The following is a 144,179-nucleotide window of genomic DNA, read 5'->3' on the forward strand; positions in this document are numbered from 1 at the left end:
CTGTTAAACGTGTACAGTTTTTGTAAATTAGGGTTTTATATTTTCTGTTCTGCAAACTTAAATAATAGCACAAAATTTACAAAAATATCGATTAATTTACAGATTTTGATGAAATGAACACTTGTAGAGGCTTAACTGTCCTAAAATGCAACTCCCTAGAGCAGTTAATAGCAGTAGCCTTGCAGTCACACCACAATTTCAAGGTTCGACTCTTGGGCTTATTCAAGGTGTATTGCAACATAACTTCAGAAGTAATTTCCCATGAATACATGAACAGGTTTTGTAGAAAAACCGGGGTAATTTAAAAAACCTTAGCTACCCTGGATTTTTTTTTATCAAGTCCATATGCAGTTTTAATTCCTAAAACTTAAGAAGTTGTTCAGAAAGCCAGATGCCAATTTTCGTATACTTGGTATTATTTATTTTAGATCTAATATGTAGTTTGTTTCTGAAATAAATGTTTCAATATGCGGCAAATTTTGAAAAAAAAAAAAAAAATCAACTTCATCGACATAGTCTATTTTTTTTCAAGTGGTTGTGTTAACAAACCCACGAGTTTTTCTTTTTTTTTCCGTGCTGGGCCCGGTTTGACGAATCCTGTACATTAATAAATTAAAATAGTTTCATAAATAAAATACATATTTTAAGGGGAGTTAGTATCCCCTATACCGTCAATGTTAATTGCACATGTTCATGTACCTTTCTCTGAAAATCTATTAAAGATACAATTATGAATTTTTTCTGTACGTAAAGTAGACTTTTTTCTTTATACTAAAGAAAAGTTTTACAGAAAGAAAGTTTTTTTAAAAAATTCTAATTAGATGTATGGAATTGGTGGCAAGAGAAAAAGGAACATTTAGTTTCAAAAATACCATTTCTCGTTATAACAATTTAAAGAAGAAAATCATACCTTATCAAAATATGTTTACATTTTTTAAAAGTTTATTTTAACTTACTTCTCATATGAGCACGATCAAGAAGTTTGTATCATTAAAAAGGTACTGAAATGGAGTATCAAAATATATAGAAATCAAAAAATCGAATTTTTAAAAGTATTTAGGGTACTGACTCCCCTTAAAGTTCTTACAATTTTCAAATGATGCTCTGTAATGGCTAAGATGTGTCTACTACATATAGGGAGAAATAAATTTAAAAATAAAATACAGCAACAGTAGTAAAACTTTCACAAATGTAAAAATTTGCTAGGGAATTTTTTTTTTTTTTTGAAGTGCCTGCTTCTTTTTAGTTGGTCTGTGATGAATAATATTTGGATGACAGAAAAAATTTACTTTAGTTGAATCATTTTATGATTCTACTTGAAAAGGGTCTCAAATTTTCCATGGACTTCCCTATTGAAGCTATTTTACGGCATTAACTTTTTGATTGATTAAATAATTTTATGGTTAAAACCCTGAATTTCCTCTACTCCCCCTTTTCTCTCTCTCTTAAATACAAGATGTTTCTTAGTCCTCAGAAAAACTCATGTGAATTATATTCTTCTATTCCTTAGTTAATTGCAAAAGAATCACGTAAGTCACACAGAAAATCAATGAAGTAATACATACAAGTTAATAAAAAATTTAATCACAAAATACCCTTTATTTTACATGATAAACTCTTACACATATTTTGATTATAGGAACAACCAAAAAGGAACTAAAAAGAAAGGCGTTGATCGTTTTGTCCCATTAATGACCTTGGCTGCCTGAAATGAAAATACGAATAAAAAGACAAAAATTGCAGCTTATAATAAGATTAAGTGCGTAAAAAATTTGAAGCACAGTCAGAAATCATCACTTGACGTAAACATTCTTATTTTTTAATGATACAAATTAAACTAAATAAGTTGGAAAAAAATGTAACCCGAAGTGTTCAAATCCAATAGTACAATACAACCGTTGATCATACCTTGGGAGCCCAATGTGTTCATCATTTTTTAGAAATAGTCATAGAGAGGCAATACATTTTTTTAACATAAGAGACAATTTGACTTAGGATTTTCTTTAATGAAAAAAATTACATAATGATGCATGTAAAAAAACATAAAATATGATTCTAGTTTTAATCACAGAAAAACCATGCTGTTTTTAAAGGAATTTCAAAATCCAACTCGAGTACCCATGTTTGTGACTTTCGTGCTATATATCGAGCAAGACCCTTAATTTCTCCAAGCGGGAAAAAAAATCACTAAGAAAGTTCTATGCGTTTTCTATGATAGTACTTTTTTTTCCATCATTTCATACTGCAAAAAACATATTTTCATTATTTTAAAAATAAATTGATACTCTTTATTTCTGCATTTATACATCATTTTTGCGTGTTTATTTGTTGTTTGATATGGAACCTGAATTGGTTAGTATTTTTAGTCTAATTGGGTAATAATTTTAAGTGTCATAACTTGATTCTACTTCTACATAGGAAAACCAGTTTATACACACATAAAACATGGCCTGCTGCTTTCAGGAGAAGATGCTATTTGCATTACTGAAATTATATATTTTGTGCACATCTCAGAGTTTATAATGAAGAAAGGTAAAAACCAATGTACCACACATACATTCAGAGATATTACTAGAATTAATTTCAAGATATGAAAATACTCAATGATATTTTTCCAAAATCGCGTTTATTAAGACTTATACCAAAGGATGAAATGGAAGTTGTCAGACAAAGAAGAGATGTGCACTAATTTGTTTTTTTCATTGTAAAAAAAAATAAGCTTATTTCATTTATTACTGTTTTAATTTCTTTGTGTTCTATTTCGTATTGGGTCACTCACATGTTAAATCAACTAGGCACTCAACCAAACCATTTCAGACTAACATGAAACTTTCAGAAACTTTGCTCTTTTATATCATTAAGATGCATACGGTTTAAAAAAAAAAATCTTTCATAATTCATCTTACATAATTAAAAACTAAGCGTATGTACCTATCTATCTATGCATTAATCTATCCATCTCTGTCCGAGTTACTTCTCCCGAACGCCAGTAAACTGAACATCGAACCAGTTATCGATGTATTCGTAATTTTCCCGTATTTATGTTTGGCTATTCAAAATAATCCCCCGATAATAATTAGCAGAGCTATCAACTGAAAACTACTAATTATAATACTTAGATTTCGACATAAAATCCCTATTTTTCGAGGGCTTTCCTCCATTCAAATTATCAGTGCTTCATCAACTTTCCGTAACAATGCTTTTATTGAAATTTGTAGCATGCAGAAAATCATTGAGAAAAAAGATCTGTTGCATTTTTTTTCTCAAACATGTACAAATAAAATTCTGAGTTTTGCTTTGAGGGTTTTCCTGTGATCGAATTACTTAAAATGTTAACTTTTTGGTTATTTTTCCGGAATCTGCAGCAAAATGTTACTGATTTTTTGAGTTTTTTGTTCAAGACTGATTGCTGAACAATGGTCACTTGACATAACTTTTATTTTCGAGGTAGACCGTGCAAAGCCAGGCGACACAACTAATGAGTAATTAATGAGTTTATTAATATGCCTTCCTGCAGTGCTTTGAAATGATATCTCAAAGCTATGGGAGCATCAGGATTGTGTAATGGGTGACAATTACATGCACTTTAACTTGATCAGTAACTTAAATACTCTTTGATTTTTTTTTTTCACATAACTCAATATTTAGGAAAAAAAATTCTCATTTTTTTAAGATAATGTCTTTTAGAGATTTTGAAAAAAAAAATACTTTCAGGGTGGAACCATTAAGGGATAGCAGCAGGGGTGATGGTGGACTCAAGTACTTTTTTTTTATAGACAGTGAAAATTATGGAAGTTGCCCCCTTTACATTTGAAATCATTTGAAAAGTACCAATTTAAAATTTTTTTTAAATACTTTTTTACTTTTAGATTGCGTCAGCCCAAAATTTTCGGAAATTTGGGATCACAAACACCCCTGATTAGCACTAATTTTTTGAGATAAAAGACACTGTCTCAAGTATTTTTAAAATTTGGTGAGAAACATTTATTTAAAAGGTTTTCAATTTACATATCGAATTAAAGAGCACGTAATTGTATTTCAAAAGGAGCTATTTTACAAGACTGAAGTTCTCATAGAAATGCAGTTAAATATTTGAAAGCACTGCCGACCAGCAAATGCTTTTTAACGAATTTCAAAATCATAAGTTATGAATGATTGATTTTTTTTTCTCAAAATTATTTACAAATTTAAGAAGTAGAAGAGAAGATTTTTGAAAGTTTCGTGAAAATATGAAAAGGTCAGGTTGAGGATTTTTTTGCCCCTTGATTCGACATAAATTCGATCCTATTTAAAAATGGCACAAAACATACTCTACTCATAATTTAATACAATTTAATTCCACTTATAGTATGCCGATTGATGCAAGAGCAAGGCTGGTTTTTCGTCAAAAAGACATTAAAAATTAAAAAGCTGAATCTAAAACTCGAAATAAAGACATAAAAAAAAAATAAAAAAAAAAAATCTGTGTTCAAACAATTCGTTACAGGGAGAATATTTTTCTTAATACAAAAAACACTGGGAGATAATTTTAACTCCTTAAGCCAACACTTCTATTTAATATTATTTTTCTTACCCCATCCGTTTTCAATTCAATTAGTTAATTTTTGGCAGTCTTTTTTATTTGTTAAATCTGTGCGGGAATATTAAACGCAGAAAACTTTCAAGCACCAGGTGATGGTAATCAACAGCTGGTAGCAGCTCGCCATTTTGTTTTGCTGCGATAGAATAAACAAGCAATACGCATTCTATTTTTATAAACCGAAAACATAACCTAGCATTTATTTCAACTTGCTTCTGAAAAAAAAAATAAATGAATAAAAACAAAAAAGCATAGTCAGACATAATATCTTTAACAACAGGAAATATTGTTTTAGAATAGAACAAATTGAATGCGTTATACAACGAATCTTGTTTTTATAATCTTGACCATTTTCAACGCCATAATTTTTTTTAGGTACTATTTTGATTGAGACCTTTTCTGCTGATAAAATTGATTCTTTATCATGAATATTTTAAATTGAAAAATTCTTTAAATAATTTAGACTCATTTTCTGTCTCAACATTCAAGAATACTAATTTTCTGATTTCTGTACAGTATGTACTACATTTTACAGCAGCAACACATTTTTCATAAAAATTTTTGAGGTTTATTTTTGCAATAATAGAATCATTATGTGAGCCGTCTACTTTCTTAAATGTATGAAAACTTTAAAATGAAACATTTTAAATACATTAAAAACTGAGATTCAGCAAAAACAAAATATATATGTATACTCTATTGCAACTTAAAATTCATAGTCGAAAACAAGAATAACTAAAACAACCACTTTAAGGAAAATAAATGTAGCAATCAATTCGAATTCAGATCAGAAATGAAAATTGCACAAAGAAACATTAGCGAAAAATATATCCGTGAAAAAGCCATTGATATTAAATTATACAAATGGAACAATTAAGTTTTGCAGAATGTTGGAAGCTAAGAAAAAAACCCCAATTAACTCAAAATTTAAATGAAATTCGATTTATAAACAAAATTAACATGTGAAAGATTTAAAAGTAATTATAATTAAATTAATCACTTACTTTTGATAAAAGAATAATCCATTGCTCGGATTGTTTTTCAGCAGTTGCTCCGAAAGTGGTTGAAGTTTACAAGCAAAGAAAGTTTCTGTAACTATTCCACGGTAAACAGATATAGAGGGCGCTCGGATGCGGTGACAGCTGAACGTCAAATATTATGTTATTTTAGCACGGGAATAACACCGTGTCATTAGAACGTTTTTTGAACGTCTAATATGACGTCCCCTCAGAACTAGACTGGCAGCTTGATAATATGACTGTTGCTGTACGTCTAATTTTACGTGCAAGTAACACTTAACACCGTCATTTGACCAATAACACGATTTCTGTACCAGATTTAAACGTGCTGGTGCTACTGGGGATTGGTTTAGGTTTTTTTTCGAAGACGGTTGACTTGAAACAAATTTTTAATGCTAACCTGAAAGCTGTTGAACCTTCTCTTCTTCTAAAAAGAAGGAAAAAAAACGTTCTTACACCTAAATCCATCTAAAGTCTCTAAAAAGTGTGTTTCAAAAATTGTAAAATCAAGCTTATGCAGAATTGCAGACTTTTATATTAGTTTATTTATTTATTTTTATTTATTGTGGTAGAAAAAGTAATTGGTTTCGCTTTATTTTCGAAGGTGGTTGACTTGTAATCAATTGAAAATTCTGACTTGAAAATTGTTGTACATCCCTTCCCTCAAAAGAAGAAGAAAATGTTCTTCCACTTAAACCCATCTAAAGTCTCTAAAAGGAGTGTTCCAAAAATTCTAAAATAAAACTTATCCAGAAATGCAGTCTTTTTAAATTATTTTATTCATTAATGTTTATTTAAGTTTATTTTTTGTGATTTTAGGAGTAATTATTTAAGTTTCACTTTCCTAAGTGGTTGAATTGCAACCGATTGAAAATGCACGTCCTTTTCAAGAGGGGAATGTGAATGAGAGTAAACAATAGTGAAGTAAAAGAACATGATCTCGTTAATTATTATTTTGATTTCAAAAGCAATACGAAAAATTTGTAAAAAGTCCCCCCCTTCCCCCAAGAACTAATACCATCCCAGTCAGCTGTAATTTTTTCCTTAAGTCTCTAAAAGGTGTGTTTCAAAAATTATAAAATCAAGCTTATGCAGAAATGCGAACTTTTTTCATAAGTTTATTTATTTATTTTTATTTATTGTGGTTTATTGTTGATTCGGATGCTATTAGTTGTCCACTCCAATTTTTAATGGGATTTGAGATACACAATTGCGCGAATCAAGAATTATTTTATGTCTTTTTTCTGTGATATGCTTACCACTATCATTATAACCATCTCATATGTTATGGTATCTGAGTGAAAATTGTAGGGCTTTCGTTATTTTGTAACACAGTTTGAGTATTCATAAATTTGATACCATTTACATCAGTTTAGGGTAACCCACTGCGGATACAGTTGCATCAGTCCGTGTGCTTACATTCAGTTGTTGTTCAATTAACGATCTCATTAGCATGCAGTTGACCTTCTGAGAAAATGGGATGTAATATTATTCGCGTCACAATAAATTGATTGAATTTAGTAGAGAGATGAGATTCAGCACTTCGATTGATAGAAGCTAAATTGAGGATGTGAAGCGCATTTGGTTTAAGATGGGTAGGAGTTCTTTCAAGAAACAATAAATTTTAGTAGTAAATAAAATAGTTTGAATGTGTGACATAATTGAAAACTGATAAATAAAGCAGTGAAACATTAAACGTGACGAAGTCATTGGTTTAATAATAATGCTCGAGCAAAAATCGAAAATTTTCTAAGCCTGATTTTTAAAACATCATTCACATATTTCAACTATAAGTTGTGCTTCCCGCATTCACAATGCAATAACAGTGAAAAAACATTTACAGAACTCATGCTGTATTGAGAGCTTGTCGCTTACACGTGTTTTAAATGAAACATAAAAACAACCCGAACAGAAGAACATAAAGAAAAAGGAATATAAACAAGGAGTTTCATCCAAAACTAAACAAGCCTACTTTCCTGTGTATTAACATCGACTTTCTAGCACTGATCAATATTCTCCTAACTACAAAGAACTACAAAAAAGAGTTAAAACTACAAATTGTGTCAACCATTCCTTTTTAACATTTAAAACTGATTACTAAAAACAAAATATGCCTCTTTCATCTGATGAAATACGTGCATAAGGAATAAATAAACGGAAAAAAGTAGTGGAATCTTTTAAACAATGCAGTTAATACATTTTTTTCCATAAAAATTTCTTCAATTGTTTAAAAAAAAATGTTGGAAAAAAACCGTTTGTAGCTCTTTTTAGTAAAAAAAAAAAAAAAAAAGCGCCTCGGATTTTATCTCTTCTGTTGCCGAAAATTAAAATAAAAATTATAAATAAATATGCTTTGGATAATAAATAAATAGTTTTACTTTCGTAAATAATTTTCTTTTATCATCAGCACAATTTTCTTTCTGTTAAAAAATAAAGCACCCAAAATTTTCTTTTTCCCCGCAGCCAAAAATAAATTTATTAAATAAAACTTTAAAATGAAAACCTAAATAAATAATCTCAACAATCATTATTTCACAGAAAAAAAAGCTGCGGATTCAGATCGGAACTCACTTTGGTGAAACAGAGTTGGAGTTGGACTCATTTCGGGAAACAGGAGTTGGAGTCAAAAGCTCTAAAATTCTAGAAGATGCAGTCCTGGTGAAATCATTTGCGCTTTGAATTCATTTTATTTTGATGAAGTCATCTTTATCACTTACTTCCGCCATTGTTAAGTTTATGGGATATCGTATTTTGATTTTTACAAAAACTTTTTTTTTCTCTTTCTTGAAACCAAAAATTGAGAATATAAGCAGAATCTGCAAATTTTTTGGGTGACCAAAAAATATTTTTCGTTTTTCATTAATGTTAAAAAGTTTTGAATTGTTCAAAAAGTACCCTTAAAAAAACTAAATCAAAATATATTTTTTGTACATGTTCTTCATCAAGAGCTTTTTCCAACAAAGTTTATGTGAAACAAATTCGCCTTTAAGTTAGGGATCTATATTGGCCTTAAGTTTAACCGTAGGCCTTAACGCTAAGGTTTTTTGAACTGTTCAAAATTAAACAAAAAATTGTTTAAGTCAAAAAGTAAAATATGGAAATGAGTTGTCCTCGGCGAGATCTTTTGAATATATTTTTTTTCCGATTTTATTTCGAATAGGAATATTCATTTAAAAGTAATTGGGGGATAGGGGGTAACAGAAACATATTTCCTCAATCTCAAAACCTAACTTTCCTGTTTTTTTTTTCAATATTTATTTGATTATTTTATTTATTTTTGACTATTTTTCTGTTTTAGAGATATTTTTAAGATGCATTAAGCCTTCTCTCATGCTTCCGCTCCCCCCCCCGTCTTTTTTGACTTTTAAAGGAAAGTGGGCTAAAAAGATATAAACTAAAAGAATAACTTTTTCATTCAACAACAGAGTGAAGCAATGTATTTGGCTCTGTAGAAAAGCAAAAATAGTTTGACACCCACTTTTGTCAAACTTTGTCTACCTATTGTCCCGTTGACATTTCCCTCACTGTTTTAAAATTCCAGCACTCATTCCTCTTGCTGGTGGTTTTCTAAGAACGGAAAAGCATATATCGAGCCCTCAATCTTGGGTTGAACAAATTGCTTCTTTCAGTTAAGAAGCATAATTTTTGCAATCAAAGTCTATTTATGATTTACTATTGATTGACTTGCAGTAAAATTAATTCAACGATTTCTCGATTTGAATTCTTGTTGCATTGTTTTCCGCTATTTTTAAAGCTTTGCTGGGAAATGTTGCGTATGATGTTACGAGACATATGTTTCCTTTATCTCTATGATTGAAATTACTTAATTTTCCAACATCCTACTGATGAAGTTAATGAGATATTTTGTACAAATCTTTGATTGTCGATACTGTTATTTTTGGGTGGAAATAATGTCCGATATAACGCATGTTTCCTTTATCCCCCTGACTGAAATTACTTTCAATTTACGAGGATGACGAAGTTAATGGAGAGTTAAAGACTTGGAATTGATCCGTGATTGCTGTTATTGTTTAAGCTTTGTTTGATAATAATGTGCGATGATATGGGACATATACTTCTTTTACCTCTTAACCGAAGTTACTTGACGTTCCAACACTCTACTGACGGAGTAAATGGAAATAACATTGTTTCACAGCAATCCTTGATTATGGAAAATTAAATCTTTCAAAAACAGTGCAAAAATGTTTTTTCTTTTAGCAAACTTTCCCTAAAAACGTAAATAAGCGCAAAAAAAGATGCTTCTTCCATTCTCCTCTCTCTCTTCTTTGGAGTTTAAAAAATAAATACTTTTGTTCTCTTTAGCAAACAAGACGAAATTCTCCAACTTATATAAAAACACACACAAAGTTAAGTTGCACCAAATATTAAAATAATATTCCCCAGCGAGAAAAACAATATTCTCATCCATCAAAAAATTTCAACTTTTCTGTCTAAAAAAAAAAAAAAAAACTGTATACAGTGCAGAAGATACTCAAATTAAATAATGCAAAAAGCATAAAATATTTCAGACGAAAATAAATGACAAATGTAAAGCGCAACAGGAGATAAATTTCAAATAACAGTAACAGAAGGTCATAAAAATGCTGCTAAAAATTGAAAAAAATATATATACCGTAAAACAAACTTAATTTTACTCTCAACTCAAGCAAAAATTCATAAAAAAATAATGAATTCAAGAATCATAAATTCTAACTCCCGTACATGAGAACTCGCAGTTCTTTCTTCTTTTTGAACTATTGTGGCAATTTCATTTTGTACGGGGCGTGATATTGATGCTGAGTTAACGATCCCTGTAACTATACAACAAAGATCGCACCCAGCGCCTCTAATATAATTCGCACAGCAATATATCTTTCGAAAGCTCGTTCAAGTGTCACGTTTCAAGGAAGATTATTCATTTGTGCGAACATCCCCTTCATCCTTCCCAGTCAACCACGTAATTGATGTATCTCAAGATTGAAGGCATCGAATAGCGGGAGAGCACGGCTGCGCTGCTCAAGAGCCCTTTTGGTGAGAAACATGCTTTCAGGCTCTGAGTCGTAATTTCCAGAAAGGCAGTAACTTAAATTTTAAATCTCTCTATCGGTGAAAGGCTTTGAAAGAAAAATTCAAAATTACATTAATAGTTTTAAGTCGTTTGCTTGAATGTCGTTTTAGATGCAGGGGTAATTCTATAAATTTTTGCAGGCTTATCGAAAAAGCCAGGCAAACGTAATAAAGGTAATACGAAGACCAGAAAAAAAATATAAAATATCGTTTTTTTTTTACAAAAAAAATAATTTTTACAAACTTTTATTTGATTGAACCCCGTAATTTTTTTTCATCTGGTGCGCAACATTTCCAGTTCCGGATCTATAAAATTCAATTGTTTTGGAGCTAAATATGAGGAGATGGCATTTTGGATGTTTTTTCTGCATTAGTAAGTGCTGTAACAGTGGGAACAAAGGTAAATCGGGTGGTGTAAGGTTGAGCGAATATATTCCAGCAATTGGCAGCGGAAAAGGTGTGATTCGAAAATATGATCATATAAGTCCACGCTGCTCAAGAGAAGGAAACAATTAATGAGTTTCTAATGGTTGAATCACCCACAGTACTTACCCGGCATTGCAACCCCTGACTTATCTTTATTGCTTTCGCTATGCGACAAGAAAACATGAAAATGTTTCCGATACCCAAAATGTTATTACCAGATATTTTGCTCCGAAACGAATTAGTTTATCAGAAATGGAAGCCGTGTTGACTGTATGACAAAAGGAAGTCGATTATGAAGAAAAGTATATCATTGATCATCATGATTGATAGAAATTCTCGTATAAGTTTATTTGTTTTAAGAAAAAAATAGAATTTTTTTTCCCGTTTCCCCATTATTTAACTTTAAAATAAATACAGATTAGAAAATTGAGGTTTATTCCAAAGAAATGTAATTGAACCCGAATTTTGCTTTGAAGAAAAAAAACGTCAAAATCAACATCAGGGTTAATCAGAATTAATTCCGTTGGTTTATGATTTAGAGAGGACCATTCCATTTATTAATTCTTTCACATGCATATGCATAAAAGATGCCAATATGCCCACACCTGGCACCTTGTAACGTTTGGTTAGAGAATTCTTAAAGCCTAATTTGCACCATGACGAACCTTTGTCATCGCCAATACAGATAGTTGCTTCCGCTAATATAGAGGCACCTGAATTTGCTTAGACATGGCATAGCAAGATACAATTTTAATAATTACTGCTGAATGATGTAAATAATTGCGTAAGTCTGCCTGCATTAAAGTGGTTTTTGTTAAAAAAACACAACACAACAAGAAAACACATTTTAAATTTTTTATTCCGAAAATATTTCTAGTTTCTTCTCTCATTAAGAAGTTTTTGAAATACACTCGCTTAACGTTTATTATGTATGGTAATTTAGGCTTACACTTTCAGCTGGACTAAATACCTTTGTAACCAGTGCCTGACTACTGATTAGGCAAGCTTATAGCCATGGCTTACGGCCAGGGCACTCCTAAGTAAGAAAATTGCTTACGTTATCGTCAATTTATTAAGAAAAAGGAAGATAATTAAGATTTTTTATTTAACTTTTTCCTCCTTTCTTATGTTTACTTAAGGTGTGGGAAGTTCTGCACCACAGCAAAGTTTGAGTGAGAGGTTGACGGTATCCTTGAAGTTGGTATTTCTGGTTTATTTAATCCTAGTGAATGTTTTAGTTTGTAAGCTTTCGATAACAGAGGGAACCGAAAAAGTGTTTTGCATAGGGCCTCAATATCACAAATGGGTCCTGTCAGTAGCAACTTTTCACAGCTCCACCAACGGAGTAAGCCGGTGCGTTCTTTTGTCAGAAGCAGTAGAGTGGTCTAAGTTAGTACTTACAACAACTTAAATGATTATGAGCTAAAATAAATTTATTTTTTTGTTGTCACTCTTTCTCAAATAGTACCGCATGAAATCGACCGAAATTCGGTACACATACACTTCACGACCAAAAGTATTGGGACGCTTTCAAAAATTCACATTTTTAAGGACTTCTCAAGAAATAAAAGACCAATTGCACTGAAACTTTTGTCGCGTAAAAAGTATGCTTCAGCTGTCATTTTGCAATAAAAATTATATCACCCTTGCTTTTCGGGGGTCAGTAACAAATTGAGGAATGCAAAAATGTTTTTTGGTCATCAATCATCGTAAACTGCTGAGAATAAGCTATAAATTTCAGAACTTAGTTAGCTTACTATGTACAATCATTTTCCATACTTTTGAAAAGATATTCACGAAAATATAAGCATTTCTTCCTTATTCGAAGCTTTTTGGCTCATAACACGCAAAGTTTTTCATCAAAGCTTACGAAACTTTCAGAAAACTCGACAGCATACAAGAGAAGCATAATACTAAAATTTGAAGTTAAAATGTTGAAAATTTGATAAAATATGGCCATTTAAAGCAATTAATTTTCCCCTGCGCATGCGCGAAAGATAGCAATTTAAAACTTTCGTGATCACTAACTAAGTTCTTCAACTCATAAAAAAATTCCAGCTCAATATCTTAAAAATTCAGAAAGTTATCGGGGATCTAACGAGCCGAATTTCAATAATTCTTGGGTATGCGACGTACCGTGAGGGGTCGTTCGCAAGATAGTAACATTTGCTTGCAATCGTTCAGTATGATTAATGATAAAAAACAGCTAATTTGTGAACGATCCCTCGCGATTCGTAGCCTATCCAAGAGTTATTCAAATTCGGCTCATTAGTTAGCTGATAACTTTCTAAATTTTTTGAGATATTGAGCTGGAATTTTTTTTATGAGTTAAAGAATTCAGTTTGGTACTAGTCGACCCCGTGCGGAACTCCGCACTGTGCTTCGAATCGTTTCATAACGTATTTCGCTCTTTAAGAATTTCAAAGGAAGAACATTATGAAGGAAAACCGAAAAAAAAGTAAGCGCAGAAGAGAAGGCATGTAATTTAAAGATATCAGTAACAAAACCTCGTCAAATACAACGTTGTAATAATTTGATCATCTCTCACCTTTTGGTCGTGCATATTTTCAATTCAAACATAAATATCATTAAAAGTGTGGCTGAGTAGTGACTCGTGAAAAAGCAATAATTGTGCATGTAAAAAAACAGGTTGTGGCAAATACAGTCCTGCCCATGTAAGCATCTGACGGGAAAAAAAGAAATATTAAAGAGATATTTATTGGCACAGATTCGAATTGGCGCCATTCTGATTAACAACCCGGCACTCCAACAAACCTAGCAATTGCGCCTTCCTTTTCGAAAGCTATTCATTGAAGGAATGCGTAGTAAAAAACAGCAAAAAAGCTTTTTGGCAAAAAAAATAATAATAATAAGATCATGCTTCTATGTTTTGTCATTAACCAGCATGATACGATTTAAAATTATTCGAAAAGCATGGAATTTGATTAAAGAATGACGAAGATCTCACGTAGCGATTGAAACGAACGTTCTAGAGAAGTAATAAATTAGATTGAAAATAAGTGTTTTTATCTTTGAATATTAAACTATTTCACATAGAAGGTTGCTTTAACAGTTACGGCTTAAATGCCCGCACATGTTTCTCTTTTAATCGAACACTTAAAATTCAAAACCAAAACCAGTTGAACTGAGTCCGTTTTTTAAGTGTAATTTTTCGAACATAGACAAAATGTTTTTTTTTTCAGCAGAAAGCAGAGGAGTAGAAAATGATTTCTTGCTAATGAAGTTGATAATAATTTTAATGCTTTATATCGTATTCGAGCGAATAAAAAATTAAAGGTTTACTGGGTGAAACTCGTAGTTTTAATTTGACGTAGTATTTTTTCATTTGTACAAAAGGTCGAACACTGCTATTAGAAACATCTACATTTCAGCATACAATGAAAATGTTTTTCTGCACAAAAAGGATTTCCTTTAGGTAAATCTAATACTTTTTTATGCTTACATTATGCTGAGTGGTCTGGATGTAGTCAAAGCTTAAAAAAAGGAAGAGCACTCTTCGATTAACAGTCAACTTATCCCAATGATAACTGTTGCCTGCATAAAGGAGTCGAAACACCAAGTAGCATTCCCACTGCATTTATTTTATTACGTTTGTATGTTATGAGTACATGTAATGCGTAATACTAATATAAATTTGATATTCTTTCGGACAGCCCAAACTTTTCCGAAGTTCAGATAGTTTATAGCCGAACGCTCTACGAAAAAAAATTATCAATTTAACCGAACAAGTCCAGTGCTTTTAAGCTTTATTAAAATATGAACACACACACAGGCTATTTTTTTTTGCCGAAAGCGACGTAAAAAAGGGAAAACTGCATTACCTTTGCTTTTAAAAAATGCATAAGAACTATGGGGCAGCATCAAGTTTTTGAAACAGCAACAGGCGTTTTCGAAAACTTGATTTTTCGACCGTAAGTCTATTTTTCTTCATTAGCCAGCCTGATAAGTTTTAAAATGAGAAGGGAATAATATATATAAGATAAGATATTGAAGAAACATTTTTTTATTTTTGAAAATTTTTACAATTTGTTACCGCAGGCTGCTTGAACCGTTATGATTTAGATGGCAGCACGTGTTCATCATTTAACAGCACGGTTAAAATACAAAATAAATTGAACTACGCTCTTTTTTAAGAGTTGCTTTTCGAATATAGTAAAAATGTGATAAGCTATTTGTTTTTTTGCAAAAAGAAGAAAAAATATATATTTTACCCTTCAAATTGAGGTAGTAATTTTTTTATTTGTACAAAGAGTCAAAAACTCATTAGAAGAATATATATTTCAATATACGATTTATTATTTTTTTCTGAACAAAAAACAATTCTATTGTAGTCTGAAATCTTAAACCTGTTATTTATATTTTCGCTTACATTATGCTTTAATTTTCTTACCAGAGTCATAAAAAGAAAAAAAAAAAAAAAAACGTACAATACCGAAGTAATTTAGCACAAAGTCACTTCAAGATTTCATATCAGCAAGGAGCGTTTCCTTCTCATTTATTCTATTCCTTCATAGTTGTTATTCACTTAATTAAGTGTTCATGTAATGCGCGATATATCTCTAATTTTTTGTTGCAGAATGTCCGGACGTGGGCCCGAACACGCATTCTCCTGGTTACGAAGAGAACGCTCTGCCGATCAAGCTATTCAGCTCTGTCGGTCTGAGCGCAAATTAAAGTTATAAGTTTAACCGAAAACCTCATTCTGATTCTTTAAAACAGGTTTTTCGGCTGAAAAAAACTATTTTTAGACCGTTGGTCTATTTTTCGTCAGTAGCCAGCACCATAAGCTTTAAAATAAGGCGTAAATCAAAGAAATCGATCAAGAATTGAGGAAAATCTGGCGTAGAAACCAAAAACAGGCTACAGAAATAATATATAAGGATTAGATGATGAAAGTTATAAATTGCTATCTTTCCCGCATGCGCAGTGATAAATTAATTGCTTTAAATGTCCATATTTTATTAAAATTTCAATTTTTTTTTCAAATTTTAGTATTATGCTTCTCTTGTATGCTGTCAAGTTTTCTGACGGTTTCGTAAGCTTTGATGAAAAACTTTGTGTGTTATGAGACAAAAACCTTCAAATAAAATTTGTAGTTTTGAAAGAAATGCTTATATTTTCGTGAATATCAGTGATATCTTCTCAAAAGTATGAAGAATGAGTGTACACAGTAAGCTAAAGAATTTCTGAAATTTACTGCTTATCCTGAGCTATTTACGATGAATGATGACCAAAAAAAATTTTCTTTTCGTCAATTTGTTACTGACCTCCGAAAGGCAAGTGTGACATAATTTCTATTGGAAATTGACAGATGGAACATACCTGTTATGTGACAAAAGTTACAAAGGAATTGGTGTTTTATTTCTTCAGAAATCCTTAAAAATATGAATTTTTGAAAGTGTCTCAATACTTTTGGTCATATAGTGTATATATACCCTGTTCTCAATTGTGCTGAATAGTTTTGAGCATCAGTTGTTTCAAGAGAGTGGAGCAATCGAACACTTCATTGCTAAAATTTGACTGCTATATCCCAAGAAATACTGAAATGATTCTGAGAGAAATGGATTCAGAGGTAAACCTAAGAGTGTACAAGTGCTGATCCTATTTAGGCACTAATTGATTTAAGGGGGTGTTGTAATTGATAGGTTTTCCTTGTTATTTCTGGCTGCTATATCTCAGGAAGTGATGCGATAATTTACTTAAAACTTGGCATGTAAGCTGACATAATTGAAACAGTTCGACAGGCCTAATTACCATAGAAAACTACATTACATCCTTGGATCCCCTTTAATACTAGTGAAATAAAGTTGATTCCTTCAAAAGGTTCTTGTTACAATTTATCATGCTTCAATTCGTTTTTTAGTATATCCGCTATCGCCCCCACAGCTTCAGAACAAATTTCCACTGCCATTGCTGCTTGAAGTAATGTGATAATTCATAAAAATTTGGTATGCAAGTGGATCTAAATAGAAAACCGTTTGGCACACATATTTACTGTTTGGAACAGACCTGTAACCTAATAACGTTTTTGGTAAAATTATTGTGGGTTAAGCTTTTTGTGTAACACGAACTGGACTCCTTTTTTTGAGCAAACCACGGTTTTTATCGGCTTAATATCTATATCATATTCTGTATTTTAACTTAAGCACCAATTAGGAAACCATGATCTTGAATGAAAGATAATTGCCATCACATGAATCAAAACGTAATTTAAAACGCAAAATGCAATCAACAAAATTAGAAAAAAAGTGCCGCGTAAAAAGAAAAGACCAACACCGAACAACGTAATAATGCAGAGAACAAAAAACTTCAACAAAAATCGATCCAGGCGTCAAGGTCTGAATAATTGGTCTATTTCCCGGCAGAAATCATCGCCTCTCTTCTTACACCTTCATAAAATATTAATACCCTTTTTATTATCCGCCATCTCCCCGCAACGGCACCGCATAAATAGCCACTGTCTTTGCTGCTTGAAGTCGATGGACCACCTCGTTACTGGAACGTCGCTTCCTGCAGTTAGACGCGAAGTTAATGCGATCTTTTAATCGCGTTATGGGATTTTTTTTATAGTTAAGAGCATGTTTTAGGGGAATTTATAGTTAATGCGATGTCATGGGGTGCTTTTTCTGCGGGTTGCTTTTGATGTTGTACTAGATGGGAAAAATCACAATGCTTTTCAGAACAGTCGCGTTTGTAATTTCTTAATAATAATAAGAAGAATAGAAGAAGTTAGTTTTTCAAAATCATCCGTTTTCCTTTTGTTTTGCAATTTTTTTTCGTCACTAAAGCCAAAAGCTATATTTTTCTCCTATGTCCTACAAGCAGGACTGCGGAGCCGGAGTCAGACTGATTTTGAGGTAAAGGAGTCGGAATCGAAGCCCTTAAAATTCCCGGAGTCTCAGTCGGAGCCGGAGTTGGTCCTTTTGCCCTAAAGTCCACAACTCTGACAGTGTTTGCAAAGTCAGAGCAGTAGTTGAATTGATTTTGGGGTAAGAGTCGGAGTCAAAGTCTTTAAAATTCCTTGAGTCCGAGTCGGAGCCGGAGTTAGTCCTTTTTCCTCCGACTCCGCAGTCCTGCCCATAAGTACATAAAAAAATCCTGTGTTCCAAATTATTTTATTAGCTGTCAAAATATTAAGAGTTTTGAACAGTAGACTTTTTTTACTGCATATTCTTCAATTGAGTGTTTCATTAAAAATGGAAATGTGCGTCTGTCTGCTCTCCCCTCCCCATTCAATGGTGTTTAAGTGTGTGGTTTCCAAACTCTTTATGCCCCCGTCACATTCTTTTTTTTTGTATAAATTGTTATGCTCCACCCCCTACCCCAGCTATTTTTACAATGGTCGAATTTCATAAAGGTTATCCTGAAACAACAATTTATTTACTGGGGTTGAAAAAACATCAACATATTTTATGTAAAATAGTGTTTGTGCACCGAAAGTTTTTTCCATTTCGTGTTACATTTTGATGTAAGTTTTGATAATTTTACTACTTTAACAACTTGTAAATAACTGTGGGAAAATAGATGCTTAAAATACATCATAAGTGAAATATTAATACAATATTTACACGATGTTATGCTTGGTAAAGCGCAAACTTTCTCAAACACTGAAAATAGGTCGATGTTCTTAATGTGGAAACTCAAATCCGAATGCCTTAGTTTTTCTGATTTTAATTTTCTGACCCAGTTTTCCTTTCTTTTTTTTTGCGCATACTAAAAATATTATGATGGTATCAGCTGCATTGACCCCCTTACAATTATTCCGTATGGAGGATGGCCCCATATATTGACACCACTGGTTTAAGGAAATAATCCGATTCGAACAAAATTCGTTTTGTTCGAAACATCTTGTCCGGACATCTTTTTACCATGTTTCATTTTTTTCAGCTATTGACAGTTCAAAAACTTATCAATAGCTCTTTGGGGAAATTTGTTTCCTGTATAAAACCTAGACCAAGAACCGAATTACATAACGTAAACTGGATTTGAAAGAGCTTTTGACGTAAAACATGCTCCCAAATGGTTTTTTCTTTGGTTATTTCAAAGTTATGTATGAAGGCATTAAAAACTTTTAGCATAGCATCTGCAGAAGAAATTCGAGTATCTGTATTCAATAAAGCAATTGCTGTAAAAATTATGTTGTGCTACCGGAGTATTCAGAAAATTGCAAAGATTCCAAATATGTGCATAGTTTTTGCTTTCAGAAACGTAGCAAAAAAATATATCGAATCAAGTTACAGATTGATTAATTGAATAAAAATGAATCAAAACTCAAAAAATGTTATTGTTGATAAAAACTATTACTGAGATGACGAAGTTTCATTTTTGTTTTAAAAATTTAATATTATTTTATTTAACAATAAAAAAAAATCAAAACTCAAACGTTTTATCGAAACGAAAACTCTGGAAATGTTTCATTTTTACCATAAGTAGGTCAGTTGGGGTAAAGGAATCGAAATGTTTCAATTTTAGATCCTTCCTTTTCTTTTTCATGAAGTGTGACATAAAGTTTTGTGCATTGTGACGAAGATTCTCAGGCGCTCTCTGAAAGTACCTTGGGTACGAAAAATTACTTCAGGACTTTTCTTCAATCATGTTTTCTTTTACCTCAAAGACTAGGAGGTAAATGGAATATCCCCATTTATTTACCAACAAGGATGATTTAGATAGATAGCCGCAATGTATTCAATCAGTTTAGAAGCTTAAAAAGTTCTACAGCAACAATACTCAGTCTGTGGCCTATAGGTCGCATGTGACCGGAGGAATCCTCCAAATGCAATCTGAAATCATTTGGATAGAAGAAAAGGAAATTCTGCACTGACTTTATTTAAGCTACGCATAAAAGTATAAATTATATCAAAATATAATTTTTCAAAAAAAAAAAAAAAAAAATAGGAAGATTAAATATATCAGCTGTTTCCATTAACCTCAGAGTACAATATACCTAAAAAATCTAACCACATCCAACTGAACGTGAGCACGTAAACGGACCCTGCACTAGAGAACTTCCACTGAGCTTAAATGACAGAAGCAATGGAAAACATTGCTTTTGTTTTAATCAGCAAAGAAATTCTCTCTCAGTTGTATCTCTGAATTCTTAAATACTAAATGTTTCTATTTTTATAATTCTTTCTCTACTTCTTTGACGGATTCAATTTCAAGTGTACTTGAAACTGAATCCATCAAAGAAGTACAGTATGAATTATAAGATAAATATGCTATTTATATCTCAAGTTTTGCTTTTGTTTGAAAAAGATGAAACACGCAATCATACTAAATTCGACTTTTGTATCAAAACAAATGAAACAAGAACCTTTCCTGAAACAACAATGAAGTCTTTTTACTCACATAGCAAATTTTGATTCTAATAATACTTGGGGAATGTCTTATTATAGACTGTTTCGTGCCTACTAATGTTAGTTCCGTTTAAGTGTAATTGAAGTAAAGGTTCATTCACTTGTACAAAGTCATTTGTGAATATTTTATTGATCTTTACTAATAATAAATCTGAAAGTCTATGTCTGGATGTCTGTTACGCGCATAGCGCCTAGACCGTTCGGCCGGTTTTCATGAAATTTGGCACAAAATTAGTTCCTAGCATTGGGGTGAGCATCTCGCAGCCATTTCTCGAAGATTCGATTTTTTTCTTTTCTACTCCAATTTTAAGAACATTTTACCAATCAAATTACAATAACATAGATAATCAAATTACCATAACATGGGCGAGCAAATTAACATAGCATATTGGCGAGAAATTCATCAGTTATTTGTAAATATACATTCGAACCAAATGACCTTTTAATTTTCTACTACGGGCAAAGCCGTGTGGGTACCACGAGTAAATAATAAACTCAAAGTACGTCAGAATGCTCGTTTGTATTTCGTCTAGTGCGCACCTTCAAAATTTGGTGCATATTAGATATCCAATCACAGTAAAGAGAATCTTCAAAGTTTTTTTTTTTTTGAGAATCGGAATTAGGTTTTTTTCCTTTTTATTACGTAATTCTTACATACATTTTCTATTGGAGAACGAAACACCTTTCTAACTATTTTAAAATTTTTATTTGGTAAATGATTAGTTATGGTCATCCAGTTAGTAACTGGCAGCTTTGACTTGTATTGTCTACATCATGTTTGTGATCGATGTTCCAGGTACACCGTTGGTATGTTCTCAAAACAGCATCTTTCAAGAACCCTCGCACCTCATTTTTTTTCAAACATAAATTTGTATCTACAGTGTGATTTATTATCTTCAAACGTTCAAATATTCAACCATTATTAACTTCCCATTATTTTCCAGGAAGGTTTGTAAATTTTTTTAGTGAATGTTTCATAACAATAATTATGAAATACTGCTATTGTTTAGAAATTGATATTTGATTGGATATTTGACAATTATGAAGTTGCATTGTTTAGAAACATAAGGTAATTACAAGCGTTTATATGATTATTTTAAAATTGCTGTGTTATTAGTGTTTGAAGAATAAGAATAAAACTAATTTGGTTAAAACTTTTCTGCTGCACTTCAAATTTCCACTACAAATCAATGTAGATTTTTACTTCAATGAAATACTAGAAAAAGAAATCACTAAATCCATTAAATATTAAGAAAAGTCTATCAACAAAAGAACAATGATATCAACACTCAAAAAAGTCCTAAATACTATTTAAGTTACTTTGCAAAGGTATGAAAAAGTAGTGAATCTTCCAGTACAAGAGATACCCTATTTAATGGTTCAAAAATCTCTCTTGAGAATAATTCCGCGAAAATAATTATGAAATATCGTTATTGTTTGGGAATTAATATTTACAGCAACAATTTGTTATAATATAAACAACTGTACTTGCATGGTCTCGCGTTTAGTGTCAATTGAGCGAGACATCAAATATTATTTTTATTATAAGAAGTTGGATTTTGAAATTAATCTAAAGTTTTGTAATAAAGCTTCTTAACTAGAATATTATGTTGCATACCACACTTATTAATGTACAAAGGTACTAAATTGTAGGTGCAGGAATGTAACAGGATGGCAGCGGAAAGCAAGAAAATTTTCATTGATACGGTTGTTATAAATTTTGGAAATAAAATAATGAATAATTTCGAAATGAACGTTTCCAGTTAATGTATGGAAAAATTCCTCAATGCATAAAATATTGAACCAGCATGGACTTTAAATTGCTTAATACATTAAAAAAAAATTAAAAAAAATAAAAATAAAAATAAAACTTCTTATAACAATAGGGTGGTTCAAAAAAACTTTTTTTTTCAGATAGAGCCCATGACACCTCCTACTTTTTTACGCTTAGTAATAGTATTATGCTCTAAAAGTTTTAGCTTCTTACTCAAATTTTAAAAGGGTGCTCAATGACCCCTCAATTTAACATTAGTCGTTGCACAGAAAATGCCAAAAATTTAAAAAAATGTAATTTCCCCAAATGTTTTTTTTTTGTAAAGATTATTTTATTGCAATGTGTATGCATAATATTAGTGTATATTACTATAATATGTAGCATTGTTTTTTCAGTTCAATGTATTTTTAAAGCTCCCTCCCCATGCGTTGGAAGTTTGGGGGAGGGGGCTGAGCATTAGGGTGGATCGAAAAAAATGTAATTTCGAATCTTAATTTGGAATACCCCCAAAAGCTGTGCATGTGTAAGAACAATACACATGTAAAATATTATCAAGTTTGAACAACTCCTTGAGGGTCCTACCAAGGCTTGAATTTCCCCAAAAATAGGAGAAAATGTCAATTTTTCCAAAATTTTTATAAAAATAATAAGGTTCAAAATTTTTGTTCTAATACCATTAAAATGTTTCCTTTTAACACGCTTTTCATGTACCTTCAAAATTACTTATATTCTTTGCAGTATTAGGTTCGCACACAAATTCGTAAAATTTCGTGAAATTTCCAAAAACTGACTTTTTTCAAGCCTTTTTGCACATTGCAATATTTTTCTTTTAAAGTTCAATTTTTTTTGCAATGACTGCAGAATGCAGTTTTAAATGCAAAAGAAGTTATACTTTATTATATTAACAGCCCATCATCTACGACAAAGAGCGTAATTGCTTCAAACTGGACCAGTGGTAAATTATCGCACCTGTCTAGCAATTTACCTATTGGTCCAGCGAAAATTCACATGGACCAGCAGTTTCACTATCAAGTAATGTGAACATGTGACGCAAAGGCTGCTCGTATGCAGTTCGCAGATCAACCATGGAACAGGATGTCCAATTTTATTCTCTATGGTCGCAATTGCACCGTTCTTTTTTCTGGTATTCGTGACCGTGCTATCACAGCCAAAAGCTAAAAGATCCTTAAGGCTTAAATAAATTTTCAGTTCAAAAATCACATTGCTGTCGCGACATGTTTTTCTGTTCGAGAAGTTGGCGTCACATGACCCAAATAAAGAGAATTGTATTTTTCAACCATGGGTTCCTCACTTCTGGTTCTTCTATGGTATATGTCTCCAACCATTTTTTTTGTCATAGTTTTGTCTTCTCGGTTATCGGAAAATGTACTTTTCAAACCCTTTCACTTCTAGTTTGCAGGTTTTGAAGAGAAGCACGTACTTCGTGTGTGACACCTGTGACACTTCTGTCGCTGTCTTCGAATTTTATTAATATCAACGACTAGCCTGCGTGCCCGGTGTTGCACGGGCTACTTAAAAAATGAAAGAGATGTCCAATTGATGTTTTTGTATTACTCTGACATCAGTTTCTAAAGCGCTAAGAAGTAAATAAATACGCGTAATGCAAGGTTTGCAAAACACCAGTAGAGCATATTTTTGTCAAAATTCTCTTTAATGTTAATCATAGTTATCAATGATACAAGTTATGAGTATTTTCAATTAGCACAAAAGATGAAAATATATGCATTATCAACTATAATCTCTGGTCACTTTAAACTGAATTAAATCTGATAGACTATATCTGAAATATTTATGTACCATTACGATCATCTTTTTACATAAAATGACACATACATTTTGATTGATTATGTGAAACTAAAGCACCAAGACAAAATAAATACCAATAAGCATTAATTAAATACCAAGTCATCAGATTCCAAGATAGCTTTAGTTAAAATCCTTAAAAACAATTTTTTTGTTCAACTCTGTTTCACTTAAAGAAATCCAAACAATCTTAATTTAACATGTTCTTTTAACGATACAAACTGTATTTCAAAAATAGAAACAGGAAAGAAAAAGAAAGTTATTGCAATTCGAAAACTCACCCATGTAACGGGAAAAAGTTCAACAAAATAAACATAATTAGTCGCACATCCTAAATGTATCAAAATATGAGGCCGGTGAATGATAAACTTACACTACAATCAATAAACATAGCTAAAGAAACAACTTTTATATGAGGAAAAGAGTTAAGAACGTTGAATGTAAAAAATAAAAAAAGGACAGACGATAAAATAAAGGCTATATCCGAATAGAGCAACCAATTTTCAACTAATTTGAAATGAAATTCTGGATGGAAACGTTGTTTTAAGATTTGGACAGCAGCCAAAAAAATCTCTTTTAAAACAATTATTAGAATTTTATTTGCTCATACGCAAAATGGCAACAGGAAAGAAATAAAAATTCCTGAATAACGTTATGTTAATTAACGTTTTAATTAATGTCTCCGCTAATTAAGGTCGTACAATTACGAGATTGGTTCTATTGTTTTCTTTGGAAAATTTCGAATTGATCGGTATCTCGTTCGACTCTCGATTCGCAGCGGTTCTCGAGGAGATCGATCTTCAGACAGACAGACAGACAGACAGACAGACGGACGCGAACAGATTTTAATATTATAGTGGACTATAGAGCGATAATTATTTGACGCAGTACCAAAATCTTGTAATGCTTCTGAAGCAATTGCTGCAGCACATCGCACATCTGTCAGAAATGCCGAACTGGTAGCACACTCTTGATAACGTTGGCAGAGAAAGCCTTATTTGTTCCACTTTTGAATTGACATCAACACCAAAAAAAGATGATGGCTCTGTTGGTCTTGATGGGAGTTGTAAATTTTTCTTCTTCTGGAATTGAAACAAAACTTTGCTGTTCCTCATCAGTGTTACTACAGCATCTCGTTACGGAAGTGAAAATCTGAAAAAAATATTGACCCTGTCATTCAACGAAATGCCTATTTTTGCCACCCGGAAAATATTCTCTTAACAGTGATTACTGATGAACGAGATACATCAGAGAACTGACTTGGCGAAGATTTTGAATGCCAATAAGAGAATTCTATAATTTATGGATTAACTTTAATGCATCAGACTACTCTGATGTTATCAACCGGCAAGAATGTGCAATAACTGCCACCCCTCTTCTATTTTAGCTGGCATATCTAATGAAAGTCTTCAACAATAGATTGAAAACACCAACGCCGATTTTGCGTTCGTTTAGTTCCCCTGTCACACTTGGTGGTGGAACGCTGTGCTAAAATGGTGACAGAAGCTTCTTTGTGATTAGTCAATCGGCAAGAGATGGCTTCATATGAGCAAAAATCAAATCTCGAAGTATCATGTCCTCGTTTGAATCAAAAAGAGATTTCATGAATGGATGTGACGAACTGACTATTTTCTGTGGCTTTAACTAACTGATACTTTTCAAGTCCCTCATTTTGTGAAATATTGATGTTTATATGTCAGAGTGACTGTGTGTGAATAACAATACATTCATTGTAACCAATGCACTTCCCTGTTTTTTTAGTTAATACAACTAAATCATTTTGATAGTTTACTTCTAATGTAAAATGAATAATACATTTATACTTAATACACGTGGCTCGGCAGATGGAAAAGGTAGAATGGAACTCGAAATGCAGCCACCTCTTTTTAGTGGATGCTGGGCTGTTAATGTAATAAAGTTTAATTTCACTTCCGTTTAAAACTACATTCTGTACAGGTGTTGTAAAAAAGAAAACTGTTCTTTAAAAGAATATATATAGCAATGTGCAAAAAAGCTTTCAGAAAGTCAGTTTTTGGTTAATTTTGCGAAACTTAACGGCTTATTTGCGAACTTAATGGTGCAAAGACTGTAAATAATTGTGAAGATACATGAAAAGAGTGTTCAAAGGAAGCATTTTAACCGTATTATAACAAAAATTTTAAGCACTAGTATTTTCATAAAAAGTTTGGAAAATTGACCTTTTTTTCTATTTTTGGAGAAATTCAAGCCGTGGTAGGACCCTCAAAGAGTTGTTTAAACTTGGTAATATTTTACATGTGTGTTGTACTTACACATGCACAGCTTTTGGCAAGTATTCCAAATTAAGATTCAAAATTTCGTTTTTTTCGATCCACCCTACTGAGCATCCTCTTTCAGTTGAAATAGGAAGCTAAAATTCCTCCGGTATATTACTATGCACAAGTGTGAAAATATTGAGGGGTGTCCTGGTATCTGGGAGAAACTTTTTTTTACATGTATTTTTGAATCACCCTAATATAGAACTGAACTTGTATTGCCTCGCATTTAGTGTCAATCAAGCGAGACATTAAAAAAATTATCAGAATTCGGTTTTTGAATTAAAATTAGAGTTTTGTAATTACGACTGTCAATTATTATATTTTAATGAATACTACACTAATTAATAGCCAAAGGTACTAAAAGGGGGGCACGTAGCAGGTTGTATGTTTAAAAATTAGGAAATTAGTTTTAGTACGTTTATATGATTGATTTAAAATTGTCTAAACGTTTCTGAAAAATATGACTTTTTTTTTTTATAACGCCATTTCAGTTGCACTTTTGTTTCAACTGCAGACCAATGTAGATTTCTAAATCTGTAAAATAACTGGAAAGAAATTCTTGAATGTGTTAAACTAATCAAAAATAAAAACCCGTCAACAAGAAAAGCAAGTATTTCAACACTCAAAAAACTCTAAATGCTAATTAAATTACTTTGCAGAGGTGCCAAGAAGTACCAAAACTTCAACTACTAGATTCTCTAATGGGTTGAAAACCTCTCTCGAGTATAATTCCATCCCTCCGTAGCGCCCCCACCAACGCTCTTTAATAAAACCCCGCCAGTGGGGCTATCCGGTCACTTTACCGACACCGCTACCGACACTTCGACATCTGTTTCACGCGACAAATCTCCAGTCTCTCAAAAAAATAAACGGGGCCAGCTTTTCCGAGATGATTTCGCTGCTAAAGTTACTCTTGACATTTGCTGTATTTGATGTAACGTTTTCATCGCCAGTATTGCAGGTATTATTGCTTTGCTTCTAATTGTTTAATTATTTTTCATGCTTTGATACATAAGATATAATAACATGTTGCATAATAGTGTTGTTTTTATTTTCATCTATCCGTCTTCGTATTTTAATTATTACTTAATTAATATTCCGAAGTACGAATGAATAGAAGAAATTTAGGCATTCAGGAGCCACGCTGGTTAACTTTGCGCCACTTAATTAAAAAAAAAAGTATATTAGGCTTTTTAAAAAAAACTAGAAGGTTCTAATGCTGCAGCCTCCTTGACAAGGATATGAAACAAGTTTGATCCTCTTTTATTTCCAGAAAGACAGAAAAAGTTGGTAAAATTGTTTGCAAGTAATTATGTTATTCCAAAATTCTGAAATTACGTTTAGAAGCTATTTTTTAAGTTGTGGAAAATTCTCTTCCTACATTGAATTATTCTATGGAATATTGCATGTGATAGAAATCTTGTAATGCTGTGAAGTACAAAGGTTTTTTTTTTTTTTAAATTATTAATCTTATTTTGGTGCATTAAAATTGCATTACTTCTGTGGGAAAAAAATGCATCCCATTTTTGACGCAGTTCAAAGATACTTTAAATGGCAGGATAGCTTTGAATTAGGCAATATTAATTCATTTTAAACGGATTTAAAAGCTGTGATCTATCAATATAGGATAACTATACAATATTTAATGAATTTTTCTTTCCCTTTTATACCAACTAATATAGTAAAGCTTCTTTTAGTTCCTTTATTTCGTTTTGTTTCCTTAGTATTTAATATTTTAAAAAATGCACTTCATTTGGTCTTGTTCAAATTAACCGAATTGAAATATTTTAACTGTTTAATAAAAGTCTACTTTTCCGTTCTCAGTTATGGAATTGTGTTCAGTAAACTATTAAATTTGCTATTGCAACGTTCTTTTTTAAATGATGAATTTCGAAAGAAATCTATTAATTTTCTTTTTAAGGAAAGAAAACTTCCTCCCTCTTTAAACTATTTTTGTAACGCTTTTTCGGATTTCTGTACGCAACAAAATTTGACTTTTTTCTCTTTGTCTTCTTTTGTATTCTTTAAATCAATCACAAATGAATCGAGACTAAAATTTAAAATTCCTTAATTGTGCAATATCGATTTATTACTAATGGTTTAATTTACAATTTTAATATTTCGCCATTTCATTTTTAATATTGAAAACATTTATGTTCGAACTGATTTCAGGAAAAAATTTCTGTTTTGTCTTTTTTTTAGAATTTGTAAAATTTATGATTTTGTGTACGAGTCATTATTTCTTGAATGCATTTACATCAAATATTGCATCTCCTTACTACCGAACTGTTCTAACGAAGTTAAAGCAATAAAAAAACAAACGTTTTTGAAGTTCAAACATTTTAAAGTCAAAGAAGCTCACACTGGTAGTAAAACAACGGAAGTAATGGGACACAAGTAACGTCATAACATTCTAGTGATAATTTGCCAAATTTGAAGCGAAAAATTATGTGCCAAGCTCAGTGACAAACGTGCATGAATACCGTGCAGCTCAAGATTGTTGGTGCTTCGTTTTTGACGAATCCAAATCAAAATCAGCTAAAAACAAGATAAACATGGGTTTCTGTAATCAAGGTTCCTTTCGTGAAGCGACTCTTTTGGCTTGCAATAAGAAATAAATTTCAATTGAAATCTGGCGCCTAACTCCCAGATGATGTGTGTGTTATGGAAGTCTTGATTTGCTTGTCGTGTTCCCTCCCTCTACACTTCCTACGTATTTGATGTCTTTGACACTTCCACCGAGTGCAAAAAATACTGATTCACACTTGCATTTTTAACTGCAAACACGTTTCTTTTTTTTTTTTGAAAGGAATATCTCTGTTAACGCAAAAGAAGCTAATCAAGTGGTAGTCACAGGGGGAATTTTTTTCAAATTTTCCGAAAATATGTAGAGTTCTCTAAAAACAAATTATTATCCGCATAATAGAAGTAACATATAAATATACAGGAGAAGCAATTTGCCTTTTAATTTTCCTCACCAGGAAAGTGCGTGCGTGTAAAGCTAGTAATTAAATAAATATTGGAAACTTAAAAATAGAAAGTAGAGTTTTGAAATTGAGAAAATGTGTGTCTGTCGGTCTATCTGTTTGTCGGTTTGTCAGTCCTCCTTCCCTCAATAACGAAAAAAAAATTTTTTCGTTCACAAGATCTCGGCAAAGAGACCTTAACCCCACGTTTCACTCTTTGAATTCGGGGAAAAAAAAGTTTTTCTATTGGGTTTTGTTTTCCTTATTTCTTCAACGTTTGTTTTTGTTCTTATAGTTGAAGATAGTTATCTAAGTAAATAATTTATTAGTCGGATTATTCAATTGTGATTGTTCTTGATAATGTTTATATTATAGCATTCTTTATGTGGCGAAACACTTTAAATTGCAGGGGGAAAATCGCTTCACTCGCTAAAGGGCAGGGTTACGGCAGCGTGGTTGCTTGGCTCGGTAAGCGGTGAACTATGTAGTTGAAGGATTACTTTCAGTTTTAAAGCTATCATTAATATTTTTATATATTTCGGCGAATAGTTTTAAATTCCAAAGAGACTTTAATAGGTCTTTTGAAAAGGGGTGTACGCATTTTAGTTGAAGAAAAATGATCATTTCACATCAGAAGGGGGGCGGCGGTGTGGATTTTGTTTTTGTTCAAAGGACTTCCTTTAAATTCTCAGCCGCAGTGCCGTGCGGGTACTGCCAGTGAAATATAAACGTTTAAAGCAATTAATTTTTCACTGCGCATGAGCGAAAGATAGAAATTTATAACGTTTATAATCCAAAGCACAGATGTATTCTACAACTCATTAAAAAAATTCCACCTCAATATCTTTAAAATTTAAAAATTATTAGCGATCTAATGAGCCGAATTTTCTATTATTCTTGGATAGGCGAGGAATGGTAAGGGGTCGTTCACAAACTGGCAATCCTTTCCTGCTATCGTTTTAGAATGATTCATGATAAAAACGGATTATTTGCGAACGATCCCTGGCAATTCGTCGTCTGGCCAAGAATCACTAAAGTTCGGCTTATTAGATCCCTGATAACGTTTTAGATTTTAAAGTTATCAAGCTGGAATTTTTTAATGAAATGTAGGATATATTTAGGCTTTCAATTATGAAGGTTATAAGTTGCTCTCTTTCGCGCATGCGCAGGAAAAACTAATTGACTTAGACATTCATATTTCATTAAATTTTCAATATTTTAACTTCAAATTTAATTATTATGTTTCTCTAATAAATATATTTCTCTGCAGTCAAATATTCTGAAAGTTTAGTCACGTTTGACGGAAAACTCTGCGTGATATAAACCGAAAACCTTCAAAAAAATTGCATTTTTGAAAGAAATGCTTATATCTCCGTGGGTATATGAAATACTTTCACGAAAATAGAAACATAAAATCTAGATGGGTTTTTAATTTATTTCAGAAATTTATAGCTTATTCCCCGTTTACAATGAAAAATTATCAAAAACCTTTTTTTGTTTCTTCAATTTGTTGTTCGTCCCCTAAATGAATAGTAGATTTAATTTTTTTTTTGGAACATGGCAGCTGGAGTATATCTTTTATGTGAAAAAAATTAGAGTAATTGGTCTTTCATTTCTCGAGAAATCCGTTAAAATATGAAGTTTTGAAAGTGACCCAATACTTTTGGTCATATGGTGTATGTGTTAAAGTTGCAGGATACGTTTCTTAAAATCTAAGTTTTATTTAATACGCTACAGTAAACCCTTATTAATCCGAACTCTGGCAGACCGGACTTCGGTTAATTCGGACAGCCATTTAGATGCACATACTGTATAAATAAAAGGCGAGTTACTACAGCAACGCATTTTTGCAGACCTGTGTTATGTAATGTACAGTTGATTCCAAAAGTCTTCGTACACCTACGACTTTCAACGAAATAGGCCCCAATCAATTGGTTAGAATTAATATTTCGGAATAGGTATTTAATTATAAGATTTATGATCAATGTTTAACAAAACTACAAGAAAAGTTTTTAAAAAATATTAAAACTTAGTTTTCTAAAAATCAAAAACCAAAAAGTGCCGGAAATTTTATCTCACAAAAGTCTTCGTACACTTTATAAAATGTTTATATATTATTGAATAATCTAACTTTTGATTAAGTTATTAATTAGTAGAATATCATACAGTATTCATAACACCTTTTAAACGTCTGGGAATAGATTTCATTCTTTTTCTTTCTTTTTTTTTGCGTAATTTCTGAGTAAGTGTTCTACCACACTTCGAGTCTTACTGTTTCTTGCTCTATTTTCGTTTTAAAGCCCTATTTTGGTAATCTAGCCTCCAGATATCTCTAAATACGTTATATTAAGTTAAAATCTGGAGATTTAGGGGATATTTTCTAAACTTTAAGACAATTTTCGTGGCACTAGACGCAAATGTTGAAAACCGTGTGCTTCTTATCGTTATCTTGATAAAAAACAAAGTTGTGTCCAATAACCAAATTTTTGGCTAAGAGTTCAAAATTGGTTTTTAAAATATTTAAAGGAACAGCATGATTCATTATTTCATCAAAAATTTACAAACTACCAAGTCCTGATGCTGATATGCACCCTCAAACTAGAACACCTCCACCGTCCTGATTAGCTGATCCAAATAAGTTCTTAAGATTAAGTGCCTAATTTTTTCTTCTACTTACAGTTATACAACAATTTAACCAAAAATGTTGAATAAATTTTTATCTGTAAGTAAGACGTGATTCTAAAACGTTTTTAGCTTATTTATAATTGATTTTGTGACGAAAAGCGTAAGCTTTCTGTTTTTCGCACGACCAAGAAAATTTCTGCGGGAAGAGGTCCCATTTAATCCAGCTAATCAGAGAACTTGGCGAACAATTTTAGGTGAAAATTAAATGTAATATGTTTCATTTAACTCTGCAGAAACGTTTACAGCACTCAAATGTGTATTTTTCTTAAATTTTTTAACTTTAAATTTCCGATCACGTTCTGTCAACTTTGCCGGTTGACCTTTTCTTACCTTGTTTTCGGTCCGATTCCTTTCTTTAAAGCATTTTATCAAGCACTTTACTATACAAACAAATAAATAACTAATTTAGAGACATTTCAAACCAATTTACCACTACTGTGGGAAAAAAATTTAAATTTTGAATGGTGTTTGCGGTTTTTTACGAATACCAGCCATTTTACACTAATAAGCACAATATTAAGGAATAAATAAACAAAAAATTAAAGCCAAATGACTTAAAAAGGTCAACACAATGCAAAAATATTAATAAAACGGCATATGATAATTTTAATCATGAATTTATTCGAAAATATTTGAGTGTACGATGACTTTTGTGGCGTGTCATTTCTCTGTATCTTCGTTTTCTGACCCATTTCAAGAAGAAGATCCGTCAATATTTTGAAAAAACCAATTGGTTGTATGTAGAATGATATAGGAATGATGTGAAAAAATATTGGACTTCATATTCGAATTCAGTTTCGAGTTATTTTGGTTTTACTAAAAAATTTCAAAGTGTACGAACACTTTTGGGAGCTACATACTATACTTAATTTTCTCTTATGCATTTTTATATTTGATTCTCTAGAGTTCGAAATGCAACTTTTACTGTGTATTGTAAATTCTTTATGTATCTTGACTCATTTTATATGTCATTTTGTTTAAACCGTACTTTCATCCGTCGTCCGAATTAAAGACTTTCTATTGTTCATACAAAAACATAAAATGCATTGTTACCACTTTCATAGCTGCAATTCTGTACCTCAGAGCCAGACTAGCGTAAGTCCAAACATTGTGATTTTTCGTTTATTAGTGCATTGCATGTAAAATTCTATTCCGCATCGAGCCGTGCGAACGTAGTTCTAAAAAGAAATAAAAATCTTTCGTTATTATTTACCAGTTTTAAAACGAGAGCGCTCCCCATTCTTCGTATGCGAAAGACAAACGTTTTCGCTCTCTCCTGTAAAGGAGCAATTATGAAACTTACATTCTCGAACGCCAAAAAAAAAAAAAAAAAAAGGACCGAACCGTTCAAATTTTAATTTTAAAGCCCGAAAATGGCATTGAACGGCTCTTTCTATCCGAAATAGTTTTCCGAGAAGTTCGATTTTGGCGCCATACGAAAGCCCGAAAAAAATACCCATAGAGTCCCCAAAGTACTTTTAAGCCTAATGAAACTCTATTTTCATATCGGAAATCTATCGTTTGCGCGATCTCATTTTAAATTAGCGTTCAGTAGGTTGCGACATTTGTTACCCCCCAGTTGTCACTAAATAAAATTTATTTTTGTTTTGAGGTAAAAATTTCCCCTTTTGATTATTATTTGGCGATTTATCTTCTCTCTTTTTTTTAGGATGTTAGTTGTATTTATAGAGGGTTGCGTTTAATTAATTCGGGAATTTTTGATTTGCCGTTTTCTTTCTTTAAGAATGATTATTTTGACAGAAAATTTTGATGTATTTTTTTTTCTCCAATTGAAGCCTGATTGTTAAACACGCATCATTTGACCTAACTTTTTTTTCGAGGTGGACCGTGCAAAGCCGGGCAATGAAGCTAGTAAGTAAATATGTAAATATAATTAGGAGCGTAAATGTACGTCCATAAGTACTAAATACTAATTATTCTAACACTTTTTATGCCAATAGATGCAATAGTACGATTAAAATAGCGGTTTGTCAGCTACAAATACCGATGCTGTGAATCAGAGTTGCCCTAAATGACTGTATAAAATTCAAAAATGGTTAACAATCCCATTGGATTCGTTGCTTTGATTTAAAGCTTTGATATTACGCGAAGGACATTCAATGTTGATCTTGTTACGAAATGAATAAAACTTGATGCCGTTTGACATGTTTTTGAAAGTTTTGAAACGACATGCTTAAATACAAAGCGTGGAATTCAAATACAAGGTGCCTAATTACTACTGAATGCCGTGAAAAGCAATGGAATCGAGCACGTTTCGTTAATTAACTACGGTATTATGTAGAATCTTTAGCTCTATTCTGAGTAAATAAAGTTATCAGAACATTTGAATAAACAGTTTATACGAAAACAGTTTGCCACGTAAATATACATGATTTAAATTTCCATTACCCTAATAATCACATGTCTTTCAGAAACTTCCATTCCTTTTGGTTAACCAATACACTAGTATTTGCGACGAATTTTGATCAAAATTTGTGTTGAAATATTGTACGATAAAATTTTTATTCCTGTAAACAGTTATCGAAACCTTTTTTGGTGATTAAGTTCATGAAAAATATTGCTGTTTAAGAATTATAAATCAAAAAAAGGTCATGCACAATACTAAGTGTAATTCGGAAAAACCCAACGTAGAAAATAGCTTTTTAAAGTTTTTGAACTCTTTATTTATTTTCTAAAACATTTTTTTTCTTTGTAAACCATTACATTCGAACCAACTCATCATCTTCTTTGTTTTTAATGTGCACTCCTGTTTGTGAAAATTGCAACACCACGAAGGACTTACGCGAGAAGCTGAAAATTGCAGGAATTGTAAAGTAGGGCATGATATGCTAATTATTAGAATTGCAGACCGGTAGCGCATGCTGAGGCTGAGCAGCTCCCTCTGAACGGCGGATTGAACCGAATATAAATAGACGGCTGTAGCGAGGCGGGTATGATTATCGGTGGTTATGTGTTGGAGTAAACGTTAACTAAATCCTTACTATGCCTCTTCGACGAAAGAAAGCGAAATTTGATCCAATTTCGGAGTTTGAACGGGGCAGAATCGTCGACCTTCGTGAAGCTGGATTATCTTATCGTGCAGTAGCCGCTCGTGTGCAGCGTAGCAGCAGCACAATCATGTGTGCTTGGAAGCAGTGGACGGACGAGGGCCGGACAGCTCGGAAATCCGGGAGTGGACCCTGAAATGGGACGTCAGCTCGCGATGACAGACACCTGGTGCGTATGGCGCTGACGGATTGCACAGCTTCTTCTAGACAATTGGCAGCACAGTGGTCAACAGCTACAGGTGTTTCATTGTGTGCTTCATCAATTCGGAGACGTCTGCTGCAGCGTGGGCTGCGCGCAAGTATTCCTTTATACAGGATTCCTCCTAGCAAAACCATCGCCGCCTGCGGCTACAATGGGCCAATGTGCATAAGAGGTGGCGTGCTGATTGGCAGCATGTCGTCTTTTCTGACGAATCCTGCTTCCGTTTGTGGCAACATGATGGCCGAATTCATGTCAGGTGCTATGCCGGTGAACGGCACATTCCGGAGTGCATTATCGAACGCCACAGTGGACGAACATCCGGAGTTACTGTCTGGGGTGCCATAGCATATCATGGACGATCACAATTGCTACGAATTGTGGGCAATTTGAACAGTACCCGATACATAAACGAACTTTTACAGCTCCAAGCTATTCCTTTCCTGCAAAGATTGCCAGGGGCTGTATTCCTGCAGGATAATGCCCGTCCACATGTCGCCAGGACTGTTAACTCCTTCCTTGATTCGCAGCACGTACAGCTTCTTCCTTGTCCTGCATATTCCCCGGATATGTCACCGATTGAACATGTGTGAAATTTCGTTGGGCGGCGTCTCGCTCGTTATCCTCGTCCTGTTGCTTCGACAAACGAACTTTGGTTGCGCATACAAACAATAGGGAATGCTCTTCCGCAGGCAGATATTCAAACTTTGTTTCACTCCATGCCGAGTCATATAGCAGCTTTTATTGCGGCGCGTGGTGGCCACACAAAATACTAATTTCTATCTCTTTTTATTGTTTGTTTGGTTTGAAAACATAATCATTTATTTGTACCATTACCACTCAATTGTGTATGAAATTTCATTCAACTATGATGCTTCCTTCATGGTGTTGCAATTTTCACAAACAGGAGTGTATTGCATTTGCATGAATATGATTGATTTGAATGATTGATGAAAATGATTTTTTTCTTTGTTTTTATAACAGAACTATCATTTCCCTCTTAAACAGTATTTGTTCCTTATAACTATCACTGTTTATTAATGAATGCAGCAACGAAAAACAAAAAAGCGCGAAAAAACGCCAATTCCAACTTTTCCCTATTTTTAGTTCTGAATCCAAAACGCGTTTCTTCAAATATCTCGTAAACTAATTTCTACAGATACTGCCGTGTACCTGCCCACGGCAGTATATTGCTCTGTAGGCTGACACAAAACTTTAGACAGAGCATTTTAAAACATTTTTATTGTTATTATTTGAGACAATTCTTAAACAATTTTTTTGTCATGGCAAAAAATTAAATTATCAATAAGGAATTTATAACAATGTCGTGTTCATCAACAAAACAAAAAAGTTATTTTTTAATTATTTTGTATGTATTTATATATTATATTGTGCATTTTTTAAATATTTAATGGTAGTTGCTTGCTTTAAAATCTTTTTTCCCTTACATATTTCTTCAAAAATATTCTGAATTTTGTGAATTGATCGCCTTGACCCTCATATCACTTAAACACTTGACGTGATAGATTAAAACTGAAACTCGATTAAAATTTTGGACTCGGAGGTCATATGTTAATCAAAATCATAGTACAGGACTAAATCAACCAAATCGCTGTTCTCTACTACAATTTGTGGAAAGACACAACATATTTTCAAAAAAGTTTTGAAATAGTTAACAAGTTATGGGAAACATGCAGGCTTAAAGTTTACATATACAAGTAAAAACAATAGAATAAATAAGAATTCAAAGTTTCGGTTAATGAAAAAATTGACGTTAGCAACAAAAGCGTATTTTTAGAAACTCATTGTCAACGCAAATTTTCCATTAAATCTGGAAGAAAAGGCCAGCATATTATGTCTGAAAAAATTACCCTTCGCCGTTCAGCGCAAAAATCCATTTACTTCTTGTATTTTGATGATATAGCTATGGAAAATATCAAGACATTGAATTCAGATTGAATCACTGGGAAACAGGCATATTGTTTTAACGTCCTGTCCAGATGCAGTTTACTATTACTTGTTTCGCTGTTTTAAATAAAAATTCAATGCTTCAGAAAATGCCAATCGACAAGAAATACTTTGAATGGAACATTTTAGCTTTAATGGAATGTTATTGCCGCTGCGCAAGCGAAGAATAAGCCATTGAAATGGCTTTTTCAGAAGCAATAGATTTGTTGAATTTCAAATGCGACGAAGAAAATGAAATATCTGAAAACATTTAAAAGAAAATTTTCTTCGGGACATGTTTTGGAACACTATTAAAATCAAGGCAATGTGTAACATATTTCTCTACCTGCATTTCAAGCCATTAGAGTTCCAGTATTAATAGCAAGGTTTTGAAGATGCTGCTTTTGCTCTAGGAAATGAAGATTTATAAAATGGATAGGAAATACAAAAAAAAACGGATTCGTTTTACAGTCGTGTGTAAGGAAACGATAAAAGGAAAAGTATTGTGATCAAAAGTAATCACACATTTTTATGCAAAATGAAATACTTTTGGCATTACTGTATGTAAAATGAAGTATTGGAAAATAAAACATTTTTGTCTTAAAAAATAGGCTTATTACAAGTTATTGGGATTGATATATAATTTTAAAAAGTTTTTATAAACAAATTTAATGAATTAGATTCAGCAAAGGTTCGTTAATTTTTCTTTTAGCTTCATTCAAATCAGGTACATACATTAATAAAAAAAAATTATAAAAAATATTATTCTGTTCAGAAGTATTTAAAGCTAAAGAACTCCGCCGAAGACTTTCTAATTTTAATCATCATAAAGCTAATGGGAGCATGAATTTCATTATTAAAACTTTCTTGTCAGGGAGAGGGGAACAGATAATAATTTGCTAAAAACTGGTCCTTCATGTGGTGCAAAACGTTATTATTTTTCTCCCTCTTTTGCTTTGATATTCTAGTGCTTTATTTTCTTAAACAAATCTTAAATTTGAAACAAAGGTAAAATAAATTTATGCAGAGATTATTTGTTTTTTTTTTCATGCTCTATTTTAAAGTTTAAATAATGGCACATAATTTTTCTCAGTCAAAAAATCAAACTGATCATATTTCTGTTATTAGAATCACATGACAGCAATATACATAAAAGAAATAATATTTTTAACATTGAATTTTACTCGGATGTATAGAAGTTAATAAAAGCGTAACTCGGAAAACAAGACTGCAAAATATAACAAAATAAGAAAAATGTATTTTGCACTAGTTTTTCATCCAAACTGCGTAATTAGTAAAAAATCTAAACATATTTTGAAATAATACAGGAGTATTAATTTGTACTGACCGTATGCGGTGAAAAATAAAGTTCAAAGGCCCAAATACAAAACAAAAATTACTATTTTTACTGAATATTTGAACCCTTACGTGTTTATTCTATCGATTCATTGGTGAGGCTTTGCTGAAAAGTACAAACTAAACCACGGGTAAAAATTGAACAATTTTCACACAATAAAACTTTTTCCAATTGAGAATTTAAATTAATCACTTTTACAGATTTTGCTGTCATAGAATTAAAAAAAAAAGAAGTTTAACTTAGGTTAGTATAAGGTAAACACACCAGTAGTGGCCAGTGCTTCAGTAGTGGCTACTTCATGTTTTATATTTGAAAAAATAATACTCCAGGTCTCCCAGTGGATAGAAAAGTGCATCAAACGAGCAGGAGGTATGACCAAGGAAGTTATGAGTTCTAATATCACTGGTATGACCTCCTTCACATTTGAATCCGTTGGGAAACCTGGAATCCCATTTTTTGAAATATAAAGCCTGAAGTGGCCATTACTGAAGCACTGGCACCTACTGGTGTGTTTACCTTATTTGATGTGAATTATAAACACTAAATTTTTCTTGATAAGCTAATTGCTATGATTATTTTTGTTGATTTTAATCATTCAAAACCCTAAGAAAAAATAATGACTGTACGACTTAGGTGTTCTATAGTTCTAACAAAGGTCGTGATTCAGATTGTTATGAGCATTCATTCAAAACTTATTTGGTTTCATCAAAGGAATCGTAAGTACGAGGTGTTCTATTAGAGAAGATTTGCGATCCAGATTATCCTGATCGCTCTTTCAAAACTTATTTGACGTGAAAGAAAGATAAACAGTCAATCCTACAAAGTTATCAGCAAACAAGGTTTTAATATTTTCATAAGCAAACTTTCAGATTATCATTATTTTTTGTTTTTATTGACTGCATAAATTCATTTTTAAATTATTTTCATTAACGATTTTTTTAACCAAATATTTATCATACTTTTCAGCATTTATGCCAAATTTTCATTCATTAAAAAAATCTTAATTTTTCACCAGTATTTTCCTTAAACAGAGAATTAGGTTAGTAAACAGGGAAAAAACCATTTATTTTCATACATGTAGAAGACAAATAATTTACAAATGTTTATACATTTTTTCTCCAGTACTAACATTTTTTTGAACATTACATTGTGAGAAAAAATTACTATTCAGTTTTTTTTTATGAGTCCGTATTTATTTTCTAAACAGAAGTTGAACCTAGAAAACTATTGATGCTTAGGTTCCTTTAATAGATAAATAAGTTAATTTTGAAAAACAAAAATGTTTCAGCGACTTAATGTTAAAGCAGGAGAAGTGTAGTTTTGAAAATTTCAGTTTTAAATTTCGTATTTGGTACGAAAAGTTTACCATTTAACATGTTATTGTGGATTCTTATTAATTTTTAGTAAGAAAACACTTCGAGTTTTTCGTTCTCTTAATTTGCTTATTGCCTTTCATCAATCTCTTTTCCTTGCAACTGTCATTTTCTACAATCAATTGCAAACATGGGAGTAGCATTTACCATAATTCTTCTTACTAATAGAAATAAGTAGGAGTAACAGCAAATATTTATATAATTAGTAGATGCATAGATGCAGAAAGTCCTTTTGTGTTGTATGAATTATACAGTGATGGGCGTGTGTGTATCGCTTGGGGAAGATAAGGAAAATAACATTTACAGATAGGGAAATCGCATCGATTACTAGGCTGTAACGTGTACCCCATTTTCTATGCAAAAAGTTTTATGAATATAGTACTCTAGTCAAAAACCGTGAAAGATTCTCCAGTATATCGAGGCTGAAAACTTCAAATTGCTGCTTAAGTGATTTAGATTTTTTGAAAAGTTCTTAAAAAAATCAATTTCAATACTACAATGCTTCAAACAATTCAATCGAACATAATTCAATTGAAGCATTTCGATGCTTCTTGTCTGATATATAATGAGCAAAAATTATAAATTTCAGAAGTTGGTTCACTTTTCAAAACCTGTTTAAAAATTCACAAGTAAAAATTTATTTATTTAAACTATCGGCTCAAAAAAAAAAGTAAAATATATACACAGATGAATGAAAAAAAAAATTGTGGTCACCACTTCCATGCACTTTTATTAAATAATAATCGACGCTTTTTAACAACTCAAAAGATTGAGCACTACACTTATTCAGGTAACAGATTACGATTAATGTACTTTTAGGCGATATTTTCATTTAATTTTGTAGTTCTACAGCTACATTGTTTTGTTTAAACATTTTCTTTTACTCCTCATTCTTAGTTGAAGGTTGTTTAAGTAGATATACAGTGCCCGCCGCTTATTAAAATCACATTTGTTCTGAGGACATTTGATTTTATAAAGCGGCTGATTTTATAAACCGGCACTCATGCACTGAAAAAAATAAAAGGTTTTTAAGTATAAATACTCTAAAAAAGAAATAAATTACGATTAGTTGTATTTTATTTTTAATCTAGTTGTATTGTATTATTTTAGTGCAGTTGCAAAATACAGTTGACATTTTAATTTACATAAGGTACATTTTTAAAATTCCTCAAAGGTCTTAAAATATTGACTTGTTGTTTGAATAAGAGAATTTGAAAGTAAAGATTGAGAAATCCCTAATTTAATTGCAGCATCACACTAACAACATTTAGGAAGCTTGTCATACTAATTCAAAATTTCGAAGTAATCTTTCACACTCAAGTCGTCATGACTTGCTAGCTAACAATTTTAAATCAATTGTAAAAATGAACTGTCAACCCCTGTAGATAGCTGAATGAGCACGAACTGATTAACTCACTGGTGAGTGAGCAGGGCTGCATGTCGAAACAGTTCTGCGAAGTGGAAACAGGCAGCACCAACTAAAAATATGGCTCTGAAACAGTTCTCTTGAGACTGCTTCATTCTCCTTCTTTTTTTTTCATTCAACTCCCCCCCCCCCCAAAAAAAAGGCGTACAACCTTCACCTTTTTTTTTGTTTATGCGGAATTTGTTGTTTTATTAATGATGCAATGTTTTAAATCCTTGAAAGAAAAAATAAAATCCTGGTTCTATTCAGAGAAGAATTAACATATGCTCTCCAAAAGTTTGATTTTATAAAACGGCGAGGATGATTTTATTAAAGCATGAACCTAACATGTTTCGATATAGAAATGAGTCTGTTCTTCCAGATTTGATTCTATTAAGCGGCTGATTTTATAATCCAGTGATTTCATTAGTGGCGGGCACTGTACCTAATGTTCCAGAAATATTCATACGAACTTGAAGGACGTGTACCGGGCGCTTTGAATCAAATAGAATTGCAGAGTCGGAAATAGATTCTTCACGGTTACCCATCTATGGGGGTCATAGCGCATTGAAATTTTTAAGGGGGGGGGTGTTTTTAGGGGTATTTTTCAGCTTTGGGGGTATCTTGCTTTTGTTGTGGCTCTTCACGTTATTTAGGGTTGTGCTCTTGTTCTTAGGGGGCGAGCACCCCTGGCTTCTTCAAGCTGTAGAGGGAGTTCAGAGGAAGTTCGAAAGCACAAAGCATTCCTTTTGGATTCCAAATGGCTGGAAAAAGCATGATTTGTTGCGCATGTAATCTTTTTGTTAAAAAATATGAATGTAAGAAAATTGTGTATATTTTCAATGTAATAAAACAGCCTGTGGCCAACAGAGTGGTGTTGTAGTTAGATGCTGGTCTCTTAGGCTCAAAGGTTCAGGTTTAAACCTAGCTCCAGTCTGAGGATTTCCAAGACACAGAAAATTGAGTGTCGATGTCACAAGATAATGCGGCCAAAATATCCCACTAATTACACGTTTGGCTTGAAGTGATTTTTGCAAAATTATGTTCCAAGTGTATTTTCGTGTCTTAGAGAACCCAGGTATCTCCATCTCATGGAAAAACATGGAGTCGGAATTTAAAAAACCGTTATAAAGAAGTATGCTTGTTTGGTGACTACTGCTTAGAGTCGCAAGCTCAATAATTTTTTGCCCTGAAAAAAGTTTCTTATTGGTAAAAGATCATGCATATGCTGCAGTTTTGCAATTTTTTCGGGCTTTAGCAGTGTTTATCACTCTTTTAAAGTTAATTGTTTCAAAACTTAGGTCCCTAAAGGGAGAACTTCAGTGCTTTTGTACCTTCGCTGAGCACCCTATACGGCATGAAAGAGTTATTTCCGAAATTGAAGTGCTGTGTAATTCCAAATTGTCTCAGTGTGACCTCTACACCTCCTGCAAGTTTAGCAAATAGTTTTGAGACATCCTGCATAATAATGCTATTTTAAAATTTTAACTGCTTTTGTATTGTACTCGTATTTACAGATATCAATGGCTCAACGCTATTATAGCATGAATCAGGTGTTTACAGTGAATATATTAAATCATCACGTTTTAAAACAAGATGAAGTCTAACACAGGGCCGTAACCAGAAAATAATTTCGGGGAATGTTTAAAAACGTTCATGCGAAGCTTTGCGCTATTTGTGCTAATATTCAAGTCGTCGGGTTATCTATTACGAAAGCGTTTTATGCAATTAATATACATATGAAAGACATTTGAGCTTTAGAACAATATTTTTTGGAAATTTTTAAATATAAACGAACATTTAAATGTCAAACCGAACTTTTCGGGGGGGGGGGGATAACCCTACCCCATCCCCTTGTATGCGGCCCTGGTCTAACATAACCAACTATTAATATTTAAATATCTCCGAATAGTGCATAGTTAAATTGTTCATTGATTCATCCAATAGCTGAAAGATTAATATACCGCCAATGCTTGAAAGCCAATAAGGAAGATTGGTTTGGTGTTCGACTAAATATTTAATCAAGGCATCTAAACACCAGTTTGACTCTCATTTGAAAAGGATTTTGTCGCCATTATCACAAACTTGTCGAAAAGCAGCTTTCATATTGCACCTTAAGTTTATTGTAAGCAAATGATTTGTCAATCACGATGGTGGAAAGGCGATGCAATTGAACTTGAACCAAACTAACGTTTAAGAATAAATGATTAAGAAATATTTTTCCACTTTGTAACGGCATTGGTAAGCTTTTGAGATACAATTTTACGGCATAGGTTTCATTACTTAAAATGCTTTATGCTACAGCGATAAGTTATAAAATAAAATTGTCAGTCTGTTATGTTAGCATCAATAAATCATATAATAAACACTTTGTCGCTAAAAGATTAACATATGCGTGAAAGTAATTGCTTCTAAAGTTTGATTTACTTTGAAGACTATTACAGTTCATAAATGTGAAACACAAACCTCTCTTTAGTAACTGAATTTATCAATGACTTAATAATATGCTTGAGCAGTATTAATGTGTTAAACTGGTTTTATATCATTTAAAGGCATTTAAAGGACATTCATAATTAGTTTAATTATGATTTTTATTTTTCAATTTTACTTATTTCTCTGTAGTAATAAATTATTTAGTGTGGTAGTGCTAAAGCTAGTTTCGGAAGTTTTGAACAACCGATTTCATAACATAAGAAATAACAACGTCAAAAAGCACAAATTGCTAATTAATGCAGACACGTGTTTCGGCGTTACAAGGAACGCCTTTTTCAATGCAAAGGAAATGAGCATATGGTTGAAAAGACATCCGAAACACCGATATACGCGTCTGTAGTAATCTGCAATTTGTGCTTTTTGACGTTGTTATTTCTCATTTTACTTTTCAGCATAAAGGTATTTATTTAACTTAACCGAATTTATGTTTACCACTTTTAGGAATTAAAAAGATACCACTATTATGGTACAAGTCCTGTATAAGAATTCTCTTTTAAAGTTAAGTAACTGTGACCCTAAAAAAATTCTCTAAAAAGTGATTTGACATGATTTTAAAACATGTTTCGATCTTTGTACTTTTCCGTTCCAAATTATTGAATAAATAGTTTTTTTTTTTAAATCAAAGTGGTCAGTGAAGAACATTTGCGTACTTGCGTGATCGTGAAATGATGTTCTGGTTTTATCCGTTAATAACGCAGACTTAAAAGCCAGACTTTAAGACCAGAAATGGTAATTTTCTGGAATGTTCTTTAATGGCTGGAATTTCATATCAGAATGAAGGCCTCCTTGATTCTAGCGGAAAACGTTACTACTGGTCAGGAGCCCGGTAGCAGAAACAGCGCGACACTGCGACAACCGTCGCAGATATCTGAGAAGGTCTGCAAATCATTTATAAACTGGAAATAAGTTTTTTCACTTTCTGCACAAGTTTCTCAAAAATTAAGCAAAAAATACAGTTAAAAGTGAAGTAGAAAAAAAAAAGCAAAATAATAATAGTAATAATAATAATAATAAAATGCCTAAATCTATGTAGGAGTCCTCAGTAGCTAAGAGTTCAAAAGCACTTGCTCCCGCAGTTATAGTGCAGCTCTCGTTATTTGAGCTGTGACCTTGACTATGTTTACCTGTTTTAGGGGAGTTTAGTGAAAAATAGCCGTGTTATTGGCTCGGATTTTAATTGGAATATTTTTGAAAAACTATTAAGAAAGTATCTCAACTCAATTTAGCGCCAGTTACCCCTCCATATTTTCCGAAACAGAGGTAAACATTGTCAGAATCGGAGCTCAACTTCTCAGAGCCTCACAATACCTGTGCCTCAATTTTCTTATTTATTTTGAAGCTTTTCAGTCTTTGTTTTACTCGTAATATTTTGATTTAGTATTTTCCCCCCAATCATTCTTTTTCTTTGTTTCATAGTAAGTGTTAAGACTTATCTAATGTTGGTCAACTTTGGGTGAGGGGGGGGGGAAGGGTTAAATATCCGATACTGACAACTGAAAAAGATTCTGCTATCGGGGTCAGGAGTAAGACTTCTTTCTTTTGTAGCAATTCATTGCTAAACTCAAGAACACACAGCTTGTACAAATATCTTTAAGAAATGCTAAAAAAAACATTCTTGTACGTGGAATTGTTCCCTTTTGTAGAAGTTGCAAAGGAAGCAAAAGAAAAAGTTAGTTCTTCTCTATTAAAATTTGATTTTGAAGCGATTTCTGTATGATTCAAAATAAATAAATAAATAAATAAAAATAAAGTGCCCCGTTGCTTTTAAACCTGAAATGGTAAGTTTTTGTATAATTTTACAGCATAATCTAGTTTCTGCTAAACTCATTTACTACAACGTAGTGATTATATTTGTTGCTTTTTATCTGATAATTTTTCAAGATTACAAATGATTTTCGGCTCGTGTTTGCAAATTCGCATAGTGAGGGAAAAACATTTTGCATTTAGAAAAGCAGGGAGCGTGCAGTCTCACTGAGTTTCCATTCCGGCATTTTTAAAAGTTAGCCCTTGAACTAATTATTATTTAAGTATTTATATTGCGACAATTTAAAAATCAATTTTGAAGTAGTTGAAAAAATAGTCTGGATGTTCAAAACAATTCGAACCCCAGAGATCCATAATTCCGGATCCGAACACTGTGAAGTGAAGGCCTAGAATTAGATGAACAAAAACGTTGAATCATGACATTGATCTATTGTTTTATCACTTGTCATGGCACAGAAACGTTCAACTGTAGCCCTTTTCCTATACATCTGTACACTGTACTGTACAGCGGTCTTCCAGTTTCTATGACATAAATGACGTATTACGCACTCACGCTTTGTTAGGAATAAAAGTACTTGCTTATTAACTTAAAACAAAGAATTTCAGATCACTATTGAGCTAACAACGAGTTTAGATAGGCCACCTGCTGATTCGAATCTTCCGAAATCCGAACATGGCTCAGCATCAATCAGTTAGGGTTTCTAAGGTTCCACTACTTTCAAATAAGATAAAAATGAATACATACAGTACATACCTCGTTTATCCTGATTTACTGGGACTAAAGGGAATTCGGATAGATCCAAATTTGGGTTGAATGGGTAATAAGAAAAACACCGTTCTTAAATAAGCAAATAAATTTTAAATTTTTATTGCAGCAAAAAAAAAAAAAAAAAAAAAAAAAAAAAAAAAAAAAAAAACGATGCTTTGTAACACAATTCCATTGGATAGCCCCCCCCCTTCTTCTCACAAACACTTTATCATTTTACTTCAGATGCAGTGGTGTCGGACAGGTGCTCCCAAAATGCCATGTTGTCTGAAACATGACTACAATTTATTGCACGATCTATGCACGAGACCTATGCTTTATCAACATAAAAAGCGAATAGTTGGTGCAGTTATAGTTCCGTTCTTGCTATCATAATTTATTATCATTTAAACGAATATATATATTTTTTTACTGTACAACCTTGATCTGGATAAACGGGAGCCGCAAAAACGAGGTTACTGTACTCCATTCGATCTTGCATTGGAATTATCTTACGTATTCTTGATATATATAAGAGTTGCCCGAATGAAAAGTGGACAATTGCGACAACGTCAAAATGAATGATTCGATTACAGGGCCATACTGCACATGTATATAAAGGGTGGTATGAGGTATGCATCTAACATGCCGTTCAGCGGTGAAACTGGTTTGCAGTGAAGGAAATTGTACAAAAGGAAAATCGTGCTATCTATGAATGCGTCCAGATCGGAACAACGCGTGTTAGTGTACGGTTTCCGGTTGCGGAAGAAGAATGCGGACATCTATCGGCGAATGCTAGCTGTGTATGGCGACCACTGTTTAGTTCATACGGCTGTAAACAAGCGGTGTAACAGTTTTCGAAAAGGGCGGTAAACGACACCGCATCTTCCGAGACTGGGCCGCGCAAACATCGCGATCACCAATGATTCAATTGCCTTCGTTAATGAAATGATCCGAGCCAATCGAAGGATTAAGACCCGTGAAATCAGTGACGAACTCAATCTGAGTAAAGGAACGATTTACACTGTCGTCCACAAATATCTGCAATACAATACCCTAAGCAAATACTCTAACAGGTACCATAAACAAATTCCGTTGGGAAGTTTTGGAGCACCACGCGGTATAGTTTGGACTTGTCACCCTATAACTTCCACATCTCTGGGTCACTTAAGAGAGCATTACAGGGGAATAACTTCCAGTCAGACGATGAAGTGAAGGACTCTGTGCAGGACTTCCTCAGGAACCAGCTCAGGCCTTTTTACAGCAAATGCACTGACCTGCTACCGCAACGCTGGGACCTGTGTTTCAATGCCCATGGCGATTTCTTTTGATTTACATTAAAAGTATTATTTTTGTTCAACATCTACTTTTCATTTGAGCAACCCTTATATTAGTTGATTTGGCTACATATAATTGTTTTTCAAATGAATTTCAATGTAATTAAAATCAATTCACAATGTAATTAAATATTCGTAGAAAGAAGTATTAAAAATATTTTTGCTTTATTATTTTTACTTGAAGTGATATTTAAATATGTAGTTGGTTAATTAGCTATCCTTTTGTAAATACTAAAATACTCTTTATTGTAACTTCTTATGTTATACAATAAGTAAACGACAAATGTTTTTTTTTTTTATCTTTTCCATGTGTACAGCGAAATGAAGAGATAAAACGATACAAAAAGTTGGACAATTACGTAACAGTCGCATTTAAAAGTTTATTACTGCTTAATTTTAATGTGTTCTTCAGTCATAAAAAATGTTCCCCACCTCTGTTTAGTTTCTCATAATGCACCAGTCTTTTTCTTTTTGTACTTAAATAGTTCTTACTCACTTGGTTCGTTCAACACAGTAATAAAGCATTCTAAAAAAAAAAAAAAAAAACTGAAAACGAATGAAATTGTGTGTATACTTTGTTTTTCATAAATTAACGGCTCAAACCATTGAATTTATCTATTTCATTACTGTGTTGCAATGAACGAAGCTTAAATTTGATGAATTGCATATTATACCGTCTCAAAGCATTATCGACCTTTCCTCACGACGGAACAACTAAAAATAAGTCATTGACCGCAATTAAGATAATTACTATTTGGAACCAAGAATCATTAAATTTCCGTTCCCGCTTTTCAAAGTCAGCTGGACGTTTGAAATATGGTTGAGAATCTGCAGCTGAATTTCATTTATTAGCATAAAGTTTATAAATTTATTTCGCAAAATTTCACAGCAGCTCCTTTTTAAGAAAACGTTATTATATACAGGGTGTTCCGTTTTAACCAGCAAAAACCTCTATTTTCGCAACCGTTAGTCCTAGATGCAAACTTCCAGTTGCAAAAATGGAGTTGGAAATTTGAAGCAAGAATAAGAATTAGTCAAAAAATAAAAATAAAACTTTTTCTCGGATAATAGGTTCCCTAACTTACATTTAGAGAAATAATATCCATTGAAAACTATTACTGATACAAAAAACATGACATTTGTGCGATCAAAACTCAAGGAGATATTCCAATTCAAAGTTCTGAGGGACCATACAGAATATAAGATTGTAACTTACCGCCCTTTCAGAAGAATGGCAGGTTGTCAAAGTAAAAAAAAAGCAAGTTATTTACATTTTTCATTGCTATTCAAAAATTCAAGCAAATGTTATGCCGTGATACGCAAAAGCACACTGCAAATCCTCGAACAATTTGAAAAACCGCATTCTGTACACATATAATTTTAAACACTTGTTAACTGCTATATTTTCCCCCAAAAGGTGTTATTGACGGCGAGTGTAAAGTGTGTAAGTCACAAAACGCTGCGTTTCATATCTCAGTGAATATTGGTCGTACTAATTCTTGACTTTTTGTGTTGAAACTGTTTTTCAATGGAGATTATTTCTCTAAACATAAATTAGGGGACCTGGAGCACTTATAAAAAGTAAAATTTTGTATTTTGCGACTCTTTTTTTTCCACTTCAAATTTTCCATATCTAACTCTGCATCTGATTTTGAATATTTTTGCAATTGGAAGTATGCATCGAGGACTAACGGTTTCGAAAATAGAGGTCTTGCAGGTTAAAACGGAACACCCTGTATATTTAGTACCGCATGCTACAAATTTTGAAAATGTATACGTACAATGGTTGCAAAGCACACAAAATTTAAGAGCATAAACATTATTAAAAGAAATATTTAAAAAAAAAGAATGTGTGTGTGTGTGTGTGTGTGTGTGTGTGTGTGGAAGGTGTAAAATCGACTTTTTTTTTTTTTTTTTGCAGAAGCTCTAATAGCATTATACTAGCTCAAAAGTAGGAGAAAAAAAACTAATCAAAGAAATTATACATCAGGTTCCATATTCAACAAAATGTGTGTCTCATAGAAAAATATATCTAGCTACTGCTAACACTTTCTACTAGCACAAAAACCAGGACATTCCTTCATTCTGAAAATAAATATACAATTCGATGATTATTTGGGTAGGAAGAATTTTCGTGTTTTAATGTGCACGCTTAAAAATTTATAGGACTCATTTTCTAGCTTATTCTCATCGTTAATGGTTAATATAAAAATAGTTTTTTTTTATTTACAGGAGAGATTTGAATATGCAAAGAAAATTGTAGTGTGACAGCATGAATATCGGTTTTTAGCCTACAATCTGGGAAAAGTAGGAAATAGAAGTTTTAATACATCATATAAAGATCTTTAACATAGTTTTTAAAATATTCAATTAATATTGAAAAATAAAAAATGAATAAAAGTAAGACTTTTCGATGAAGAAATGCGTACCTGTTGCTTAGGGGTCTGTCTGCTCTTTTTCTCCTAATAACTTTAGCGGAATAGTCCTATTACAACAAACTTTTTTTGCTTGAAATATATCTCAGCGAAAGCATTTCATTTCCATCTCATATTTTGATTAGAAAAATTTCTGGTCCAATTTTGAACAGTTCAAAAAAACTCAACATTAGCGCGTAATGGGATAGTCAAGGCACATACAAATATAGAAATAAACAATAGGTTTCCTTCGAGAAAACTTTGTTGAAGAGAACTCTTGATGGTTAGCGTGTATAAGAAATAGTTTTTTTTATATAGCTGTCTTTAAGGTACATTTTGAGCAATCAAAACTTTAGCATTATTTCCTACATGGAAACTGGAAGCCCTTTTAACTAAAAAAAAAGATAAACCAAAAAACTGAGAAAATTCCAGAGATCCTAAATATGTTGTTAGTTTTTTTTGTTTTAAGAAAGATATATTAAAATTTATTAATAAGAAACGAACTGCCAATCCTGGTCATTTTCAATAGTTGAAGATTTACAGATTAAATCAAAATTAAGTGAATTCTAGACTCGAAAAGGTTTTTAAGAGATTATATTTTTGATATAGGGTAGACTGGGGACAGTTGTTACCCTTTCTTGTTGGATATTTTACTTTTGTTTGTTGAAGAATTAGCATATATTTGTATTTAAAAATATATTAAAGGACACTTGATTCAGCACAACTCCCCTTGTTTCAAATGAATCAAGTATGCCTAAGTATACTTTTAAACATATTTGAAAATTACGTTAAGAAAAAGCTAGAAAAGAGAAAAGTTTAGTGAATGGAATTAATGTTTTTAGCAATTCATCCAGTAGTCACCAGAAATGCTTCAATCAAAGAAGAATAACTTCCAACGTGCCTTTCTGAGCACACACACCTTTTTTCCTTAAATATTAATTCTAAAAGTTAAACATAGGGAAGATGGGATACGTTGGACCGTGGGGCATGTTAGACCGGTCTCAATTATTTTAATACTATTAATATTTTTTATTTTCTTTTACATGACCAACAAATAGCACCCATGGTCCTACAAATCCTATAATGAAATCACATGGTACAGTTATATTGAATAAAAAATTTTAATCCAGAAAGTGTTATTTCAGTAGTCATGAGTAATTTTCGGAAAACTAACTTCATTTTTAAAAAAAATGATTTTCATCAAAATTGCGGAAAACAAAATGATCTCCGTTCTTAAAGCATGTTCTTTTTAGTTCACAATAATAGGTAATTTTTTCATTTTGTGTCAAAAAGAAAAAAAATTAGGACATCGCTTTTTTCAGGAAGGTGGGGTAGGTTGGTCCACTCTTTGTGGGGCACGTTGGACCGTACCAAACTACCCCGCATAATTTAAAAACTTTTTTTTCTCCTAAATCACAATAATTATAACAATATTACGACTGTTTGTATATTATACATTCATTTCATTTCATGTTACACATGTTTTGAAATAATAATAATAAAAACTTAGGGCAAAAAAGCTAAGATAATTATTTAACAAATATTATACTAAACTAGCATTCCCGTACCCGGCATTGCTCGTATAATGGAATTAGAAAGGGTTAACAGTGCTTGGTGCATCTAGTTTCGAAAATCCCCTATAGTAATTACTTATTACCTATATTTTTTTCTAATTTTGGGAGGATCCCGGGGCTCCTGGACGCCTTATATATATGCACTTGTCCGTAACCGATCTTTAACTGTTATTAATGATCCTTTTAAAGTATTGATTATCTTTGCAAACACAGGCCATTCACATTTTATTGTTATACCTTTGTTTAAGCAAGAACTTCTTTGTATACAACATTTTTAGTTTTTTTTCTGGTGCTAAAAATATTAAGCTGCTTGATGAACTGACTTTGGAGCAAGCTACATAAAATTGGCCATGTTGAAAAAAAATCTTCTCTTAAATCGATCACTGCTACTTTTAATGTCTGTCCTTGTGACTTATTAACGGTTATTTCAAAGCAAACTTTTACAGGAAACTGCACTCTTCTAAATTCAAAAGGATAGTCCCCATGTGATGATGTTCTTAAAAAATTCGTTTTTAGTTTTGAAAAAAAATGAAAGCAAAAGACAGAAATAATATTATTTGACTTGAGAAAAGCCTCGAAGAATCACGTGAGAAACAAAAACAATATCAAATTCAAAATTCGCTATCGACCAAAAGTTGAGATGAAGTACTGAATAATGATTTGAACGGAGAAAAGAGTCCGAAAATAAGGGATTTAAATTTTAATGTCAGGCTTTAATTTCACAGAAATTAAGGGGTTTTAATTAATTTCTCCTGAGCTAATTGATATTTTGAAAAATCCTTTCTTAGTGGATACTTTCGTAATCATGTGGACACACCTGCCAAATTTCAAGTCTAAAGCTTCAGCGGTATTGGCTGTGCATTGATATATATATATGTTATCTCAGGACATTGATTTTTATATATTAAGATTAATTTTATAAATATTTATTTCACATCTGCACTTTTTTACAATTTATATTTTCAAATATTCGTCTTAATTTTTCTAGACAATTGGTTTCTAAGAGTAAAATATGCAATACATGCTATAATAAATTCCGGTATTAAAAAAAATCTTTTTTGCAAACAATCATTCTACATAGTAACAAAATAAAAGAAATAATTGATTAAAGAAATAAAAATGTATACTTTTCCTTAAGATTATCTAATTTTATTTTTTACATTTGATTTTAAAATGCAAAGATATGCTAATTTAAATCTCAATTTTATTGTATTTTTTCTTTGAAATGTATAGCATTAGTATATAATAGGTTTCTTTTCTTTTTGTAGTTGTTTCATGCAATGCAACGAAGAAAAAAGAGCTTTTTTCCCCCTAGCAAATATTGATGTAATTTTGCATAAAAGTAACATATGACTTATTCTTTCCAAAACCCAGTCCAATAAAAGTGCTACTTCCAAAGCTCTGGAAGTAGCACTTTTATATTCCCAGATATCAGTTAATACATCTTTAGTTAACTTTAATCTGCATTAGTTGTCTCATGAATATTCATTAATTGATATTTCTTTTGATTTTTAAAAAAATAACTGTGTATTAATGCTGATTGCTTATCACTGTTTTCAATTAAAGATGATTTATCAATTAAAATCAATTTAATATGTTATATGATCTCTAAACTTTATATTTTTCACTCGACGCATAAAAAAGAATAAGTTAGTTACAATGTTTGATAGTATGTATCACTAAAGTTAGAACAAATGTTGTTTGAGTTATGCGGTCCAACGTGCCCCACTAGGCGGACCAACGTACGCCACACGTGGAGCACGTTGGGCCACTTTACAAGGTTCCGTTAAAAAAATAACATAAACAAAGTTTATCAATTCAACATTTCTAAAACAATCAGTGGTGTTGAGAAGTTTTTAGTGAAACTTATTGCGGAAAATCAAACTGCTCATTAAATTTTTTGATGAGATAAAAAATGATAAGTAAAAAGGCGGACCAACGTGCTCCACCTCAACTTACATATTTTCTTGTTCGTTAACGGTCAAAAATCAAAAAGAACTTCAAAACGAAAAACGAAAAATCAAACGATTTTGATAAATGTTGCTTAAAACTTGTCCTTTTTAACTTGATTCTTTTTCAACACATTCACATTCAAAAGTTTATTTTTGTTGTAAGGTAAGTTTAAAATTTGTTTCTCCTGCGCTTTTTAACTTAGATATTGAGGGAAAAAAAGGTTTAGTTTAAATTGTTCTCACTAAAAACACATCTATAGTTAAAATTCAATAAACCATAGTTCTAGTCAGTTTCAGAGAATGCATAATATTACGAAGCATTTTGATTTTTACTTTTTATTTAAGAGCCATAGTTCATTTTCAGAAAATTATTATAACTTTTAAAAAGTCATTTATGAAATAATTTGGAGCCTAAGCCAATGGTGTAGCTCATCCTGGAAAATGAATCTTCGTTCGTAATAAATTACGCTCGGTTATTTCTAAGTACTCACCTTGTTTTTGTAAAAGTTTGTTGAAAACGAGAAAAGAAAGGATATTTTGTTGTTATTGGTAATACGACTTGGTGTACACGAACTCTTTTCGCTTTCCAAAATGGAAATTAAGGCAGAAGGTATGAAGTTCCTCAGAATGTGAGGCACCCGAATTGGGGAGAGTTGGGGAAGAGTTCACCTTGCCTTCGATAAATGACTGCAACAACTCCACGATTTGGGCGTAGTTCCGAAGAGAGGCAGGAAGTCTTTAAAAACTTTGCACTCATGGTAACTGCTAAAAAGGGTCATAAGACTTTCGAATCCACGGATGAAACGAGCACGCACTTCACATGTACTCGGTAAGAGTTTAGAGCGGTCGATCTCTGAACCTGGAACCCCTCGTTTGTAGGTGTTATTAAAAGAAGGTAAAAAGATGTTTACATTATTTTCTATTGAAGATTTAATCCACTCTAGAGACATTTTGAGAATTTCGGAAAAGGTAAAAGGCTAGAGAATAGAAGCAGCCAAAAGCAAAAGTTTGACCGTATTAGTAGTTTTTTGCCATGTTAAGTTTTAGATTGTACTTTGAAGCAAAGATCGCAAATTTAAATCTTGAACACAAATAAATCAATCAGTTTAATTTCAAAGATTAACTATATTAAAAGTTTAGGTACCTTTCTTTGTAATCCCGCTTGATTCACCAATTAATTTACAAATAGAAAAGCTTATTAAATAAATAACGTCTAAAACCAACCTTTTTTTCTTAGGTTCAAAAAGAAATTATCTGTTGATTCGTTTGAGTTTATATGTGTCTTTAAAGTGTCATTAATCCAAAATCAGCAGGGAGATAGAACTAAGTAAAACTAATTTTTCTCCACTTAAATCTTTCGCGTCATATCATATTGAAAAATAAGAATTTTTTGTTTGTTTTAAGGCTCAGTGGATCATTATTAAACTTTTAATGCTCTTTATTTTTCCATTTATCTTTAATCTTCCTTTGCAAAAAACGAAAACTATTCGTTTTGTTCATTCAACTAAAACATTACTTAGATTTTAAAGGTTGTGTTTTGCAAAATTTCAAGTGTTCTTGAAGAATTTTTTATCACATTTTAAAGTGGGTTAAGATTTTTTTTTGTCTTAATTAGAGTCCTTCAAAACACATTTCAGGATAAGATAGTGTTTAATTTTTAATTGTTTAGTAAAAAGTAATCGTCTCTCTTTGTATGTTTGTTTTGTTCGAAAAACCCGTTCGTTCATAAAGCTATGTTATTGTGTCTTAGTTAAAATTACAATGTGAATTCATAAAACAAAAAACTACCTTCTTTGCATCTAAAACTCATTTCACTTCTAAAACTAACTAGCAAATTATATACATGCTATAAAACTAAATTCAATCAATAGCTTACTTTATGACTCGGGAAAAGAAGCAGAGGAATATCCCCCGAAAATTACCTGTCAAGCTAAATCTTGAGTTTATTTGATTGCTTTGAATCAATTCCTACTTTTTTGAGACGTAATGTGAAATTTTGGTAAAAAAAACTTACACAAAACCTAAAAATGAGAAACATCATTTAATGATTCTTACGTTGATACTGTCACTAGGATTTAATTTTAACAGAAACAATGAAAATATTCTTCCAAGTTAAAATCGTTTAAAAACACTTCAGGCCGAAAAGATTGCAATATCTCTTACGAGATGGCAGTATGAGCGTTTCAATCCCTAAAATACTAAAAACGTGTTGCCGTTCTAAAAATATGACTTATATGCTGTCAATCCTGAAAATATAAAGGTAAAGAAAACTATCCATCGGTTCCGAAAATGAAAACAAAACTCTCTTAATCTCTTATGGCATTAGCAGCAGAAGACCTCCCACTCAACTCTACTCGAGGACTATGCCCCCTTGTCTTTTTCCTCCACCTCCACCTGATATACAACTACTTTGTTGTTTGTTTACTTTTGCACAATGAGTTTGTACTTCTTCCTTCAGATGCAAAAAGAGACAAAGAAGCTTTTCAAAAATAAAATCTTTAATATTATAGTATTACGATATGAATCAAATACACCATAAATCAAAGAATATACTCAATTTTACACCCAATCAAAAACCTAATAAACATTTAAATAAATCATTTATATACTGTATCGTATTCAATTAATTGTATTTCCTTTACCAAAATGCGGGTGATTGCCAAGATCCTGCGGCCAGAGTTTACACAACTAATAGGACAATTAGGCAAACAGCAAGCAGGACATTATGTTCCTAATTGCTAAGGGGAAAGGTGCAGCAACAATCCACTCACGAATTTGGCCTATTGTATTCGGGGAGAACGAGTGAGCACGAACAAATAATCTTATATGCTGAATTTTGTTTCAAATTTCTTGTATTTTGAATTCAACGCATTATCATAATTGTTACATAAATAATTTAAGATATTCTTACATTTGACGAAAGTTTAAAGGTGGTTAAAAAATAAGTTTATGGCATATCTTCTCAGAAAAACCATCTGTTTTGATCCTCAAATTGTACTCTTTTATCCATCAAACTAGAGAAAACAATCATTTTTTTTTTTTTTTTGAAAAATGTATTTTTAGTTTACTTTGTAAAACAACAGAAGAGTGTGTGGCAACAAATTTTATCGCAAAAATAGGATCACAAATCATAAAAATAATGAAATTCTAATTTTAATGATAAAATGGAAGAAGGGGAAGTTAAAATTTTAAAAGAAATGTGTGTATAACTAAATAAGAATAAAAGTAATCGATTTCGAAATTCTTACGAAGTTAAATCACAGCGCGTTTTATTCGTTTTGACACCCTCTTGGATGTACGTCAATTAACCGTACAATAATTGCACGCATAAAATAACAATTAAATAATTTAGCATTCTCTTTAAAGCTACACAAAGCACTCTCACCTTACGTCAAAGGTATTTTGCAAGAAGTTTAGAATTTATTTATGAATGGTATATATATATATATATATATATATATCAATTTCATTTATTTTCAGAAAATGGTATTGAGCGGCTTTACTTAAAAGTTGGTGAATTATATCTTTAAATTTTTCAAAGTCTCTAGAAATACATACGGAGTATTAGTATTTGACATAGCGATTAATAAAGCAAGTTAAAATATTTGTAAAATGTTTCCAAGTGAATAATTTTAATATCGCATCCAAAATAGAATTTCTCTTGTGCTAAGAAAGCATTTACAGTGAGAGACTTATTCATTAACCCGATTCACAAATGAAGCTCCAGAAATCTGCAAAATAAATCGCTTGGGAATTTACAACTTAGAAGGCGCGCTATATTGTTGGAAATTGAAAATATTTCTAAAAGATATTATGAATTTTGTTAAATGAAGAATATGTCATTTTCGAGAAAATCACAACTGCACGATTTTGTCATTAACAGCATTGTAGTTTTATCATAGTTTTTTTTTTGCTTTCACATTTAAATGTTGTCCATTAGATTCTGTTAAAATTTTCTGAAAGAATAATATTTTATTTTACTGGGTAAAACAGCTTTTTAATTTTATTAAATACAAGTTTTATTCACATCCCTGCAAATATTTTACAAGTAAAAATTATTTTAAACGCAGAAATTATGAAATATTAAGTGTGAAATGTTCATATTTCTTAACTACAAAGTTTGACATTCCGCATACATACTGCTAAAAGAACACTGTCACAACTACTTAGAAACAGAAAATTTTGAGAAGTTAATTTTTAAAAACAATTTATGATAAAATTAGTAACACATTAGTTATGAATATATCGGTTCAATGTTATTCATAATGTTCCAAGAACAAACGTTTTTCTTATATTTGTAAAGCATGGCTTCGTGATTTCTGCACTAGAAGACTAACTCCAAAATCTCAAAACAACAAACTTCATAACTTTCGTATTTCCCGCACCACGTTTTTGTAATGACCCCTCTCCTCCCTTTTTTCGTTTTCAGCAGATTCAGAAACATTATTTTGACTTGGAGAGCAATGGAGCATTATATTAACCGTTGACATACTTCCGAAGTGCTAGAGAGGTTGAGAAGTACAAAAACCTGAACATTTGAGGCACTTTTGATATCAACATGTGGTAACCAACGGGTGAGGTGCATCGACAGAACGATACATATTCATTAATGCTTTAAGCAAACTGAATTTCATTTTCAATCTTAACTGTATTTCTGAATATAACTTGAATAAATTATAAGTAATAAGGGAAGTTTCTGTTTATTGTAGATCTGCCATGTGACTCGTATGCAACGCGCGACGCTTCCAAGATTTAAAGAATGTTTTTTATTTCCTTTTACAAAAAAGAAGTATTGTTTTCGTTAAAAAAATTTCACTCAAAAATTGACATTAATTTCCATTTTACTCACCCTCGAATGAATATTGAGTTTTTTTTTTCGACTCGACCACATCACACCCGAGGGTCCCCTGTTCCTATCACAGTAGTGACTTGCCCAGATTAGGGATCCTCGGAAACGACTCGACCACACGTAGATAAGTGCCTAAGAACGTATAGACACGCGAAATATCCATAGTGATGTGATTCCCGAGTTAATTACAACGAATTTTCTCGTGAAGTCTGTATGTACGTATGTGCGTATGTATGTCGCATAACTTAAGAACGGTGAGTCCTAGAAAGTTGAACTTTGGTACGTAGACTTCTAGTGGGGTCTAGTTGTGCACCTCCCCTTTTGGTTGCATTCGGGTGTTTCTAAAGGGGCCTTTTGCCCCTTTTTTAGGGAAAAGCATTGCTAATTTCGATGTAAACTCAAGTGGTGTTATAATTTGGCTGACACTTAGTGATATATCGCCAGTCTTTTGGTCGCCAAGTTTTGTCGCCAACTTGGTGACAAATTTGGCGATTTAAAAAAAATCTGTTTTAATTTGGCCACTGTTGGTGATATTTAGAGAGTAAACTATTGAATCACATTAAAATTGTCAGTAATGGGGAAATGACATTAAAGTGGAGTAAAAGGAACTCATGTGATGCACACATCCGCTCGTTTAATTGTTCATGCTTTTGAATTTATTTTCCTCGCACTTTAAAACAATGTTAACGGTTAATAAAATGTTGCCTTCTCCTCTACAAAATAATGGTTATACATTTGTCAAAAACTCGAAAAAAAAGGGGGAAGCTATCTTCAAAAAATTGTTGTTGAATGGGGAAAATGGTAGCCATGGTTAGATTTGGGGGGTCATTTCACATAACAACCAACAAGAATGGTGTCAGAAGCATTAAATAAAGTTTTTATTTTGTATCATAGTTGCTTAAATTCGGATTCCCGATTCACATCCTAAATGTTTTTATAGCTTAGCTCTGTTTCATTCTTGCTTATTTCAATCAAAGTATTGAATAGTATTAATTACATATTATCCTGATTTCTTTTATCTTTTCAGCAATCACGTCTCTCTCTCATTTTTCTTACCTCATGCATTTCGGCAACAGTATCATTTTCCCGTTAAAAAAGAATTGATCTAACAAGTTTTACACGCAATGCATTGTTGGATATTTAATTCAAACATCTTCGAGTTTCTCTTAGCGAGTTTCTATTCACAAGATCCTTAGATCTTATCCACTCCCATGTTAATGTAAGGAGCCTTTTGTAAAATGAAGATTAGTTTCAGGGCTGAAGCTTCTAATTGCTTCTTAAATCTCTAATTAATTAATGGCGTTAAATCTTAGAATAAACGATTCCTCGAGAATTTTGAGGCATAGATTTATAACAATATTCTAAAGGCTACATGCTACTGACAGACATAGACATGGACAGGAAAATATATTAACATAGGAAATATTCTTTAATAAAAATGGTTTTTAATAAATAGTTCAAAAAAGCAGAAGTCTATTAATAATAGTAAACTTAGTAAACTCGTTATTTAATAATGGTTAGTAGCTTTAGTATTTTGCAAAACTTTTTAAAGAACATAATTGTGCGTTTAGTACCAAAACCAGCTTAAACCATAAATATTTCAAAAATGTTTGAAGAACATAATTGTGGCGTTTAGTACCAAAACCAGCTTCAACCATGAATGTTGCAAAACTTTTTAAAGAACATAATTGAGGCGTTTATTACCAAATCAGCTTCAACTATGAATTTTCAAAAACTTTTAACGGACATAATAGAAGATTTTAGTCCCAAAACTATCTTTTACCATAAATTTTACAATTTTTTTTAAAGAACCTAATTGAGGCGTTCAGTATCAAAACCAGCTTAAACCATGAACTTTGAAAAGGTTTTTTTTTTCCGTTCAATGTGATACTTCTTCGCAGATATTATCCAGACATAAAGCCATTGAGAACACATCCAGATCAATTTGTTCTGGAACTGCTCTCAAAACTAATAATTTAAAAAAAAACTGAATCCGTAAGTATTTTTCTCTGTTCTGTAAAATTATGGAAAAATATTAAGCTGGTGTTGCTAATAAACAACTCAATTGACATAAAAGAAATATCAAGCTTTCTCAACGTAAGTTTTTTCCCAGTGGTTTGTTTTGCTATTTTTTCTCTAAATTTTCGACATAAAACAAGAGAACAGGACTCACTACTATGATCCCCTTGTCCGAAAAAATTTTCATGTTGTAAATTTTTTTTTATTGGTAAATATTGGGCAGACTCTGACTATGGCAAATACGATGCTTCCTTTTTTTTTTTTAATTTACAACGTGAATTTTTTTTCGGACATAATGGGGTTTATAGAAGTGATTCATATACTCTGGTTTAATGCCGAAAAATAAATGAAAGACTTGCGACACAAACCCCTAGAAAAAAAACCTCGGTTTTGATGTTAAAAAAAAAAAAAATCTATTTAAGGAGGGAATGCCCCCATGAGCTTTTGTACTTGTTCCAAATGCTCATGCTTTTGAACTTTGCACCTCTCTGGTCCCTAAGAAGAGTGTTAATGACTAATATAAGAGGCTTACTTCCCCTACGAATAAATTGTATCAGAAGAATTTTAAAGCTTTTTTTTTTGCCACGCAGTGTTATGGTTTATTGTTTAAACCTCATTGTTATTGACCAATATTTTGAGCAGAACTCCCATAAAGATTTTTGTTTAGAAACGCTGAAATTGCTTGTATAAGTTATATTCGATTCGTTTTTTAAAGCAAAAGAATTGTCAATGGAGTATATCGTTGAAACCACATAAGTCAGAAATATCTATAAAGCTGAAAGACCAACGTTCCTTTCCAGCGTAAAATCTATTTTTATTTTTTTTATTTTCGTTTTTCCCTTAACTGATTCATTTTCTTAGCTCACTGCTAAAGTTGCATTATGTACAACGCGTATTATAATTTCTCTTCAGTTTTAGGCCTAACTCGTTCGAAAAATCACTCCAGAATGGGGTCGTTTCCAAAATTTTAAAAGTATTTTTTTCTGAAAGAGCATTTTTAAAAACATAGAATCTGACCATTTTTTAAATAATTTCTTTAAGTTTAATATTTTTAAAAAATTACTTAAATCGGCGCTCTTTCATCGTTTAACGCTTCTGTAATGACATCACAAACGATGAAATGCCATTCACTGTTGCCATTCACGGTCCAAAATATATAATTCGCATCTTTACTCACGTGTATTGGCAACAATACGGGTGATAGCAAGCGTAGAGCGCAATTTTAATTCCGTTCTTAATTATCATGACGTGAAATGCGGTAGAAAGATGCGCAATAATGCATTATTTGTGACGTCATAAAAACCACGCCTTGTTTGAAGAATCGGACATTTTAAAAAATTAATTACAAAATAATTGTTGGGAAAATGAATGTATTTTCTGAGTCCATGTTATTTGTTTTGCTTATTCTATCAATTTCAGTGACAAAAAGTACTACTTTTGACTGAAGGAAACAACCCCATTCAAAAGTTTTAAAGTGAAAATTTGTACCATTTTGTCAAAACGTGACTCTCCGGGAGAATAAACTAGCATATGGTAATGGAGAAATCAAGTAGGAATGTGATAGTTAGAAAGTGTGTTAGGAAGTGAAAGTGATTATGAATAGAAATTCAAGTTTGGTGCAACGCATTCCAAGTCTGTAGCTTTAAACGTTTTCGGCATCTGGATGTGAAATGGTAGCAATTGATGAGCATTCACTTTAATGGCTTTTAGGAGGAAGTTTCTGAACTGTTAAAATGAATTTTCGCACTGTTTTGAAAGTTTTAAATATTATTCATATTGAAATGAGTCTCATTAAAATATTTCTAGTCATTCTGCTTTGTCATTAGCTTTTCAAATTTTCTTAAAATGCAATTCAAATTTTATCAAATTAACATATTTATATTAATGGAATGTTTTGCAATTGTTATTAAATCTGAATAAACTTTGCGCTTTTTGAATTGTACCTCGCTTATCCTTGTTAACATTATATACGCGAAAGTGACTTTGTTTGCTTGTTTGTTACCTTTTTAGGCCTTAACTACCCAACTGATAATCATGAAATGTCATGTACACATTGTCATGGATACTGGGGTGAACATAGGATACCTTTCATTTAGAAAAAAGTATTCCATGATTTTTATTTCAATTTTAAAAGAAAATCATAAATTTACGGATATCTCATCGGAAAAAAGTCATATTTGTTCCATTTTTGCAGCATGTTGACGCTCTTAAAAAACTGCTCAAAGTGAACTTTACCCGCCGTTCGAGGATAGTTGAAACAACCCCTAATTTGGCATTTTAAGTTGATTTCATAACCTAAAACGAGGCTTATCTTGATTTTTAAGACTTATATTGCCAAGAGTTTTCACCAAGACAACGAGAAGTATTTGCATATCTCTACATAGTATAAAATGAAGTCTCCAGAAAGCGTCTGTGTGCTTGAACTCACAAAACTCGAGAACTACCCGGCCGATTTTGCTGAAATTTTCACAGTTTGTTCCTTTAAGTCCTGAAAAGTTTTGCAGAACAGTTCAAAAAAAAAAAAAAAAGATGAGTAGTTCTTTTTTATTCCAATTTAGATCCAATTTTCACATGAATTCCCGAATATGGGGGAGAAAAATTACTTGCACATATTAATATTATATATCGTTTGAAACAGTAGAATTTCCCGCGTTCTATGCAATTTGTTTCAATGCTCTATCCTACTTACTGCGGGAGTTATTTGCCTTTTTAGCTCGAATTTTTTTAGACTTAGCTGAAATTTAGGCACTACTTTCTTCATTAAATCCATCAATAAAAAGTGAAGGAATTGTCCCGTAGTTTTCTTTTTGACACCATTGGAAAGAGCTACTTCTTTTACTCTATATCTAACTCGACCCCAGGTCGAAAGTTTAATCCTCTATCTCAATTCGAAAAAAAAAAAAAATACAAGCGAATTAAACGAAGTTCAGAAATTTGTTCTTTATTCAAGTTTTGAACAATTTTATTTTGCGTTTCCACGGTAACGCTTTTTTAATCCATTGTTTATTTCCGTCTTTCTTTTTGAAATTTCTTAAACTTATTTTATTTTGTGTTTCCAAGGTTACGCTTTTTATATCAATCTTTCTCATTTTAATTTCTTAAAGTCGTTATTGTTTGGAAGGGAAATTTTGCATGATGTTTTTTTTTTCTTTTATTTAAGCCAGATTGTTGAATATACGTACTTGACACAATGGTTATTTTCAAGGTAAACCGGGCAAAGCCGTGCAACGCAGCTAGATTTGGAAATTTTTCAAGTTAAAATGAATTATTATTGATTATATAACAAAATTATTTTTTAATAAGTTAACATCGGTGAATAAGTTCATTGATTGATTTATCGTTTTCGAATTTGATTTGCATGTATAAATGAATATAATCTGTGCTACTATAATGCTCTTGTCTAAAATTTAATTTAAACACGGTTTACAATGAGGTAGAAATTGTCTAGAACAGGGTTTGGCCAAACTTTCTTGTGTTAAAGACCTTCTTTTTTCAGATGTGATAAATGATTTCTCAAAGAGCCATATACTAGTACATGCATCGCTAATATTAGAAACTAGCGGTACCCACACGGCTTTGCTTGAAGTAGAAAACCAAAAGGTCATTTGGTTCGCCTGTATATTTACAAATAATAGATGATGAATTTTTTGCCAATATGCTATGTTAATTTGCTCGTCCATGTTATGGTAATTTACTCTTCCATATTATGGTGATTCGCTCGCATTGCTGCAGATGAATTAAATCCAATCCACCAGTGGTGGCTTAAAATTGGGAAGAACAAAATCGAATTTTCGAAAAAACGCTTCAAGGAGCGTCTTCTATGCTACGAACGAATTTTGTGCTTAATTTAACGGAACTCGACCGAACGGTCTAGACGCTACGCGCGTAACAGACAGCCAGATATCCAGACATCCAGAGACACAGCCTTTCAGCTTTATTATCAGTAAAGAAAATAGTTATGGTTTTCTGCTGTGAAATATGTATTTACAGTGAAACCGAAACATCTTTCTCACGCAGTTGTAAAACATGAAATTCAATTTCTTAGAGTAAAGGGAAAAACTTTGAAGTAAAAATGCAAATTAAGTGTAAAAAAAATAGCAGAAGCTCAAGTATGTAACATCAGTGAGCTTTTCAACAACCTACAACTTCATACTTCTTGCGTCATTAAGTGTCCCTCTTAATTTGAGCAGTAAGTAGGTTTGTCTGATTTTTCTCTCATGATGTAAATTACTTGTTTTAATGGTTTGAGGTCTACACAAAAAAGAAGTACCGAATCACGTCATGTGGAAGTGGGCAGCAGTTAGGACTGAAGTGATATGCCCGTGCCATGTCGGGTGGTGCCGACACTTTTCAAATACTCATAGTAACTGGATTGCAAATTAGTGCAGATACGCGTTTCGGCGTTATAACAAACGCCTTTTTCAGCCCAAAAGAAATGAGCTTATGAATGAAAAGGCATCTGGCTTTGTTTTTTGTTTTGTTTTTTTTTTTTTTTTACTTTTTATGCACAAAGAAAGTTATTTAACTCATAATAGGTGAATTCCAGCGGTACCGGAAGGGCAGTTTTATAAAAAAAAAAAAAAAAAAAAAAAATCGATGCTTTTCTGTCTGTAAGCGTATTAAAGTACAGATGTTTTCAAAAACTGATGCATAGACTTTTATACACATCATAGTAAGTTGCCAAAAAAGCCAAAGCAGATAATTTTTCGGATTTTTTTTTTTTCAAATTTTAAAAAACGGTAACGGAAGGACATTTTTGCGACATGATTTTCATGCTATCATGTTCTCCCCAAAAGTTCAGCTAAACTATAAATGAGAAAATTCTATAAAAATTAGAGCACATACAGGAGTATTCAGTCATTACAATTCTATCTCTAGTTTTAAAAAAAATTATTATTTTAAGCATATAAATTATGCATTTGTTTAGGGTAACGGAAGGACAAGAAGTTCAAAACAAACATCTTGGAAAATTTCAACTTACATTTATCCAGCTAAAACAGCAGTCTGAAACAATGATATCTAATGCCTGAGCCATTTGTTACAATTCTGAATTCTTTAAATATTCAATAATTTTATCATAATCCGTAGAACGTTTATCTTCTTTCTCAGGGAATACAAAGATTATATCCACATTATTATGCATTCTCAAACAAGTTATTTCTATTCCTTCATCTTAATGAAGTACCTGTTCAACATTGCTCTTTGTTAATTTCTTTCCCTTCCATCATACTAACAAAACTTGCGCAAACGTTAATGAATCCTTTGGCATATTCTTATGATTTGGTGTTTTTGATTCAGCAGTATCTTCATTTTTAACATTATTTATAACTGAGAGTCTGTTGACTTTGAAGTGAAATCTCGTTTGTTGAAGTACTAACTATATTCAATACCATAATTTTTTACAGGATTCAAATAGTGCATATTTTGTGTGTCAGGATGAGAATGGATCTTTTTGCATCCTTTTTTCTCCATCTTATTGAAAGTTGATCTATGAATTTGCTGATCTCTTCGCAGTGCGTGTAACGATTAAATCAATCCTTTCCTGTGACTTGTGGCAACAAATCTGAAAGCAGTTTCAATATTGTATTGTTCCAATGTAAATTTCAAGTTTTTAAGCATATGTTTCTGCTTGAATTGGCTTGTCATATCAAATATATCATACCAAAATGATTTTCACATAATTAGGAGTTTTTAAATGTAGTTTCCATGATTTTCATCACATACAATAGAAGAAATGAAGTCACGAAATATGTAAAAAAAAACATAAAAGTTTTTTTTAAAATAAAAGCACACATAATTTTTGTACAAATATTACTTATAATATGTTATAAATCTGACTACTAACTTTAAACAATAGTTTATTTTATACTAGCATTCTAAAATGTTGCCATGTATCAGCTAATACTTAAATGTCCTTCCGTTACTATTAAAAATCATATAAATTAAATATTCATTAAAATTATAACTATGCCTAATTGACGAGGGGCAAAATTCTGCTTTGCATAAAAAACATTAGTTTCTATACCTAATAGGTTCTTGGTGAACTAACTGAGATGTAGTATTTTGGTAACGGAAGGACATCAAATTGTCACCTTAGTAATGGATCTATTTCATGGTTGAATAAAAAGAAATTTTAAATTACTTACCAAAAAGTTTAACCAGTCATTCAAAAGATAAAAGTTAACCTAAATATTACATGCTGATAACAAGTTTATTGAAATCACAGTATGTAACAAAAAAGAGACTTTTTGCTCTGCAAAAACACAAAGAGAAAACTTGATGTTGCAATTGATTTTCTGAAAGTCATCAAACTATGGGTAAAAAACAGGTTAAAATTCAAGAAATTCATTCATTTCTGAAGAGAATGGTATATGGCAAAGGTGACAGAATGTTAAGTTTTAAAATTCAAGTGTCATGTCGCCTTTTTCCTAGAATTCACCAATAAGTACTTTATGCTTTTAGAATGCAAGGTGAAGAAGGATTGAAGTGTTGGTTGTGGCGGGGTATTTCCTGAAATAATTTTATTTTTAATACGTGTTTAGAATCCATGATCACTACTTCGTTTCACATCTTGTGTGGCCATAAGCTACGCTTCTTTAACACTAGAACCGCCAACCGGGTCATTTTGACCCAAAATGATGTTTTGCTCATCACCACGCGAAAAGTATCAATAGGAGAAAAAAATCCATTTGTGACTTTTCATTAATTATGTGAACAACAGCTTACCGAAATAAAAAATTCGTAACATAAATATTTTTCTGATAAATAATCCTTATACCTAGAACCGCCGACCGGGTCAATTTGACCCGTAAGATACGTTAATGCGCAAATGACCCGGAAACAGCTGTATTTTTCGAAAAGTAGCATAGTACTTCTTCCGCACCCTCGTTGCAAGAATAGATGGTGAAGATAACGATGAACGAGTTTTGATTTTGAAAAGTGAGGAATACCTGCCTCCTAGTGAAGAAAATTTGGATTTGGATTCAAAAAATGAAAGTGAAGATAACGGTGAAAATGCTGTAACAGTCGCTGGCCCTTCTTATATCAATAAGGACAATTTATCCGATGTGAAAGGGAAATCAAACATTCGAAGAAAAGATAAACATAGGCAAAGAGATTTTGAAAAGGAACCAACACGAACATTCAAAGTTAGAAGTAATGAAGTCTGCAAAGAGATGGCACATTTTGGAATGTCGCTGAAATAGGAATAAAGGATAGAGGAAGAAATTCAAAATGTAATGTTTTGAAAGAAGTTGGAGGCCCAACAGCACATGCTAAACGCAATGTTATAGACAACAGTCCTCTAAGTGCTTGGAAGCTTTTTACAGATGAATGGATCTTGAAGCATATACAGAAATGTACTGAAGATGAAGCGCATCAGCAGACTCATGATAGAGAGTAGAGTATAACATTAGAAGAAATAGATACTTTTGTAGAAATTTTATATCTCGTGGAATTTATTGTGCAAAAGGGCTTGAACTGGACAGCTTGTTATCAAAAGACTGGGGACCAACCTTTTTCCAAAATACAATGTCAAGAAACCGATTTCGGGAAATAAAGATATTTCTACGTTTTGATATAAAATCAATGAGACCAAAGCGTCTAGAAACAGACAAATTTGTCTTATTTCGGATGTTTGGAATCGTTTCATTGATAATTGCAAGAATAACTACACCAGGCCCTAACTGTAGATGAACAGTTATTTCCAACAAAAGCTAGATGTAAATTCACCCAATACATGCCAAACAAGCCAGATAAGTTTGGAATCAAGTTCTGGTTGGCTGCGGATGTCGATTCAAAATATCTGATAAATGGATTCCCATACCTTGGTAAAAATAACGAAAGTCGATCCAATGTTTTTCTTTCTGAACATGTTGCAATGCGATTAATAAGTCCTTATGAAAACAAGGCCAGAAATGTCGCTACGGACAACTGTTTCACAACACTGAAGCTTGCAGGGAAATTGAAATCCAAAAATACGAGTCTGGTTGGAACTGTAAAACGTTCTAGAAGAGAAATACCGGTCTCTGTGAGAATGTCAAAAGCCGCATTGCATACGACTATGGTACTAACACATAAAGACATTAGTCTAACCGTTTATCAAGGCAAAAAACAAAAAAAAAAACGTTTCGTTACTCAGTAGTCTCCATCCAACCGTAGAAATTTTAGATCACCCAAAAAGACTGCCTGATTCAATCGCTTTCTACAATGCAACTAAATACGGTGTGGACGTGATTGACCAGATGGCAAGGAAATATAGTCAAGTCTGTTTCACGTAGGTGGCCAGTGCAGGTTTTTTTTGTAATATTTTCGATCTTGCTGCAATCAATGTTTGGGTTTTGTATAACGCTATTACTGGTCAATCTATAAGTCGACGAAAATTCATTCAAGAGTTATTTGAAGAATTGAAAGATAAATTTTTTCTCTCCCGGCAAAAAAAAAAAAAAAAAAAAAAATGCTGCAAAAAGAAAGTGTGAAGCAACCAATGAAAATGAAATGAATGAAGCACATGCTAAGCATAAACGAGTCAGATGTCACAGTGTGAAATATGAGAACAAAACTACAGATAACTGCTCGAAATGTAAAAAACCCATTTGTGGAAAATGTACAAAACTGTTTACTAAATTTTGTGCGCGATGCATTCAGTAAATTAGACTTTTTACTCTAAGACTTTTTACTAAATATAATTTAATTATCAACCAAATATATACTCCCTTTTGGAGAATTTATGTGAGTCTTAGGAACAAAAAAAGGGAAAACATAGTTTTATTATATTTTAATTTCATCATATTGTTATTTATTAAGATGATTACTATTTTTCTCATAGAATGTATGCTTTCACAAAGACTTTGCAATGTTATTCCGATTGTAAGCATCCTGCGCGGTGCAAAAAGAAAAAAAAATCAAGTGCTTATCAAGATTGTATCTGTTTCTAAATTCAATAAATGGGTCAGATTTCTCATTTCGAGTGTGGTAATTACGGTGGACTGGCGAGGATACCCAACGAAATGCTTAGGGTCGGTGCTTAACTGTCCCTGAAGTTCATTTGTCGGGAGAACTTCCCGACATCTAAAACAGATGAAACATAAAAATGGTAGGTACGGGGAACTTCGGGGTGTCATGTCATGTCCGCTGTTCGTCAGACAGTTAAACGTGAAATGCTTTGAATTTCAACTTTTACTTTATTTCTTTTAGACACTCCAAGCACAGAAGAAACGGTTTTCGCCACCTACTGAATCGGTTATACCATTAGAACATGATGAAACGGGAAGTAAGTGTTTTGACTTTCGCTGTACATTATTTACTGCAGTACAAAAGTATATTTTGCTATACATAAATTTAGAAAGATGAAAAAGCAAATATATTGTTTACGTGCCGCCCAAATGTTATATTGAATAAAAACTGCACAGATTTTAAAAGGTTTTTAAACCCTAATAACACAGTGACTGGAATCGGACCTTTATGTGAAATTTGAAAGACGGTCACGAAAGTCACTGTAAAGTTATAAACACGATGCCACAACTTGCGAATTTCCCTTCATGGCGATGTACTATAGTGACATCTTAACAACTGAAACCAGTGGTAAATCCAGAGAGCTTACAAACCCCTTGACACCACCATTGAAAGTCCCCTTAACATACCAAAGATGGCCAACAATCTCGTTTTTAGGATTTTATTTTCAAAAAATTTAACGGAATTGGCCCCGACATCTCTTCTGCCTCTAGCATTACCAAAAGTCGTCTGAAACTGCGTTTCTGCAACTACAATGTCGAAATAATTCGTGGGAAAGCCCCCCTTTTCACAACTCTCTCTTCCCTGACATAATTAGAAACAATCTACAATTACGTTTTTGGCATTGTAATTTCCAAAATACGCTGGGGGAGCGATACCAAACTTCTTTCCCTAACATTAGCGAATGCTGTCTAGAATGCCTCTTCAAGACTATATAAATTGGAAAAAATTCCAGAGTACGGATGGCGAATCACTCTTTCTCTTAACATTACTGAAAATTAACTGAAACAGCGTTTTCAGAGCAACAATATTGAGAGCTCCCTAAACCCCTTTCTTCTTCACAAAATCGAAGATAGCCATTTCGTTTTTCAGTTTCAATTTTAAATAAAAAGTTCCAACCGGAACTAAATTAGCCTACTTTCCCGTATAGTATAATCGACTTTCTAGTATCTAATCAATATTCCCTAAATTATCTAATGCTGCAAATGATAACAGACATACCTTATCAAAATTTTATTCTGATTTCTAAAAATAAAACATATTCCTCGCTAGCTTGAGACACGTAAAAAATGAATGAACGAAAAATTAAAGTAGTCGTTTCTTTTAAACAACGCAGTTAATGCATATTTTTCATAAAAAATCCATAACAGTTTCCAAAAATAAGAAAAAAAGGAATTAACAATAACAAGCTAATAAAAAAAAAACATTCAGCATCCAGTCAGGCATTCATTTGAATTTTAACGTCTTAAATTCAAATTTTGTTTTCTGCAGTCATGAATTGCAATAGGACCCCCAACTCATTGTGTTTCTTGTTTCTACAAATAGAATGGAGTGGCAAAAATTTTAGCACCCGTTATATTATGACTGGTAGTTTTCTAGATTAAGTAATACAAGGCATATCCATTAGAAAAGAAAATCTAATTAGACTGTTGTAATAAAGATGTCATGATTATTATGACCACTTTCTACCCGTATACTTATCATAAAAACTACACATTTACATTGTATACCATAATGGTATTTTCACTTTTTATCAATATTCAACAGTGGATATTAGTAATCTGGAAGTTGTATATTTAGATAAAGTTTCGCTATAAAGTTCATCTGTAAAAGTGACTTCCGTGAAAATAACTTGATTTTGCTCAAGATAACCGATTTTTTGAGGTAAAATCTGCTTGAGTTGAGCCTTGGATGAACGCAGGGACGATTTGTAACCATGACGACGAAATAAATATACTTTAGAAAATAAATAAAAAATATAAAATGTCCACTTTAATCGATAATTCTCATCCAAGAAAAAAAAAAAAAACAAATCTTCTGCACAGCTCTTTTTGTTAAAACATAAAGGACTCTGAATTTTCCTTTTATTTCCCGCATCGAAAAATAGAGTAAATAAATTAAAAATTTGAACTAAAAATAAAAACAATTCATATCAGTAATCATTGTTTCGTAGTAAAAAAAAAAAAAAAAAACTAATGCGGATAGATAACGAGTTGGTTATTTTCCCTTAAAGTCTGCAACTCTGTCAGTGCTTGGGGAATCTTAGTCGGGGACCATAAAATTTCAAAAGTCGGAATCAGGGGCAAAGTCGGTTATTTTTCTTCTGGAATTGGAGTCGGACTGATTTTAGGATAAAGGAGCTGGAGTCGGTCATTTGCCCTCCCAGTTAGTGTTTGTGCCAAAGCTGCGTGGTCTGAGTCGGAATGATTTTGGATGCAGATGTCGAAGTGGAAGGCCCAAAAATTCGAGAACACAGACCCTGGTAAAAACATTTGTGCTTTGAATTCATTTTATTTTGATTCAGTCACATGATACCTCTCACTTCTTGTCAATGTTAAGTTAGCAGAAGGTTGGACTTTTCGGAAGATTGGGAAGAAGGATTTTACTCATTACTTTTTTTTTTTTGCATTTCCTGAAACCAAAAGTTCAGGATGTAGTTAGTATCTGCAAAATGTTTTCAACTTTCTGGTGCCCCAAATTAATTTTTGGTATTGTTTTTAGTTGAAAAGTTTTTAATTGTTCAAAAAATAACCTTAAAATAGTTAAATAATTAAAAAAAACTGTTATAGCATGTTCCTCATCAATAGTTTTTTTCCTACAAATTTTGTTTGAAGCAAATCTGCTGTTTTGAGTTAGGGATCTATATTCACTTTTAGTTTCCTCGTAGGTGCAAATGTTAAGTGCATTTGAACTGTTCAAAACTGAACGAGTTCAAATCAAAAAGATATTTTGAGTACATGATTTCCCCATCAAGAGCTTCTTTCAACGAAGTTTTATTGAGGTAAATTCACCATGATGTTCAGGATTTATGGATGCCTTAAATTTTCCTGTAGGCGTAATGTTACATTTTTTGAATTGCTTGAAATTGAACTGAAAATTGTTCAAATCAAAAAAAGATAATTTCTATATGTGTTCTTCATCAAGAACTTTTTCGAATAAAATTTGTTTGAAGCAAATTTGATTTTTTAATCAAGATTTATATTTGCTTCAAATTTCCCCGCAGGCGCTAATTTTAAGTATGTTTGAACTTTAATAATTGAGCGAAAAATTGTTAAAATTAAAAAGTGAAATATGGAAATAAGGTGCCCTCCGCCGATGTCTTTCGAACAAAAAACGTTTTTTCCAACTATTCATTCAAAATGTATTAAGGGACGGGGGCGGGGGGGGGGGGCAGACAGACAAACATTTCCCCCATCTCAAACCTTACTTTCCAATTTTTAATTTTTCGATATTTATTTAGTTATTTAATTTATTTTTGACTTACTTTTGTTTTTAACGACATTTTCAAGATGCATAAAACTTTTTTCATACATTTTTTAGCCTATTTTTCCGTAAAAATAAGAAGAAAAAAAACACGAAAGAAGGCATAATGCTGCATATTAAAAATATTGTTAAAAACAAAAGAATCAAAAATAAACAAAATGAAAAATATCAAATATTTCAAATTCTCAAATTGTGTGCCTGTTGGTCGGTTTGTCCCCCTACCCCCTTTATAACTTTTGAGGGAACAGTCCAATTTGAACAAACTTTTTTTATTTGAAAGGGCTCGGCAAAATCTCATTTCCATGTTTTACATTTGGATTTGAACAATTTTCCGTTCGGTTTTGAATAGTTTAAAAAACTTAAAAAAGTTAAGACAAATCTAGATTCAGAATTTTAAGACGGATTTGCTTCAAACAAACGAAATGTTGGAAAAAGCTCTTGATAAAGAATATGTGTAGAAAAAATGTTTTTTTTTTTAATCTTAAAAATTTTTTCATTCAGTTTTGAACAGTTCAAAAACTCTTAACACTAGCTCCTACGCGGAAAATCAAGGTTAATATATATCCCGCACTCAAAGACGGATTTTCTTCTAACAACCTTTGTTGTAAAAAGCTCATGTATGGAATAGCTTTATTTTATTCATCTATTTTCAGGGTGTTCGAGAAAACACCTAAAATGTTAAAAAGGCATGTTTGATACAATTTGCAGTTTTAGTTAATTTAGAGAATGTTAATTAGGTACTAGAAAGTCAACGTCGGTATAACGAGGAAGTAGAATCTTTAAGTCCTAGACGGAGCTTCTTCTTATTTCCTTAACGAGAAAGTAGCAAAAGTTTTGAGAATATATTCCAAATCTACACAACACTTTCAATTTTTTGTGCCGAAAAATTTTTTGTTTCCCTGTCGGAGCTAATGGTAAGGGGTTTGAACTGTTCAAATCTGAACGAGAAAATTTTCAACTGAAAAATATATTTACATGTTTTTCATCAAGTGCTTTTTCCAGCATAGTTTATATGAAGCAAATATGTCTGTAAAGTTTGCCACTATATTTGTCTTAAATTTCTACGAAGGCACTAATGTTATTTTTTTAAATTATTCAATATTTGAACGGAACATTATTCAAATCAGAAAGATATTTTCTATACATGTACTTGGTCAAGAATTCTTTCCAATAAAGCTTGTTTGAAGCAAATTCGCCCTAAGTTCGAGTTTAAAAGTTAGTATGAAGATATTTTAGTTCTCCTAGCCTTTGTATGAGAGGATTTCAATTAACTGGGATTCTTCTCAATTTTCCTTTTTATTACCAGTTTCCTTGACGCCCAAATATCAAATGCTAATATATTTTCACCTGAATTTTATCAACGGAATCTAATAAAACGATTGTTGCTCAAAAGTACCGAAATCCCTATGATCAGAATATTCCCTCATCTGCTTCAACTTCAAATGACGTCCACTGAATAATGTCCTCTCAAGTTTTGTTTGCATGTTGTTCTGCCTTTTTGTATTATGCTAAATACTGTGGTTGTGTAGCCTGTGGACGTGTTCACTCATAAACGCGCATTAGAAGTTGTTCCTCTGAATTAGTACATTTTTAAAATGAAATATTTGCTTTTCTATCAATTCTTAAGACACTTTAAAAACAATTCTAACTATTGTAAAAGCAGAAAAGTGCAGCGTCAAATTTCAAACAAAAAAATCTTTCATGCTTTCGATAGCGTCAGAAATTTGAAATCGCATATGAAGCACTAAATAAAAGTTGTAAAAAGAATAAAAAAGCAATAAAAAAGTGCCTTAGAGTTATTACTTTAAAGTCATACACCCTCTAGTTAAATGCAACATCGATAAAAAGAAAAAAGGGCAGTTTTTGAAAAAATCATAATAGAAATATCGTCAGTGTTTAATATTGGTTCTATGGGAATTGCGCCAAATATCGGCTACATCAAAAATTAATTTTGAATTCGGTACGTCAATTTTGGTGAAAAATTTGACGAAAATTTGAAGACATGTCGCTAATTTAAGACGTTACTAGTAGATGGTCGAAATGTATGAACAATCGGTTGCCCATACGTATTTTTACAGGCGTGAAGAAAAAGGTGATTGAAAAGAAAATTTCTGTTAAAATTTGAGTCGAAAATTTTTAGTTATTGCAATTTTTCCTTTCCTTTGTGTAAGAAAGTAAAAGTAGTTGCATAACCATATATATCACTAGCAGTACCTGCACGTCGATGCCCGTGCTAAGAATTTAAACAAAGCCGGTTGACTAAAAAAAGAAAAAATCCTCGCCCCCCTCTCCTCTGATGTAAAATGATCATTTTTCTTTAACTAAAATGTCACTTCTTTTCAAAACCTATTAAAGTTTCTTTGGAATTTAAAACCATTCTAATACCTCCAAAATATTAAATTAGATTTTAAGTAGCTTTAAAACTCAAAATATTCCTCCAAGTGTATAGCTCATCGCTTAACGCGCCAAGCAAACCACGCTACCGCAACCCTGACCTTTAGCGAGTAAAGCGATTTTTTTCTGCAATTTAAAATTTTTCCCCGAAATAAAAAAAAAAGACATCAAATAATATATTTTAAATTCAAAACAATACCGCAACTTGATTGTTTATTGCCGAACTCGTCAAGCGACCGTGCTAGCGTAAGCCAGCTGATAACGAGCGAAGAGAACTCCGATTGTATCCGACCTATCCCTTCTGTTTAACGAAAAGAGAAGTAGAAAAAAAAGATCATCAGATTTGCAGATGCATGTCAGATTAAGATAAGGCGGGTTAATTACTACCTAAAGAGTCTACATTTAAAAAATCTGACGATTTGAGAGTAACACAATGGTGTGGGAAGATTACAAAGTTGCAAAAAAAGAAAAGGCATTTTTTTTCTTTCTGGCTGTCAGTTTAAGAATACCCCTCAAAATAATCGTCAGATTTTAGGCTACCATGACTGAAGCATCAAATTGAACTTTTTGTATAAAAATCTGACGCGCTCAAGTAAATCCATATGACGCTTTTTTTTTTTTTTTTGCATTTTCAAAAATTCGCTACGAGCTTGCGTCACTTCCAAAACGTCAGTCTTTTAAATGGTGACATTTTCAAAGGTCACTTAACCTCTCCTCTGAATATCTGACGCGCTCCAGAATTTTTTTATTTTTTTCATTTTCTATCCTCCCGGCCACACCCACTACGCAAGTCGGCAGATAAACATACCTTTAGTATTATAGACACGTTGGAGCATCAAAACTATAAATATCTGACACGCTCGAGTATGTCCACGTAAGTTTTTTTTCTTACATTCATGAATATCAGTTGACACTTTCCTCACCACTGAAGTTGAACATTATGCAACATTTTTATCTTCTTATAACATAAACTACAAAATCCAATAGGTCCCCGCGACGCTCGAGTAAATCCACATTTAGCATCATGGGCACCCCTACTATAAGCACAACAAGTTGGTGTTCTTTTTAGTTGCTCCCCACCCCCCCACCCCTCACTCACTCCATGTTGAAACTTTCGTTAGCTTACGAAAACCTTCATTATACCAAATAAAGGGGAAAAAATTGTGAAAATTAGATGAGCTTTACATACAACGTTTTTTGTACAGACGGGGGGGGGGGGTTGACACCACAAATCACTGCTGCGGGGAACACCCTTGCTACGTACGCTACTGTTGTTTAGGGGATCAAACATGAAGCAATACAACTTACAAAGCATAAGACCCTTGTATTTCGTAGGTGATGGGGATTTTTAGTAGTTACGTTTCTTCTCACAAAAATCTTTTCCCACAGTTATACCGAAAATTCTAAAGTGTAAGAACAACATCTGAGAGTAACAGAAAACGTTTTTTTATATTTGAGTTTTCAAGTTTTAATTTAAAACAAAATCATAATCTCGAGTAGAAGTAGAAGTACGAGTATTACTCATACTTAAAACGTAGTAGTAGTATCCAACGGCGGATGTAAACTAACATTGAAGGTGGGGTGTGAGTGGGGGGGGGCAATAAATGCACCGAAATGGCGAGAAAAAGGCATTTTGTAGAGCATAAACGTTGCTAATTACTTTCATAAGTAATAAAAAAATCGTAATATTTGAAATATTTACCTTTAAAAATAATTAATGAATTGAAGAGATGACTGAAATCGTTTGAATTTTATTCATAAACTGTTTGAACACAATGAGGACGGATAATAGTGTCGAGGGTTTAGAGGGGGGCGGGGCTCATGGCCCAAGAAGATTCATATTTACCATCTCCTGATAGTATCGGCAGTTGCTCAAATGTGCCACAACAAAAGTTACAACGCACAACGCGTTCACTTTCTGCTTTTGAAGTCGCAATAGGCCGATTTCAATATCCTAGTTTGTTTTTACCAGAAATTTTTTTGCCACTCTAATAAACTTTTATAAAAGATCAGAACAAACTATAATTACTGAAAAACATATTTTAAACAATTCCATTCATATTCATTTACTTCATGAACTTTGCTCTACCATAATTTAAAATAAAATTCAATTTCAATAAATGAAAAATTAGCAATCAGAAATCACATTTCAGTTTTGTATAACATAATACATTACAAACCTCGTAATTCTTAACTAAAGTCATATTACACAGACTCCTATCACCATAATTTCATATCACATGATGAACCTTTTACAGCAAATATATTGAAGTCTTTACTGGAGTGTATATAAACTGCAAAATAGGTTCATTTAACTATTTGTACTGTAAGTAACCAAACCTATATTCTCATAACAAATTTAAAAATCTATCGGAAACTGATTGAAATTTACGAATAAACTGCTCCAATGTACTTGAAGATATAGTTAATTTGAAATCTAATTACTTAATTTCAGTTTACAAAGATTTTGAAATAGCTCACTGATCGTAAAAATTGCTGAGAAATGGTAATCCCACTTTATAAATGAATTCGATGCTCCTTATTTATTTATTTATACCTCAAATATACTAACATGCAATCAAAAGCTCCCGGAGCGAAATTTTTTTGGGGGCGGGGGGGGGGGGGGATTCTCAATTTGTAGAATGAAATTCTAAATTTTACCGAATGTTAAAAAAAGGAAAAGCACGTGCCTGTATACATACATATTAACATTAAATGAGAAAATACATAAATACATTAGGCTAAAAGAAGCTGCAATATTATAATCCTGTCTTTACATTTTCCGAATCATCAGTCAAAATTTGCCGAAAAAGAAAACATTTTGGGAGGTCATGGTGACCTCCCATCGGAGAGCCCCCGCATGCAGCTACCGTCATGTAACAACCCCGTTGCTGCAGTCTTACCTACAATGTCAATGATAGTTAAAAGCAAAACAGAATAATTTGCGTCCGACTACGTGTCAGACTTTATCAACAGGCATTTCGAATTCATGTTTTTGACATGAACTTTGAATTATCTTTATATGATGTAAATACAGTAGAACCCTATTAATTTAAACTGATATGGGATTCAGGTCGACAGAATAAAAAGTGTGGATTAAACAGAATAATCTAAAAATTCAACCAAGGTGCATAAACAAGCTACTGTTAAAATTAAAAATTATACTAAGAATTCAAGAGAATGAAATATAATACTGCACAAGAGAAAATTGCAAAAATACCGCAGACCTTTGATCTCAATGATCATTAAAAGCAAGACAGAATAATTTACGTCCAACTCATATGTCAGACTAGCAACAGGACTTTCGCGTTTATGTTCGCGGACATGAACTTTGAATTATCATTACATGTGTCAAATGCAGTAAGACACTATTAATCCAAACTAATAGGGGATTCAGGTTGACAGAATTTTAAAAAAAATATGGATTAGATCAGTGGAGTACTAGCAGGGGTTAAACCCGGTGAGGTAGTTTGTGGTGTCACCCCTCCCTCCCGGGAAAATTTTAAATTTGTAGTCTTAAAAATGCATTTTAGCTTTATATTTTTCAAAAATTTGCAATTCCATTTCGGGTGTCACCCCCCAAACGGGTGACCCCCTGCCCCCGTAGTAACGCCACTGCAGAATCAGAATAACCTAAAAATTGAGCCAAATTGCATAAACAAACTACTGTTAAAAGTAAAAATTATATTTTGAATTCAAGAGAATGAAATATAAAAGTGCATAAGAGAAAATTGTAAAAATGCATTCCAAAAATACCTTATTACGCTAACTCGTCTTTGATTTAAACAGCTTGTGCATCTAAATGGTGACCGGATTATGCGAAATTCGGTTTGATGAAAATTTACTCTATTGTCAGTTATTTCTTTTTTAAACGAATAATAAAATAAAGTGTCTTCAGGTGTACCATCACATCCTTCCAGACTAGCGGGGGAGGGGGATTGCAAAGCCTATGCAAAAAATTGCACACACATTTATATATGTACAGTTACAAGTAAGTAACTTTAATGTCTAATCTTTCTTCTCTGATTTTACATGTTTTATGGTAGGGCAAAAACTACCACTTACGAACAAAATATTTTGTCTAAATAGTATTTTTAAACACTTTAAAAGACTAGAACATTTAAAGAACTCCATCGTATTTTCAGTTATGTTCCACTTTCTCAGAAAATAAACACTATGATTCAGAATCGCAACAGAAGTTAGTTCCAAAGACGAGTGCAATAAATTACTTCTACATGCATAAATAGGAAATGCGATCAAAAACCAACGAACTGTTGTCAGGAGAAAAATGTCCACTTACCTTGTGCTGTTGAAAGCTCAGAAAACTCTGAACTGTGGGACGCTTGTCGTTACTCAAATAAAACTTCTTAATCCCGAGTACAAAATTTAATTAAGACAACACTACATAACGTAAACAGGATATAATTCTTACATATTGAGCAACTAAACCGTAATATAATTAACGTTTATATATTTAACTTAGAACAGTAAGACGTAAAAAAACTACAAACCAAAATACAAATTCCAAAAACCTTTCTACCTGTTGCCAGATTCACTAAACATAACTATAATAAAAGCAGTATTACCAAAAAGTTCGATTTCGATTTCGATTCCGAGTCACAACTGACTACAATTGTATTTATGTCGAGGACTGCATACTAAGTGCTTTGCCTCCATTTTTTTTTAATACCGATAGATGGCAGCACCCTCACCGGATCGAGCAGTTAATGAGAATTTGGAACTAGTCCAGGAGCTAATAGCTACCTGGTGCTAGCACCCCCAGAGGTATCGTTTCGCTTGGAGGACATTGAGACCACGAGCATATTTAACGTCGCCCAGTCCCCTTTAATGACGACGGTGGATCTTCGACCATCGAGGTTCAAACTCAGGACCCTCCGGCCCCGCATCCGACACTCTACCGATCGGGCTACCACGGCCCACCAAAAAGTTAATAGTTTCAACAACGCGTTCAAGTAGACACACACAGTTATCCTTATAATTGAATAGATCAAAATATGTTTCAAAGTTATTTTCCGTTGACAGTCATAACAATTATGTCGTATTCATCTTGAAACGTCATATTCAGAATCCATGTACAAGTGTGCTGTGATCGTCGACGAATCTCGATAACACAGAACCGCATAAAAGTTTCATTTCGATCAAACTTGCAGATTTCACAATCTGAAAATGTTATTCTTACTCTGAGCAGTTTAAATTCATCTTGTGTCATACAATCATATGTAACCGTATTCAAACGTTTAGCTGAAGTTTTGCGATTTTTGAATTGACTAAGCCATATAGACGAACCATAGCTTAATTCAAAGAGCCACCTAAGTCTTCTCGATAGTCTAACTTTTCACTGCAGGGTCCCCCGTACCTACCACTATTTGTGGTTTAACCAGTCGAATGGGACCCTGAAGACAGCTTTGTTTTTTGATCCAGACCAGAAGTCGAACAATCCCTGATCCAGCACCCACACAGGTATCTTTCACTTGGAGGACTTTGTGACCACGAGCATATTTAACGTCCCACAGTCACCATCAATGAAGACGGTGGATCTTCGACCGGCTAGGATTGAAGCTGGAACCTGCCGGTCATAAGTTCGATGCCTTACCGATCAGACCACCACAGCCCGATAGCCTAGAACAGCCAGTTTCTGAAAAAGTAATTATGTGAAGTTACTAAAAAAAGAGCCTTACCAACGTACTCGCTGAAGTTTTAAAATAATACCAGATTGATTGTTTGCATTTTACTATCGAAACTACTTGTGGTTGACCGGCAAACGAAATGAATATGAAAGCAAAAATTCCCGCATGCGCAATAGATCTTTATAAGATATCTAAAGCAGTGGTTCCCAACTTCGTTTCAACCAACGTGATTTGGCTCTTCAAGGCGGCTAAAGATTGATGGGCGATTAGGGAATGCCGAATATTTAAGACAAAATAACAAAAAAAAAAGTGAATCAACGCTGAAAAAGGTATACGAAACCGATTGTTAAGATTTTAAACAAGGTAGAAAGTAAACATATTAAAGTTCCGGAGCTTCCTCCTCGCACTCTTTGAATCTCGAGGATTTTTTTCATCATTCATCCCTCAATTTATATAAATTTTTAAATTTTTTCTTTTTGTTTTTATTTTTTATTTTTAAGAGTTTTTAGTTTTTATACCCCACAACTCATAATTAATGGAAGTTTCGTCCGAAACTAAATGTTACTGCTTTCCCAAATACCAACATCAACTTTCCAGTATCTAATCAATATTCCATAAATCACCTGACACTGGAAATTGTGTCAAACGTAACTTTTCAATCTTTTAGTATCAGTCAGGAAAAAATCGCTGTAAAGTTGTAATGTTTTCATAAAAAAAAAGAAGGAAAAACATCTGAGTAATAATTTGAGCTCTGAGAGTTCAAAACTGTTTTGCTCTAATTAACTTAAAAACTTCGAACAAACTTCTTGTGCAGAATTTCGTCTTGTATGTATTGAGATAAATAATTTATTTGATATCGTTTTTCAATCATGAACATTTTTGAAAGAGTCTACAGTCTATAAAGCTTTTACCAAAGTTCACAGATTTTTTTTAAAGATTATATTTCTTTCTTTTTAAATGTTTTTATAAAAATATCACCAAAAAATGTAATTACATTGGTTTAAAAAAAGTTTTTAAAGAGCTCTAAACTTATTTGGATGCCTTAACTTGAATTATTCTTGTTTTGAGAATTGCATGCCTTCTTTGAAGTTCAATCCTTCTGTACCTCAGAGTCAGAGGAATGTAAGTCACATTATGATAATTTTACAGTAGGGAAGTAAAACTTTTTTCAGGCGCATGAAAAGGATGGGCTGTGCGCTCTTTTAACTCTGTTAAAAAATGGAAAAGGATTTTTTTTTTTTGAAGAATAACGTTCACATGACTGAATGCGGGATAAGCTTCTACATACAATGGACCAATAAAAAAAAATCGCAATGGGGTCGTTTCCTAAATTTTAAAAGTATTTTTTTCTGAAAGAGCATGCTTAAAAACATAGGATCTGACCATTAATGTTATAGTTGTACCATGTTTAAGTTTAATGTTATTAAAAAATTACTTAAATCGGCGCGCTTTCAATGTTTGTGCTTCTGTCCGATGACATCACAAATGATGAAATGCCATTCTGTGTTGCCATTCACAGAGCAAAATATTTAATTCGCTTCTTGATTATCATAACGTGGAATCGCGGTAGAAAGATGCGGCAAAGTGCATCATTTGTGAAGTCATCTAGACCACGCCTTGTTTGAAAAATCGGACATTTTAAAAAATGAATTAAAAAATAACTGTTTGGAAAATGAAAGAATTTTCTGGGTCCATGTTTTTTTTTCTTATTCTATCAATTTCAGTGACAAAAAGTACTACTTTTGACAAAAGGAAACAACCCCATTTTCGGACTTACTTCCTTCTGGTTCTGAGGTACGGAATTTATCCCTTCTGCACCAGATTCTTTCACACGTGTTCTTCCGTTTACAGAATGCATCTACGTAAAATCCGAAGAAGGCATCTATTTATTCTCTTCTCCCGGGTCTCCCCAGGTGTGTGGCTTATACGTGATCGCTGATCCCCAGCACAGCGTTCACTTCACGTTCCATGAGTTCCGTGTCTCCTGCGAAAAAGGAGGACTTCTTTCGGTGAGTGATACTTCGAGTTTATCCATCATTTCCTTTCGTTATCTTTTCGTGAATAGAGTTAGTGTAACATTCTATTAGTTGCTAATGGAGTAAAAGTAAAGATCCGATGTAGATAAAGTAGAATTTTTCAAGAAAAATACAGCATGTGGCTATTTTAAGGCTTCAACTGTGATTTCAGTGCAAAAAACTCACAACACAATCAAAAAATACAAAAATGTTAAACATTAGGAACGCACGTTCTTCCATTGCTCAGCATTGGTAGACTACTGGCCACTGCTTGGGTTTTTCATGTGCCAAAACTATTTTCAAATAATGTTCTTTGATCTATAACCTTGATTTTTGGAAAGCTTACTATATTTGGAAAAATTGTCATTCTCTCGTCAAGGATTTTTCCAGCACCCCATTTTTTCCTGATACTTGGAAGCAATTTTTTAAACTGCTTTTTCGGTTATTCGTTTCTCCCCCTTTTTGTTTCCTGGTTTCTGATTGGTTGTCTCCCCCTCCCTCTTGCTGTGCGTTCGGGGGCTCATCTGTAGTTGGCTGATTGGTTGACTGTCGTCTCTTGTCGTGAATATCTATTGGTTGACCCATTTGGTATATATAGCGGTGTTCACGTGGTGACGTTCAGCTCTCTGACGTTTTTCTCGCTGTGCGGTGAGTTTTTTGCACTGATGATGAGGCTCCATTGTAGCCTTGAAATAACCACACGCTGAATTTTTCTTGAGAATTTGTGCTTTATCTATGTTGATTTTTCACTTTAACTCATATTTAAGCATAACGCTTATTTGATCATTTTCTGTTTACTAATTTATTTTTCATTTTTTTATTGTTCATAAAGTTTTTCTGACTATTGTAAATCTTTTAAGTAGTTATATTTGTAGTTACTATGCTGAAGAACTCTTACGATGGATATCCCTTGACCAACCTTTATTGGCTCTTGTAACATGAGTAAATCTAGGAAAACATATTCCAGCGCCTTCCCAAGCAAAAGAAAACATAACAACACACATGCAAGCATAATATACAAACGATCCCAGACTTAGTTTTGACTTCAAATTCATACATGCTTAAGATATTTAGAGTGCAAAAACTATTTTAGCTTTAGGTGCTTAATAGTTTCGAAATGAGAACTATTTATTTAACCAAAAACAAGGGCGGATGCCGAAATATTTGGAAGGGGGTCAAGTTTTAATGACCAGCGTTATATATCCTACGTAAAAAAGCTTCTCTTACGCAGGGGCTCCTATCCTCCCCCCCCCCCAATGAGATGAAAACTCATTCAAATTACCTCCTCCCTACAATTTTTCAATGGTTAAGCTGATAGAGATAATTGTGCTTTTGGAAATGAACAAAAAAAAATGGATATAGCAATAACCCATTCAAACGAACTCAGTCAATTCTTTGAACTGTGACGCGCTGAAGAAGAAATACCTTACAGAACGAAGAAAAAAACAGGTTAACATTGATTCCATGTACTATTTTTTCGAATCTAAAAATTTGAAGATTGGTAATATAATCATAACAAAATTCTTGTCACAGGGGGGTCAGCTGACCATTTGACCCTCCCCTGAATTCGCCCCTGACCAAAAATAACGATTTTACTGCTAAAAGGAATTATCGAATTCGAATTCAAGCCAAGTAGTGATTAAGGAAATTTAATTTTACACCTATCCTGAGCGTTTGAAAAAGTCCATATACAATTACAAGAAATACAAAGGGATCAGTATATACCGCCCGTGCGGAAACTCTCCCGGATTAACTATAATTAAAACAAGTCTGATGAATGGAAAGATTGATTTCTACGATTAAAAAAATGTAGTTATTGAAGGGATCTGAAACAAATATTTAGAACTAGTGGTACCCGAACGGCTTTGCTCGTAATAGAAAAAGTAAAAGGTCTTTTGGCTCGCCTGTATATTTACAAATAATGTATGGTAAATTTTCTCGCCAATTGGCTTGTACCCATGGTACGGTTCTACGTTATAATAATTTCGTATCTCGCCAATTGGCTTGTGCCCATGTTACGGTTCTACGTTCAGATAATTTCGTAATTTACTCGTCCATCTTATGATAATTTTGTTTTTAAAATTGGAATAGAAAAAGAACCACATCGAATTTTCAAAAAATCTATTCGAGGTGCACACCCTCATGCTTTAAACTAACTTTGTGCCAAATTTCATGAAAATCGGCCGAAGGGTCTAGGCGCTATTAGCATCACAGATATCCAGACATCCTACAGACATCCTCCGGACAACCAGAACAGAGAGACTTTCAACTTTATTATTAACAAAGAAGATACTCTCAACTGGAAATTAAATGTTTGAGATTCGCATTTCGTCGTCTGGGAGAAGAAAATATGTAAACATATTAATAAATAAGGATTATTTATACTTATGATGTATATAAAAATCATATACAAAGCAATATATACCTGAATGATCATATCCATAGCAGTGAAGTAAAATTTACTTTTGATGACAGAAATGCTAATAACGACGTTTTTTCTCCGGGAATGTTAAGGAACCAAAATTGAAAATTTTCAAATTTTTCAGAAATTTACATTAAAATTCCAAACATTTTAAAAAATGTAATCATGTTGTTCTTTTTGATGATTAATTAAAAGGTCAATCCGTCTTTCCATTCAATTACTTTCCCGCTGTTTAGACATTTTCAAAATTCACAGGAATGAAAAGAATGATAAAATTAGCACAAATGTTTTTTCTTTTACAGAATGATAAATACAATACAAAAATACTCTCTTACAGCAGCGAATAAAACGCTTAGCCAAGTGAAAAATTACCTTTTAAAAAAAAATTCTGGCAGCAGTGCGGAAAGCTTTGATTTGAATATTAATTGAAAGTAATTGCACCGTTAATTTACATTCTTTCAATTGTAATTAATTGTTGGTTTTTATAGTAAGTGAAATATGCTAAACTAACTTAATAAAAAGTTTTAAAGCAAATCTTTTTCTAATTTGACATTATTTCCTGAAAGCGTAAATTTAATTAAATTTTTTCTTTGTTTTGAGACTAAAGAAATGAAGAGGGAACTAAAAGTTGAAAACAGATTATTGTTATTATTTCAGGCTATTTTAGTAGTTATTTATAATCGAAGTTTCACTTTGAATTGGCAATAGAAAGGGGGGAAACTGTTAATAGAGTTTATGCTGCATAAAATCACACAATTTTTTGTGCAAAAAAATAAATAAATAAATAAAAAATAATAGGATTAACAATTTCCTCTGGACGGACATTAATAATGTGTACACCATTGTGAAAAAAGTAAATCTTAACAAGAAGTTCCATCTAGAACTAAACGAGCCTACTTTCCTAAAGACCAACTTTGGCTTTCTAACATCTAATCACTATTCTCTTAACTAGCTAAGATTGAAATTTTTTTTCAAATATACTTTTTTAACATTTAAAGCTGACTTCTAAGAACAAAATGTGCATCTTACTTTTAAAAAATCTGTTGAAATAGATACGAAAAAATGCAAAACAACTAAAGTAGCAGCCCCTTTAATCAATGCAAAAAACAGATAAAACATTTGTCTTTCAGCAAAGACATTTTGAATCATTTTCAAAATAAATAAATAAATAAAATGAATAAATGAAGAATTAAAATTAAAAAGCATATCAGAAGGCATTTTTCTAGAAAAAAAAACGTTTGCAGCTTTTTCTTTTGAGTACAATTACTTCAAATTGAATCTATGCGCCCCCATATGTAATCTAATCCTATGCGTGCCCCCAATATGTGCAAAGTAAATGTGGAGTTCATAGCTAGACTAATTTCAGTTTACTTCATGTTTACACAAATTTATTTGTTAGCTTTATGGTTTAGTAAAGCTAAACTTCATATTTCAACGAAATTGTGAAAATTTTCAGATTTCCCAAATCTTTGAATTAACTAACTCGCTGTAACTATATATAATTGTACTGTAACTATCTATGTTATTTTTCAGGTTGTTGATGGTTGGGAACTCAACGGTCAATTCTTTCCTGGAAATGAAGATCATCCCAAACCTCCAGAAAAGCGTTTTGCTGAATATTGCGGAGAAAATAGACCATGGAGCACAATTTCGACTTCCCAAAATGTCGGCCTTCTGGAATTCAGACTACCAGCCAAAGGGGACGGTTTTACTGTGTCTGTCACATTTAGCCAGAATCCGAAACGTAAATATGGAAATTAAAAATACATTTATCTTTTGTTTTAAGTGGAAAATGCTGCACCAAGTCCTTTAGTGATATTCTAATGAACTATTATATATTTTATCATGTTATACAGTCTTGTTAAAATACCCAGCGTCATTTTCCAAGAATCTGGACTAAAAAAGCCCAGCATTACGAGGGCGAATAAAGCGTTACATTTAACGGGCTTTTTAGATGTAAGAAGACTTCTGCTTCGTATAAGTATAGTATAAGTCGTTTTGAGAAACTGAAGTCGTTTCTCTAAAGATCATTTTGAGTTAAAACCACTTTTGGAAAATCCGATTACAGCCAAAACAACAGTGCATATCTAGGCACTGTACAGTACAAATTTTATATGCGAAACTTTAAACTTCTAGGACGTAGCGTTTTTAAGTTATGCGAGTTTCGTACATACGCACATAACATGCATATAGATGTAGCAACAAAACTCATGGAGTTGCCCAAAATGAATCTTTCGGTTGCCCACAATTTCGTGCATACATAAATATGCGAACGGATATCATCAAAAAGACTCTTCAAAGATAATTTTTGAGTGGTTAAAATATAAATTTAGGTTGAAAATAGAGTAGAATTTTTTTGCGTGAAAGCAATACGCTCTTTACTGCATGTAAGAAAATAATTAGTGAACGTGGAATTCAAAATCTAACGAGCTCGTTCGAACTCGAAACAGTTAATTAAAAAACATATTTTTTAATTTTATTTTCTGCACAATTTTGACCTTGGAGTTTTAAAATGATAAATATATGTATACAATGATGAATATGTATATTCTGAATAGTTTAAAGATTTGAAAAGCACATGTAAATAACAATCGAATATATTTTTTTTCTTTAAAACGTCTCGTACTTTTGCTAAACGTTTTCAAGAGATTTTAGTCAGTTACTTAAAAAAAAAAAAAAAAAAAAAAAACTATGGTAAAAATGTTTTAAAATTCCCTTCATGCTTGAAAAGTAAAATAAAAAATAACAACGTAGAATAGCATAATCTGCAAATTATTGTGTTTCGGGGTAGCAAGGAACCCTTTTTCAATGGAAAGCAAGCAAGCTTATGGATAAAAAGACATCCGACAGACAATTTGTGCTATTTTACGTTTTTATTTCTTACTTTACTACATCACAAAGATTTTATAATTTAGTTCATGTTATTCGAATGCGTATTACGATCTTTAATCTACATCTCAAAGTTTCTTTTAAACTGATGATCAACGGTAGCATTTTAAATGTTTTGACAGATTAAATCTGATTTCGAATAACCAATAAATAGTAGATGCTGCAAATCAAGTGATTATTTTTAATTTACTTGGGAATTCCAACGTTACCTTAGAAGATTAAGTATTTAGGAAACTGAATACAATTCATTTAGCTTTCATCTTTAACTTTTAGTTAAACTCTTGGAAACACTAATGAAGGCAATTATCGCATTTTAACTACGGCTGAAAGCTGTATGATCACATTTAAACTGACGATGATGACCCGCATTTTGATGACTAGCGCTTTGAGCAACAGCTTAATTAGAAAAATTGATCGATAGAGAGAAAATTGTTTTTCTATTCCCAAAACCTCGTGTTATTAAAACGTTATTTAATGCCTCGATTTAAGGAAGGGGAAAGTAACTTCGTAAAACTTCAAGTTCCCAAGAGGTGCCAAAAAATTAAGCTTTCCGAAAGCGTTGATTACTTGTAGGAGGATTCTGATGCATTTCGCTGCGCATGGTTGAAAAATTTAAATGTGTTCTGAAATTATTTTTTGCCTCCTGGTTTTGATATTAAAGGATTTATGCTTTGTAATTCACTAATTGATTCGAAATCACACAGTGATATATTTTGAAATCAGTGAATCGTTTTACATTTTTTAACTTAATGAAAAAAAATTCTTATTTTTTTTCATAAGAAAAAATCTCGAAAACTGTTTACTTTAAAGTGTGTTGTTTACTTTGATGAATGATAATATATTTTTTTTCTTACATATAAGCAAATTTAGTTGTATTTTTGCTAAAAGGATAGAATATTAAGTTTTTTTAAATTATGTTAGAGGTACTGTAGTTTAATTTTCTTGAGTTTATTAACATGAAGTATTCATCGAATACTGCTAAATCTACATTACGAAGTGAACTTCAAAGCTATAACAACATATATTTATTGGATAAAAAAATCTACATTCTAAAAATATTATTCTTAGTACCAAAATTACGCTTTCAATGGGCCAATTTAGCGCCTCCTGACAGGAAAGTTGTTGATGATGTTGGAAACCAATTTGATTTAACAGAGATATTTTGAAGCTGTGTTTCTAATTTTTTAGATTTTTCAAAAAGACATTCTTTGAAAACTACTACACAAATAGCAGCACATAGTTGAAGTTTTAGAATTTGAAATTTTTCAATGGAGAAATTTCTTTAAAGATATCCGAAAACGTATAAAGGGCTATTTTTGACAAATTTTTAAATTCGTTTAGGATTAATCATTTCCTTAGCTTTACAAAACTAGTCCTTTTTTGCTTTTGTTTTCATTTGAAACAGAGATATTTTATTATGAGAAGATAAAGAGCATTACCTGCAAATCCCCCCCCCCTTCTTTTCGCATTTTTGTAGTTTATTGTACTTTAGCTTTACTGTACAAACTTGCTTATTAAAAACCCGTCAAACTCCAAAATTTCCCTATTGTTAGTAGGGAATCCAAAACAAGTTTCAGCAAATATCTCAAAAGCTCCTTTCTGCAGATACTGCTATTTACATTTCCACAGCAGTATTAGCCTGTGTTTGTGCATAATCTATGGTAAAAAACTAAAGATTTGAATAAAAGTGCATTTCTCTCGAGATGAGTTTTTATGTTAAATTTGCTCACTTTGCTGTTATCTAGAGGATATACCAAAGTGTTAATCATAAATACAATATTTTATTAGTTTAAAAATATACACGTATATCTTAGAAATAAAAAAAGGATTTAGTCAGTTCAGAAAAAATTTCTGCATATAATCAAAATTTTTGGTTTCTGCCCTAGGAGAGAGTCAATAAGTTATTTTTGGCTTTGCTTTTATTATAATACATTCTAAAAAAATATTTTATGGTATTTTTGGCAGTTTTCAGAAATATGAAACAATCATTAAAAAAGTTCATAGTAAATTATGGAAGAATTTTTAAAAATGCTAGTTAAATTTTTATTTTGTCTGAAATTGCATTAAAAAAGGTAATTTAAATGTTTCCAAACACAATTTTTCTAATAAAGGTTTTGTTCGGTTACTTTAAAAAACTGAAGTAATTCAATTGATTTTTTGCTTTAGCCAAGCAAATTTGATCTAGTTGAATGAATTATTTTAATGTCAAATAATTAGTTTTATACATTATTTTGCAGCGTGTAATGCTGTTTTACAACAACCTTCTGGAGTCTATACACTGCGGAACTACGGACAGAGAGTCAACTGCACAATGTCCATCATATTTCCAGAGACTTTCCAGATCCTTGCAAGCAGTGTTGGACGCCATTCTACTCCCATCACTGGAAGGACAATGGATGTTGAAACTGGAATCGTTAAAAAAGTAAAAAAAAGAATTATTTTATGTTTGTAAATGTTGCATGTTTATATTTTATCTTTGCACATTCACTATCCAATAACTAAACGTCACACGCATGTCACTAGTGATAATTGAAAGCGAAGTACTAGATCTATAGTGGATTTATTACTAACTCCAGGTTGTTCAGCAGGGCGCTCAGAACACCTTGTTTGTTAAACACCGCCAGTTTGACTGGTAATTTCAGCTGCAACGAGAGGAAATCTGACGCAGGCTCGGTTATATTCCGGACTGATGAGTCCCTAACAAGGATACAACTGAATTGTCTGGATATCATAAACGGGTTATCGGTTCACGAATGTGTCCCAATGGGAAGTCACGGGAGACTATGTGACCTTCCTAAAATGTCCTTATTCGGCAAATTTTGTCTGACGATTCGCTGCTACATTTTCGTGATTCGGCAAATTTGAAGTTCTATTCGGCAAAATAATCCTCATTAGGAAAATAATTGAGTTCCATTCTGCAAATTGAGAATTTTTGCCTTCCCAAGAATTTAAGTTCGGAGTTGCCCCTGTCGGTACCATCGCACGTAATTCTGTCTTAACCCCGGTTATGGGGCGGTAACTTATTGCTTATCGCCTTGTTGTTCTTTCGATTCCACTATGTTACCCTTCCGGGGTTGTATCGTTGCCTTTTCGAGTGCCCTTGATCCCCTTTTAGTTTGAACTGCATCCTCTTCTGATTCCCTTCCACGTTATTGCTGCCATGGCTGAGAAGTATTACACTTTGCTCTGGTAGTTGTTTACCTACTAAAAGGGGGGGGGGAATTCCCTAAAGCCTTAGATCGTAACTGAAGTAGCGAGACGTGAGCCATTTTGGGGCTAAACGCAGCTTTCTTCCTATTTATGCTATGATGAAGTAGGAAATCAGTCTTTCTTTGTCTCAATTCTTTCCAGTAGTCTCTACCACCACTCCGACAAGACACTCTGTTTTCAAAACGTAGTTATTTTGCGAAAGCTGTCACAAGGGATCAAGTTTTTCAATGCAACAAGCAATCAAAATTAAGTTCAAATCTGTATACTTAATGGGATGATTCCTCAAACAAGCTAGATGTCTATTTAGCTATTAACAGCAAAACAAAAACTCAAACTAGAGAGAAGCGAAACGAAAGTGTGCCTCTTAAGTTGACTACAGTTACTCTTTTAAAAAAAAAAATCACCCGTCCTGCGGCCTATTTGCTCTATATGGCTTAATGGAGGGATTTGTATTTTGATACGGTTGGTCAGAAGAAGAATGTATTATAATGGATTTTAGAAGGAGGTAAAACAGATATTGTAAGCAACGTGCACTAAGTTTATAAAATTCATAGCAATTTTCTCAGAAGATGAGGGTATCACTGTGTAAGTATATCATTGTGTAAAGGTTGCTAAACTAATCAAATACAATGTAAAAGTGTCAAAGGATCCTCTCAGCATTCTCACTAGTACATAGTTATAAGATAAAGAAAAAAAACGTGATTGCATTGTAAAAGTATGTGGTTTCATAAATAGCAATTAATAGCAATCTTCTCAGAAGATAAGGCATCACTGCTGTTTAAAGGTAATTAAATTATCCGAATACAATGAAAAAATGTCAATGGATCCTTCTCAACATTCTCACTGGCAAATAGTTATAAAACACGCAAATAAAAAAAGGTGATTGCATTGTAAAAGTTTATGTATTCCCTTATCGGTTTCAGTTGCCCCAAAGTCTCAAAGGATAAAGAAAGCCCCCTTTTGGAAAATCGGGTTTTTTTTAAAAAACGGAAAATTTTAGTAAAGATAGATTTAAAAAAAAAGTTAAACAGAAATAAATTATGATAAATGTGGTATTTTACAATCAATGTTCATCGTTAAATAAGTAATCTGAATAAAAATTAATTTTGAAAAAAGAGTAGTTAATACCAAAGCTTTCATATAAAATGTCTTTTGCGCTCATAGATTTTAGTTTCTTAAAGTAATGATGCATTTTAGACATATTTTTAATTATAGCTGTAGTTTTAACGCCTTACCTGCATTTTATATTTTAAAAGCAGAGCCCTAAATAGTCATTGTGTTATCTAGTGCAAAAAATTGGGACTTGAAGATTATGTGGAAGTCCGAGGAGGGGATGGTTTAGATCCAAGCATGATGTCAGTGGCTGAAGACTTTTGTGGAACAGACTCCGTGCCAGGTAAAGAAAACAACTTGCTTTTAGCAGAACAAAAATATAATTCAGCAGTTAATTTTAAAAATCGCAATCGGCTAGCTAAAGTTAGATATTGCAACAAATTTCGTTTAAAATGATGGGTATTAAATTTTCAAATGCATAAAGTTCACCTTTAGTGCTAATGACATTTCGATCGTTGAAAGTTTTATTTATATTTTTTTTATTTTAATTATTTACTCCAGGCAGACATGTGAAAATTGATTGTTGCTTTTTAAAAACGTTTATTTATTTATTCAATTTATTTTTTAAGACAACGTCAATTTTAAAAGTGTGTCTAATTTTCAGCTGCAAAAACTGTACCTAATATCACGCTTTTATCGATAGAACATAATGGTCTTGTTTTTTTTGCTGCATAGTTTAGCATTTTCCTCCCCCCCCCCCCTTTGTTTGAGAAACTCAGCATACGAAATAAAACATGCTGCTTACAGAAAAGGATAAAAGCTTTCAAATAACACTCAGATTATCAAAAATATATGCCATGCTTCGTTGAACAAGCTGAAAGCTTTAAGAAAAAGTGACCTTTTACATCTTTCCAAACTTTCAAAATGTTCTTACGTAATTTTTACTATAATGTTTCCAGAAAAGATGTAAACAAGCCCCTGTTTGTAGCAATAAAGAAAAAAAAAACGCAATTAAAAACACGGGTTGAAATTTAGAGCTATAGAATAAAAGTTCTTTTTTTGCTTTATAATTTTATGAAAGGCTAATAAGATTACTAGTAATTCCAAAAACCCTCTTTTTCATTTTTTTTATTTGCACGGTAAATAAATGCATTTTTCTATTTTTAAATACTTGCAAAGCTTATATTTTTTAAATAAATATAGCGCAAAGTATTGCATTGGAGCAAATGGAATTACTTTTAAAATCGGTCTAAATACGTCTTAAATAAACAGACGTGAAATAGAAAAAAAAAAGTGCAAATAACTTCCAGAAGAAGTATTATTTTAAGCTGCCCTTCATGATAAAGCCTTTCTGTTGATTTACGCCAATTTAATGTCAAACGCAAGACTCCAGCAGAAACTTATGAAAACTGAATTTACTCAGGAAAATTGAATAAAAGTTCCTATGATAACTCACGATATTTTCCTTTTTGAATCAGAAATACTGATTCTAATGCGATTACATTTGTAGGACACGCACGTAGAAATAACACCGAAGTTTTTTCTAAAATTATTTCAAATCACTAAGATCTCGCTTGCTGGCTCTCACACTTTTTTTAAACATGAAATCTAGAGTCGCTGGTATCAACGCATATAGCATTAGTACTCGTTTGTTTTGATAGTTTTTGTTATTTGATAAATAAACATGTGTACTAAAGTGGCTTTAATATTTTATTTTAAAATGTTTACTTTTTTATTGCGTGATTTTCAATTTGTTGCTGTATTTTTAGTCTGTTTTCTTTTTATTTTTTTAGATTTAATTAGTCATTCAGGTTAGCTTTAAACAACAATTTCAACATTTTCAACTTCCTCACTCTAATTTTAATAGTCATTCAGGGGTTTTCGTCACTCAGAGTAACTTTAAACAACAATTTCAATACTGTAAACTTCCTCACTCAAATTTTAATAGTCATTCAGAGGTTTTCATCATTCAGGGTAACTTTAAGCAACAATTTCAATACTGTAAACTTCCTCACTCAAATTTTTATAGTTTCATTGGATTTTTTGGTGCAGCTCGGAAGAAACACTCCTGAACTATTCTGGCATGGGCAGATAAACGGCAGTATCCGCAGAAATAAGTTTTCGAAATCTTTGGAGAAATAAGTTTTGGATTCAATACTAATAGCGGTGAAATGTTGGAATTTGACGTTTTTTTCGGGCTTTTTGTCATCAGAAATAAAAAAACAAGCTTGCACGATAAAGCTAACGTGTAAAAGATTACAAAAATGCAAACTAATTAAATAAATACTTAAAATTAGCAGCTACTGCCCTTTACCTATATGCAGTATTGTCGAGTAAAGGCACTCAATACGGCTGCACTGAAGATATGGGGTACACATCTATGTCTTTTTATAAATGCGACATGCATTTAGAATATTAGAACTACTAATTGTCTAGGAGTTGATGCTTTATATTGTGACTAAAAACAGTGGTATGAGTCGCAGTTGTGGATGTCATAAGTGTTTTCTTGTTTTTCACTCTCTAAAAATATTTTACAGTAGTTAGGTTCTCCGATCTTTCAAGGTGAAAATCGTAATTTTGCAAGCTATCATTTTTTCTGTTTTTGTAAGGTGCGGGCTTTTTCACAATTTAATCGATTTAAAGCATTATTAATGCATGTAATTGTAATAAAAATCAGGTTGGAGAAGTGTACAGTATCGATTAAAATACGGGAGCGAAGAAAGCTTTTCTGTCTTCAGAAAATGAAGAATGGAAAAGTGAAAGGAGAGAATGAAAAGGTGTGTGTTCCTTGTTCAAGGTCATCATTAAATCATCAGCTGATTGGAGTCAAAAGTACTGCGATTAGTCTCGTACACTCCGCTGGTAATCGAAAAGAGAACATTATTTGCTTGAATTGCAAATAATAATTGATTTATGAAATAAAAAAATAGTTTTCAAGTATTAGTTTTGAGGTACCCTATAATAGGAATCATCTCGGATGAACGAACCATTTCAAATACAGTGAAGCACCGTTTATACGTTTGTTTGTACGTTTCTCTTTTACACGTTTTTACCAATTATACGTTTTTAAATTTGGTCCCTGCAGAGTTTAATACATATTAACGTATACTTATTGTTCTTACCTCTAGGTAAGATTATCTTTTTCTATTAGCTGGTTTCTTGCGGTTGGCTCTACTCTGCAACGCAACACAACCATTGAACTACAACAAAAGTGGACTGTATAACTTTTATTATGATTAATTTCATACACTTGAGAGCAGCATTCTTTCAGCCGCTCTGACCTTAAACTCCCTGAATTGGTTGCAGCCAGAGGTTTTTAACTAAACATAGGTGGCGCTTTAACATACCGGGCCACGTTGAAACATATATGGTTTCAAAAATTATATGATAAACTATAGAAAAAAAAACAATTGAGAACTAACTACTATCAAGTATACATTACTGGCAACAAATATGAAATACACATTATTAAAGTTTGTAAAATAATAAAACAGATGTAAAGAAGCCTTTTTACAAAACAATTATTTGCCAATCCATTAGTAACAGTCACCTAAAGTTCATCAGTCCATATTAGGCAAAACTGCTAATTTATGAATTGGTCGGCGAAAAAATCCAGTATCGGTCTTTATGTTAACAACTCGCACATTCTGATCCGAACCAGGGAAAACTTCCATTACCTACCTAACCTCCACCTTAGAGGAGGAACGTTGTCCTCTTTAATTAAAACTAAATCATTTACTTTAATATTTGATTGTTCTCGTACCCATTTGGATCGCTGTTGCAACGCGGAAACATATTCATGTAACCATCGTTTCCAGAAACTCTGAAAAATCTGTTGAGTTAATTTCCAGCGATAAGAAGGGGGAATTTTTTCGTTGAGAAGATTTTCTTCTGGTATTGAAGAAAGCGATGTACCAACCAAGAAATGCCCAGGAGTAAGAGCAGACATTTCGGATGGATCCTCTGACAAAGGGCTCAACGGTCGGGAATTTAAACAAGATTCAATTTGTGTCGTTAGCGTTGAAAATTCTTCCAAAGTCAATTTTTGGTCTCCTATTGTACGTTTTAGGAGAGATTTAGCGGATTTGACCGCTGCCTCCCAAATTCCTCCAAAATGAGGGGCGGAAGGTGGATTAAAGTTCCATTTAATTCCCTCGTTGGCGAAATAATTATGAACGGGTTCTTCCTTCTGGAGAAGTGCAATAACTCTATTCAATTCTTTATTTGCAGCTACAAAATTTGACCCACAATCCGAAAATACCTCACTTGGTTTTCCTCGTCTCGCCACAAATCGTTTTAGTGCAGCTATAAAACAGTCTGCAGATAAGTTGCCAACAATTTCAATGTGCACAGCCTTTACGGCTAAACACACAAAAATACAAATGTAAACTTTTAAGGTTCTAACCCCGCGGCCAGATCGCGGTTTTACTAGAAAGGGTCCTGCAAAGTCTAGACCGGTTTTTGAAAACACTCGTGATGGCATTACTCTAGCACGCGGCAAATCAGCCATCACCTGGGTTGCTGTTTTTCCCTTGAGTTTGAAACACTTAATGCATTTCCAAATTTCCTTTTTAATGGCCGACTTAGCGTTAATTATCCAAAACTCCTTACGTATAACAGATAACAAAAGAATAGTACCCGCATGTAAATATGTTTCATGATAGGAGCGAATGATAATGGTAGTTAAGTGGTGATTCTTTGGCAGGAGAATGGGATGTTTTCTTTCATTTGAAAAAGGAGCATTTTCCAGTCTACCACCAACACGTATTACACCATCTTCATTTATAAATGGCTTTAAGGAAAGTAATTTACTATTGGCAGGAAGTGGTTTTTTATTCTCCAAATGAAGATACTCAGTGGAAAACTCTTGCTTTTGAACTATCTTCACCAAAATATTTCTAGCGGCTTTCATTTCATCACTAGTCAGATAGCCAATGTTTCGATTTTTGGGATATCGAGCATTTTTAATGAAACGTAGGCACCATGCTATCATGCGGCGTAATTTAATATATGATGAAACTTTAACAATTATTGGAAAATCAACAGACGATGTTCCATATAAACACGAAGCCTTTTTTCGCTCTTCTTTTAGAGCGTCCGTTGACAATGGTACTTCTACAAGTGGAATTTCCTCGTGTCTAAGCCAAGGAGGACCAGACCACCACAAGTCAAACTTAAGCAGTTCAGAGGGTAAAAGTCCTCTACTTGCACAGTCTGCTGGATTTTGGTCTGAAGGAATCCAGCGCCAGTGTTGAATAGGAAGGATCCCTTGTATTTCAGAAACTCGGTTAGCAACAAATATTTGCCAACGTGACGGCTCAGATCTTAACCATGCTAAAACGATTGTGGAATCTGTGAAGGCGTGTATTGCATCAATTTGAATATGTAATGACGAAAGAACGATTTGTAGTAAATGCACTAACAACACAGCTGAGCAAAGTTCAAGGCGCGGAATCGATATTGTTTTCAATGGTGAAACACGAGTCTTCGATGTCAACAAGCTAACTTGATGACTGGACGTATCAGAAGATTTTAAGTAAATTACTGCAGCGTATGCCTTCTCAGAGGCATCACAAAAACAATACAGTTCAATATTAGACGCTTCGTGCAAAAGAACTCTTCGAGGCACAGTTACAGGTTCAAGTTGAGAAATATCGTTGCTATAGTTAATCCATCGCTCCTTAAGCTCCGGAGGCACAGGATCATCCCACGATAACTGACATTTCCACAAATCTTGAATCAAAATCTTTGCAGTTATAATAAATGGCGACAACCACCCAAGGGGGTCGAAAATGCTTGACACACTAGACAAAATAGATCTTTTTGTAGGGAAGGCTCTGTGCTTATCCGAAAAATGAATGTTATACGTAAAGTCGTCGGGCGTTGGGTTCCATCTCAATCCCAATACTTTAATAAATTTAGAATCAGCGGTACTAGAAGAACATGCAGACAAGCCCTCTGATTTGCGTAGTTTTTCCAACACAAACGAATTGTTAGTACACCACTTGTGCAATTTAAATTGTCCTCTTCTAAGGAGATCATTCAGTTCATGGATAAGATCAATCGCCTCCTCTTGCGTTTTAGCGCCAAACAGGCAGTCATCAACGTAAAAATTATGCATGATTAGATCAACTGCCTTTGGAAATCTCGCTGCCTCATCAATTGCCAGCTGTTTAAGTACTCGCGTAGCTAAATAGCTAGCAGATGCGGTACCATACGTGACAGTACACAACCTATAAGTCGAAATTGGTTTAGTGGGGTCATCCCTCCACAGAATTTTTTGAAAATCTCTATCTGCATCATGAATCTCTATCTGGCGATACATTTTTTGTAAATCACTTGTAATTGCAATGTTATGACATCTAAACCTCAATAAAATAGCGAAAAGATCGTCCTGCACCTTTGGACCATTCATAAGCGTATCATTTAATGATACACCAGATGTAGTTTTTGCACTAGCATTAAAAACAACTCTTAACTTTGTGGTGGAACTAGACTCATTAATTACATGATGGTGCGGAATACAATAATGAGCATTTTCTTTGCATACCGTATTGTCGATTTTCATATGCCCAAGATCGAGATACTGTCATGAACTTTTTGTATTGCAAATAAATGTCAGGCATTTTTAGAAGTCTTTTTTCGAGACTATGAAACATTTTAAATGCGGTGGCCTTGGAGTTACCTAACACTTTTCTATTAGGTTTAAACGGAAGTCTAACAGAATACCTTCCTTCTTTATTGCGCGTATAATTTTCTAAGAAATGCGTTTCACAAAGCCTTTCTTCCCTTGTAAGCGATTGTGTTGACGGAATTTGTTCTAATTCCCAAAACGACTTAACTAGCTCATCTGTACTAACACTTAAACTATTAACAGAACTAGATTCTAAGTCACAACAGCTGAGCGTTGTGGCTCCTGCGATTATCCACCCTAATCTAGAACATACTGCGAACGGAAGATTTTCACCCCGTTTTATTACCTCTCCGTTTACAAGCGAAAAAAATACATTTACCCCAAATAGAATGTCTATGCTTTCTTTCTTAAAATAAGAGGGATCTGCTAACAATAAATCCTTATACTCATTAAAACATTTCACAGGCGTAGTTGAATTGGGCAATTCCCCACAAATTTTATCAATGACGTAAGCGGAGGTTACTATCTTAAATTCAGTGTCAAAATGAGAGGAAAATACTAACTCGACTGCTCCATTGCTTAGCGTATTATAACTTCCTAAACAGGAAACTGAAATTTGAGCAGGGTTAATTTTCAATCCCAATTGCTTGGCACATTCTTTCCTAATGAAATTTTTTTCTGAGCCCGTATCCAGCAAACATTTACAACTTATCCACTCATTTTTAGAATTTCTAGTCTTAATTACAGCAGTGCATAAAAGAACAGATGAATTGCTATTATTCATACTAGTTCCCAATTGATTACCATATGAATTATTTGCACATACTATAGACGTAACTTCATTTTTGCGATTTAAATCTAAACTCGTTTCTACTGAACAAGGAATAAATTCTTTAGCACTTACAGAAGGAAACCTAGGTATCGACCTATTTTCATTTTCTTGATGTAACATACTGTGGTGCCTCTTCCCACATTTGAAACAAGTATTACCACTTTTACATTTTCTAATTAGATGCACATTAGAGAGGCAATTAAAACACAGTTTATTTTGTTTTACGAAATCAAATCTTTGCGGTACGGATAGACTGCGAAATTTTACACACTTTGATAAGTAATGATTATCTTTACAATATGAACATACAGAAACCGCAACCAAAGCGTTAACTTTAGAACTTGTGGGCTTTTGTACTTTACCGACTGAACCCTTACTGTTTTGAATTGTTCTAGCGTAACTTTTTAGAAACTCTATTAAATCCCTAAGTTTCGGAATTTCAGAATTCTTTGACTGGCGTTCCCACCATAATTTAGTGGAAGTATCTAATTTTTGTAATATTAAATACAACATTAAGGTATCCCCAAATTTATCAACCGATTGACCCAGCGTTTCTAATGAACGAATTATTTCATTGACATTATCTACGAAAGTCAACAAAGCAGAAGCGGATTCATTTTGAATGCTTTGAAGATCCAAAAAGCGTTTAATGTGAGCAAAAGTTTGCTCTCTTGTATTTGAGTATCGTTCATCTAACAAATTATACGCAATTTTAAAATTACTATCAGATATTGGAATAGAATTTACAATTTTCGCAGCATCACCTTTTAACGAGGTTTTTAAATATTGAAGCTTTTGAGCATCAGATAGAGATTCATTTTTTGTTACTGTTGCATTAAAAAGATCTTTAAACGTTAGCCAGTCGATAATATTGCCACTGAAATTGGGCAAGGAAAGTTTCGGCAGCTTTATTGTTTCACTTCCGTAATTTGTTTTATCTGCGCTATTTAAACTGGAGACGTTTAACTCTGGTTTCTTCTGCTCGTTTAGTTTTTTCTCAGCACGAAATTTAATTAGTATTACTTTTTCGTTATACGCAAAAACACTTTCTAACTCGCTATCTAATTCTTCAAGATTTTCAATTAGCGCTTCAACCTTATAGTCAATATCTTTCAATTCAGCCTCTTTTTGCTTTAACAGTTCTAAATTTTCAGATATTTCCTCAAAGTTAACATCTTGTTCTTTTAGATTGCCTTCAATTTTCTTTACGTAATTTGTCACTGCTCTTCTTACGATAGAACGTTTTGCTTTCACGCGTGTCAACTCAATTTCACTTTCCTTCGCGTCTTTAGACATTTTCTGGTTATTTAGCAGTCACTAATTTCTAATTTGAAATTGCTACTCACCTCCTTTCATGTACAGGATTCGAATCGTAATGCGTAAGTTATTTCACTCCATGCGTCTTCAACTTGCGTTATATTTCTTCACGAGCCATTCTTTTTAATATCCGGCTCGACGGACCATGTTCTTACCTCTAGGTAAGATTATCTTTTTCTATTAGCTGGTTTCTTGCGGTTGGCTCTACTCTGCAACGCAACACAACCATTGAACTACAACAAAAGTGGACTGTATAACTTTTATTATGATTAATTTCATACACTTGAGAGCAGCATTCTTTCAGCCGCTCTGACCTTAAACTCCCTGAATTGGTTGCAGCCAGAGGTTTTTAACTAAACATAGGTGGCGCTTTAACACTTATTACTTTTTTTTCCATTTATAGACATTTTGCATAAAGTCCCTTCAGAAACGTATAAACGGTGCTTCACTAACGGATCTTTTAAAATAGCTGTTGAACAGTATTTTTAAGAATTACTGAATTACATCAATTATTAGCTGTGTACAATACCAGTGGCGTACCTAACATGAGTGACATCCAGAGCGGTAATTTGTGGTATCACCCTCTCTCCTTCTACAAGCGTAAAAAAAGCAAAAAAGAAATTGTTCTAATATTCTGTGTAAACAAAAAAACATGAAATTCATATAATTTTCAGAAACTGGGGATTTTTAGAAGTGGGGTAATGTACAAAAGACAAATAAAAACTATGAACGCTTTTTATAGAACTTGACCCAGACACAAATGTGCAGGCAGTAGGTCAAAAAAGTAAGGTGCTGTATGAAATTGATGGCCCTTTAATTATTTCAAAAGGAACCAAACTCAGGGAAGGATAACAGGGTTTAGTTTTTTGGTTTTAGAGGAAGACACTACCAAGTCTAAGTATTGACAATATAAACCTAATTCTGTGTATAGTATTCACTCCATGATGTGGAGTGGGAAAGAGGGAAGGGGGGACATAGGTTTTCCCCCAGAAAATTTTCAAATTTGAAATCTTAAAAATGCATTTTAGCTTCATTTTTTTCAATAACTTGCAATTCCATTTTGGGTGTCACCCACCAACCGGGTGAAACCCGGGGCCTATTGCCCCCCACCCCTGCTCTCCGTAGCGACTTTACTGGCAATACTGCCAACTTTTTTTAAATTTTAAAATAAGGACTGGAAAGTTCATTTCATAAAATTCCCGGGTGAGTGCGGCACACTTTTTTTAAAAGCGAAAATTTGAAAGAGTGCTAAATTCATCGGCATGTTACCCTGAATGATAGTGGTTTTTTTTTTAATTTAAACTTTTGTACTTACTGAATTAAATTATTTTTTTAGGAAGAAGTTCGGTGGATGTTGCTTGTGGGAATTCAGCGGTGCGTCTCGTTTCCAGCGGAAAGTTTGAAAATTCTGTGACAGTTAGTTTTGATTTGTTAATGGATTGGGGCTCTCCGAGCTTAGTTTGCCCGACACTTCTAGAAACCCCTTGAAGACATACGTAAGTTGAATTTGGTCTATCAACTACTTTTTTTTTATAAATTTGAATTTTCCTCTGCGAAAGTAATGCTTTGTGTACTATAAGATAAGTGCGCCAAATAAGACCATAGTAAACTTCAGGGCCTAATATCGTGTTCATTTATAATTCAATTGGCTCCAAAATTTGTATATTCTTTAAATGTCTCATAAAAATAAGATTACAAATCATTCCATGTGACTATTTAAATTAAAACTGTGTTAATCAGCTGTTTAACAAAAAATGTTGAATTTGCTTTAGTAAGCAAAAAAGTCCCTAAGCTCTGAAAAAACGCCAAAAAAAAAAAAAAAATTGAAAAGACTATCCTACTAAAAATAATCTAAAATTTCTTTACTATCAAAATAAAAAAAGTATTAAACCACATATGATAAATGTAAAAACTATTTTCAAAAAAATCATATTTACTCCAATGGAAAAGAAGAAAAATCAATCGTCACATTCGGAGCACTGATAAGTCGTTATTTACTGTTTTTTGGTCACCCATGCACACAGTTCGTGCCCATAATGTACAGTAAATGCAGCACTGAAGCATATCCTCGGCGTCTAAATGCTGCCAATCATAAGTCTGTTTAGGCTGGTCTACTTTTCTAAAGAGATTAAAACACAGGGAGAAAATAACGGTACGCAGCGACTTTTTCTTTTAACTCATCAGCTACATAAATATGAATTTCTAGAACAATAACACCTTTTTTGTACTCGTAAAATACAGTGAGCTATGAAGAAACAAAATTTACTGTAAATTAAAATCAAGCAATTTTGACAAGACTTATTTGCAATAGCGCCTTTTTTCGGTCGATAAGAAACTACTTGTTGATTACCCTTTATCATCAGTTAGATTTTCTGATGACGATAAAATCGCGATGTAGCAAGGTTTCGCTATCCAATTTAGAAAAACGGAGGATTGTCCTTATGGGTCTGCATGGTCTCATTTGGCGCACCCACATTTTAGTGTTCGAAACTTTTCAATAAATGATATATCATGGTCTGAATGTGAGGAGAGTAAGTCATCAAACATAATTTGAAGTAAGTGGAGATCTTGTAGAAACATCTACAGATAAACCAGGACTCTGTGAGTTTTAATTTCAACAGACGGATTTTTACGTAGGTGGAACAAATATAAACGAGAATTTTACTGTAACGCAGCTGTTAGTTGTAACTCTGAGGTGGGGCTTGGCCAGTGTGTGTTGATAGGGAGGTCTAAAGAAGGTTTTTGTGTGTTTATTATTCAAATTCCCTTAATCCTGTAAAATGTGACTCTAAAAAAAGGAAAGTCTTACAACTCCGTTAGTCTTGCGACCAGGAGCAATCACGCGGAGAAAACTAACTTTGTTCCGGGATTCTTTTTAGTCGCATTTTACGCTATGAATGAGTTACACAGTAACAGTGCTATAAATTAGTACATTTTTTTTTGAAAAGTTTATAAAATATTTTAATAATCGAATGATTGTAGCTCCTACATGTTTAGTACAAATAATAAACCTTTGCTATAAAAAAAATATCGTCTTTTATTAGTCACGCCATTTCATTAAAAGACATATTTTTGTTTTAAAAATGTATATTATTACATTATTTGTAATTTACTGTAATTGATATTTAAAGCTTTTTAATTAATATTTGCATTTAATCATGTAATTTTTTCAGTTTCGTTGCAGTCTTCAAGGAGGTATGCCAAAAAGAAGTTGTAATAATATTCATTTCTTATAGAGAACATAATTTGAAAAAAAATGTGCTTTGATTTTCCTTATGTATTTGAAAGGACACCTTGGTTTTGAGAATGTAAAGATATTTTACTGTATGTATTAAATATAGATTAATAGATGAAGATGTAAATTTTAACTTTATGTTTATGGCTATTAAAATCTTGACTTTTTCTTTAAAGAAAATTACTTTACCTTTTAGAAGTTGTTATTTTTCTTTCAACTACACACGCTGAGCTTTAATTACTTGCTCAAATCATATTCTGAAAAAATACCACTAAAACAGCTTGAGTTTTTTGATCAATTTTTATATTTTATTTTCTTCAGGATTTCGGGTAAGTGAAAAAAAAAAAAAAACATTTTTTACAAAAAATACTTCTCACTTTCTTTAAGTGTGCGAAATAAAAATAATGATTCACTACAGTTCAGAAATATTTTTATTTAGAAAAGATTTAATATAGTACAATATTATACAATAGCATGTTTTTGTATGATGATCATGTCATGTTTTTTACAGTCACAAAGTTGCATTTCAATGTAATATAATTTATTCTAGCTATAAACAATATAAATTTGACAGATGTAAAAATATATTGAGTTTTTTTATCACATTTGAAAAGCAATGCAACGAGATCAATTTTAAAATGATAATAATATTTACTGCATTGTAATTGACAAACATATCTACGATAAAAATAATTCAGTGGCCAGCACCAAATAAGTTTCGCTGTTGAACACGATCATAAAAAAAACATACCCTATAATATTATGTTCCCATCCTATTTACCAGTGATTGATAATATATTTTTCTTTCATGCTGAAATAAATAAGTATTTTGATTTTAAATCTTAATTTTTTTCACTTATTATCTGATTGAGAGAAGAAAATAATGTTGACAAATTAATGTGCTTCCATGGGATACTATGGTAAACCTAAAGAACATTAAAATAAGCTATATTTAAATAAATTACTTATTGTATCCTCCTTGAGTAAAAATTTTTAGAAAGGATCAGTATTGATATTCAGAGAACCAGCACTTGATGGTTATTAGGCACCAATTTTGCTTTTTAAAAAATCTATCGTACTGTGTGCTGAATGAATTTTACAAACCAGCGTGAGTGTTAGATTCAGAAAAAATCGCATTGATTAGATCCAAGCTTAAAAATATTTTTTAAAAACATTCGACATCGAAAGTCTTTTTATTAACTGCCCGGCAATTCACTCATTAAAGTGCAGTTTTGATACGAAGAAAACATCCTTTTGTTTTGGTTGAGCTTGAAGCGTGACTTAAGCATTAATTAGACGAAATTAAAAACTTTCCGCAAACTCATAATTCTCATTTCTTACATGGTGAAACACATATTTGAAAGAGAAACAATATTTAAGATATTTTTCTTCTGAAGAAAACAATTGTAATTTTAAGAAGCTTTAAAGTAAAAATCTTAAATTGACTAAATAGGTTAATAAATAAACATACTGCAAAATGATAAAAAGAAAACTTCCAGTGTCCAAATTATGAATGATGTTTTTTCAAATTAACGTATAGAAAGCATCTATTTTTAAAGCATGAAACCATCCAGTTTTTATAAACACAGTTATATCTAGGCTTTTATTAATTTAAATATTTAAATTAATGAAGTCACAAAATAATGATTGTCCGAGGTATCTTGAATTCACATTTTATAAATCCAAGGAATATAATAAATCCAAGGACATTGAAAGATTCAACCATAAATAGCATTCCACTCAAAAAATTCAACCACAAACAAAATTGTGCTTCTGTGAAAGTATTTAAAAAAAATCCATAGTTAAAACAATCTGCTTTTGTTGGCACGGGGTCGTTTTCTATAAGCTGCTAGTGCTTATTTGTATCGCAGATATTTCATATTTCATGGAATTCATCAAGACTAGTAGGGTTATCGTAGCAGTGATAGCTTCTGTAGTCACGACTATTTCTTCTTTTCTCCCTTTTACTTGTTGGTAATTTCTAAAATATAAAACAAGAAATGAAATATTTATTTACATGTTTTGAAATATAGTAAACAATGTCAGAAATGAAAATCCAAACTTTTACAGAAATGAGATCATCGACTGAACTTTTAAGGAAGAACATAAAGCATATTTAAAAATAATTCGCAAAAGTAATTAATTCTACATCAGTGACGGATTTATCAGGCCACCAATCATGCAATTGCGAAGGGCCCCCATGACCATAGGGACCCCGAAGAGGATACAACATAATAGAACAATGTAACAATAATTTTAAATATTTTACATATTACTGTGATAGACCAAGGGATCCCCTAGAATGCGTTTTGACAGCTCCACAAGCCTGAATCCGTAACTATGCTGTTATACAATGAACACAGAACAAGAAAATTACAGTGTGTGTACTAACTCTTGTACTGATGAAGTTCAGTGAAAAAATTCAGATTTAAACAATTTTTTTTTATATTTATAACCTTATTTAAAACTAGTTTTTCCTCATTGTTAGTACTTGCGTAAGCACATTTAGTAATTAAGAGAAAATTTATTTCATTTTCAACTTCGCGCCGGGCTGTGGCTCAGGCAGAATCAACCTTCTGGGGGGGGCATAAACCTTCATATTAGAGGTGAAAAATTTTGTTCTGTATGGTTGACCCTTAAAACCCTCTTTTCGCCTCCACCTGGAATTTTTTTCGTTCATAGACTCCATTTTAAGTTTTAAATATTAGTGCCACCTAAATGTCCTTAATATTGTACCGATGGGGGAAAACTTACTGAGAAAATATCAAAATAAATAAACAACTATTTATATATCATAAGTAGTGTTTCTGTATACATCTTCTTTGTCAGTGCCAGACTTTACAAATACCCTGTAGTAATATATAGAAGAAAATTACTACCACTTAAGCAGTGTCTCTAATTTATTTAGCTGTTTGATGAACATTGCACACGATCAAAAAAGTCAAATTGCAGTGGTAGGACAGTTAAAATAAGGGCATACATTTCAGTAAAGCAATAAAACAAATGAAATATTCAAAAAGGTAAAACATCTTGCTTTAAATTCATAAATTGTCGCATTAAAACTTCGAGTCCATGACAATGAGTGTCAAAAAATTTGTAAAATTGAAACAAACCAAAATATTTATTACTAGTGGTACCCGAACGACTTTGCTCGTAATAGAAAAATTAAAAGATCTTTTGGGTTGCCTGTATATTTACAAATAATGTATGGTGAATTTTCTCGCCAATTGGCTTGTACCCATGTTACGATTCCACGTTATGATAATTTCGTATCTCGCCAATTGGCTTGTGCCCATGTTACGGTTCCACGTTATGATAATTTCGTAATTTACTCGTCCATCTTATGAAATTTTTGTTCTTAAAATTGGAATAGAAAAAGAACCACATCGAATTTTTGAAAAATCGCTTCGAGGTGCACACCCCCATGCTATAAACTAACTTTGTGCCAAATTTCATGAAAATCGGCCGAACGGTCTTGGTGCTAAGCGCGTCACAGAGATCCAGACATCCAGACGCATCCTCCGGACAGAGAGACTTTCAGCTTTATTATTAGTAAAGATAAAGATAATGTAATTATTGTACCGAGACTAAATAGCAGCTCTTTCTCTCTCTTAGAAATATATAAAGGTATCCTCCTCCCCCTTTCGGTCTAAATGGAAAAAAAAAATCCTTATTTCTCCCAAATGTACTAAAAGCCAAATTGGAAGATTTTTTGGCAGGATTATCATTTTTGAAGCTAAATTATGTGTTAGACAAAAGAAAATTTACAGGTAAAACTTTAAAAGGGATGAAAATAATTGGGATTGGAGACAACGAGGTAATAAAATCTAACTTCAATAAAAGTTCTTCAATAAGCTGACATCTGCCTCCAGCAAGGATATTCACTATTCCAGACAGATTAGTTCTAACAAGAGCGAAACTGCAATCTCTGGATGTGATAATCGGACTGTTTCGTATACTGCATGTAAAATAAAGCTTATCTACCAAGAAGTTTTTCTTGTCTACCTGTCAAGTTTTTTTGAATGTTTAATCATTGATGACTGTTTCTTGAAATTAACTCTTCAAGTTCAATAATTTTTTTCTGTCTATACAAAATGAATAATATGTAGTTCATAAATTAAGCACAATATGAACTGCATCAAAATTCAACACTAAGTAGTAAAGTACAGCCCCTGTAAAATATATCATTTTTGTGAGTGAGATATTGCCTCAAACTGAGAGTTAAATTATAGTGGTTTTTGTAGCGTCAATTTTAAATTATGTAATTAATGTTAAATTTTCACGAGAGTTTTTTTTTTTTTACTTATAAAAAGATTTACAATTGATATTAAAAAAAATTAGAACATTTCGTGCAATGAGCTGAATTTTCTTTCAAAATAGCATTTTGAACTAATTTTTTTTTCCATCGTGAAAAATTAGTATTTCATTTAACTGAATTACATTTTGTGAAATTGGCACGGTTTAATATGTTTGCACGGTTATGCACGATTGTTAAAACATTATTCTGTTGAATACTTAAAGTATTTAACACTATTCCTAAAATCAAGTACTTATTACTGAATCTAATTAAATAAAAGAAAAAAAAAAGCTGAAAATGTTTCATAAGCTCCATTTTTTTTACGCTTAAGTTTCATAGATAAAACAAACGTCCACTCAATTACCTCGTAATTGGGGTCGGGCATAAGACTATCGCTGTAACTCAGATCCATTAAATCCTCATGTTCAGCTGATATATGTTCCTGCAATAAATATCAATAAATTATTCCGTGATAATGAAATATTTTTCACTTATGTACAATCACCATTTAAAAAAGAAAGAATAAAAGATTTGTATTTTGTTTACAATAAATATCAACTCAAAGGAATTTGAAAACTGTTTTATGATTCGGATTACTGTAAACAGTTTTTTCTGCAAATGATATGGCTCGAATATTTCAGATAAAATCTCAAGAAAGCAAAAGAAAGGTGCAGTGTTAATATTACAAAGCAGAAAATCAAAACTCATCTCGCCGGGCATGAATTTAAGTACATTATTACTACCATATTTAGATTGCCAGTAAATATTGCCAGTTTTAAATAAAGGCTTGTATTTGGGAGACCATAAATTTCAACGTAAAGAAAATTGAAAAACTTTTATGAAAAAGAATTATGGTAAACAATTTGTTTCGCAAATTATATGGCTCGAATAATCCAGATAAAACTCCAAGAAAACATGTAGTAATGTACAATGTAGTAATAATCTTACAAAGCAAAAAATTAAAACTCAACTCGTCGAGTATGATCCTAGCTTTATTATCACTGACGCATGATCACATAAGCAGAGGAAAAAACTTCGATAAATAAAACCTCAAATAGAATGACAATATTAAATAAGGGAAAAAAATTTATCATCATGAAAAGAAAATAATAAATGAGCTGACCAAAATTAAATGAGAAAGGAGGGGAGGATTTTAGGGAGCGAGCATAACCTAGAATATTTCAATAGAATACTTCAGAATAGAATTTTCAATTCGCCGAACGAAACCCCAAATTTTACCGAATGTTAAAATATGAGCATAGCTTCATTATTATTATTATTTTTTTTTTCAAAAATGCAATTTTGCAATGCTGTCTGGAAATTTGCAGAATCGTCAGAAAATGTGCTGAATAAGTAACTTTTTCGAAGGTCATAGTGACCTCCTATGACCTCCCATCGGGGTGCCCCTGGATACGTTGTTATTTTTGACTGATAGTAAAGTCTTAAAATTAAAATGAAAGAAGTTAGAGGAAAACACGCTTACGTCTCGGGAAGCTCTTCTAGTGGAAGGTCTTCTAGATCCTGGAACTAGATATACCGATCCTGAGCGATGATTTTTCAAAGATGCCCTGATTGTAGTTTCGTCACAGGAACGTCCAGCTTCAGACCACACTCTGAATCGGATGAAAAACAGATATAATACTTTATACTTTTCAAAAAAAAAAAAAAAGGCGAACAATCACTTGATTTTAAAAATAATCAGTACAAATCACTTGCTAATTCGCAAATTTTTCATTGCTCTAAACTCGAAATGTATGTTCCTGCATTAAGGTCAATCATTTAAAGTAATTTTGAACTATGTGGGTTGATCTTGCATCACTTCCTATTTTTTAATGCATTTGGTTGAAAACTCGATGCTGGCAAGGTTAAAATATAAGGCAATGAGAAGCGAAGGGTTGTAGGAGCCAAAATTAAAATTTGAGAAATAATCAGTACAAGTGATAGCAAAACCTCTCCTCGATTTTTTGGCAAAGGTATAGTATTGTTGGCTCTGGTAGGTGCTGCTCTATAGGATGCTGTAGAAAAAAATTTCAACGAAAGCCTGCGCAGGATCTGAACTTCAAACGCGTTTTTCTCAAAACTATAAAACTTCTAATTACATCATAGCTTTGCTTCTCACTGCCTCATATGCGTTTTCTTCTTTTTTTTTTACAAATTAAGTTGGCCAGATTAAACAAAGTTCATTGTATCCGGTGATTCTGAAGTTACTGTTTGGCAGCTACTCTTGAATGTTGATTTGAAGCTGCTGAAATCTCTCGTCCTCTGTTTTGTAATAATTGACATGAAATTTAATAAAATATACAAATCTTGTGATATTATGGTTTATCCCCAATTTCGCTGACATTTCAAATTTCCTGTCCCCTTTAATATATCAAAGGGTATGATTGAACTGAAAAACAGGCAGGGGGGGGGGATAAAATGTCGACGAAACTGGGGAGACACCGATATTATAAATCAAAACAGGGAGTTTTTAAACATTTCGAAATTTTATTTTATTGGATCAAAGTTGCAATACGTCCTTAAAAAGTAATTTATATTATATCAGAATTCTCACGTTATTCGTAGCAAGATATCTTCAACCTGGTTATGTTTCATTTTAAGTATATTTTTATAAATATTTTTTCTTAATTTGGAACACAACTGGGAGTTTTTCTCCAGTTCTAGGCAAATTAATGCAAAAACACTTTAAAAATATCTTGGGGACCGTTAAAAGTATAGAAATTGCAGATGAAAGTTTTCCAAATCACTTTATCCGAAAGTAGATAAATTTACTGTTGTGACACTTTTGTTATTTGTTTTCAAGCATATTTAAAGGTACGATACTCTTTTCACCTTCTTTATTGCACTCACATGTGTACAAAGAACAATACTTAAATATTTCAACACGTAATTATAATACTTAAAGCAAGAGAATTTAAAAAATGCTCCTTGCTGACCCAGGTAGCACACGTTACGTTTAAACGTTTAAAAATGGTTACCGCAGCGTTAATAACCGTTTTATAACGTTTTTGAAACAAAGTGAGCCCAACTGAGAGGCAGTAGATTCAGTTATCTCATAGTTGCACACCTTAGGTTTAAACGTTTCATAAACGTTTTAAAATGGTTGTCACAACGTTGTTAACCATTTTAAACCGTTTATGAAACGAAGTGTGCTACCTGGGGAGGCAGCAGACGCAGTGATCTCATAGATGGTGTTTTTATTTAACAAAACAACACCAGTTACATTATCACAATGAGGAAAAGTTTTATTCTGGTCATTGTTTATCGTATATGACTATCAACAAAGTAATGCCGTGGCTGTGGAGTCGGAGGAAAAATGTCTGACTCCGACTCAAACTCCGACTCCAGATATTTTAGAACATTCGATTCCGACTCCTTTACCCCAAAATCAGTTCGACTCCGACTCCACTAGTCCTGGAAGAGTTGCGGACTTTGAGGGGAAATGACCGACTCCGACTAATGGAATTTTTTACCCTCGACTCCCGACTCCAACTTCTTTTCCCCAAAGTTAGTCCGACTCTGACTCTTCAACTCCGACTTCGTAGCCTGGCTTGATACAGATAAATAAGGCCCTATTTTGTGTAATTTACATGTATCTGCATGAACTGTTTGTGTGTACAATTTCTGCGTCAGCAGTCACGAGAGAGCGAATCCATTGGCTGACATGCATTTGTAGAACTACATCAAGCTTTAACTTGATGATTTCGAGTATAGCACTTGTTGTCACCTTGAATGGAGGTCACGAAAAGTCACTTTGACCTCCCAAAATGGCAAATTTTGTGTGACGCTACTTTAAATTTGTTGAAAATATTGAGTTATTGATTTTTTTTAGTGACTTCTATTGTCTATTCTCAGTAGATGCAAATATTTGCGCATTGGCATGTTTTATCACGTAGGAAAAATTCGGAGCCTCATTCGATAAATATTGAGAATTTTTCCCACCCAAAATTTAAATTTAGAGCGTTACATTAAGTAAATTATAACTACTGGAAAGGTCAAGTACATAAAAATCAGTTTTCATGGAAAAAACTGGATTTTCCAATAAACTGTTTTATTCGAAAAACCAATAATAAAGGTTTATGACTTGTTTCGTTTTTATCTTACCTACAGGCGATAATTATGCAGATGTTTTGCTTCATTGATTCGAATTTATTTCAGCTTAGTTTTTTGGTTAATGAATTTTTATGGGAAAATAAAGCGTAAAATCTTTTTTAAAAATTATTGATAGCATGCACTAATTATGATCAAAAATTCCCCTAATGATTATATTCACTTCCTCATTTTCGGAAACTAAGCTGATTTTCGGCATCTCAAATATATTCAGTAAGACTGAATGAAAACGTAATTGGTCCGTAGAAAAAGATCATTAGTGATAATACTCCTTATATTTTGAGTCACTTACTTATAAAAAGTGGAGAGATTTTTTTTGAATGGAAAACTTTAATTGGGTTGATTTCCTTGAAATAAAATGGAGGGGTTGTGGGAGGCAGTAAAAGACTAACAATGGGAAAGAAAATAGTGGACGATGCTGAACTAAACGGAGGAAACATAATTATCGAGCATGTGCTTACTCAAAGCTTTTGTCCGCTTAAAAAAGACATACTTTTATTGCTAACTACAAGGGCGGGGGCGGGGACAGGGAGACGGTCATGAAGGCCATGACCCCCCCCCCCCCCCAAATTGTTGACACTATTATACGTCCACGTATTACACAACACTGTTATACAGCACTATTATACCACCACTATTATACAACAAGATTTAAGTTGATGATTTCGAGTATAACACTCATTGGATGGAGGTCACGAGAGGTCACTAAAACTCAAAACGCAAATTTTGCTTGACGCTTCTGTAAATTTGTTGAAAATATTCTGTTATCGATTTTTAGGAGGGTTGATTTTTATTGGGAGGGGGGTGATGAAGGTCATGAACCCTCCCTCCCCCCTAAATTGTCGACAATATTATACACCCTTATTGTTTTTTCTGCCGCTTTTTAAATTTGCCACAAAGTTCCATGAATAGTGAAACAGGATTATAGGGAATAAAACATGCCATGAAATTTTAAAGCTAAACACTTTCATGAAGCATATGCTGCACTAAATATTTTCATCCAGTTTTTATATTAAATGCATTTAAAGCAGGTTTTCTATTTAGGCTTTTGCACGAATATGATGTGATTTTATCAAAACAGCTGTTTTTGTGCATTACGATCACAAATTCCAACATATATAATTGGCTCAAAATTATGTTAACTGGTGTCAAAATGAGTGCAGTTGTAGTTCTACTAATGCACGGAATGCCATGTTTTGAATATTTTTAAAATTCAGTATGTGCCAATATTTTCTGAACGAACACATTACACGTGCCAATAATTCAGAAGCTTTTACTTTTTTCTTTATATAATGCAAAAAAAAAAAAAAAAAAAAATCCGCGTTTTTCCGCTTTTTTTTAAATGAATTTATGCGTTTTTACAGTAGTTGAATGCATTTCCACCAATTTTGAAAATAGTGTTCAAGTCTGTTATGGGTTCTCAAAATAAATAAATAAATAAATAAACAGACAAAACTAAAAATGCATTAAAATAAACGAAAGTCGGCACAAATATGTATCGGAGTGAGTACTGCTGTTGATATGGCTTTGGCACCAATTTCTCTAAAGCAGGTGCCACATTCGAACGTTTTCTCTCTTAATATCATTTTCCCTGCTATGTCTCAAGAAATCTCTCATTTCTGGACTTACGTTAATCGGGTTGCAAGTTACAGATTTGTGCTTGTATTTCCTTATACTATTCCCTACAAAATAAATTGAGTACGTGCCCCTGTCTCCCAACGAATTGATGCGTCTACCTATTAGTTTTAGTTAACAATATTTATCTGGCGCAAGATATACAGGTAGTTATCAGAATAATAGAAACACTTGGAACAATTTTTGGGAATCGCTACTCTGCAGTAAATGTTCTGTTTATAAAGGTGCTCCTCTAACTGTAATCACTCACACTGGTGAATGGAGATGATGACTGAGTGATGTGGTCACTTTTGCTGCTGTTGTTCGCTTTTTAGACATTACAATCCACTTCAATTCCCGTCGGTTTCTTTCTCCGAGATTCTCTTTTGCGTCCACTATTTTGCTTTGCCGAGCTTGTCTTATCATGCTGTGTGTATGCTGTCATAACTTTAGATACTGTACCTCTAGAAGCACCAAAAAATTGAGATATTTCAGATACACTTACTCCAGCTATACGCGCTCCAACAATTTGGCCTCTTTAAAAATGTGAGAGGTCCGACATTTTACGCTCTTGAAAAAAATCCAAGACTTCCAGAACTTCCGTTAAACCACCATATACTACCAAAAATATATACATTGCTATTTATGAAAAAAATAGAAATCTAGTTTTATTCTTTATTAGTTACGAAGCGCAATCAAAAATGTCACTTCTATTCACATGTGTTTCCACTATTTTGATAACTACCTGTTGTTTTACTACTACCAATTGAAAATCAAGGCAAACTGACCGTTGTCGTGTGTTAGAAGACGAAGGTGACAAATTCACTTCGTTGAGAAGCTCGCTGTGTGTCATACTGCCCCTCCTCGGTATCCACAGTTCTGGTTCCAGACCATAGTGTCCCAGTGAACTCCGACATCTGCTGCCCCTGTCGCTCAGGTACTCATGACCACTGCCCGCATTGGCTGCCCTTGAGCCTTGACTACTGGCTAAGGACATCCTGCGACGCCCTTGCCCCGTGCTACGTGAAGGAGGGGGTAGCCTGGTGTCTCTTAATTCTGATAGCTGAAAGGAAAAATAAGTCTTGGTCATTATCATGTTCTGAGTACAAGTCTTTCAGCTATCAGAATTGAGTATCTCTCAATTAAAATAGCTGAAAGACAAAAGAAATCTTTGTGATTATAGTGTTCTGTATAAACTTCCCAGATGCCTTTAAAATGCTGAAATCACTATCTTAATAAATCAAAATAAACAATTTTCCTTCACAGTCAAATCTCGTTTTAGCGATGACTTTGGTAGCCCCCAACTCAAGTTACTTAGGAACAACGAAATTTCGTTACAGCGAAATGATTTTGCTGGTTTCTTCTAACTTCGTTAAAACGGGATTCGACCTAATTTTTGCACTTGATGCATATTTTTACCACATGAAATAGTTAATTAATGTGCAAAATAAGATGAGAGGAAAGGAAATTAAACTAGAAACGAATTTTGCAACCTCCCACTATCCCCATAACTTGCGCTACTTTACGGTTTTTGAGTATAATTTCGGTTGGAGAGAATATTTCTTTTGGTAGTAACACATACAAGTTAAAAATTAATGTAAAATTATTTCAAAATCTATCTTAAAAAAGGCCAGAAAACAACAATAATTATAAAAGTGGCGACCTTCAAAACATTTTCAGCTGTTACCTTTTTCGATTCAGTCGGCAAATGACGAACCAGGTCTTAAACTTTATTAACATGCAATGCCCGTTAAATGCTTAAATGTATGCAATTCTTTTGAATAATTACAACTAAGAATATTTATACAAATTATTGTCCGTAATCTTAACATAAGCGCGAATTTTAATATTCCCCAAATGATGCCTTCACCCTACTTTCTTTCAAACGTCCTTCATAAAATATGCTTTTCGCCGACATTTTATGCAGGAATGTTTCATGAAATACTTTTTTCTTCTGCGAAACTTATATTTTACTGTGGGAATCTATACTACTAGGGAAACAGCTGAAGCTTATAAGTTTCCATTTGCATAAAATTTTGACTTTTCTCTTGCGAAAATCACGCATGGCTGATCGTTGTGTAAGACTTCTTCTGAATTTCTGTCTTTCTTTGTTTATTCAAGTCATGTTTTATAGCATCTATTTGGTTATCATCGTTTTAGCCATCTAATTTATTAATGTATCGTGCTTCATATAAACGTATCGAAGCACAATTTTCCGTAAACGTAATTATATGCTTTGTATGTTTTCATGTCTATTTAGGTGTAGCCTTTTTTTTATTCCTACTTCAGCAAATGTAACCGTTTCGGAAGTGCAGTTTTCTCCCAACCTTATTTAGAAAGATTATTGATAAAGTTATCGTAACCAAAATTAATCTGAGAACTACAGAACTGCGCCTATTTGAGGATTAGGATTTTTAGTTACATACACTCTAGTTACTTCATGTTACCCTGATGCATGTTTTTAATAAAGTTTAAAATGTACAGCATCACTCTTATTAGTGACAATACTAATCGGAAAACGTGTAGATTATAATCATGCCAATTTTATATCCTTCATTATTTGGTGACAGTAAACCTCACCAAATAGTAAGTCGGAAAATTTCTCTAAATATTAGGGATCAATTAAAATGTGTTTTAAGTAACCGTATTTGTAAAACATAACTGGTAATATAGAAGATTCTTATAGCAATTTATAAAATTTATGGCATAATTACATCTGAACATTGATCATTTATTTATTTATGTGAGATAGTCTAACCAGTAAATGAGCACACCATAATGAATTAACAGTTCGTAATTTAAGTAAGAAGAAATTACAACCTTTTTTCGGATGTCTTTTCATCACTAAGCTCATTTCTTTTGCACCGAAACACGTGTCTGCAGTAATCTGCAATTTGTGCATTTTGATGTTGTTATTTTTTACTTTACTTTTCAGCACAAAGGTATCTATTTATCTTAGTTCGTGATTAGTTTAGAACAATAAAGTCATTATTAATTTACTTTTTTGATAGCGACACTCAAGAACCCAAAATCAGTAGTAACAATATAAAATCAACAAAAACTTCTGTGCAACAAAGTAACATTAGTGAACAACGTATAAACAAGCACAACTATAGTAAATTGATTGCAGACAATGTTTCGAGATTTTAAGGGACCTCTTTTCCAATGCAACGAAGTGTAAACTTTAGGATAAAAATTCGTCCGAGAAAGCAAATTGCGCTCTTACAACAGTGTTGATTTTTAAAGCAAATTGTATGAAACTGTGCCAAGAGTTTCATTTTTCTTTAAAATCAACACCAAATGTACTGAAGCAGTACTGAAATGTACTGTGCAGGTGACTAAGATTAGTAAATGTTCCGCTCTCAGAAAAAAAAAAAATAGATGGTCATCATAATATTACCGTCACCACTTGTTGATTTCAATAGTCACCTAACTAAATTATCAAAACTTAAATGGTTGCGTAGTCCGACCACTAGCGGGATTGAAGAAAAAAGTTCATAATTTCAAGGCTCAAGCTACTATGGGGTAACTTTTAAGTAAGGAAACTTCAACCTGCAGATGAGGCATGATCTTTGGCCTAGGATCTTTGATAAAAGGGATAAAAAAAAAATAATTTGAATTTTGACATCTGGAATTCAAATTATGTTTTTCGCAATCACGAGTGTGTGTGTGTGTAGGCGTGTGTGTTTGTGTCTGCGTGCATGTATGAGTGTGTATGAGTGTTTGTGTGTGGTTGGAACGTGCCGGTTGACGGTGATGCTGCAGAGGGTGCTGGCGGGAAAATAAAATCATAGCACATCAAAACAGTCAAGTGAAAGCAATAAGCAATCGTGATTACTCAAAAAAACAGCAACAACAGCCTATTTCTTTTAGCAATAAATTTACAACCCAAAGCCCGAATTCTTAATCACCACATAATCCATAAAATAAAACTTGTCTCTTGTGCGCCTTTCACTACTGCAAACTATACTTTAAATGTTAAGTTATACTTATATATCAGTTTCAGAAAAGGAAATAAAAAATCACCTGTGCTATACATGCTTCAAATGAGAGCTTATCCAAATGGCATAAGCTACCTTGCCGTCTAGGTACACTAGGATATAGCGAAGATGCTTCGCATACTAAAGACTGTGTACTCATTCTTCTTCCAGATGGCAAAGTGGTATAAGAAGCACAAAATTCTTTTCCCAATACATGTTCCAACTCCCTACTGAACAGCATCTGGAAAAAAAGTTTTAAATGTTATTTAACAAAGTTTATCTCGTTAGAAATATTTCAGTTAAAAGTCGGAAACAATATAAGTATGCATGCGTTGTCATTATTATTATTATTATTTTTTTTTAACATAAAGAAAGCTAAACTATATTTCATTTCTTGAACATGGAATACGTTTAGTGAAAATAATAATTCATTGATATTTCTGTATAGTTTCTTTCAAAAATTTTAATAAACTCTGCGTAAAAGTCTCTTATTATTATTTTTTCTTTCCAATAATGACTCATAAAATAGGTTTAAATAATGAACTGGGGGAAAATATTGAATTATTTGTGGAATTTGAAGTCAATGCATAATGGATGAGTTCTAAATTTCAGATTTAAGTGATTAAAATGGGCTGAACATCGAGATTTATTAGCTCAAATTAGGTGTTTTGTGGAGCATTAATGGAAACTTTTGCAATTGAAAAAGTACTTAAAAGAGAGCTAACAGCTAATAAAATACTTCGTCTGAAAGTTTTTCAAACAAAATGCAGCAGAAAACTTCCAATACTCCAAATAGATAAATAAATAAACAAATTATTTAGAGAACAGAAAATGCGTTCTATAATCGTTATTAGAATTGTCCTACTTTAATGCATTATACTTTTTTTTCAGAGTAAATGTAATAGGTCCTATCAGAAATTAATGAATAAATTTATTTATCTATGGTTTGGGTATATGCGATCACATCGTAACTATTAAAACTATACTGATTCAATTATTTTTAGAACAATCATAAATTACTAGGAGTTAATTGAAAAGTTGGTTTAGTAATCACATGATGCATTAAAGCCCCTAATTTTAATTACTGAATTTTCGCGGTTTTGTATTTAAGTACAATTTCTTCATTTCATTCAAAAGTCATGGAATATTTTAGAAAAATGTAAAATTGTATCCTTCATCCCAAAAATCTGCTCATAAATCAAAAATAAATTACAATTCAATCCTTTTACAATTTATTTCGTGAAACTTAAGTTACAAACTGGTTCTGAAGGTTAAATAAAAAGCATATTTTCAAAACTATGCATAGAAAAAAAAAGAAAAAAACCTTTTAATGTGCAAAAATTAAAAGCACAATGTGGGGTCGTTTCCGAAATTTTAAAAGTATTTTTTCTGAAAGAGCAAGCTCAAAAACATGGGATATGACCATTTTTTAGATAATTTGTTTAAGTTTAATATTTTTAAAAATTACTTAAATCGATGCGCTTTCGTTGTTTATGTTTCTGCCCGATGACATCACAAATGATGAAATGCCATTCAGTGTTGCCATTCACAGATCAAAATATTTAATTCGCATCTTTACTTACGTGTATTGGTAACGATATGGTTGATAGCAAACGTAGATAGCAATTTTAATTCGCTTGTTGATTATCATAACGTGGAACTGCGGTAGGAAGATGCGCCAAAATGCATCATTTGTGACGTTATCAAGACCACGCCTTGTTTGAAAAATCGGGCATTTAAAAAAAATTAATTAAAGAACAACTGTTGGGAAAATAAAAATATTTTCTGAGTCTATGTTATTTTTTTGCTTATTCTATCAATTTCAGTGGCTAAAAGTTGTACTTTTGACTGAAGGAAACAACCCCATTCTTTAGAAAAACGCAATGAAAACCTAATATTTTATTTTAAACATCTATTTTACACTTTAAATTTATTGTATGCTTCTTTTTAAAATGACTTTCGTGAAATATTTCTTTTGGTTTAATAAGTTTTAACTTTGAAAACAAAAACTTGATGTGCTCAAGTAGTATGAAAATAGGACCACTTCACCGAAGGATTTATTTTAAATATCAGACAACTGAATTAGAAAAGACATATTTACCTTAGTACAAAGACCTCTTTAAAAAGTCAGTGCAGCCTCCACCACTTGATCAATCCTAACACCAATCTCGAAGACGCAGTGAGTGAACAGAAATATACCAACACCTGTTGATGGTACAGATACGTTTCCTCCACCTTGTTCTTGAAGAGACTTCTCCATCACCTGATTTTTAAACATTTTCTTCCGAAATTCACGACATGCATCCAGAATTATTTCCAACAACACCGAAACAAATAAAACTGAAGAGTACCATTCCCAACCGTGAAGTTTAGATTGATGCACAATGAATAAAAAAAAATTATGATATCTTTAACGGGTATTGTAATATCATTTCACGTGGTGCAGTGTTAAAAAAAAATTTTTCATGTCGTTTATAAGGTTTGTAATCCCATTTTGTAAAGTGTTCTGCGAAGATTTATTTTGAAAATAGCATTAATATAATATCTTGATGATGCATATGAATACTTTTACGAGAGAATTCTGAACACACGCAATCTCTGAGTGCTACTAAAATATTTAGTAAAACTTTGATAACTTAAATTTAAAATTAATTTACAAGTCCAAAATACAAACGTATAACTCTTCTAATGCTTCTTCTCTAATGTTGCATTTTATTCTATCACTAATGTTTTGATGAAAATTTGCAATAAATTTAAAAGCTGAACAAGCAGAGTTATGGAAACATAAAATACACCGCCAGCTCAGGTGTTCCATCTGAAGACTACAGTTTCGTGCTTTTTAGCATTCATCAGCCCGGAATAGGAAGTAACTGAACTGAAAACGGAAAACCTCTTAAAGCAGCTAAACGAAATGGTAGCTAATGTGGAATTTGCACACCAGACGAGTGACCGCAGCAATACTGCCGTTCAAGATTGAAGGCAAAGCTAGTTATTTTGCAGTAAGTTACCACCCTAAGCCAGGGCTAAGGCAGAAATACATAAAATACACCGCCAGCTCAGTTACTGAGTGTACTACAACTGAGCTGGCGGTGTATTTTACGTATTTCTGCCTTAGCCCTAGCTTAGGACGGTACCTTACTGCAAAAAAGTTATGAAAAGTTTGAAGTTTTTGGTTTTAGTAAAACTTTAACTGTAATAAACTAATCGTGTATAACAAAAGTTATACTTTTTTATTTTTTACAAAATCTTATATCACAAAAGTTTTAAAAAAAGTAAGTTAAAAGAAAACATAGAAAAATAAAAAGACTCATCGGAAAAATTCTACACCTTAAATTTTTATTAATCACTTCCAGAATAAAATTAAAATATCTTCGGTTCACTCAAATTAGTCACCTTAAATCACACATCTTTGTTTCATTCTTTTGCTTCCCTTCTATAACTTCATAACACTTGAAATTTTTAAATGTTAATAGATAGATTTACCCACAAATGTGCATCAATCTATGGGAAAAAGAACATTTGAAATTAAAAGATAGTCACCAAAACCGAACACCATTACTTGTGCCGATGAAAATCCTTAAATAAAAGTGTTGAAAGATAGAAAGGTCCGGCAGTTGTGTTCTATTTCTAGCAAAGTATGCGAATAAATGACGTTAATTAATGAAATTCAAAAATTATTCTATTTAGTATCTAAACATCAGTATTTTTTCGGCCTGTAAACACATTTAAAAAAATCCAACTTACTGCTAACATTAAGCACTTTTTTTTTGTCGTTGAAACTTCTATCAACGTACCATTAAATGTCTTTTTTCACTAAGTAATTTTTACACTCTCTTAGATACTATTATAAATCTGCTTAAAGTTTAAATATTTGAATAAATGGAAAAAAAATATCTCTGTAATGATTTTAATATTAAAAAGACATTTAAAATTAGTTTTTATACTACTTAAGTCTCAAAATATGCTTAGTTGTCATTAGCCATTTTAACAGTTGATATTTTTTTCTAAATGGTTTTTTTTAAGTCAAAATGCCCTTTTCTTTAGTTATGCTTAAAAGATTTAGTAACTCCTTTTTTTTCCTGTAGCAATTGAAAGCAGAAATTGGTCTAAAAACAGCAGTAATTTTTTTAAATCTTTTTTTCCAAATGATATATTTGATAGGTTTTTAATGACAAGGAGGAAAATTTTTGAAGGTCACAGCAAGCTATTATATACGTCATGGGGGGGGGGGGGGGTTCAATTCCGTCTCTATTAAAAAACTTTAACTTTTATTTTATTTGCAATGGTCATACGATTGTCGACATTTGCAAACAAGTTGAATATGGAGCAGCTCCAAAGGTACAGGATAATTTTTCCAAACTTTTTTCGCCAGCTTCATACAACACAGACATAACCAAATTACAATATTACGAATTACAACTCCTAAACGATACTTTAGACATTTGTTGTTTTCAAGCTGTTACTTTACAGTTAAATATTAAGTGTGAACTATAATTTATTTAAGGTAATCACTGAAAATTGTGAGTGATATCTAAAACACACGTTTCATAAATATACAAAAACAGTAACAAATTTTATTGTGTCCAGGTTTACATCATTGAAAATGCTCTCAAAGCACCTCCATGCAACATATGAATTGAAAAATATTCATACGATAATATATTAGTATTTGATATCTTTTTCTGAAATGCATATGAAATCGAGCATCTTAAAACATTTCGTGATTTTTCTTAGTAACAAATGAGACTTAGAAGGCGACGTTAAATACAGCCATTGGAGTGCATCATTACATACGATCAGAAGCATCATTTGTAAGCGCAAGTTGCAAAATGGGGTAAAACAATTTTTCTCCTGAAAAAGCATATCAGTGAGGAGCAAGATTTTTAAATACGTATCTAAGGCTATATCTAAATGGATTAAAAAATAAAAATGACGTAAGTATGAACTTGGGTCAGTGGTAGCAATTAAGATTTTTAATGATACCAAAAGTGGATTTTTTTTTTTTTTTTTGGTTCAAAATAAATACGATCGATAAAAAAAATTTATTTCTCTAACATAAAGATGTTCAATTCAATATGAAATTATTGTTGGATAGACGAGTTGGAAATTTATCAGCAAGTATAGAGCAAGACATATATGCTTTTGGGACCAAAGTATTGATAGTGAAGTACTTAAAACGTATGGCATAAAAAGTTCTGGGTTTCTGACTTATAAATGTATTATTATCTCCAGCTATTAAACAAAATATGATTTTCAGATGCTAGAATAGTTTTTGATTTTTTAAGTATACACAACAAATCAAGTTTTTCATTGTAACAAAGAAGCAGTTATGTCCTAAGTTACTTGACGCTCCATTAATAATCAAAGACTTAGAAAATGATTGTTTTAATAAATAGCTGTCTTAAAATTAGAGCACTGGAACTAAATCTAAAAATAAAACTTTGAACAGTATGAAATTTTTTAAGAACACACAAAATTAAAGGCCTTTTTTTAACGTAAGGAAAGATATTTTCATTTTTTCGCTGGCTTTTTTTTTTCCCTTCAAATTTCCATGCAGTATCACGGGCTTAATAATTGAGACACGTTAACAATTATCTTATTCATTTTTTTTACCAATTTTGAAAAAGACGCTCTGCCCTTTTTGCCTTGAGTAAATTTCATCAGCCTTGAAAGTAACAAGATTTAAAAGATTGCTTTCAAAACAACTAAAAAAAAAAAAAAAAATGCACACTAATGTATATTCAACATTTTTTGCCTTAAAACCAATACTTCAACATTTCACTGATATGCTTGAGAACGATAAGTTATAGACAATATTTACGATAACAAAAGAGCAAAGATTATTGCACCGACTCGTAAAATAAAATCTGAAAAAGAGGTTGCTTTGATTTTGCTTCGCTTTGGAAAAGGTGACAGACAATTTTGAACACCGATTCCACTCCATTTGGCATTTGAACTCTCTGAGCAATAATAGTATTACGTGAAATCTCGGAAACATGTTAGTTAGCCAGAGTCTGAAACGCGTGAGTTCTTTCCTGAGTCTTTCACACACATACAACGCATAACACTTTCCTCATTCCCGACGCTCGGCGTTCTGTGAATGAAGATGTGTATTTGTAAAATTGTCCTAAGATAATTCCGTCATTCATAATTTCACCAGCCGTCCAAGTCCGGAGGCATCCTGTAGCTAGGATATGGCGCGTTTACCTGCTTTGGGTGGCTGTGCTTAGCCCTCGGTATGAGGACAGTTGGAACTTGGAAGTCGGCAGATATCTGGTCGTCCATGCTTTCGCTTCGACGGCTTCGCTTCATTGTGGAATTGGCAACTTCTTCCTGCAAAGTGGCCGTTACAGTTAGATTACACTTTAAAAATTCAGGAAACTTTTTATGGTAAATATTACTATAAAAATTTGGTGTTTGCAGTACAGGAAAAAATTCCAAATTGTACCGAAAAAAAGAACGATTGCAGTGCCAATGGATGCACCACGTGACTTACATTGCGAAGCAGAAAACACTGTATTTTCCCCTTACTCGATGTGTTCCAACTAGAATGGTGGTCAGCAAAGCCGACTGCCAACCTTAACACGAAGGTCCCGAGTTGGAATTTGCGCCACGCATGTTACGTTTTTTAACTCTCGTTTATTCTACTGCATAATTTTACAGTAAAATAGGAATTTACAGTAAAAGTTACTAGCAACATAGATGCCAGTAACTTTTACCGAAAAATTTCAGGATTTTTTTCAACAGTATAATTTATATAAAAAGGCATCTAAGTTTATTCTTCGTTTAAAATTTATCGATCAATTGTCTTCATTTAAGAATTCAATAGTTTAATCAGACTAATATTCCATATGAAATCGGCATGTATTTTGTTTTAAAAATGGTGAAACTAATTAAAATCGTGCTTTATTTTAAGCATATGTTGAAGCAGATATTAAAAGTGTGAATCGTTAAATTTTTCTATATTGCTAAAACTGCTGTGACTTATACTACTCGAGAAACCGCACACTAGTTGTATAAATTCTACAATTAAAGTAGAAGAGAGCGGTTTTCGTGGTTACGAGCTATAACGGAAATGTGGAGTAGTGAAGAACACAGACAATAGATGGAAGAGCCATCTGCAGACATTTCGATAGTTTTGACCCTCACAAAAAGTCAAGCATACACTATTCCCCCGTTAAAGTATTGGTTTGTAATGTGAACTAGAGAAATTTTTTTACGATGAAAGATTTGATGTGCATCAGTCAACCTTAACACAAACGGAATTCTCTGATCAGTCAGTATTAAGCCCGCAACCTTTTGGTCATTAGTCCGGTGCCTAACCGATTAAGATATCTCAAACCATAGCCAATACTTGTATATATTAAAGTTGCTGTGATTATTTTTAAGTCACTTAATGATTCTTTCTATAACGTTCAGTAGTTCTTTTTATAACAATTATTACCTAATGCAGTAAAACCTGTGAAGTTGACCACCCTTGTAAGTTGACCACCTGTCTAAGTTGACCGCCTTTTTCAGACACGGAATTAGCCCTTATCATACAAACCAACCTCTCTAAGTTGACCACCTGTTTAAGTTGACCACTAAAGTAGTGCACCGCAAGTGGTTAAATTACACAGGTTTCACTGTACTCCTGATTGTCATATTTTAAAAGAAGCTTACTGTTATTTATTTATATTTTAGTTATTTGTTGAAGAAGTTCATTGAATAAAAATAGTCTTTCTTTTTACCGAGGAAGAATGATAAGAAAAGCATTATCATATTGGTATTGATTTAAAAAAATGACATGCATAGGAATAACATATAATGGCATCAAAAATGCAAAATGTATACAGAGTAATCAACTTAAAAGTCAAAAACTTCTTGTTTGATAAAAACAATTCAGATACATAAACAGTTACATTAAAAACATAAATACAGTGAAGAACAGTACATTATAAGTACAAAGAGCAACAGAAACTCACGATATCAAACAGTAAACCTTTAAGGGTTTTTTTTTTTTTTATAACCTATGTTGTGAGATTTTTTGCTATTCGTTTCACTTGATTCAACTTGCTTTTTGGAGTACGCAATAAATGGCATGTGCGCAATTGCCATGTTGGCAAGCAATATGCTAATTGTATATAGTTGGGATAAACCTAACTTGGGCAGCGTCATAATTATGCGATTACGATCTGCGTAGCATTCGTTATGCTGTCAGGCTAGGTTTTTCCCAACAATAGATGTATTCAGGTGCTTTCTTGGAGAAGACATTCCTGATGGAAAGATCACATTTTCGTGTCTTAACGAATCCGTCAATAAAATGTGATATCATATTGTCACATTCCTAAAATGAGGTCAGCCAGTTTAATATCTCTTATATCGATTTTCAATCCCTCATCGTCACCTTTCTCAAACTCAATGAGAAAAAATGACTATAAGCTTTTTGTTTTACTTTTTAAATTCTGAATCTATTTTGGCACTTTTCCCCTTTAAAACTCCATCACTGTTCGAATGATATTACTTCAATATTGTCAAGTTGTCAGACTTGTCATTTTCTTTCAAAATAGACCTAGTTTTTCCAATGTACCTTTACACTCAATTTTTAAAATAAGTTATTTGATTGCGAATCAAATACAATCAGTTATTGTAATACAAATTCATACTTTCTAAAAAAGGATGTAGTTCAAATTTAAAAAACTGCAATATATGTAGCAAAAAACTAGTACGTATATTTTGAGAAGTATAAATTATTTTACCTTTTGTATGTTAATCCATATAGTGATATTTATTTAGCTTTTGCATGTTATTTCATTAAACATGTTTGAAGTTAGACTATACTTTTGTCCATTATCGTTTATGTATTTTTAGTCATAAATTGGGTTTGACTTCACAAGTCATTTTTATCAAAACGCCGTGACTTTAAAGTTATTTTTTGAATGAGCTATCTTTAATGCTACGTAACTGGTTAAAAGAGAAATTTTTCACAACAAAAACTAGACTTTTGGCTCTAACAATTAATGTGAAACTAAAACTACAAAAACATTATTTTGTTACTATTTTACAGTTGTCATTGTTATTAGTATATGTGTTTTTATAGCACTTGTTTTTTATTCATTTATCTATTTTGAATAGAGATTATGATTTTATTGATTGAGAAATTGTGCACCTATTTTGTCTTCATTCTCAGTGTATTGTGTTTTTCTTTTTCGCCTTTTCATGCATTATTATCTTGATTTCAAATAAAGCATAACTAGCACCATGTATTAAACAAACAAAAAAAAAAAATACCATGGCCAAAGAATCCCGGAAAGAGAAGTTTTATTCTGTCTTAATGAAACCAGAAGCCTACGCTAGAAATTTTGCTTTGGTTTTTAACGTTTCAGACACAAGAACGATAATTCTATTTTTGAAACCAAGTGGCAGTCGATAAACGAATTGTTTCCCAAGAAAAATCTTCAGAAAATGCTTCACTTACGCTAAAGCCGTCGTAAGCATGCACTGGCGGCGGCCTGTGTTCACCACTACTTTCGCTGCTGGAATCCATGATCATTGCCTTTCGGTCCAGGGTTCCAGCCATGGGGGGCACCATGCCTTTGAAGACATTTTGCTTGGGTTTCTGAGTGCGGCGCTGCCTCAATTTTCGACAGCCACACAACAGACAGAACATAGTCAAGATTAACAGGGCCAGAGCTATGGGTAGTGCAATAGCTAGGACTGGAAAAAAAAACTTAATAAGAAATAACATGAAAATAAACCTATTTCCAAGTAATATTTCTCTTCTTTTAGTATAAATGAACCATTTTCAATTTTATACACTATTTCATTTTTTGGGGGATAATCCTTGAATTTCACTTCTAGAGCCCCTTAAGGTTGTAAGATATTTCATTTCTGAATGGAGTATCCTAAGTTGAATTTATCATTGTCTTTATCATCAAACTCATTAGATTTAAATACATCATGATAATCGTCATTCGCTATTACTTCTGGAAGGATAGAAAAGAAAAGGAATGCACACACTCTCACACACGCACTCACACTTTATAGTTCTTCATATACTTTGTGCAAAAACTTGTGCAATCTTTTAGTTAAGATATTGATAATACAAAAAGAAAACCTTTTAGTTAAGATACTGATACATACAAAAAGAAACTAATCAGCAAGTTCATGCCGGATTTGTCAAAGACAAGATAGTTTTCAAATACATAACACATTTCATTTGAAAATTTTCTATCGAAGGGGTTATTTAAGTTTTTGTACAAAGGGAGGTAATTATATAGCCCTCACTCACCCCAAGATTTGTTCGAAGACATATACACACAAAGTAAAACACAAACTGAAATACTGAAAAAAATATTACGCATGAATTTAATTATGAAAAACATATCTCAGAGGCGAAATAAAACCTGTTAAAAAATTACCATTTTTATGAACAATAAAAAATTAAGTGGTCCTGTAAAGTATGTAACAAAATTCATTACCTAATCCATTAATTTCACATTGTTTTCCAAGGTACATTCGGTAACACCTGCATTAAAAGAGAATATGGATTCAGAAAAAAAGCGTTTTTCTTTATTTGTTTGATTGAAAATTTAAAATAAAATTTTAACTTACCTGCAGAATTTATTGTCATCTTCTGTCATAATACATACTCCACGATTGTTACAATAATCACAATCTTTAACTTCTCCTGGAGAAAATATGAGTTTATAAGTACATGAAATAACGGTATGTAATTGTTGGGACATTAAAAACAATTTGAGAAATTTATTCATACTTATTTACCCATTTCACTGAAAGAAACAGCAATTCTCAATAAAAAAAATTGCAGCAACTACTTATGTAGTTCATGGAAATTATATTCGTGGTATTTTATCTAAATGTAGAATTAAACATACTTTTTTAATACTTGAACTAAAAGATGACTGTACATCAATGAAATGCCATACGTTGCTGCATCAATGCATGATATTTTATTGAATATTTAATGTGGTGCGGTAATTGAAAAATTTCAAATTTAAGGCAAACTTGAAAAATCCCTCCCAACCCCCCCCCCCCCTCCAAAAAAAAAAGTCAAACACAATAGCTAATAAAGTATTTTAAATCTTGAGCTGAGATTAAATCTATACTAATAATATAAAGCAGTAGAGTTTGTTTGTTTGAACGCGCTAATCTCAGGAACTACTGGTTCGAATTAAAAAAATTCTTTTTGTGTTGAATAGTCTGTTCATTGAGGAAGGCTATAGGCTCCATAACATGACGCTGTGACTAATAGGAGTGGAGCAGCAAAAAAAAATATTATGAAAACGGGAAAATTTATTTTATAAAATAAAATGCTTGGAACGCAAAACATGCGTAGCCACGGTGGCTCGACATAAAAGGTCGGGCTTCGTGATCCAGTGAGTGTAGGTTCGAGTCAGCCATGAGGCAAATTTCAAGGGTAACTTTTAGAGAAGAACCTTAAAAATGATTTGAAAAAAAAAAAATATGACGCATCATTGTCTTATTTTTCTTATTTATTATTTAAATTAAAAAGCTTAACAGTTTGTTTGAACGCGCTCATATCAGGAACTACCGGTTCGAATTAAAAAAAAAGTCATTTTTGTGTTGAATAGTCCATTCATTGAGGAATATTATAGGCTATATACCATTACGCTATGTTTAATAGGGGTGCAGCAGCAATAAAAAATGTTATGAAAACGGGAAAATGTATTTATATACTAATATGATAAAGCTGAAGAGTTTGTCTTTTTGAACGTAATAATCTCGGGAACTACTGGTACGAGTTGAAAAATTATTTTTGTGTTGAATAGTCCATTTATTAATTAAGGCTATTGGCCATTTTTTAAAACCAGATTGACCGAAATATTTGTTATTGCAAATTAAATGTTTAATTAATTGTTTAGTTCTATGAATTCCTAATAGATGGTTGGAAAGTTTAGTTGTATGAATTTCTAATAGATGGCTGGGTAAGTTAACTCTTCGAGAGGCCGATGGCCGACGGTGTCGATAGCTGTGAGGAGGAACCATGATCATGCTACGCTGTTGTGATCAGCGTTTGATTTTTGAATGCGTTTTTTTTGGGGGGGGGGGGTTCCGATGTTCAGGTACATAATTTGCTTTTGTAGGATTAACGTTTTTATTATATCATAGTTTATTTGGCTAAACACTTTAAATTGCGGGGGATGGGGGAGTTAAACGGCAGTGTTACGGTAGCGTGGTTGCTTGGCGCGTTAAGCGATGAACTTTGAAGTTGAAAGATTATTTTGAATTTTAAAGCTACTGTTGATCTTTCTATGTGTTTTGGCGTATAGTTTTAAATTCCAGAAAGACTTAAACAGGTCTTTTGAAATGGTGTGTACACATTTTAGTTGAAGAAAAATGATCATTTAACATCAGAAGGGGGGGGGGGCGTGAATTTTTTTTTTCGTTCTGCGGACTTCCTTTAACTTCTTAGCACGGGCATCGCAGTGCGGGTACTGCTAGTTTGTGATAAAACTTTCAGGTCTCTTTGCAAGAATAATGTGGGGATAGGGACCGCATAAAAAAATCGCACAAAAGAAAATCGTTCGAAACTTCCCGAGTAGCTACAAAAAGTTGTTGTCGCAACAGTGTTAAAAAATATTTTTTCATGCGGTGGATTGGAACCACATAAAAAAAGTTTACCTAGAAAATAACCCGAAAACTTACGAAATAACTAGAAATTGGTTCTTTAAAAGAAATCAAAATTAACTAAAGGTGATAATTTGAGAAATCGCCTTTCAAATTTTACTAAGTCAACTACTTGTTAGTTTGAGATTCTTCATTTTGAGACTTGTTAGTTTGAAGTTCTTATAATACTTAATTCTTCTTTTTTTTAAATTATCATAATAATTTAAAACAAGAAGAAAAAAACTAGCAGCTCCATTGATTTATACGAGTAAATGAACTTTTATATAAAGTTCGTTGTTTAAACTTTAGAATGTTGCATGCTATTACAATGCGTGCGTACATTTCTACACGAAATAATATTATAGTATACCTGAGCAGATTCTTCCAGGCAACAAGGGCTCGAGATCCTGGTATCCTTCTTTGCATTCGCAAGTATAAGTTCCAGGCAAGTTCAAGCAAATGGCACTTCGTGAGCAGTCGTTGTAGGTGTTATCAGAGCATTCATCAAAATCTATGGTTAAAAGAACTCAAATTACAAATTCTACGGTAATTCAATACTTATTCCATGTATTTTCTTTTATTAAATGACCAGGGCTTATCAAGAGTTATTTTTAGTATTGTTTCTGTCGTCCCCCGTTCGCTATCACTTGTCTAACGAACGGAACTAGTATACAAGTAGTATTCCGAAGTCTCGCAGGTGGGCCACAAGTCTGGCTGATGTGCAATGTACCAATATGTCGGTATATATACCTATACTCTTTGTAATTAAGCATTCCTCAACATACAAGCGTACTGCAAACTTAATTTATATTGTTGAAAGTAGTGTTGCGCAAATAAATGGCAGTGTGTATTTACATTTTTTCTTCTTCTTTTCCTTGTTTTAACCGGCATGTTTATCAATATTTCTTCCGTTTTATTGTGTAATAGTGCTTATTTGATATAAAATGAAAATTAAGAGATTGATTTGAAGGGAGAACCCATTAATTTCAATATTTTATTGATGTTTGCTGGAATCAAAAACTCATTTTTTCAAACATCTTTAAACGTATTTTGGTAGATACTGTCAGTGACCTCTGCCCACGGAATCGTATCATATCGAGATTTTTAAAAAAGTGTCATGTAAAATGTATTCAATGATATTGCTTTTAAAGAAGAAAGAGTGAATCGATACATATGATATTAAAAGGAATTTCCTCATATACCTATATTTTACACAATAATAATATTGTTAACATTAAATACAATTGTTTTTAAAATTACAATGACTACAAATTTTAAAAAGTATGAAACTTGGTTACTCTCCATAACCATATACAACAATTGTAATTGAATCTAAGCATGCATAATATGCATATTCTACAACATAGTACTTTTAGGAAAAAATCTAGAAGATGAGGAATATTTTTGATAGAAGAAGGGGAAAATCATGCGATCAAATTAAATTAACCAAACCGTTCGGCAGTTTAAAAAAAAAAAAAAAAAATGGGGTTTGTTGAGGAACAATTTTGCTGAGAACTATTTTCTTTTAAAATATTTTCAATGTTGAGTTTTATGCGAAAGTGAGAAAAGGAAGTCCCCATTTTAAAATTTATATGATTAACGACCATCCCATCTACGACTAATCCAGTTCTGACCAGACATTTTATTTAAAAATGTGTAACTGCAGCAGAAAATGGTTCAGTAATCTTTCGTGACTTTTGGAAATCGTACAGAATTTTAGAATCCCAGCACACATTTCGATTATTTTGTTCACTACAAACCGAAAACATTAATCTAAGTGTATGATAGGCATCTGTAAAAAATCAAGGTTTTAATCAGTGACACAGTGTTCTAAGAACGCAAAATTAATTGAATGTAAAGTATGAAATATGCAAAAAGAAAACTTCTAGTTGCTTGTTATGATCAGATTAACTTTTAGGTTGAAACATTTAAAAGCATGTCCTTCCGTTTTTCAAAAATCCTGCTTATTGAACTAAGTTCGAAAGGCTTCCATGAAATCTAAAGTTACTAAGGGTGAAAATATTGTGAGATGTTTAAAGGTTTAATAAATCCAGATATCACATGTACCGTTTAAACGTATCATAGATGTTTTAAAATGATCATCACAATGTTGACAAACATTGCAAAACGTTTATGAAACAGCCTTGGAAAAACAAATGTAAATTTTAAAGTTGTTGAATTAACTCACGCAAAAAATGCAGGGGTAGAGGTTGCACTGCATGAGTAATCAACTCATTAGTAATAAACAAGGCCAACAAATAGAGAAACATTAGCAAACAAAGACATGAAACAGCAAAGGATAATGAAATGTACTTTCCGAATCCAATTACAACCATCGCTGTGCTATTTGATCTTCTGAAAAGTGAGTAGAATACTTGTCAAGAAGAGGACATCAAATATCATTTCTGTACCCTTATATCGGAGTATATCTGGTATAGGTAGGAGGACATGTTTGTTAGCTTTAAAAATACATTTTTAACGAAAACAAAATACCTTGAACATCTTCCACCCTTTGTATTATTGGGCTGACACTGGTAGCATTGGCGAAGTCTATATCAGAAGCAGACGCTTCTAAAGACTGTGCCAACTCTTCTTTCAAAAACTCTTCATTTGCAGGCTTCTCTCCGCTTAGCTGAACTGTTAGGTTGACCAGAACTCCTTCTCTTCTGATACCACTTCCCTCAGATACGCTAAGAATGTTTGTATTTACATAATCATCTCCGATACTTGAAGTTTTATAGGCATCATCCACCTGTAGATGAGTAAAAAAAGATTTTGCAGTCCTTATTAACCCTAATAAATACATTACAATAAAACCTTTCCAGATATAATTGAGGCAGTATTGTGAGACTCTGAGAAGTTGAGCTCCGACGATGACAATGTTTACCTCTGTTTCGGAAAATAGGGAGGGGTAATTCGCGCTAAATTGAGTTGAGAATCTTTCTTAACAGTTTTTCAAAAATATTCCAACTAAAATCCGAGCCAATAACACGTCTATTTTTCACTAAACTCCCCTAAAACAGGTAAACATAGTCAAGGTCACAGCTCAACTAACCAGAGCTGACTATAAGTAACAAAAGGAATGTAAATAAACTTTTTAAAGTTTGGAGTTTTGGCGCATAACGTTTTGGAGACGTAGTTTTGGCGCGTAACGTTTTGGAGACGTAGTTTTGGCGCATTTTGGCACGCGTGGAAAGTTTAAATCCTATGAAGGTTTCTTTGAAACGTTTTCCTAACTCATGCTATTTAGAAACATCTACCAGGGCTACTAGTACCATATCTGATCTCAAAACATAAGATAGTTTATTCTAATAATTTTACTAGTTATCTCCAGATTTTAATTTTGAAAAAAAATTAGTCCTTTACTCCTCGTGGCTTTATAATTTGGTTTATTGACTAGCATGTTTAACTTTTAAAACGGAGATTGTTTTATCAGTGCTTACATTTGTTTTTATTTTTCGTAGCGAAATTAACTCTTTACATACTATATTTGATTAGATTTTCAAATTTTAAAAATATTTTTAAACGGGGATAGCCAACCCGCGGCACGCTTGCCACGTGTAGTGTGGCGGAGGTTAGTTAAGAACATTAAAAGCTGAATAAATGTTGTCGTTTTCGGGAACTTTATCAAGCCCAAAAGACCCCACTCATATTCAAACAACAATATCAAAATCCCACTTGTGTTCAATTCATGTTTAATGATACATATAATAACGTCAAAAATTGGATCAATATTATATTTGTTGCTTGCAGCTTGCACAGCATGAATAAAAATTTGGATATTGTGGAAGAAATTCATGATTTCGCCAATTAGCACTAAGGATGATGATATTTGTAAAAAACTTGAAAATGTAGCATAACTCAAAAAAGCAGAGTGGTCAAAATCAGATATTCTTTGAACACATACGTCTTGCGTCTTTGGAAGCATAAAAGGTTTTATTACATTACTTTAAAGATACCCAACAAAATATACGTTTGTTCTTTTGTTTTGTTTGCTACATTGTTTTAAATGTTTCCACTATTCATGCTTTACATTTGAGGGGAAGTTGGTTATTTGAATAAGCAATTCATAATCAGCCTAAAAATAACATTTTGATTTTCCTTCTTACAGTATGTTGGTGAAATTGAACGTGGCACGCATATTTTTTTCTCTCTAGATAATGACACTCTTCCCAAAAAGATTGGTCATCCTTGTGTTTGAACGGCAAAGGGTTGTGACAAGAGACGTGAAGCAATTCATAAAGATTTTGTTTTGTGTTTGAAGGAAATGAATCTCTTCCCTAACATCAGTTTCTTTAAAGCAAAGATATTTCCCTTATAAATTATTTGTATACCATTTGAACTATTTTTAACATAACTTTAATAAGGGCACTAAGATTCGTGTAGTTTCATAATTGGTTTTCCGCGATCAACTTTGAATGGCTGCTACGCATATTTACTTATTTTTTAAGGGTAAGCAATAGAATTTGATTTCAGTTCTAAAAATCGAATGCCTTATTCACCGTATCTACATCAATGTTAACAGGATTTAGAACCGTTAGTTGATTTTTTGAGCAACAGAAATACGTATAATGGTTTTTTTCCCTTTTCCTTATTAATGTGAAATATATTACATTAAAAAAAATAAAAACAGTTATAAAACTTCCAGCCTTAAATTTCATAAAATTTTTTCTCAACCTCATGGTTTCAGTAAAATATTTCACAAATGATAATCACAACACATACTTTATTTAAAAAACTTACAGCTTTTCTTGCAGTTGTAGTCAGATTTTTGTATTCTGGAGACAAATAGTTGTTCAACTCAGGATTATACGTCACCTCACTGCCTCCCATCTTCAGTACCCTTACTAAGACTGTATACGATTTCACATCTGGAATAAAATTTATGATTCAGTTAACTCATCCGTCAAAAAAAAAAAAAAAAAAATAATAATAATAAATAAACAAACAAAAAAAAGAAAAAACTTTCCTACCACCACTCACACGCAGATAAAAAAAAATAATAATGAAAACTGTATATCGTCGTCTCAGAGCTACAGTAAGGCAGCTCTACCTCAGAACAACAGTAATATATTCTACTGTAACGCTGAGGCAACAATATATAAAATATATAAAAAATATATGCCATCCTCCGATATAATAAATATGTCATACATAGAATCCTTGAAATGAATTTAATGCTGAAGAAAATTGATGAATTTCTCCAGTTATTTGTCACTGAAGTACCTTTGTTCAAGTATTTTTTGGTTAAGTCTTTTCGTATACACTGTTAAAACGTACGTACATTATTCAGTCCTACAATAAGATTTGCCATTCAGAAGTTTTTACGAACAGAAGTACATTTTTAGCAATTTATATCCCAAGTCGACTCGATTTGAATAAAAAATGTTGTTATTTTATTCTCAATTGCTTAACAGTTAATTGTTACCTAAAATTCTTCCGTGCACTAATATTAAAAATATAATGTTTTAGAGAACTTTCACAGCAACCTATAAAAATTTAAAAATATGGACATTCAGCTGATCAAGCAGCTGTAAAACATGAAATTGAATTAATTTTATTAAGATGCATTTAAAAAGTCATTCAACAATAAAATTCATTTAAATACTGTAAAAGTATTAATTTCTGCAGGTTGTAGTTTTCTTGAAAATGAAGAAATTGGTAATTTAGCAAGATGAGGAGAACCAAAATTTGATTATGCATACAAAGTTGAAATACTTTGCGAGGCTAAAATTTTCGCGATTGCGACGGACTCGTGAAAATCCCGAAGGCTAAAACCTCGCGAAAATCCGTGCTTTTACAGCATTGGATTTCATTTCTTTAAATTTCTCTTTCTGATTATATTTTCCGTGGTACTTCAGCTCTCTTTAGTTGAGTAGAACTATACGCCTCGGGTATCTACTTTTTAATCATTTGTAAAATCTACTGCTACAATAATGTGCAAGAAAACAAAAAATACTTAAACGGCCCTTCTTTTATTTACCTCTGCATTCATCTGAACCATCTTTTCTGAAAAATCCAGGTCTGCATTGGCATGACCACGACTTGTCCGGATTTTGTTTGCACACTTCTTTGTTTTTCAAATTGCATTCTCGTACACAGCCGTCTGTAATGGGTGTCAGAGTCTTTCCGGGTTTCCTGAATGTATTCTTTCGAGTTGTTGTCGGTGGTTTCTGTGTTGTAGTTGTAGGAGGTTTTGTTGGGAATAATTTCAACGGTGGCCCTGTTCTTGCAGGTTTCGGACTAGTAGGCTCAGTAGGTCTGTTACCGGATTTAAATAGCTGAATTGGTTTTCTTGACGTAGTGCTCTTATCATTGGAACCAGATGCTTTCTGACCTGGTGGAACAACTATACCTGAAATATAGTCAAAGTATTTTTTTAAAAATCTTAATAATAACGGGCATACTATTTGCGCATACATTTCACATGCAGTTTTTAAAAATTTTAATTCGCCAAACCCAATTTGATTACACAATATCACTGAACAGAATGAACTTTTAGTGATGCATAAAAATATAAATTCGTTCACTTAGATTTTAAGGCCTACTCTGTCGTGCGAAGGTAAAGCGCAGTATCTTCATAAATGAAGTTTTGAGATATTTGAAGAAACGAGCTTTGTTTTCCGTGCTAACAATAGGGAAATGTTGGAATTTGAGGTTTGTTTCGTATTTTATTTTCAGTAGAAAACAAACAACATAGCTTGTGAAATAAAACTGAGAGCAGATTAAAAAAAAAAAAAAAATGCAAAATGAAAATTTTTCAGTTGCTGAATTTTACTTTCCCTCGACAGAACTAGAATATAAATCTTTTACTAAAAGCTAGTCATCTGTTTTACATTATCAATAAACATAGCTGCGGTTTTGTAATTATTGCTACCATAACTTCCGTGAAAAAAATCATCAATTTACTAGTATGTAAGTCAATTTTTCATCAAATGAAAAATAGTTCTATTAGCTAGAATCAATTCGTATAATTTTTTATTAAACTGAAGAAAAATTAAATTCTAAGACGTTCAATGCTAATTTAGTTGATTTTTAGTTCAGGAAAAACGCTTGGTGTCTAAAAATCTATCACATAATACCGAAGAAAAAAGTTTACTGATACATTTTTATTGAATTTTAAAACATTGAAAAATTGGTTCTTAGATTAAAAAAGTGAAAAAATGCACTTGTACAAATATAAAAAAAAAGGAAGAACTATTGCTTTTTGGTGTTACTGAGCAATATTCGAAACAAATTATTGTTTCAGAGGGTTTATTTGTTGTTTTTTTAAATACCTTAGTTTAAAAGTATTGAACTTTTTGTAATTAAAATTAAAGAAAGAAATTTTAAGCTTACCACCTAAGTTGATAGCATCTGTTGCCATGGACGTTGATGTTTTTGTGGCTTGAATAGCATTGGTTGGAATAACTAAAGTTCTGACTACTGTAGTTGCTATAGAGTTGAATATTAGAGTCGTCGTTGTCACAGTCGTTGTTGATTCAGATGCCTGTATAGGTGGAATAACTTGCACTGCTTCGGTAGGTTCTGGTTGAGTGCCTAAAATTGTTCGAGTTCCTATAATGGTGGAAACAAATGTCCTTGGTGGTATGGTAGTAGTGAATACCGATGTCACAGTAACTGGTGTATCATCCGTTTGGAAGACACTGCTAGTTGTTAATGTGAGCGTAAGTGTAACAGATTCCACACTTGTGACATATCTGGTGGCTGGGCTATTTATTTGCTGATGGTTATCTTCTGCAACTGGGAAGAATATTGTTGTTTCGCCCGAAGATTGTTTTGTAAAGTCACGTTGTGAACTGCCGAAAGCTTTAGTAGGTTTAAGGTCTTCTGGATAAGCACCAAATATCGTTGTGGCTCCTGATATACTCGAACCAGGAACAAAACCATCTCCAGGGGAATCAAAGAAAATTGTTTCTACACCTACTATAGAAGACGTACTCACTGGGCCTCGCGTTGTAATTTGAGGTGGTGGTCTGCCATCAGGCAATTCAAAGAATATTGTTTCAAATCCAGTAATAATTGAAGTACTATCTTTATTCATTTCAGGCGTCGCTTGTTCTCGTCGGTTATTTGGTGGACTTCCCACGCTTCCTTCCAAATTATCGTTGTTAAAAGCATTATGAAACCTTCCATCAGCTTCCGAAATCAAAAGTGTAGTGGGTGAAGTTACCACACTTTTTGTAGGCTGAATAAAAATAGTGTTTGATCCAAATACAATACTTGTGAAAGTAGAATCCAACGAATCATCTTGAGCTCTGACTGTTTCAATTTTCCTGTTGTTTTCCATTTCAAAAACTTTTTCTTCGTCTTTCCTTATTGGTGTAAAACCGTTCAGCATTGTATTTGACTGCAATAATTTATCTATAGGTTTTGATGAAGTGGAAGACATTGAAATTTTAGTACTTCTACCAATTGCTCCTATGGGAATGTACACTGGCTCTTCAGCATTACTTACTGTTACTCCTCCACTTGGTGGAGCAACGGGTTGGTCACCAGAACTCATATCAGTTTGAGAATTATTACCTCGCATTCTATTATTGGCAGCGAATAAGTTTACTATATCTTTAATAGTCTCACCCAAGTTGCCAACTAGATTAGTGTTGGTAAGAACATCTGAAAGATCAATAACGGCACCTGGTTTGATTCCTAAGGTCTGAGTATTTCCGGACTGATACGAGGTTGTAGGATGTAACATCATGTGATGTGTTGCAACATCAGCATCAGTTAAACGAGTTGGGGCTGAATCTCTAGCGGAGGATGGGGTTAATAGTTCATTTGAGAATAAAGCAGTATCATAAAATATTACTGACGATGGTTCGGTTGTTCCATATGACATTTCTGGTAAAGCAGGAGTAGATTCTGGCAACATCTCTGCTGAAGCATCATCATCGATTGATGATGGGACAATGAAGTCTGTAAAGAGTATATGCGTCTCTCCATTTGCGTCTGTTGTTGGTATTCCAGTAAGGATTGAAGGAGGTTCTCCATTGCTTTCAACTTTCGTGCTAACGCCTATTATTTCGATGCCTTCATCTTCTGGTGTATTTACATCAGGTTTAACGCCAACTGTTGTCGGCTCTATTCTGATTTCATGATGATCCGCAAGATTAGGTTGTGAAAATATTGGTGGTTGCGTTGTTTTAGCACGTGATGGACTCTCAGTTGGAGTTGATTCAATAGTTACATATTGTGTAACGACAGTTTCACTGTCACTTGTTATTGTTTCTGTTCCGCGGAAAAGTGTTGTATAATATGTATATGTTGTATAAAATGTTAAAACTTCACTAGTTGGTTCAACTGCAGGTTTTTCAGTAGATTGGAACGGTGGTTTTAGACCATCTGCAGGAGTTCTTGTTCTTGTCTCCATTGCAGCTGTCGCTCCCGGCAAAGGCGCGGGAACGAAAAGAGTGATGTATGAGGTAGCAACTTCCTCCCGACTTGATAATATAGTGCTAGAGTCAGTAAATAGTGTTGTAAAATAAGTTAATGTTGTGTACTGAGTACGTACAGATGGCACAAGGTCTTGGAATGCTATATTTGTTGAACTTGTAACTTCTGTCACTGGTCTGACAGTCTCTGGTTGTATTATTGGCGTCATTGCCGGCTCTTGAACTTGTTTAACGAGTTCTGTAATTATGCTTGGGGAAATTTCAGTTATAGAAGAACGTATGGCATCGTTTCCGCTAAACAAAGTAATGTAATGCGTATTTGTTGCTTGGATTGTCCTAGTTGTGTACAAGTCCTGAACTTTCGTCGGTTTCACATGGTGGTTCTCATCCAAAGTTAAAGTAACAATATCAGTTTCAACTTCTTCTAACGGTTGTACAAAAGATTCGGAGCCTCTGAAAAGAGTTACATAGTTTGTTACAGTTCGGTATATAGAACTTGTAGTAGTTAACTCAGGTTGTCTAGTTGCTTTTATTTCTGTTGGAAGTGAAGCTGCAGCAGTTGGAATAATAGTTTTCGTAAGTACAACTTTCTCAGTAGAAGTCACAACCGTCGGTTGTAGCTCCTCCAATGGAGTAATAATAGTCTCGCTTCCGTTGAAAATAGTGGCATAAAATGTATGTGTCTTATAAAAAGTTGTACTAACTATGTTATCTTTAGTTTCCAGTATGGTCAAAGGTTCCATTACAGGAATATTAGCCTTTATTGTATGAGTAACTGGAACTGTATAAACATTTGTGCTCACTTGTTCTGATGTAGATATAATTGGTTTCCCACCCGAAAAGAATGTTGTAAAGAAAGTGAAAGTTGTGAAGAATGTTCGTGGTTCAAAGAGTGTGGTTACATCTTTATTAAGCATTAAGAGAGCGTCTGTCACTACTGTAGGCTTCAAAGTAACTGTCGGTTGTGATTCGACTTGGGTGGCTTCAATTTCACCGTCGGTTGCTACAATCAATGAAACTCCGTTTGATATTTTTGTTATTAAGTTCATTCGTGGTCCTACGTTTAATTGGTTGTTGAGGGTTTGGGGCTTTAGGGTTTGCGCTGGTCGTTTCGAACCAAACACAGGAGAAGCTGAAATGAAAAAAAAAACTTGTTGATTAAAGTTATATTTATTGAAGATAAATATTATTTTGCTTAACTACGTATTGCCGTCAACACATAGTTTTTAACTTAACCGGAATCTTTCAGGCTTTATGATTCGTTTAACCTAAACTTTTATGCATTGTGGCGACTCAAAAAATAATGCAAATTCTACTGAGCTGTTAATTGTTTCTGGTGTCAATGTATAAATAGAGTAAAAATTATCTCATGTAACTTTAAGCTGAAAGAAAATATTGGCAAACACACGTGATAATTGCTTTTGAGTTGATAAAAACTTGCGTTTTTGAGTAGTTCATTTCATCCCGATGTAATGTTAAAGTTAATTAAAGTTTTAATAATTGTTTGCTTTAATTTCTGCGTGTTTTTAAAAGGCATCAATAATTACAGTTTGAGCTTATTAAACTAGGACTAAGAAGTATTTTCAACAATGGAGTCTGCAAAAATTATACTACAAAATAAACAAAAGGATATTTATTCATTTAGATTTTTCTTCTGTGGTACTCAACCTGAGTTGACACTCCTCAAAACACAGTTAACGTTGATTGACAGGAAAAAGTGGTTATAAAAAGACTTATTAGAGCCCCTATATCAAAATATTGCAAAATAAAATTTCATTGTTTTTTTTTTTGGATCACACGATTAATGTAATACTTTCATTAATGCATTACATAAAATTAAAATCCAGCAAATGCTAGAAAATTTTCTTAGTTATAAAATACACTCAAACCTGTTTTTGTGAGGTCTTTGCTTTTTTTTTTTTTTTTTTGCAGAAAATGAAAATTTCAATCAAATTCTGACTCAATTTTACGAAATTATTTTTAAAACGAGTGGGAGGTAGTATATTTAAGTGTCAAAAGAGGCACCCCGATGGGAAGTCACTGTGACCTCCAAAAAAATTCCGTACTCGTTAAATTTTGTCCGACTGCTCGGCAAAATTATCATCTTTTGATTTACTTTCATTTATTTAAAGATAAGCACATTCCTAGTTCTTTTGTAAGTTTTTGGGTTATTTTCTACGGGAGTCTTTTTTTTATGCGATCCCTACCCACTGCATAAAAAAATATTTTTTAACTGTGTTGCGAATATAACTTTTTGTAGCTACTCATGAAGTTTCGAACAATTTTTTTTTATGCGGTCCGTATCCACCGCATAAAAACAGGTTTGAGAGCATTGAGAAATTGGTTTTCTTTAAACGCTGTCTCAGTAAAACTTTCACTAACACGATAAAGATTTTCATCTCAATTCTCTACGTTTCACACTTGTTTCACGTTTTTGATATTAGAAGAAAAAAATACTTACTGCTTCATCGTATATTTTTATTATTTTTTTTTTGTTTCTTAAAAAGTTTAAAAATTTTGATCAATTAATTTTTTCTACAAGAACATATTTAAATAAATGTTTTATTATATTATTTAAAATGACTTACCTAATACATCAGAATATGCTGCGTCATCATTGTAATCTAAAACTGTAGTAGAAACGAATGACAGATCAGCATCTGGATCTGAAAATATTGAACACAATATTTTAATAAGTTGCTAAAAAGTAAATATTGACTATAAATTTAGCATTGTCTTAAGGTATATCAAGAAAGATACTATGCATTTTCTTACATAGTATAAAGACAGTAATTAAGCCATTTTTTAAAGAATAATTGGTACCCTAAATAAGTTTAAAAAGTAATCTTTCAATTTTTAAGTATTCAAAATGCTCCAAATCAAGAGCTTTCAAGCGACACGGAATTCCAATTCTATGTAAATTAAAAGTTACTCTACATACAAGTAGGGCAATAATGTATTAAAATGTGTGCACAATTTAGGCATAAAGGAGCAAAAGGATGTAAGTAACAAAATTTAAAATACTTGAAGATAACTATTACAAAAGGCAAGAGAACCTCTATCCTGTTTTGGGGCAAAAGATAATACTTGTAATTCAATTAGGTGCTGCTGTATAGCACGATTTGGAAAAACTTTTCAATAAAAACCTTTTCTATGACCGGAACTTAAAACGCGTTTTACTCAAAACTTGAAATGTTTATCACTGCCTTAATCATACTTTCAACTGCAATTTTCTCAAAATATCAATTTTAAAAGCTCGTGTACTTTTTTCTAGAAAAGTACGTTGCATATTACTTTTCAAATTTTCCCGCACTTTAATTATGCGCTTATAATTATACTGAAGGGAAATTTTTGCTTTAGGACTCACCCTTTTTAATAAACAGCTATATTCATAGTCAAAAACTGTTTTTTTTTTTTTAAATTATTTAAAAAGTAACTGTTGGAAAAAAAAGTAGTGAAATAAACCGAATTGCCTTAAAATTTTATTTCAGCAGACTCTTAG

At 32.6% G+C, this 144,179-nt stretch overlaps 2 protein-coding genes across 2 annotated transcripts; one reads left to right on the forward strand and one right to left on the reverse strand.

Moving 5' to 3' along the window:
- Positions 1-27,165: 27,165 nt before the first annotated feature.
- Positions 27,166-104,842, forward strand: LOC129222599 (corticotropin-releasing factor-binding protein-like). Its single transcript, XM_054857114.1, has 8 exons — positions 27,166-27,324; positions 69,706-69,781; positions 82,899-83,056; positions 87,018-87,228; positions 90,611-90,795; positions 92,871-92,979; positions 102,756-102,915; positions 104,593-104,842. The coding sequence occupies exons 1-7, from the start codon at positions 27,253-27,255 to the stop codon at positions 102,905-102,907; spliced, it is 963 nt and encodes a 320-aa protein (XP_054713089.1). The 5' UTR covers positions 27,166-27,252; the 3' UTR covers positions 102,908-102,915; positions 104,593-104,842.
- A 1,560-nt stretch (positions 104,843-106,402) lies between these two features.
- LOC129222952 (uncharacterized) lies at positions 106,403-120,915 on the reverse strand. The gene is made up of 6 exons (XM_054857514.1): positions 120,802-120,915; positions 118,702-118,896; positions 115,464-115,738; positions 110,435-110,564; positions 109,316-109,393; positions 106,403-106,635 (listed from the first exon to the last, which is right to left on the reverse strand). Exons 1-6 carry the CDS (start codon positions 120,913-120,915, stop codon positions 106,531-106,533), a joined length of 897 nt encoding a protein of 298 aa, XP_054713489.1. The 3' UTR covers positions 106,403-106,530.
- Positions 120,916-144,179: the final 23,264 nt, after the last annotated feature.

This window comes from Uloborus diversus, chromosome 5, assembly GCF_026930045.1.
Source record: "Uloborus diversus isolate 005 chromosome 5, Udiv.v.3.1, whole genome shotgun sequence".
Taxonomy (NCBI): domain Eukaryota; kingdom Metazoa; phylum Arthropoda; class Arachnida; order Araneae; family Uloboridae; genus Uloborus; species Uloborus diversus.

Bases quoted from the DNA above. Each gene is read 5' to 3' on its own strand.
- LOC129222599 (XM_054857114.1), top strand. From the start codon at position 27,253: ATGATTTCGCTGCTAAAGTTACTCTTGACATTTGCTGTATTTGATGTA. The intron at 69,782-82,898 runs GTAAGTGTTTTG...TTCCGTTTACAG, and splicing joins AGAACATGATGAAACGGGAA to AATGCATCTACGTAAAATCC. The intron at 83,057-87,017 runs GTGAGTGATACT...GTTATTTTTCAG, and splicing joins AAAAAGGAGGACTTCTTTCG to GTTGTTGATGGTTGGGAACT.
- LOC129222952 (XM_054857514.1), bottom strand. From the start codon at position 120,915: ATGGAGAAGTCTCTTCAAGAACAAGGTGGAGGAAACGTATCTGTACCA. The intron at 115,739-118,701 runs GTGATTTTTTAT...TTTTCCTTTCAG, and splicing joins TTGAAGCATGTATAGCACAG to CTATCAGAATTAAGAGACAC. The intron at 106,636-109,315 runs GTAATTGAGTGG...TTTATATTTTAG, and splicing joins TGCCCGACCCCAATTACGAG to AAATTACCAACAAGTAAAAG.